The sequence below is a fragment of the Aotus nancymaae genome, unplaced genomic scaffold (genome assembly GCF_030222135.1).
Source record: "Aotus nancymaae isolate 86718 unplaced genomic scaffold, 86718_ANA_hifiasm-v0.15.2.pri h1tg000079l, whole genome shotgun sequence".
Classification (NCBI taxonomy): Eukaryota; Metazoa; Chordata; class Mammalia; order Primates; family Aotidae; genus Aotus; species Aotus nancymaae.
In genome coordinates, this window is record NW_026988494.1 from 15,396,568 (window position 1) to 15,525,465 (window position 128,898).

Below are 128,898 nucleotides of genomic sequence, written 5' to 3' on the forward strand. Positions count from 1 at the left end.
CTATGTTGATTTGATATTTGACTGATTTCATCAAAACAAATATGCAGATAAAATATTTTTATAGATATATGACCTTCCAATTTCTGAAGTTCTCTTAATTCTAACAGTTATTTCTGTAGATAAATCTCCAAGTTCCCACTCACTATTACATAAATGCCATGTAATTTATAATTTTTGACTCCAACATAATCCACTTGTTGCATGTATAAACTTTCAAAGCATTTTTTTCTTTTTACTAATCTCATGTTAGAAACTCAGCTAAATTTCAATACAGGGCTTCATGCAGTAATCAGTTACCACCTTTAAGACCTCTCTCCCAAGGCTATAGTTTCACTTCTCCAACTGCCCAGTTGCTCTTCTGGTTGAATGTCATCTCAGTCTTTCATAATTATTGAAGAAAGATTAGAAGAAAATTTAATTTTAATATATAGACTGGAAGTAAGAATAAAAGAGCATTCCCACCATATGCTGAAATTCATTTCTCATGTGTTTCTACTTTCGTAGGACTTAAAATAATGAAGTGTTCTATTAGTACATCTTTCAGCTTTCCTTCTTTATTTGGTTTTCAGTTTAAAAAAGCACCCGATTTAGAAAATAACCTCGAGTTTTATGAGTTGTTTTTATTATTGTTTGGTGTTCCTCTATATTTAAAATTCACTTTTAGAGACAAACTGTTCACAGGCAAATAGGTGTTTAATAAGTAAATCAGTGTAACGTTCATGTTTAGCCATAGCCATAATTCAATGATTAATTCAAGATATCATGGAATATAGGTCTTTATTACATAGATTTTGATCAAAGCATATGCCCTGAAACAAATACTAAACACAATGAAATCCTAATCAAACCTGGTACATTCTTGTATAACGCTGGAATGGTGGAGGAACAGGCCATCTTATTCTGGAATAATTTGTTAAAGGAGACCCGTGCACCTGTGTGATGATGTTAGGGTAGTTAATTTAGTGGTTTTCTACAAAGTCTTGTCATCAAGTGAAAGGTTCACTTCATTTCCCTTGATGTGGTGGTTCAAGGTTTTAGGTTCCTGAACATAAGATTTGAGATCATCCTGAAAAAAAATTGCAATTATTTTTGAAGTGCAAGAGTTTTGATATGCTTCAGTTGCCAAGGAATTTATGAAGACCCATATTTTCAGACTTGCTTTTAGATCAATCTCTAGTGTTTGGAGCAAACTAATTTATTTTAACAGAAAAATATATTGCAAAGTGACCTAAACATTCAGTGATTACTTTGGCTTAAGAATGAATACCTTCATGTGGACAAAATATGAATTTTAAGTATAATAAATTTAAGAATTGATTAGATGTAAATTTGAAATCATATATTTTGATCAAACCTAAAAATTGACCTTAGCCTAAAGCAAGGCTTAATTACCTGGCAATATCAAATGACAGCTGGTTCCTATTGGATATCAGCTGTTAAATGCACAGCTTTTTAACTGAATATCTAAAAACTCAGCTCAAAAATAATCTCTACCAAGTCTGATTAGTTAGTTGTACCTGTCAGTATCTACAGACCTGAGATGACCCTTAGTTTCAAGTCTTTGAAACAAGAAATAGAATTAATTTGAGAGAGTAAAAATAATTCCATAGTAGTATCTGTCCATTTAATTGAAGCCAATTAACAATCACAGGAAGGTGAGAAGGATTGTTTCCCTCCTCTTGATTAAAGGATAGGTAAATTCATTTTGCCCTTTGTGGCTAAAGTCAAATTATTATCGTTATTTTATTTATTTTTTATTTTTTGAGACAGGGTCTGGCTCTGTTGCCCACACTTGAATGCATTGGCACAATATAGGCTCACTGTAGGCTCTGCCTTCCAGGTTCAAGCAATCTTTTGGCCTTATCCTCTGGAGTAGCTTGGACTACAGAAATACACTACCATGCCCTGCTAATTTTTTTTTTTTTTTTTTTTGTAGAAACCAGGTTTCACCATGTTGCCCAGGCTGGTCTCTAACTCCCGGGCCCAACCGATCGGCCTTCCTCAGCCTCCTAAACTGCTGGGATTACAGGTGTGGGCCACAGCGCTCAGCCTGTTTTTATTTTTACTCTTTTTGGAGACGGGGTCTCACTGCCGCTCAGGCTGGAGTGCAGGGACGTGAACGTAGCTCACTATGATCTTTAACTCCTGGGTGCAAGTGATCCTTCCATAAATGCAAATTCTTAATCCTAATCTTTTTTGGCTTAGTCATATGTCTCACTCACCCTTTTCTTTTCTTATGTTGAAAGCAGTCTTCAAGAACCTCCAAACTCAAATGGAGATGGTGATCTTTAAATACTATATTGGTGGGCTGGAGCCAGCTTACACTAACTCACTAGGGCTGATTGTTAAATTTTCAGGAGTTTTTGAGCCCGTTGTTAGAGACAATATTAAAAATTAAATTATGTAAACTTAAAATTAGATAATCATATTAAAATTAATATAAATATATTAGTTCATATAAATATTAATTATTCAATATAATTAACTAATTAATATTAATAAAATAAATATAAAATGTAGTAAGTACTAAAAAATCACTTTTACTTTACCATTATCTATTATGTCTTTTATATGATGTAGATAGTGGAAATCTGCATGACAATATGCTACCATGCATCTCTTCCCAACTCTGCAATCAGTAATGTCCTATTGGTAGTCTGAAATCACCATGGAGGGAGTATTTATGCCATGGAAATCTGAAAATGCTTTAAGTCGGGACTCCCCACCTCTTCTACCCCAGAACCCTTTGTTAACACTTTACCAGCACACCACTGTACCTGCCCACAGGGCCCCTAAGGGAAGTTGTTCTCCCTTTCCAGAAACTGCATCTCTGTATGACTCCACATCTTTCCTCCCAGACACAGCTGGTTGGCCTAGGAGTGAAAAACTAACAGAGGAAGAAAACATTCATAGGCCAGACCAAGCTAATGCTTCCTCTTTAGAATTTGCACTAAGATTCATAGAGACTGACAGAATTAGTAGCCAAGTCATGCTCACAGCAGTGTGCTACAGTGAATGTCCTTGAGCACTGATGATGAAGGTCCCTAGAGCTGACCTGGTTACCACACCTCCTGACACCTCATAGTACCGCTTTTTTCTAGATTCTATACAATTTTATCCTTAAAATGTGTCTTTTACTTGAGCTAATGTAATTACTTTCTATTCCTTGCAAATTAATATTCCTTAAGAAAAACAGTCTTAAATTCTCTGTTTCTGATGATTCAAATACAGGAAGGGCAGAATATCTAGGCTCAATTCCTGGTAGTATAACCCAGAGAAAATTCTTTAACGTAGCAGCCTTGCAGTTTCCTCATCAGTAAAAATGGAAAGAGTATATATTTTAGTGGTATTTAAGCCCTAGTAGTCTACAGAGGTACCTCAGGCTCCACTATGGGAGTTTAAAAGGAGTCTTTAAGTGGACAAGGTCCAGATTTCCTTCCTTTTCAACTAGAGACACTCTGCTGTTACCTACTTTGTATTTGGGGGCTTAAGAAATAAGATTTCTTTCCACAGTTTTCACTAATCACTCCCTTCCCCACCCCACGCCCACCATCCCCCGACAAAAACTTAGAAAGGTTAAAAAATTTCCAGACTATCTCTAAATTCTTTTTGGTCTTCTATAACTTTCCAGGGTAAATATCAAATGTTCCCATGCATTTTACAAAAACATTTGAATATTTTTTCAGCTTTTCTGTTCCTGCTGTTGTCTCCATCATCTTCTCTTAGTAGAGAGTTTCAAAAGAACCATGGTGGTCTTACAATTCAACTCAGTCCCAATCTGATAGTCCACTTTTAGCGGAGATACTCACCTACTTTTTTCTGTGAATTCTGGGCCTAGCCTGATAATTTGGCTTATCACAGTGTTCTGGATAACTAATATCAACCAACTGAAGTTGGCAGAGGATGACATTGGTTTGCCATCCCACTAAGCTTCTGCAGGTATGTACACTGACTAACCTTATGCTATTCTTGATATCTCTAACAGTTCCCTCTTTATGTTGAGCTTTCCATCTATTCTGAAGACTGACCTTCTATTTGGTTATCTGTTCTTAAAGCAATTTCCCCATCCAACACCTGACAGTCTGGGATCAGAGCCATAAACAAGGGTATGTACTGGTTGCACTAGGCCTTAGGACCACATACCTACTGGGTCTGTCCATATGGACATTTCAGAGGAGAACATGCTGCAAGTTAAGGAAGATAAAACACTAGGTTGTTTGCTTAAGACACCAAGTTCCTTTTGGTCTTTTCCTTAGTAAATAAGAAAAATTACTAACAGTATCTTCTTAGTCTTCAAGTAGTAAACATCGTTTACGATGTTTATTAAGATATTCCTTGGTTAAATCTCCTTAGGCTATATGAAACTTATGTAACTTTTCCTTTAGTTTCCAACTCTTCAATCAATTTTATTCTTGTTCGTTGAACTCTTTTCAAGCACCACACATTCCTTCTAAGTTGTATAGTTCATAACTGAGCAATGTTCTCTAGTAAATAACATATTAGTAAAAGAGCATTAGGAAGAAAACCTATTTTTTTATATATAAACTTTTTATTGAAGTGTTACATATATAAAAAGGTTATACAAATTGTAAGTGGACAGTTCTATGAATTTTTACTGGGTAAATACACGTAACATTGACACCCATGTCAAGACACAGAACATACACGGAACTCCCAAAGCTCCTTTTTTCCCTTCTAACCACTACCCTGCACTGAGGGAAACCACTATCCTGATCTCTAACATTATTTATATCTATTTGTTATTGTTGTTGAGCATTTCAAATACAATAATACAGTTGGTTCTTTTGTGTCTGCCTTATTTGACTCACTTTTGCTTTAAAATTTATCCAAGTGATTGCATGTAATTGCAATTCAGTAATTTTCATTGCCTTATATCATTTGATATGTGAATATGCCACATTTTTTAATAATCCGGGCCACTGTTGATGAACATATGAATAGTTTCTATTTGTTGCCAATTAGAAATGGTACTACCATGAATGTTCCTCTATGCATCTTTTGATGGACATAAAGACTAATTTCTCTTCATGAGTATTTCATCTAAAAAGTGAAATTGATGGGTCATAGGACATGTATATGTCCAGCTCTAGCAGACACTGTTAATAGTTTTAGAAATATTATACATTTTTGATGGCAGCAGCAGGCCATCCAGAGCGGCCACTGCCATTGAGCTGGCTGCAGCAGGGAGATTCATGTGGTGACGGCTGGAGCGGCTGCGAGAGCAACAATGGTGGAGGTGGGTCCCCTGTGCCCTACATCCCCCAGGCAGACGACTGCCCTGCCCAGACACTCATGCACCCGGGCGGGACCTGCCCCCAGGCCCGGAGCCTCTGCCACTTTGGTCCCTGACCCTGTGTCGCTGCTGTCTCCCACTCTCTCGCATACCACCACTGTGGGGAGGGTGTGGGGAGGAGGTGGAGCTGGGCCTGGAGCAGTGCTGCCCTCCACAGAGCCAAAGGGAACCAGGGACAAGCAGGAGCACCCCTAGAGCCTGCCACCCTCAGGGCCACTGTGACAGGGCTGGGCCCAACCACCTGCCAGAGGGGGATCAGCTGGTCAGGCACGGAGGGGCAGGCAGAGAGGGGCTCAGCGAGGACCTGGAGCTCCTACCCTAGCCTATGAGGAGCTGGTAGGAGCCCCATCCTCCCAGGCACAGAACAGGGGCATCTCTGCACTCTGCACCCGTGGGGCCCAGGAATGCCCCCACTGCCCTGGCAGGCTCAGGGATGTCTGCTCCTACTGCCTGGCCTCTCTCTGCTCTCAGCATCCTATCCAATCTCAGAGCACAGTTGGGGACACACCTGGGCACCGTCACAGCCCAGCTGGCTGTGTGTATGCTTGGGGCAGCACTGACACGCCAGCTCCCTGGCGCCTCAGCCCCCTCTAGACTTTGGGCACCAACAAGCATGGGGAAAGGCGAGAGTGTGCTGAGGGTGGCTTGTTGCTGGCCTGCTGGTGTCCCTTGCTGCAAGCAGCCTGGGCACCATGGACAGCTAGGCAGGAGGCAGACAGGCTCCTGGGTGTAATGGGAGGGCCTGAAGGCTGGGGACCAGGCTGCCAGTCCTGTGGACCAGACTGGATAATTCTGGTGCCTTTTTCAGGCCACCCATGGCCGCCCATGGACCCATTGGTGTCAACTTCTTCCCCTCTGAGACCCATAAAAGCCTGAGGCTCAGCCAGAGCAGGGCAGACCATGGGACAATCAGCTGCAGAGAGGAGCTATCACCCTCCACTTGTCTGCATACCTCATTCCTCCTGGTTACAGGACAAAAACTCAGGACCCACTGAATAGTGGCTAACACCAAGGATAAAACATGCCCCTAGCCATGTTGTGGGTGAAGAGCTGCAGTGTCTTGGGGAGACCAGACCTGGGGTTCCCCGAGCCAGGGCTGTGACTCCCTTTTTCGGGACCTGAAATTCCTGGTGTCTTCAAGTTTCTGGGCACCACTGCATTCCCCGTTGCCAACTGGGGAAGCTGCTTGCGGTGTGCCTGTTCCAGCCACAGCTTCGCAGAGAACTGGTGCCCATGTGGACACTTGGAGCTGCCCACCCTTCGGCAGCAGCCAGTGTGTCTGTGTGCAGTGGCTGGACCCCACACTCATTCACACACCCCACGCCACTCCACCCCACACCTGACTCATAGTCTCCCTTGGAGGCATGGAATCCAGGTTGGTAGTGTGAGTGCAGTGCAGCCTGCCAGGCCAAGAAGGCAGAACAAGCCCAGTGGGCCCAAACAAAATTCAGGGGAAGGCACCACTGGCCACAAAGGTTTCTGGCTAGGAAAACAACACCCCAAAGATCCTGTAACATTTTGCTACCAAAGTGTCATGCTTGTGTAAAGGGTGATCATTATGTTACTATGAGGTTATTCTGTACCAGGAAACACCTTTTGATGGGCATAGAAGCTTTCATTGCTATCAGACATGAAAATAGGAAATGGCAATTGAGAAAGAGCTTCCTTGTTTTTGGGTGGAAGGCTTTGCTAGTAGTAAGTGCGACCAGCTATTCCCTGTCTTCCAAGTCACTACTACCAAATGGAAAACAAACACACAGGAGATTTGGGACTTAAACAACAGGAATCAAACAATGAGACACTGTCAGCAAAGTTCCTGGAAATTATGTGAAATGGACGGGACAGATGTAGTAATCAAAGTGAGGGTGTTACTGGTTTGGAAGTTAGGTAGTTAAATACATACAACTGCTGGCTTGGTCACTGCCACGAGTGAAGGATCTAAGAACAAAAGGGGAGGTGTGGTCAGTCAAGTCACTGACATTTGGCCACGGATGATGCTGCATTTTCCTCTGAGGACCAAAAGAATGGATGGAGCCTTGGGGGGAAGCCTATTGCTTTAAGGCTCTAGTCCAAGAGGATACTGCCAAATAAGAAGTAACAGGATAACTTTAGTGCTAGAATCTCTAAATCACAAAGTTTGTTCTTGAATCAAGCCATCTCTATGATCATACTTTGTTCCCTCCCCTTTTCTTCTTTTTAGAGGCAGGGTCTTGCTTTGTCACCCAGGGGCTGGAGTGCAATTGCATGATCATAGCTCACTGTAGCCTCAAACTCCTGGTGAAAGCAATCACCCCATCTCAGCCTCCTGAGTAGCTGGGACTACAGGCATGTACCACCACTCCGGGCTAATTTTATTTTTTATTTTTGTAGAGACAGGTTCTCACTATGTTGCTCTGGCTGGTCGTGAACTCCTGGCCTCAAATTATTCTCCTGCCTTGGCCTCCCAAAGTGCTGGGATTACAAGTGTGAGCCATTATGCCCAGCCCACACTCTGTCTCTGATCCTTCTTTACCAGTCCCTTGCTTTTTCTCTTTGGCCTCCCATCTGTGTTGATTGATTGCATTTCCTGATTGGTGTGCTGCTTGGTTCGTCAGCTTCTTTAGTGTCTGATGAGCCACTCTATTTCCTTGTCTCCTAACTTGCCTTCCAATGTTGGCCTTCCACTTTCCCTCTTCTCAAGACTAATAAATTCTTTTTCATTTAATAAACATAATTAAAGTCCTAATGTGTGCCAGGAACTGGGATAGAAGATGCATGCCCTAGCCTCATGTTGCTTAGACTCGGCTTTGCCTAATGGAAAAAGGGTGAGATGCAAATCACTGTCTTGTGATGAGTGGGAGCTCATCAAAACAGAGAACAGACCCTCCGTGTTTTAGGTAACCTGGTTTCCATAGCCGTGAATGCTGAGGAATTGAGTTCCAGATTGCTGGTGGCTAGCACTTTGAAAACAACAGAGCAAGAACATACCTTCCCCAGCACTGTCTCCTTTGTCAATTTCCCACAAGGAAGACAGCATTAAAGATAGGGGACAATTTGAGAAATTGATGACAACTTTCCCAAGAGGGAAGGAGATCATTGCAGCCTTGCTCTTTGCTGGTAGATTTGAGTGGACCTGGGGATGGGGTGTTTCGTGTGCCCTGATATAGATCTCAGATGTAACTGCTACTCTTTCAACTAGTCAAGAATCTGGAGCTGAGAATGAGCAAAATAAGGAAAGCAGTATATTTTAATAGAAGTTTTGTTAAACAAGACATTTCTGCCTATTACAGTTACATCTCACATATTCACAATTTTCAAAATCACTAATGTATTTGCAATTTTAAATGCAGTAGACGCTTAAAATAATTAGGTCAGGGAATGGGTTTTTGTTTTGTTTTGTTTTAACAGAGTCTTGCTCTGTCACCCAGGTTGGAATGCATTGGCTCGATCATGGCTCACTGCAAGCTCCTCCTCCTCAGTTCAAGCAATACTCCCATTTCAGCCTCCCTAGTAGCTGGGACCACAAGCACACACCACCAGGCCTGGCTAATTTTTGTTTTTTGTTTTTGTAAAGACAGAGTTTTGCCATGTTGTCCAGGTTGGTCTCGAACTCCTAAGTGATCAACTCACCTTGGGCTCCTAAACTGCTGGGATTACAGGCATTAGCCTGCCTGGTCAGGGGATGGAATTTTAAGTTGAAAGAAGAAAGCAATCATAGGCCAATTATAGATTTTCAGAAGAGAAATGACACATGAAAAATGCTATGAAGCATCTTTCTATGGTTTACTGATAAGGATAATTTTAGTTAATTAGAAAGATGGGTTTAGAGATGATCACTGATTTCAGCTTCACTATTTTAGAGACTGTGGCTTCCAAAGTGTTTTAATTAAGATGTAGCAAATCCAAGGCTAGAGTCCAGATTTCTTGACTTCTAATTTTTTGCTTATCCACTGAGGTATATGCTTTCCTGAAAAACCCTTTTTGGCTGAATCTCTACTGTTTTAAACATTTTTTAATGTTTCAGAACATTTCTTTTTACTTAGACCATAGCAAACGTTAACTGGATATTTCTTTCAAGGTGTGGGCTCTCACTGTGGAGTAGGGGCCTTTTGGAGGGTATTCTTAATGCTCAGTAGAATTGACATAAAAGATAAGGAATATTGGGCTGGCTATATTGATCCAATAATATTACCTGAAATTTCACAAAAGATTCCAAATTCCTAATATTATATTTTCTTAAAATTTTTCCCCTGGGAATTAAATTCAGAAAAATATCCACATAAGGGAATTGGGTTACTTGTGTGTAGCTATAGTTACAGAGCATCAAACATGGGAAGAAGACAGTAACTATTCTTAAGGAAATTTGGCCTTTATAGGGAAGGTACTGTTGAAAGTTATTAGTAAAGTTACTTTTGCACGTGTGAGACATTTTATACAAAGCTCTCTGACTGCTCTACAAACAAACTTAGCCCTTCTCACAGCAGTACTTAGTTTCTAACCAGAGAAATTATTTGCAGGAGCTCTATCAAATTTAGAAAACTATAGAGAAACTACATAGATATCTCTACGTATGTGTGTGTATGTGCATTTGTCATCTTAATGTGATGTTATTGTACTACCTCCCTAATCTCCTTTAGAGCTACTCAGATTTTAACATGAACAATAAAGATTGATCAGTCTGTCCAAGAATTCTGGCATTAGGCTACACTGGGAATTTATGAGAAAATCAGGAAATCATGTTGAGTTAAAAGTAAACAATGTCAGAACTATTATAATTTTTATATTATATTTTATATATAATTATTATCCAGAAAATAATTAATTTGGGGACACTAAAATTCTCCAGAATATACAGACAGCATAAATTGAGGAAAATTGGTGAATAAAGCAAGAAGCTATCACTGAGTCTTCCTTAAGCATTTATTACATAAAACCAACAGTCTGAAACTGAAGAAAACCCAGAGATGGCTTTTAAAACAGACACAATTTGTTCATCTGCTACAGAAGATTGTTCTTTTTACCACTTTTAGCGCTTTAAGAAACTAAAATGCCATTAACCTCTATTAAAACAAGAGGTAATGGGGTGTACCTGATGGGCTACTTGCATGCAAGGTGTTAGTGATTAATAGAAATTGCAGGGCCTGAGCCAGAAAAGAAACTCATTTTGGTCATCTCTGAAAGCCTTTAGTCTTTTTAAGAATCGCCAGAATCAACTGATCTTGTATTCTTTTGTCACTGCAGCCCAGTTGAGACCACTGAATTTAGCTGTCTATACCCTTAGATAGACGATATTTTAGGGGCTCCTGACACCATTCCATAGCATGAAGAAAAAAGCTAGCATTTTCTTCAGTTACCAAAACTGGGGTCAGGGTTGACAAACGGACAGGAACTTCATCTACACTTTCTCAAAAAACTGATACCATATAGCAAACAAAAAGTATAACAAAAACAAAAACAAAAAGATGACACAATACGCTTATCATTTCTTTATATTTATACCAACAGTACTTCCCTCAAAAATGATGGTATCATTCAAGATTTTATCTTTATTCACAGAATGTTTAAAATCCTTAATTTTATATGCAGAAGACACTTGTGATTTGTTGAATTAAGTGACTGCGGGTGTGCTAATGCTTCTAAAAAACAGCATTAGCCTTCCCCCATCAAAAGTCCAGAAGCTGCCCTTGAGTCGTCAAAATGTTTCCTTAATTTGCAATCGTTATGACTTGAGCCAAACGCTTATACCTCATTTTTGTCGTGTAGGTGAAGATACAATTGCAAATCGTTCACAACCTTGAGTCAGGAGGTCAGGAGATCATTAGAGTATGTGAGTGTCCCAGAGGGGCGCTGACCCCTGCTCGGAGACCCACCCCGCGTGGCAGCGCGCGGGCCCCAGAGAGCCGGGGGCGCCCGGCAGCCCAGCACAAGGCGGCGCCTCAGTTCCGCTGACCTGGCTGTGCCCGCGGTGTCGCCGGGGCTGGCGCAGTTATTTATGACTACTTGGTTCGGCTGGGGTTGCGGGGCCGGGGAGCAGCAGTGATCCGCCGCCTCTTCCAGGCTCTTCCCGGGCTGAGCCCCTGAGACCCCGTGCTCAAAGTAGCGTCGCGGATACCCCGGGCCGCGCGAGTGTAGGGGTCGCTCTCGGCCGGCGGCCTAGCTCTCGGCACCGACTTCTCGCGAGGCTTCGGCGCCCCCACTCCGCCCCTGCTCCTCTGTCCTTCGCCCCCTCCCAGCTCCGGAGAGGGCGGCTTCCGCTATGGCTGCGCTACGAAGGCTCCTGTGGCCGCCGCCCCGGCTGCCGCCTCCGCTCTGCTTTCACCAGCCCCTTCTTGGGCCGTGGGGGCGGCCTGCAGGGAACGCCCCAGGCCTTCCTGGCCGGCCCTTCTCCTGCCGGGAGGATGAGGAGAGGGCTGTGGCGGAGGCGGCTTGGCGGCGGCGGCGGCGCTGGGGAGAGCTGAGCGTGGCGGCTGCTGCCGGCGGGGGGCTGGTCGGTCTCGTGTGTTACCAGCTGTACGGGGACCCCAGGGCCGGGTCGCCGGCGACTGGGTGGCCCTCGGAGAGCGCGGCCGCGGAGCCCGAGGACCCACCCCGCGGCCGGGGGCTGCTCCCCATCCCGGTGGCCGCTGCCAAGGAGACGGTGAGTGCGCGGGCGCGCGTCCCACCTGCGCGGGGCTGTGACCTTTCTGCTGGTGCGCAGGACCCTGGAGGCTGCGGGGACGGTGCGAGCGCTGTGGCCGCGGGTGGGGAATCCCCTTGTGAGCGAGGCTGACACCTAGGCCGGATAGCCTGGGAGCCGATCACCCACGTGTTGGGAAGACAAGTGATGCTGTCACTGATGCATCAGGACCATCAAGGTGGCTGCAGCTACCAAGTATCAATGCAAACCCAAAACCAACACCCCTCCCCTGTTAAAAAAAAAAAAAAAAAAAAAAAAAAGATTTAGAAATAAAGGCCGTGACAGGCAGAAAGTGGACCGCTGTAGATTTGGGAAAAAGAAACCCCTAGACTGTGCAGAGTGACAGCAAATGACCCAGGAGGTCTGGTGCTTTAGGATGAGTTTCGAAGCATTGGTCTGAGATCTCAAAAACCACTATATTAGCATCTGGGAATTTATTAGTCCCAAGAGAGGAAATGCTAAACCTGCATACTAACCTCCTTACCATACACAAGGAATGATGATGTTACCAGATCGGAAAAGAAAAAAAAATTATTCAAAAAGAGCATATGCATTTATCTCTTTTTCCCTCTCCGACTAAATCTAGAATCTCGTTAGTAGATACAATAAAATACAGAATGGATAGGACAGCAAATGTAGGAGGTTTTGAATGATGCTAACTCCGACAGAAGAAAGTCACATGAAAACGGTCATCTGTCATTATGTAGTTAATAATATAAGGTAAAGATTGTGTGAAAGGCAAGAGCGAGTAAAGGGGCGTGATTTTTTTTGTAACCTCAGTATATTTAATAGTCATGTAAATGACTAGGAAAATTGTTTAGGGAAAATTTCCTTGCAAGACTCACAGAGTGTGAAAGACTTAGATGAAAATAATTTAGAAAACAGGCAGCTATGCTGTTTTTAACTTTAATAAAATTTACATAGCCTTTGTTCTTAATACACAGTGGTGATCTGATTTAGGTACATCAGTTCCTTTGGTGGAGGTTGTCAATGCAATTAGGTTACAGAATCTACTGTATGGACTACGTAGCAGCAGATCACAAGCACATAACATAATAAAGTGCTTTTATACATATATATTTAAAGTACTAGGAAATACCCTCAACCTCCACCTCCGCCCCCTACACACATACACATACACTTTTGTGGCTTGGCAAAGAGCATAGTGTTAGAATTATTCATGATGACAGAACTTTTAATTACCCATAGTTGATCTAGGAACAGATCAGCAAGGTAGGGAATTCAGGTAGTATTTTCCTTTCTTTCTTAAAATTAATTTTACTTTTATGGTTGAGAGATGGTATCACACAGTTTTTAAAAAGACCACGTTCAGAAAGCTAGAACTCTGGCTCCACCACTTGCTACTTGTGTCATTATGGAGAAATTACTTAACCTGTCCATGTCTGTTTCCTCACCTGTGAAATGAAGCTAATAGTCTCCTAGGGTGTTATGAGAGTTAAATGAGTTAACCCAGTATATTTTTAAAAAACGGTATCACTAGAGAACATTCAATAAATTTTTTATTCATTATTGTCCACTTTTGTGCACTTACATTATTATTGTTTAGTGTTTACGAAAATTTCTGTTCATTGGCTGGGCTTGGTGGCTCATGTCTGTAATCCCAGCACTTTGGGAGGCTGAGGAGGGCGGATCATGGGGTGGGAGTTCAGGAGCAGCCTGACCAACATGGTAAAACCCCGTCTCTACTAAAAATACAAAAATTAGCCTGGCAGTGGCGCTCACCTGTAATCCCAGCTACTGGGGAGGCTGAGGCAGGAAAATCACTTGAACCTGGTAGGTGGAGGTTGCGGTGTGGGGAGCCACGATCGTGCTACTGTGCTCCAGCCCTGGAGACAGAGCAAGATTCTGTCTCAAAAAAAAAAAGAAAGAAAAGAAAATTTCTGTTCATTGTTTTAGAAGTCAAATAATGCTAAAGTCCTGTGTCTTACCCTTCCCTAGCCTCTAGTCCTGCATTCTGACGGTCATACCTCTTGTATTTCCCTCTCTGAAAGCTTTTATGATCTTATCTATATCCCTGCTGCTTGAAATTTTTCCAGTAATGAGCTTTGGTGTGGGTATTTTTTCATTGATTGTGCTAGGTAGGTTCTTAAGGGGCCTTTCAATATGGAAATCCTTGTCTAAAAGTTCTGGGTAATTTTCTTGTATTATTTCTTTAATGATTTTTTTCTTCACCCTCTTTCTCTTCTTTTTTTCTGAAACTGCTGATTGTTTGAAGTTAAATTTCCTGACAGATCCTAATCTAATTCTTTTTGTTGTTGTTGTTGTTGTTTGTTTGTTTGTTTTGAGATGGAGTTTCACTCTTGTTACCCAGGCTGGAGTGCAATGGCGTGATCTTGGCTCACCGCAACCTCCACCTCCTGGGTTCAGGCAATTCTCCTGCCTCAGCGTCCCAAGTAGCTGGGACTACAGGCGCATGCCACCATGCCCAGCTAATTTTTGTATTTTTAGTAGAGATGGGGTTTCACCATGTTGACCAGGATGGTCTCGATCTCTTGACCTCATGATCCACCTGCCTCGGCCTCCCAAAGTGCTGGGATTATAGGCATGAGCCACCACACCCAGACTCTAATCTAATTCTAGTCAGTATCATATTTCAGTTTTCAAAACTGAAATATATTTGAAATATATTTTTGTCTATTTGTTTTTATAAGAGATATCCTGGACTTTATCTTCCAGCCTTCCTAGTGAATTTTTTATTTCTGCTATTCTACTTTTTAATTCAATGAGTGATTTTGTGTTCTCTGATATTTATGAGTTACAGCATTCTATTTTGCTTCGTGCCTGCTATATTTTCTCTTTTTGCTGTAAGGATATAAATTATAACTTTGTTTTGCCTTCTCTGTGCATTGCTTTACTTCTTCCAGGTTCTTTTTTATTTCTGTTTGATTTTATAAGCTCTCGCTTTCATTTTAGAGGTTTTCCTCACATATCTGTGGTTGTTACCTATTATTTGAGAACCTCTCAGAAGGTCTTTGTCCTTAACATGGCCTTTCATTTGGTGATCTGGGCTTTTTATTAGTGTAGCATCCAAATGTCAGTATTTTATAGCTCTTTGTCTCTGATGCTGTTGAACTTCTACAAAAAATAGGAGAGATAGGAGGCGCAGTAGTCTTCTGGAGGCAGGCACATGTGCACATATGTGTTAAGAGCATGTATGTTGCCATCTAATGATATACTTAGGTATTGTTATCTAATCCTCTGCTTTTAGCCCCACTACTTATTTGACTCTGTAGCTCATTGGTTCCCAAGGCCTTGTCCATTTTGGGATTCTGTACAGCAAATATTAATATCTTACTTCTATTTGGTCTTCTCTGCAGTACTCAGGTAGTGCCTCTGTTCTCTTAAGTCAATTATCACTCCTTCATTTCTTCAATTTTATAAAAATTTTTAGAAATTAATTATCTTGAATGTTTTAGTCTCCCCTTTTTCTTACCTCTTTTGTATTTTTGACCTTTTTATATTTCTTTACTGTGAATTTAATGTGGTTAAGGGAAGAAGATGTTGAAAAAGAATCATGGGGTCAATCTGCCATTTTTCAGAAATATGGTTTTAGTCGCATGTGCCTGTAGTCCCAGCTACTCAGGGGGCTGAGACAGGAAGACCACGTGAGCCCAGGAATTCAAGGCTACTATGGGCTGTTATCACGCCACTCCATTCCAGCCTGGGACACAGAGCATGACTTTTCTTGAAAAGGAAAAATAAATTTTATTTTAAACCTATGCTCCCACTTCATTTATTATTCTTATTATTATTTTGAGATGGAGTGTTGCTCTGTCGCCCAGGCTGGAGTACAGTGGCATTACCTTAGCTCACTGCAACCTCCCCCTACCAGGTTCAAGTGATTGTTCTGCCTCAGCCTCCCGAGTAGCTAGGATTACAGGTACCTGCCACCACACCTGGCTAATTTTCTAGTATTTTTAATAGAGACAAGGTCTCACTATGTTGGCCAAGCTGGTCTTGAACTTCTGACCTCAAGTGATCCACTTGCCTCAGCCTCCCATAGTGCTGGGATTACAGTCATGAGCCACTACGCTCAGCCCATTCATTTTGATGTTTAAAACTATAGCTAAGAACTTCTGATTTTTAAAGCCTCTTTTAAGTATAATATGCTGCTGAGCATTAACCTGTATCTGTTGTAAGAATAATTTAACTGATGGAAGTGAACAGCAGTAACTTACAGAAATACAGTTCTCTTACAATAGCCTTGAAGATTTTTATGTTAAAGATATTGGCTCTGAACTTCAGAAGGCCTTCCCTGACTCCATAGATTTGTTAAAATATCTCTCTATACTTTCAGATAATGACTTCTTTGTAATTATTTGTTCATTGTTTGTCTTCTTTACTTGTCTTAGCCCTTTAAGGAGAGGCACTGTGTTGGTCTTGGTCACCTTTATATCTTCATTGCCTGATAAGGGTCCTAGCCTGATAGGCACAATATGTATTTGTTGAATAGATAAGCTCATGCTAAATATGTGTATGGAACATACAAACTGTGAAAATTGAGTTTAATATTTTGTTCAGCTAAAGTAGTTATTTATAGCATTTGAATTGGGACGACTTCAGGAAAGGTCAAAATTCCAGGCTTTGGGAAATCATATCACGTGGCACTGTACTTACTTTAATTGTGCAAGTTTGAGTTGCCAAAATATTTTAGTATAACTATGGCTTTGACCTTTATATATATTACAAAGATGTTGACAAGATTCTGTTTAGAACCTCAAAGTTTTAGCCTTAATGCACTATTTTTATTTGTGGGAAAAATTTTTATACTAGAACTGCCTTTTTTTTCTGGACCACAATTAAAAAAACGATTAAATTGCTTAATATACTTAAGTGTTTTACTTATTGTACAGAAGACATCTGTTTTATGATTTGTTCATCTGAAGAAGCTTCAAGTAACATGTTTGCATATTACTCGAGTGGGAAACAAGTTAGACGAATTTTGTGTGTCTTTCAAATCTATAATTAATCATACATTGTTAAGTTTCTTTCACTCTCTTTTCCAGCTTCTTTCTCAAGTCAGCATGTCTTGAGATGTGAGGATATTCTTGCTTTTTTCCAGAATATTGAAGAATTTGCCAGGTGCATACAGGCATATCTCATTTTGCTGTGCTTCATTTTTTTGTCCTTCACAGATAACTGCATTTTTTACAAGTTCAAGGTTTGTGGCAACAATGAATTGAGCAAATCTGTTGGCACCATTTTTCCAACATTATATGCTCACTTAATGTTTCTTTGTCACATTTTAATAATTCTTATTTATTATTGTATCTGTTATGGTAATCTGTGATCAGTTATCTTTGATGTTACTATTGTAATTGGGGGCAACATGAACCACACCCATATAAGACAGCAAAGAATAAATGTTATGCATGCTTTACTTCCACGGACCAGCTGTTCCCTAGTCTCTCACCTTCTCAGGCCTCCCTGATCCCTGGGTCAATAGTGAAATTAGGTCAGTTACTAACCCTAGAAGGGCCTCTAAGTGTTCAGATGAAAGGAAGAGTTGCACATCTCTCACTTTAAATCAAAAGCTAGAAATTATTTAGCTTAATGAGGAAGGCATGTTGCACAAAGAGTTAGCCAAGTTGTGAATGCAACAGAAAAGTTTTTGAAGGAAATTAAAAGTGCTCTTTGTGAACACACAAATCATAAGAAGACAAAACAGCCTTACTGCTGAGATGGAGCAAGTTTTAGTGGTCTGGATAGAAGAGCAAACCACAATATTCCCTTAATACAGAGCTTAATCCAGAGCAAGGCCCTAACTATCACCAATTCTTTTAAAGCTGAGAAAATTAAGGATGCTGCAGAAGAAAAGTTGGAAGTTAGAGATTGGTTCATGAGTTTTAAGGAAAGTAGCCATCTCCATAACATAAAAGTGCAAGGTGAAGTGGCAAATTATGATGTACAAGATGTAGCAGGTGATCCAGAAGATTTAGCTAGGATAATTGATGAAGGTGGTTACACTGAACGACAGATTTTCAGTAGAGATGAAACAGCCTTCTCTTGGAAGAAGATGCCATCTAGGACTTTGATAGCTAGAGAGAAGTCAATGCCTGGCTTCAAAGCTTCAAAGGATAGGCTGATTCTTTTGTTAGGGGCTAATGCAGCTGGTGACTTAAAAGTTGAAGCCAGTGCTCATTTACCATTCTGAAAATGCTAGGGCCCTTAAGAATTACGCTAAATTGACCCTACCTTTGTTACATAAAGGGAACAACAAAGCCTAGATGACAACACATCTGTTTACAGCATGGTTTACTGAATATTTTAAGCCCACTGTTGAGACCTACTGCTTAGAAAAAAAGATTCATTTCCAAATATTACTTCTTATTGACATTGTACCTAGTCACCCAAGGGGTCTGATGGAGATTTACAAAGAGATGAATGTTTTTATGCCTGCTAACACAGAATTCATTCTGCAGTCCATGGATCAAGGGTAATTTTGACTTTCACATCTCATTATTAAAGAAATACATTTTGTAAGACTATAGTTGCTGTAGATAGTGATTCCTCTGATGGATCTGGGCAAAGTGAACTGAAAACTTTCTGGACAGGATTCACCATTTTAGATGCCATTAAGAACATTTGTGATTCATGGGAGAAGGTAAAAATATCAACATTAGCAGGAGTTTGGAAAAGTTAATTCCAGCCCTCATGGATGACCGCAAGGGATTCAAAATTTCAGTGAAGGAAGTATCTGCAGAGATAGTGAAATACCAAGAGAACTACAATTAGAAATGGAACCTAAAGATATGACTGAATTGCTGCAATTTCATGATAAAACTTTAACAGATGAGGACTGGCTTCCTATGAGTGGACAAAGAAAATGGTTTTTTGAGATGTGATCTAATCCTGGTGGAGCTGCTGTGAACATTGTTGAAATGACAACAAAGATTTCAATATTCCACGAACTTAGTTGATAAAGCAGTGGCAAGTTGATATGGTTTGGTTCTGTGTCCCACCCAAATCTTACCTTGAATTGTAATAATCCCCATGTGTCATGGGAGGGACCTGGTGGGAGGTAATTGAATCATGGGGTGGGTTTTTCCCATGCTATTGTTGTGATAGTGAATAAGTCTCACAGGATCTGGTGGTTTTATAAAGGGGAGTTCCCCTGCACATGCTGTCTTGCCTGCCACCATGTAAGATGTGGCTTTGCTCCTCCTTTGCCTTTTGCCATGATTGTGAGGCCTCCCCAGCCATGTGGAACTGTGAGTCAATTAAACATCTTGACTTTATAAATTACCCAATCTTGGGTATGTCTTTATTAGCAGTGTGAGAACAGACTAAGACAATAAATTGGTACTGGTAGAGTGGGTTGCTGGTCTAAAGATACCTGAAAACATGGAAGTGGCTTTGGAACTGGGTAACAGGCAGAGGTTGGAACAGTTTGGAGGGCTTAGAAGAAGACAAGAAGATACGGGAAAACTTGGAACTTCCTAGAGACTTGTTGAGTGGCTTTGACCAAAATGCTGATAGTGATGTGAACAATAAAGTCTGGGCTGAGCTGGTCTCTAATGGAGTTGAGGAACTTGTTGGAAACTGGAGGAAAGGTGACTCTTGGTATATTTTAGCAAAGAGATTAGTGGCATTTCATTCCTGCCTTAGAGATTTGTGGAATTTTGAACTTGAAAGAGATAATTTAGGGTATCTGGTGGAAGAAATTTCTAAGCAATAAAGTGTTCAAGATGTGCCTTGGGTGCTGTTAAAAGCACTCAGTTTTATGTATTCGCAAATATGTGGTTTGGAATTGGAACTTATGTTTAAAAGGAAAGCAGTGCATAAAAAGTTTGGAAAATTTGCATCCTGATAATGCAATAGAAAATAAAAACCCTTTTCTCAGGAGAAATTCAAGCCAGCTGCAGAAATTTTATAAGTAACAAGATGCCAAATGTTAATCACCAAGACAATAGGAAGAATGTCTCCAGGGAAGATCAGAAGTCTTCATTACAGCCCCTCCCATCACAGACCTAGAAGCTTAAGAGGAAAAAAATGGGCTGGGACTAGGATTTTGCTGCTTTGTGCATTCTTGGGACTTGGTACTCTGTGTCCCAGCCATAGCTAAAAGGGGCTAGTGTAGAGCTCAGGCCATTGCTTCAAAGGTGCAAGCCCAAGCCTTGGAGGCTTCCATGTAATGTTGGGCCTGTGGATTCACAGAAGTAAGAATTGAGGTTTGGGAATCCCTGCCTAGATTTCAGAGGATGTATGGAAATGCCTGGATGTCCAGGCAGAAGTCTGCTGCAGGGACAGAGCCCTCATGCAGAACCTCTGCTAGGACAGTGCAGAAGGGATATGTGGGGTCAGAGCTCACACACAAAGTCCTTACTGGGGCATTGCCTAGTGGAGCTTTGACAAGAGGGCTACCATCCTCCAGACTCCAGAATGGTAAATCCACTGACAGCTTGCATCGTGCACCTGGAAAAGCTGCAGACACTCAACACCAGCCCATGAAAGCAGCCAGGAGTGGGGCTGTACCCCGCAAAGCCACAGGGACAGAGCTGCCCAAGGCTGTGGGAGCCCACCTCTTGCATCAATGTGAATCTGGATGTGAAACATGGCATCAAAGGAAATCATTTTGGAGCTTTAAGATTTGACTGTCCTGTTGGATTTTGGACTTTCATGGGGTGTGTAGCCCCTTTGTTTTGGCCAGTTTCTCCCGTTTGGAATGGGTGTATTTACCCAATGTCTGTACCCTCATTGTATCTAGGAAGTAACTATCTTGCTTTTGATTTTACAGGATCACAGGCGGAAGGGACTTGCCTTGTCTCAGATGAGACTTTGGACTGTGGACTTTTGAGTTAATGCTGAAATGAGTTAAGACTTTGGGGGATTGTTGGAAGGCATGATTGGTTTTGGAATGTGAGGACATGAGATTTGAGAGAGGCCAGAGGTGGCATAATATGGTTTGGCTCTGTGTCCCACCCAAATCTCACCTTGAATTGTAATAATCACCATGTGTCATTGGAGGGACCCAGTGGGAGGTAATTGAATTGTGGGGGTGGGTTTTTCCCATGCTGTTTTCCTGGTAGTAAGTCTCACAAGATCTGATGGTTTTATAGAGGAGAGTTCCTCTGCACATGTTCTCTTGACTGTCACCATCTAAGACATGACTTTGCTTCTCATTTGCCTTCCAACATGATTGTGAGGCCTCCCCAGCCATGTGAAACTGTTAGTCAATTAAACCTCTTCCTTATAAATTACCCAGTCTTGGGTATGTCTTTATTAACAGCATGAGAACAGACTAATACATAAGGTTTGAGAGGATTGACATCAGTTTTGGAAGAAGTTCTACTGTGGGTAAAATGCTATCGGAGAAATCCTTCTTTCATGAAAGGAAGAGCCCATCAATGTGGCAGACTTCATTGTTGTCTTATGTAAGAAATTGACACAGCCACCTCAAACTTCAGCAGCCAGCACTCTGATCAGTTAGTGGCCATCAACATCAAGGCAAGACCCTTCAGCATGAAAAAATTTTGATTTGCTGAAGGCTCAGATGATTATTAGCACTTTTTTAGCAATAAAATATTTTTAAATCAAGGTATGTACTTTTGTAGACATAATGCTGTTGCACACTTAATAGGCTAATTATAGCATAAACATAACTTTTATGTGCACTGTGAAACCAGAACGTTATGTGGTTCCCTTTGTTGCAGTATTTGCTTTACGGTAGTGGTGTGGAACCAAACCTGCAGTATATCCGAAGTATGCCTGTAGATAGAGAAAAGTCCCAGTTTTTCATAGTGAGGGAAGTTGCATAGACATGAAATTGAAGATAAGCTAATTCTATATAGAATAGCATTGTTGTATGAGAAGCTAAGCTAGCTGATACTCCTTAGTTTGTTCAATAGCTTTGTGACAAGTCCACAAGAGCCTGGATGCCTTATAATGGCTTGACCATCTTATACATTCACATACAACGCTTTGAGTATAGATTACGTTTCCCTAGGTAAATCACAGAGTAAAATTTGGATCAATTTGGAAAAAACAATTTCATCTTTCTGATTACACAAACCTGGAGTTGTGTACAGTTCTAGTCTGGGTTTCTGGGAAAGCTAGTTACAGCGTTTTGTGGATGTCCTTTTATTCAAATTAACATTGGGAATCAGCACATGAAATAGTTATAATCTTGTACTTAAATTTTTTAAAAAAACTTATTTATTCTTTCCCAGCACTTGGAAAATTTCAAATAATGTACAGCAGTCAGTAGAGCAATCATCATCAGTAGAGCAGTTTACTGACTGTGTTTCCCTTTTGCATGATTGTAAAGTCAAAAAATCATTTGAGTTGTACCATTGTTAAGTCGGGACTATCTGTATAGGAAAAAACATAGCACAGTATGAAGAGAAAAAAACAAATACAGATGAATGAAGGTATATAACAATTTTTTTCTTGGTCTATGTAATCTCCACCTTAAAACATACAAATATTGAATTGTATTTGGAATTGGATTTCAGTTGTATTAAGTATTTGAATTAATGTGTCTTCTTAATTGATTCTCATATAATTCTACTTACTAATTTGGGGCTGAACTATTTTATAAGTACTAAGTAATATGTAGCTGCCCTCTCATAGATTGAATATGTAATTTATCTCTAGTAATTTTTAAGAAACAAATGCTATTTTCTACCCAATGATTAAAGAAAACATTTGGGATCATTAAACAATTATATTAATCCTACTTTTTAAAATTTTATATATTTATGGCACAGTATATTTATGGCATTTTGATATATGTATATCTTGTAGAGTGATTAAATCAAGCTAATTAACATATCTATCATCTTGTATTCTTACCATTTATTTGTGGCCTTTGCTTATCCATTATCTTATCATTTTTAACTTAAAAATTTTTAAGCTTCTTTGAGGAAGATTTATTCATTACCACACTATAACATGTAAGTCTTGTATCTCAAAAGATTTTAATAAAACCTTATTTAATGACTGAATTAATTAGAAATCCAGAAATAAATGACAGTTTTTCTGATTATTACAGTTCTTTCAAAATCTTACTTTTACAAAATCATTTCATTCATGCAAATTTGCATTTGACTTTATGGAGATCAGTAGATCATCTAAACATCCTAACAGAAGGTGAAATAATAGATGTCTGTTGCTTTATGTTACTTGTGAGGATTAATGACTGGACCCTGAGTCATACTAGCTTTAGCAGTAACTGTGAATTTAGTAACTAATTACAATTTCATGAAATAGCAGATGCAGAGATTATACATTTTTGTTTTCTTCCCCAAAAACATATGAGAAAAAAATACTTCCTTTAGAGGTATCCTTAGACTTCAGTATTAGTGGCTGGTCAAATGCTTTAATGTTTCTCTTTTAGATGGTGGCATATGTAAAATTATATATGGTAGTCCCACACTATCTGCAGATTAACTTTCCAAGATTTCAGTTACCACCGACCAACCGCTGTCTAAAAATAGTAAGTGGAAAATTCTAGGATTTTAGGGATCAGGGAAATGGAAGAATCTAGGGTGTTCAAGTTTTTGTCTTAGATTTGCTACAGTTCACTGAGACTAGCCCTCACGAGAAAAACCAGGTTGGGGATAATGGGCACGGATAAGTTTGTAACTTGTACAGTAGATCAGAGTGTCTTTTGGACAGCTAAAGGTAAATTTCCATTTGAATACATAGGTCAAAAGCTCAGGAGAGAAATCTTACTATGGAAATAGATTTGGGAATCATCACATATTAAAAATCATAAGAATGGATGACATCGTTTAGAATATGTAGAATGAGAAGAGAAAGCATCTAAGGAGAGAACTCTGGTGAGCATCCGTGACTTGAAGGGCTGGCAGAGAAAGGAAAGTCTGCAAAATCTGAAAAGTTGGGTCCAGACAGCTTAAAAAAAAAAAGCCAGGGGGGCCATGAAGTCAAAAAAAGATAGCACTGTACTTTCAGAAAGGAAGCAATCAGTTATACTGAATGCTACCCAAGGAGGTCAACTGAGATAGAAAGTGTGCATTGGATTTAGCAACAGGAAGTCATAGGTGATTTTCTGAAGACCTTGGAGGTGAAAATCAGATTACTTGGATAAGCTCAGTAAAGGTATAGAAAAGGTAAGGTGTACAAAGTGAGGTAAGTGTTGACAGCTATTTTAAGAGTTTGGCTCTGAAAAGGTAGCCTGAGGGACATGGAATTGATTTTTTTTTTTTTAAAGGTGGAAGACCCTTGATTGTGTTTAAATGCTGTTGGATAAAGGAAGATTAAATTTAAAGGAACGACATAATAATTGATTTGCTAAGGAGCCAGGTGGGAGTAGGAGATAAAAATTAAAGCACAAGGGAAGAGTTTAATCTTAGATAATAGGAGGGATGCTGTTTCCATTATCACAGAAGGTTGGGATGGAAGCACACTGTATATATCCTTAGTGGCAAGTAGTTGAAGGTGTTCTTCTTGCCTGTTGACTTCTGTTTTCTCTATGAAATAGGAGGTTATGTCATCTTCTGAGAACAACATACAGAAATATAGAGTAACTATGATAGAGGTTTGGGGGAGAGTGGAGGATTAACCTAGCCACTTTAAAACACTAGAAAACCATGAAATCTTTAAATTTGTTCATATTTTGTAATTGCAAGGTTCAATATGAGCTTTTAACAGTGTAAATAATTTTTAACTTGCTCATGAAATGCAGTTTTTACATGGTCACAACTTTTACTGTTCTAATTTATAAGTTGCTGATTTATCCCTTTTTTGATTTGTATAAACCTTAGTAATCTGATCTAATTAATACTTACTTTACCCGTGATGTAATATTTAACTTACACGGCAAATGCACCAAACTTATGATACAGATTTTGTTCTTTTTGTTTAAACTTGATAGACAAGTTGTAACTGGATAATATTAGATTTCTCTGCTCTCCTCTAATTGTTACGCCAAACACTGAGAATTTGAGTAACTTTATTTTGTGTGAACACTCTTGTGATAAAGAAAAAATATGTTTAAAAAAATCAAACAAGCTCTATTTATGGCATTATCTAGCATTAAAGAAAATGGCTAGTCATTTGTGTAGTAAACAGGATTTTCTAGATTTATTATTTTCCTCCCTTTCCTCTTTTAAGTAAGTCCTTACTCCTTTATTTTCTAATGTATCAATATATTATGTAAGCTAAGTAAAATATGGAACTTTAGTGCTGAATTGTTTAATTGGTTAGCATAGTAGTGCTACCATAGCATAGTAGTATTTTTGCTCATTAAAGGGTTATTTTTCCAAACTAGAATAGTAGAATCCATATTTTCTGCTTTTTTTTTTTCCTATTTACTAATTGCCTTTTAGCCATTTTAATACTCAAACTCCATCTCTAGAATTTAGAATACAGGAAGTATATGTAAAAGAATTTCAAAACATTCATTTTTTTCCTTTTTGATTAAGGATATCTATCCAATTGACACTGCAGGTATTGACTAGGTGAGATATTTGGATGGTCCCTTTTCCTGGAAGGGATATAATAGATTGTTTAAACTGCTTGTCACAATTCAAAGTGAATTTTTCTAATGGGCTTCACCTCGGATCAGAAAGGTCCTTACAAGTTAGGCACAGTTTAAGCTAGCTCCAACCTATTAAAATTAGTTATTTTAAAATATCATCTAAACCTCTTCCAACTTTTAAATTTGTTCTTACTAATCTGACAATGAGAGGTTACTTGTAATTGTCCATATGTGTATATTGTCCCTAGGCGATTAAGAAAGGTTTTGAGATATTACTACCATCAAGCTTAAAAATATAGTCATAAGGACAGTGATAGGCAGGTTTTGGACTACGGCATGTGGTGAATGGAGATCAGTGTGACCTAAACATTACTTCCTTTCTGGACTCAATCTTGTTGTCATGTGACCTCTTCCAGACTGCTTTCTATCCAAAATAAATGGGTCACATTAGGATTTTATGTTCTCATAGTAAAGAATACACTTAGTAACCTTTTGTTCCAGTACTGTGAAGGTAAGCTATTAACTATGCCTGTCTTGTTCTCTCTGTCTGCCAGCTTTGTAGATTAATTGATCATTACAAAAGTCAGGTAAAAGTTTTAGCTCAAGTCTTTTATAATATGGACTTAACAAATCAAAGTCAAGACATCCTATTTAGAGAGAAGGGTAAAATATATACTTCATACTTCGATTCAATATTCTAAATTTTGTGAGTTATAAGTACAAGTATTGGGTGCTATTGTGCAACAAGTAGTTAACTATGAAAAATAGCCAATGTATATGTCACCACATGATTACAATCCAGAGGTTATTCTGAATTATAGTAGTTGTTTGTAAATATTTACAAAACCTTAGGCAAGAAGGCATACTTAAGGTTTTTGCCTTTTGCTTGCAAATGGTAGGAGGGCAACAATTTGTGTCTTTTTTCTTATACGCAAACCTCTCACACAGCAGAATTAGGAACATGGTTAAAGCCATAAATTGGGTTGAACATTGATGTTCAGTAGAGTGGAGACGTGAACCTGAAAGTGATTATCTGAATGTCAGTTATATAAGAGCAGAAGTTACTCAGGTAGTAGGAGTATATTGTTTGATTTCAGGCTAATACAGAAGTCATAAAAACATGTCTCATATATTTTTGTGATAGGTTTCACTCAGGAAGCAGTCTCTTAGGATCTACAGAGAAAGTAGCATTCTTAGATGGTACTATGTAATTCAAGTATCTTCTTCAGCAGTGTTTTCTTAATTGTAGTAGAGCATAGTAGTTCCCTAGGAAGTTTAAATTTTTTTGGAAATCAAAGCACTGGGATACAGAAGGATCAGGGGAATGTAACCTAGAAAAACTGGTGACAACATTGTGGTATATTTACTGACTGATTCACGGTACTACATCCTAGTCCAAAGCAGTGTGGATCGTCATGTAGTTGTTTAGCTTGTGCTTGGGAAAATATAGATCTTCCTCCTTTTTCCTTCCCATGTGTCCTGACTTTACAGTGACCTCCTTGCCCATTTCTACTTAGGGTTGCCTTCTACAGCAGCTTCAGGCTCAGAGATTAAAGTGATTATGGAAATAACATAGGTTGAAATAAGTGAAAGCAGGTGTAATAAAGAGCAGTTGGCTTCAGGTGGATCAGGAGACCTGAATCAAAATCATGATGCTGCCATTCCTTACCTATGTTCCTGGAGCTGAAGGAGCACCTTTTAATTGGCCTTCCAGGAATTCTCAGAAAACAATTTTATCTGTACTTCACTGGCCAAAACTTGGTCAAATGGCCCTGCCTAACTGCAACAAAGCCTGAAAAAGGTAACGTTTATTTCATATGTTTGGCTAAAATCCTGGGCTCTTTATTTAAGGAAAATTGGAGAATGAATAACGGGACTTAGTCTCTCTTAGGTGAAGCCTGTTGTGCTGAGAAGCGGCTTTTAAATGAAATGAAAATGAAAATGTTCAAAAATAAATTATGGAATACTTAGATGTTATGAGATAGATAGATAACATACATTTTTATCTGCAGTTCCTGACTCACAACTACCATAGCCCTTGTTAGAGTAAACAGAATCTCTCTCCGACCTTCTCCTGCCTTCCTTTCACTTGCCCATAGCAGGACTCTAATCTGATCGTGGGTCATAAGACTCTCTGGTTCCAAGGAGTATCCTGTCCCATACTCTGGAGGAAAAAATGCTGCACAGAGAGGTCAAGATGAAGCTGAACAGACAGGCCTTGCTGGGTTTAGATCATACCATTTTTGTCCAGTTACATTTCAACATGGTTGTCCATGTTTCAGTCATGCCTGTAAAGTCCCCATAAAAAGGCCTCATAAAAAGTTACCAGTGAAGTCCCAATAAAAAGACCCAAGAGGGCAGAGTTTGAGAGTTTCCAGATAGCTGAACATGTTGAGGTTCCTGGAGGGTGGCATACCCACGGACGGCAGGGAAGCTCTGTGCCCCTTTCCCCATACTCCATCCTACACATCTGTATTAGTGTGTTCTCATGCTGCTGATAAAGACATACCTGAGACTGGGTAATTTATAAAGAAAAGAGGCTTAATGGACTCACAGTTCCACAATCATGGCAGAAGGCAAAGAAGAAGCAAAGTCACATCTTACATGGAGACAGGCAAGAAGACATGTACAGGGGAACTCCTGTTTATAAAACCATCAGATATCATGAGACTTAATCACTATCATGAAAACAGCATGGGAAAGACCCGCCCCCATCATTCAAGTACCTCCCATTGGATCCCTCCCATGACATGTGGGAATTACGGTAGCTACAATTAAAAATGAGATTTGGGTGGGGACACAGCCATACTATAGCATCTCTTCATCTGTATGCTTTGCAGTATCCTTTATAATAAACTGATAAATGTAAGTAAGTGTTTCCCTGAGTTCTGTGAGCTGCTGTAGCAAATTATTTGAATCCAAAAAGGGGTCATGTGAACCCCAACTTAGAGCCAGTCAGTCAGAAGTTCTGGAGGCCTGGACTTAGAAATTGCACTGAAGGGGGCAATCTTAGTGACTGAGCTCTTAACCTGTGGGATATGGCACTATCTCTAGGTACACTGTGTCAGAATTGATTGGAAGACACCCAGTTGGTGTCTGCTGCAGAACTGATTGATTACTTGATGATGGGGAGAACTTCCTCCCACCTCACATTTGGTCACAGAAGGCTTCTGTGATGATTGTTGTGTTAGTCTGAGAACAGAGGAAAAACATGGTTTAAGTTTTTACGAACAAATATCTATTTGATAAAATAAATGGTTTATACTTTTGGTTTTGGTAATATAGAATTAGTCATAAAAATATTTTAAATATAACTAAATACCACACTGTACTTAAAAGAAATTGAAGGAAATTGCCAGGGACAGAAATAAGGAACTAATAACTGCAATGGTGTGTGAACTGTGGCTTACTTGGGGAAGGAGAGGGGTCATGATTCATGGAATTCTAGGGACTTGGACTTCAGTGCTCATGTGGGGACAGGAAACTAGACCTTGGGAAGTTGGAAGTGAGATGCCACCTACCTGAAGCCAGAATTCTTATCAAAAGGATGGACTAGGAAAAAATCCTATGTCTGGTATAAGTTGATGGCATGAAACCTGCAGATTTCCTCCTGGGCTCAGAATAGGAAAGAAGACTCTCTTGAGAATGTATACACGTGACTCCATACCACTTCATGTGGGTTCAGGGTTAGAACTTACATTACCCAAGCAGAGAAGGAGGAGACATAGCTGGCCGAAAGAAATGCAAAACTAATTTGGAAGGAAAAGCCCTTAACACTGGCTATATGTAATTCCTACAGATAAAATCTAGATGAGAATGAGCTCGTAATCCAGAAGTCCAAAATATATGAAGTTCTGTGATCAAGAGTCAGTAAACTGAATGTTTGGATTCCTAACAATTTAATAGTAGGATAATTTGGTTGAGTCTATAAATTAAGTATATTCAAAATGATTGAAGATACAATGAAAAATTCGTATGTAAAAGAGTAGATTGCAGTAAAGAATCAAATATAACTTCTAGAAATGTAAAATACAGCCATTGTAGGCCAGGTAGGCTAGACAGCATGTAAGATATAACTGAAGCAATAGTTGATAATCTGGAAGATGATTTTGAAGAAACTGGGCACAGAATATAACACAGAAATGAAGATATCTCAAATAATATGAACTGTTTTTAAAATGTGGAAAATAGACTGACACAGTCTAAAATTCATCTATTAGGCATTACAGATGAGGAGGAGAGGGAATGAGAAAGCCAGTATCCCAAGAGATAATGATTGAAAAGTTCCCAGAAAGGAACAAAGACATTCATCTTCAGATTCAGGAAGTCCTGAGCAAGATAAATAAAATATTTAGTCACATTGAAGTGAAACTGTAAAATCAAAGGTAAAGAGAGATCAGACAGATTACAAAGGGACTGCAGTTTTCCTGATGATAGACTAATCCATCACAACAGATAGAAGCCAGAGGACAGTGGGCTCATGTCTTCAAAAGTGGGAGAAAATAACTGCCAACTTAGATTTCTATGCCTCAGTAAGTTATTTAGGAATGAGAACAAAATAAATTCATTTTCATAAGAGACTTAAGAGTTTGCTAGTAGCAGGTCCTCATTGAAAGAACCATTGAAGAGTACATATCAGGAAGAAATGAAATGAATTAAAATAAAAGAAGTGAAATTCAAGAAGCAATAAACAAATTAGTAAAAATGAGAGCAGTTCTTAGCCATTGATTTTACATAACAATAATTATTTTACAAGGAGTTAAAATAAGTGGATTTCAAACATTGAACAACTGATATACAAGACAGTGGGGCAAGATGAGTTAAAGTGTTTCATCGGGGAGACTAAAATCCCTCCTTCATGTCATCATTATCCAGGTAGCTTAGAATCATATGTGTGATAAGTAAAACTTTGAGGTATTTAGAGGAATATATATGTTTTGATGTTTGAAACAAGATTATAAAGCAAAATCTAGAATGGAAAACATTCCTACATTTCACTTCACTTAAAGTATTTAATAAAATAAAAAGAAGTCCTGGAATGGAAGAAGATATTTATAGTACATAGCCCTCACAAGGTCTACATATTGTAAATGCATAGATCTACAAATTAATAAGAAAAAGGAAACACAATAGAAAAATAAAATATAAATTCACTGACCTTAAAGAAGGCAAAGAAGCAAAGTCACATCTTACTTGGAGGCAGGAAAGAGCATGTGCAGGGGAACTTCCCTTTATGAAACCATCAGATCTTGTGTGATTTATTCACTATCACAAGAACAGCACTGGAAAAACCTGCCCCCATGATTTAGTTACCTCCTACTGGGACCCTCCAATGACACGTGGGAATTATAGGAGCTACAATTCAAGATGAGAGTTTGAATTGAATTTTCTCCACAACTACCACTTCTTTATTTCATTTTATTTTATTGAGGCAGAGTCCCACTCTCACCTACGCTGGAGTACAGTAGTGTGATCTCCAACCTCCTGGGGTCAAGATGCCTCAGCTTCCTGAGTAGTTGGGATTATGGCATACATCACCACACCCTGCTAATTTTTAAAAAAATAATTGTAGAGACAGGTTGTGACTGTGTTGCCCAGGCTGGTCCCAAACTCCGCGTCTCAAGTGATCCTCCCACCTCAGCCTCCCAAAGTGCTGAGATTATAGACGTGAGCAACCACGCCCGACCTACATCTTTGAACCTTGTCTAGACCCATTTTCTAGGTACATATACTCTGTAGTGTGCTGGAAATGTATGAGCTTATTATGGTTCCATGCAAATAAACAGTACACAGTTCTATATTTCGGAGATAGAGAACTTATTCCATTTATTTGAACGTCAGCCTTTTTCCTCTTCTTTCATAGGTAACTGAATATTTCAGACTGGGAATATTTCAGACTTTTCTCTTAGAGGATAAGACTAAATCTCTCAACAACGCTCTTTAAGTAAAAATTTTAACTGGTTTATGCCTAGTGTTCCATTATATCCTGGAACACTGAGCCGGGAAGACTGAGGGAAGGGTGGTAAAGCATGAGGCAGTGAAACTCAGAAGAAAAAGCCAGGCAATTGGATGGTTTTATCACCTTGGACGGATTTGGAGAACATCTAACTTACAGTGCCACAGAAGTTCTAGATACTTATAAACTTTGTGCCTGGAGTTGAGTAGCCAAAGACTATTTCTGGACCTAGCTAGTTAATAGTACATCAAGAGTAGATTCTCTTGATTCTGTGAGCTAAAGGAAAAGGCAGTATTTGCATCTAGTTTTCATTTAATCTTTACAGTTTGTGGGCTTAGTATTTATTTGTCCATTTTATAGTTGAAAATGCTAAAGTTCACAGAAAGTAAATTATTTTTCTCAAGGTAACCTAACTAGGAAGGGATGAAGCTGGGATTTGAATATAGCCCTGAAGGATTGCAAAATCCATACACTTTCATTCTAATATACCAAGTTATGTAATATGAAAAAACACTGGGTTGTGTGTGGTAATACCCAAGTTCTGGTTCCAGACCCATTTGCTGCCTGTGTGACCCTGTTGAAGGCCCCTATAGATTAACTCTTTTGTATGGTTGAGCTAATAATATATGTAATTGCCTACCTGCCTGCCTTTAAAAAAATAATACTCTATTTCAAGATTTATCTTTACATACATATATTCCTATAAAACATGAACTTTTTTTTAAATCCATTTTTCTACAACCTGATTTTTTCACCCAATGTGTATCTTGTGACTGTCACAAACTATTCCATGGGTGTGCCATAATTTATTTAACCATTGTCCTGCTGCTGGAAATTTTGATTGTTTCTATTTTTTCACTATTGGAAACATGGGGCAGTGACTATCCAGGGATCTTAAGTACATGCAAATGTTAAATTGCTGGGTCCATAGCTATTAAATTTTAATAGAAACTTTAAAAAATTATTTTTCAGCTAAGATTTACTAATACATGTAATAAGTAATGAGCAGTTTTCTTACAAGTGCTGTATCCCTGAACAATATACACATATTTTTGTAAATTTTAAAAATAATTGGTCAACATGGTGAAACCCCGTCTCTACTAAAAATACAAAAAATTAGCTGGGCATGGTGGCGCGTGCCTGTAATCCCAGCTACTCAGGAGGCTGAGGCAGGAGAATTGCCTGAACCCAGGAGGCGGAGGTTGCGGTGAGCCGAGATTGTGCCATTGCACTTCAGCCTAGGTAACAAGAGCAAAACTCCATCTCAAAAATAATAATAATAATAATAATAATATGCCCTTCTATAATGTATATGTATTATTTTCTATTTTATTTAGGAAATTTATACATATTGATATATATACTTCTAGTTGATTTACTACAGTAAGATATACTACTTTATTAATATTTCATTAAACTGATATAATTTCCATTTTTATTGATATTTTTGTAAAGACTGATAAATGGTCAGTTTATATAGTCCCTGTTTATTAAAGACAAAGTTAACAAGCACCTTAGTTTGTTACTCAGATCCTTTTTCTTACTTGGTTTCTCTATTTGATCTGTCCATTTCTAGCTGAGATCTATTCAGATCTCAGCCATGATTGTGAATTGATAAATTTTCACTGCCATTCTCTAATATTTTTTCCACTATGTGATTTTAAGCTATTTGGTTCATGTGTGTAATATCTTTTTTGGTGAGTTTTTCTTTGTCCCATTTAATGCTTTTGACTCTTAATTCCATGTATTTTTTAACATTCTGGGTAATGTTTAACTGTGACTCTTGTAGGGGACATTTTTATGGCTTCTTAAAAAACACAGTAGAAGAGTTGCTGTTTTTCAGTGGAAGAGTTTAAACCTATCCTATATATCATGATTGAGAACATGCTTGGATTTATTTTTGCTGTATTATTATGAGCATGTATTACTTCTTTATCACCTGACATTAGATTGGTCCTCTTTCTTATTATTTCTCTCCCTCTAGTAGTTTAAAAGTTATACATCCTGTTTCTGGTCCTCAATTCGTTACACATACATTTACCCAGTTTTTAATATATGTACAACTGAAATTTGAGGAAAACTCAGTATCAGAAAATTTTTTGTTCCAAAAAAGACAGTTCATTGAACATGTTTTATTACATGGGCCTCCCCACCTCATATTTTTCCAAAACCAACTACAGTATTAGTACCACATAGGTATTGGTTTTATAATATTACGTTTTAATTTTGTTATATTTTAATTTTTGAAGAAATCATCATTTAACAATTACAATAAGCTTAGTAAGCTCTATAACCACATTCACTCATTGATTTATTCAGCAAATATTTGAGAGCCTGATGCAAGCCAAAAACTATTCTAGGTACTCTATACCAAGTAAACAAAAAATTCCTACCTTTGTGGAATTTATATTGTGGAATGCAGAAGACAAATTTTGGATTTATCAGCATATTTACAGTATTTGAAGGCTAGATGAGATCATCAAGCAGGTAATTGTAGATTTAAAAAAGGAAAAGAGGTTCAAGGATTGGCCCGAGGGCAATATGTAGTTGGGAAGTACCAGCAAAAATACCAACAGGGATACCCAGAGGGGTAGGAGGAAAAGCAAGAGAGTGAAATCTTAGAAACAGAAAATAAATTATTTCAAGGGGAAATGAGCCACCAACTGTGTCAGATGCTATAAGATGAAAATTGAGAAGTGACCTTTGGATTTAGCAACAAGGAGGTCATTGATGACCTTGACAAACAGTTTTGATGGCATGGTAGAAGGGAGAGCCTTGCTGGAGTAAGATCAAAAGACAATGAGAGGAAATGTAGACAGCACTCTCCAGTAGCCTTGCTGTAAAGGGAAGGAGAGAAATGGCAGGGAGGAGAGCAAAGGTAGCTAAATAAAGACGTGGGAGAGGGCGCTTTCTAAGGTGGGAGGAATAGCAACGTGTGTATATTGAAGAGAAGTATACAGTGGAAGAGGAAAAAATAGCTTGACAGGGCTAGGGCAGTATTGCTGAAGCAAAGTCTTTAGGCAGGAAAAGATGAGGTCTACACACAGAATCACTACGCTATACTGCCTGTAGAGAAGAAGAGTTTCATTTATATTATCTTTCAGTCAAATAATAAGATAATATATGTGAAAGTATTTATTAAACTTGTAAAGAACCCTGTAGTGTAAGATACTATAATAATACGAGTAGAGACTTGAACATTTTTATGTTTTAAAATATGATACATAATATTTGTATGTATTTATGGGGTGTGATATTTTGATACATGCATACAGTGTGTAATGATCAAATAAAGGTATTTAGGTTATCCATCCCCTTGAACATATATCATTTCTTTGTGTCAAGAACATTTCAAATCTTCTCTTCTAGCTATTTTGAAATATATGATATTTTATTATCTATAGTCACCCTATAGATAATAATAATAATAGATAATAATAATAATCTAAGCACACCCTATAGTGCTATTGAACTCTAGAATTTATTTCTTCTATCTTATTATATTTATACTCATTAACCAATCTGTCCTCATTTCCCCAACCCCCACTCAACCCTTTCCATAGTCTGGTAACTATAATTGAACAGTTAGAGGCCTTAAAAATCATAAATGGTCAGTTGCTTTATCTAGCAACTTTTAAAAACTTTGATCTCAGCCAGGGAAACACTATTGGCTTGTCTTCAGCTGTGTGTATTTCCACACAGACACATTTACTAAGCATCAAAACATTTCACTTAGAGTACTTTGGGATTTTCCCACACTGGGACTTTGAGGTTTAACCTTTCGACCACCCAGCAAGCAAAGAAAATCCTACGTCTTTTATCTTCAAGATGCCTTTAAATAAGCCTGAAGCCGTTTGGGAAAACCAAATGTAATACTTCCATGAACATCGTTTTTAGCTACTTGAATAGAATCCCGTGCAAGTCCATAAGATTCTTGCCCAGATAATGTCAAGTAGAAACATAAATTTGCAAGATTATTTACTTTTATGTTTTATAAAAATGTTCGTACATTTGCCAACATGAGGTAAATCCTAATACCAGTGCTTAATTTTCTACATGAAATTAATACATTTTAAAATCACTCTTTATTTTTAAATTTTTAAATTTGATTTAGTGTAAAACAAATGTGTCTTAAAGAAACTAATAAGGATGGGTAATCTAAATAATTTCAGTTAATACAAATTATTTTAATTTTTTCTTCTTTCATTCTTCTCATTTCTGTTTCATGGTTGCTAAAAGGCAAGGTATTATGCAGTGTAAGGTATTATGCAGTTCAGATAATTGACATAATTGTTTTCAGTTGACTCTTTAGGGTATTATCAGCTAGTAGGCATAAGTTTCTCTAATTGTCAAGTAGTGAATCCTGTATCTGACATTTAATCTTACCTCCCTGGGAAAACTAGACCTTACCACAGAGTAAATTTTCGAATTGCTGACCTGAAGTAACGTGAGCCTGTGCCTTGGCAGTGAACCTTTGCTTACTGTTTTTTGTAGGAAAGATAATGATGTACTCTGTTGCCTGAAGGCCCTAGCTTCACTACATTAACAAGTAACATCTAAGTACTAGTTGCAAAGATCTGAGTTTGGAAATTCCAGAGAAGATAATTGTATGGACACAATATTTTTATTTCTCTTGGAAAGATGAGGTAATTTTAAAATGCAACTTTTTTCTCATTTTTTAAGCTTCTCATCTTAGTTTAGAGCATCCACATAGTTACCTAAAAAGAATCATTACTTAATTTTTATGAAGAAATCATGTATATTTTTATTATTTCCACACAAATTCTCATAAATAGCTCACAATTTCTTAGTAAAACAGAAAAAAATAGAGCTTTCTAGAGGCAGAAAGAAGAAGATTCCCTAAATGTTTTTAGCAAATGTGAAAAGGGTGTCAAGCAATTACCAAAAAAATAATTTCCTAGAAGGTGTAAAGCATAATTTCCTAGAAGGAATAACATGAAATGGCAAATTTCAGTTATCTTCTAGCTCTTGAGTTCTGTGATTTTATGTTTCTCCTGTGTGGTCCCACACTTACAAATAAGTCATGTGCCAAATCTGTGGTCTGTGCTTGAGCAGTTTTCTGCAGGAGCTTTGCAAGGTCTTTTTGATGAAAAAAAAAATCCATTTCAGCAAAATTTGCCACATCTAAAAATACTGCAGTGATACCTTATCTTGAACTTTACAATCTCTGTATTTTCCTATTCTGTGAAAAATAGGACTATGAAAAGTTTTATATATCTAGTTAGAATATTCCCATGTAAAGCCAAGAAATTATAATATTATTACATTTAATAGGTAATATTTGACAAAATCATACATGCCATGGTTTCATTATTTTGAAGTTTGATGATTATATTTTATTTTCAGAATGGATTTCACTATATAAATGAAAGAAATGAAGTTGTTAGGATTTAAAACTTAAGTTTATATACATATGTGTATTTGCAGGGAGTTTTATATTTTGTTTCTGTTACTTAGATTTTAGATTTAGAAGTTTTGGTTATTTTTGTTAGATACTTTGAGTATAGCAGTCTGCCACCAAATTTAGGAATAATTCAGTTTTATAATTATAGAGTGAAAATGTTAAGACCATGATCTTGTTAGCTATAGATAGTTGAGTCAGTTTTTGTAAATTAAACCATAGGACAGTAATAGTACTTACTATTCAGTCTCCCTTAGATAAGTGGGTAGGTTTGTGGAGGCAGAGCAAAAAGCATTTGTTTACACTCCACAAATGTTGAATCTCTCAACATTCAAGGACTGAGGACCAGACCCAAATATTTTCTTTTCTTTTCTTTTCTTTTTTTGAGACGGAGCCTCGCTCTGTCACCAGGCTGGAGTGTAGTGGTGCAATCTCAGCTCACTGCAACCGCTGCCTCCTGGGTTCAAGTGATTCTCTGCCTCAGCCTCTCAAATAGCTGGGATTACAGGCAGCTGCCAGCATACCCAGCTAATTTTTGTATTTTTAGTAGAGACAGGGTTTCACCGTGTTGGCCAGGATGGTCTCAGTCTCCTGACCTCCTGATCTGCTCACCTCAGCCTCCCAAAGGGCTGGGATTACAGGCTTGAGCCACCGCGCCCAGCCCCAAATATTTTCTTAATCTCACTGCAGTGTTTTGAGAAAAGATCAGAGTTACAGAAGCATTTTGCCAAATTTGGAGAAACAAAGCCAGGGAGAGAGTACAAATGCAAATAACATTAAATTTCAAGCCAGTTGTGGCTATGTCTAAGAATTTAGAAAGAGAGATACAGTCTGCAAAGGATAAAATAAAATAAAAAATTCACTTAGAACTGTCAACCTAAGTGAATCACAGCAGTTTAGTGTTTCCTGAAACATTGGTGAAGGTGATTTAGAAGTATTACCTCCCATGAGGCTTTTAAATCTATAGATGTGGTTCGTTTTGAAAGTGAATCTCTCCAAGTCTTTCCTAAACTTATTCTAATGTTTTTTGTTTTTAGTCCTTTATATTCCGTGAGTCCCCGATATTGTCACCCAAAGTTGGTATGACAGAGACTGCAAACTGTTGACCACGATTTCTACTCCTTTTCCATAATACTTAGGGTATAGAAGTCCAGCTCTTCTTCATTTTCCATCATTCCTTGCACTTAAGTGTGGCTGTGTGACTAAGTTGTTTTCAGCTAAAGGTGAGCAGAAGTGATTTATACCACTTCCAGGACTGGCCTATAAAAGCTTCTCACATGAACTTCTTTCATACTTTATTTCCCTCTTCCTTGGTTGATAATGACAGTCATCATCTCCCTGCGTCTCTGAATGGCTATGTGAAGCAGAGCTCCTTGATCCCACTCCCAACCCCAGTCTTAGTGTGTTCTCTCTGGACTCTTATGTGAGAAAGAAAGAAACACACTTGTGTTGTGTTGGAGCCATTACATTTGAGGAAGTTAGCCTACCTGTCTAATACAGTAGAGAAACGATTAATTGGTAAAGGTCTTTATCATTGAGAAGGGAGATGATTGTTTTTGGATAAAGGTGAATTAACTGTCAGCTAGACATGTCTCTTAAGTTCTCCTAGTGTGGAAGTTCACCTAACTGCCTGCCTGTAGGTTCAACCTCACCACACACCCTATAAGACCTGCAGAATATAAGGAGCTTTAGAATGATAGCTAATTGGCCACTTGGACATTATTAATGTAACTGATGGATCCCTGTGACTTAGCCCCAGTCTTATATCCCAATCCCCTGTTTTGGATTCTTACTTTAGAAGGCACTTAAAAGATCCCAATGACCTTATGCCAATTCCCCAGGGACTACATTGCTTCTTACTGAATCCAGGCTCCTCTTATCTACTTCTCTCTTCTTTGAATACTGGACTTCAGTCCATTTGCCTGCTGCTTGAACCTCCTCTGTTCTTGGCTGAGGTCCGCAGTCTGGGTCTTGAACTTGGTTTAGGATTGTGCCAAATGAATCATACGCTGCATCTCCCATACCTTTCCTGTCTGGCTTCTTGTTCCCTCCACTGCTGCCCGTTCCTGAAGTCTTCCAAGTAGGTTGCTTTCCTGCAGTCTTACTCATTTGAGCCTCTTTCAAGTTACATTTACGTTTTTCTTTTTCTCCAACATAACCAACTGCCTTCTCTTAACGTTAGAACTCCCAGTATTAATTCACATTTGAAAAGCTGTATTCTCCCTTTTTTGCCTTCCCTAATGTGTATACTGATAAAATTATCACCAGATATGCTGTCTGTTGGTTCCTGTTATTCCTCTAGTCAAACTTAGAAGAATTTGTGAATTTTATGAATCCTTTTAAGAAAGATATTATAAAACCAGAAATTACTCTTTGTTCTAGAAAATAATTGATCATGTGTAACTGAAAGAAACCAACTGAAGTGTTATGAAGCTCCTAGCAAAGTAGTAACTAGCAAGGTAGTTACTTTAAAATTTTAAGGGCCAGGCACAGCGGCTAAACATAATCTCAGCACTTTGGGAGATTGAGACAGGAGATTGCTTGCACTTGAGAGTTCGAGACCAGCCTGGGTATCATGGTGAAACCCTGCCTCTTCAAAAAATAGCAAAAATTAGCTTGGCATAGTGGTGCATGCTGGCCTGCATCTGTGGTCCCAGCTATTTGGGAGGCTGAGGTGGGAGGATCACTTGAGCCCAGGAGGTAAAGGTTGCAGTAAGCCATGATTGCGCCACTACACTTCAGCCTGAGTGACAGAGCAAGACCCTGTCTCAAAAAAAAAAAAAAAGTACATAGAAACTTCTTGTAAAATCTAAATATGAAAAAAAACCCCAGTTGTTATATGTTGCAGTTACTTTGGAGGGGTGCCTGAGAATTGAGTATTCCAAACTTCAAGATCTAAGCCACAGTTGCTTTTGCCTGCGTCTCTGCTTAAGAGGTACATTTTAACCAGACTTTTTACTCTATTAAAATAATAAGCAATAAAAGTGAAAACAAACCCCATATGCCTTCTTATTGCATTAGCTAAACTTAAAACAGTAACCAACATTAAAGATGACATATTTGAATAACTTTTAAAAGATGGATTTCTATGTTGTAATGTGATGTTTTTCTCACCAAAGCTTTAGATTCTCTTTTAATATATCAGACTAAGGGCCTACTTTGGAATCAGAAAACTTTCTTCTGGTTGTCCTTAACTGCTCTCTGGCCAAGACTCGATATCCCTTTAGTTGCTTATTACCCAGTTCCCACAAGCATTCATTTATTCACAAAGCAACCATGTACTGAGCCTCTTATATGTGTCAGGTACTGTGGTATCCACTGGGGCTATAAAAGCAAGAACTTACAGCTCAAGGAATTCATGATTGAATGGAAGAGACAAATACATAAACAGATAATTGCAACCTGGTGTGAATGGAGGAAAGGAGTATAAGTGATATAACAGGGATATGTAAAGGAAATTGCTAAGATTTATCCAGATACTGTGTTGGCTCTCAGGGAAGCTGTGTGGTCAGAGTATAAGGTGTGCTATCACAAGGGATGTGATTCATTATGATCGATTAGGAGCAGTAGCTTATACAGTAGAGAGGGTATGGTAGCAGTTTTCTGTCAGGTGGCCTTTCTGAGAGTGAGTAAAAGAATCACGTGTTCCATTTGATATGGAACACCATGGATTCATTTCCTTGGCAATAACTGGAAAGGTATTGGGCTCATCGCCAAAGAATCACGTGTTCCATTTGATATGGAACACCATGGATTCATTTCCTTGGCAATAACTGGAAAGGTATTGGGCTCATCGCCAAAGAAATTGCAAAGCTAAGCAGGGAACTGAAGTAGATCTAAAATATTACTGGAGCTGGCCATAGCGGAGACCATTACAGTTTCTGGAGTTTATCCTAAGCTCAGATGGAAATTAGACTCATTCTTGTTTCTGTCAACAGGTTAAGCCTAGACTTTGGCTAATATTAGCTTAGTTGATTTTATGAAGTTCTATCAGTAAATAACCATTGAATGTGTTGATAACTAGCTGAGCTCTAAACAGACAGAGTTTAGAGAGAAGCATTAAGTAGATCTGGTAAGAAGCAGCCTAACCCAAGCGCTGTTGTGGGTAGGTAAGCATGTACTGCAGTTCCAGAGGGAACCTGTGAAGTAGGAGGACATGTCAGGCACAGGTTAACAGGAACCCAGGTATGGATATTGGGAAGTCAGGAATGGATTGGTTCTAAGGATAAGGAGCAAATCAGGAGCTCAGTTCTTGTTTCCAGAATATAACAGGCAACACCCAGATCTGGCCTAAGAGTATGTGGTTACCTCCAACTTGGAACAGGTTTGGTTCCGAAACTCATATATAAACAGGAATTCAAGGTTTAAACAATATTAATTATATTCAATAAGAATTTTTAATTATAGCAAATTTTTAACGCTGATAATCAGCTATAACTTATGATTAATAAGCTAGAATAAGATAGCCTCCATGAATGGGTTTGCTGTTTATTGCCTAAGAAAAACTTATTGTTCTATTATTTCTGTATTTAAGAGCTTCTTCAATAAGGTCTGCTGCTGACACTAAAATAAACTCCAAAGAAAGACATGCAGAGAAAAGATTTCACCTGACAGAACATAGACTCCATCTCTAAAAAAGAAAGAAGAAAGAAAAAGAGGCATCTCCAGGAAAGATGGAACATGGAAATTTTGTTTTGTGTGTTTACTTTGGGGAGATTATTTCTTAGAATCTAAGCTAGTTCAGTCTTCAGCTCCATCATTGCTTCTCCTATCTTTCAGCTTCTCAGAAAGGCTATATTTCTCTTTGTAGCTATTATAAGCTTAAGGGTTTTCTCTTTAAATCTTAAGTTTAAAGATTGTCACTTCCCAAATATATGTTTTTTAGTTTGACTGTCATCTATTGAAATTAGATTGACTGTAATCTATAGAAATTAAGAATTTTTCTTATATAAATCCTTTCTTCTATGTTCCTTTCAGTCTTTTCCCTACCAATTCACAAATGGTCTCCTCATATGTTTCCAAGTATGTAATACAGAATTGATGGTAATGATTTTCAGTTTAGCAATTAATGTTTTAACAACTGAATTTATATAATTCAGATTTTCTTGGCTTTCATGTTAGCTTTCCCTACTGACTTTTTTTTCTTTCTTTTTTTTTTTTTCCTGAGAAAAAGTTTTGCTCTTGTTGCCTAGGCTGGAGTGCAATGGCACCATCTCAGCTCACTGCAACCTGCGCCTCCTGGGTTCAAGTGATTCTCCTGCCTCAGCTTCCTGAGTAGCTGAGATTACTGGCGCCCACCACCATGCCTGGCTAATTTTTTTGTATTTGTAGTAGAGGTGGGGTTTCACCATGTTGGCCAGGCTGGTCCTGAACTCCTGACCTCAGGTGATCACGCACCTCGGCCTCCCAAAGTGCCATATTGACCTTTGACATATTATACTTATTGATGAGTTTTCACTGCATTGGCAATTTGTGATACCAAACGTACCATTTACTGAAATAGTACATAGTAATGAAAGATGTTTTTGTTGATTTTAGGATTTTTAAATTAGTAATTAACCTTTAAAAGATATATTGGTCTAAGTAAGCAAAAAGGGTATTTAAAATGAAATAGATCAGCCAGTGAAACCTAGTCCTAGTAATCTAAGGATACACTCCTCATCACAGAATCACAGATTCATTGTGCTCCAGTGAAATGGCTATATTTGTTTTTTAAAAGGTCCAGAACATTAACATGTTACAAGATCATTGTCAGTTGTAAGCAACCAAGACTCACAAGAGGTTTAATAAACTGGTTTGATGTCATGTTCCACCTTTATTATTGTTGGGTTTTTTTTTTCTTGACTGTTCATAATAGTGATGTTAAAACTTTAAAGAGTTTGGGTTTTTTTGAACTTTGGAAAATTCAGAAGCAAAGCTAAATCTCTTAAAGGTCTGAGTTCCTTGTGACACTTTGATAGTCTGCTGGCCAGCTGCCACCTCTTTCTCAGAGGTTCCAGTAGATCAGGTATGTTCAGCAGAACTTCATGGACTGCTGCAAGTCAGCCTCCTGTGTACTCTGAAGTTTAGCTTGGTTAGAACTGTATCACAGTAACAAATGATAAATTATTCATCTTATGCCATTAGAGCATTCTCTAAGTAAACAGTCTATTGATAAACTCCAGAGAAAAAAGCAGATGGATTCTCTAAGTGTTTGAAAGTAGTTAGGTATATGTAGGCAGAACATGATTAAACCAAGCTTATTTATTTGTTTTTCTCCGAAAACAGTTTTAGTTAATGTTGGTAATCTTCCAGTTGACTAATTATTTTACAATAATTCATTTGTATATAGTAGACAAACAACAAATACCTGTTGAATGAGTGAATGAATTTCCATTAAGTCATTTGTTGATGTTAAATATTCATCTTAGAAACTATACAGGTTTAAAAGATAATGCAAATAATAGAGTTTTGTCCAATATAGTTTGAGTTTTTGTTTGGGGATTTCTATTTATGCTTCTGCTCACCCAACACATTTTAAATGTTTGTTTGAGGACTAATATTTATGTTTCTATTCTGGTAAAAAGGCGAAGAAGCAAGAGGACCAAATGATCTCTAAGGACCATTCTAACTCTAAACTCATTTTCAGAGAACAAACGAGACCAGATGAATACCCATTCCTGATATAAGGTAGACAATAATTATCAAAACTGACAGCAGACGTTGCTTTTATTGGCAATTCATTGGAAGCATTCTCTTCAAAACATAGAAAAAGTCAAGAGTGCTTCATATTACTGATAATATTTAACATTACTTTTATAGACCTACACCTCTAGCAATTAAGGCAATGAAAATGAGATATAAATGTTCAAAAGGAGAAGCTACAACTGTCGCCATTTTGAAAGAATTTGTGATTATCTGCTTAGAAAATCTGAGAAAAAAAGTTAAGATTAGTGAAGGAATTTAATAAGATAGTTGGATATGAAGCAAATATACTAAAGTTAATAGCCTTCCCACACATAAGAAATAACCAATTGAAAATGTAATAGAAATAAAAGGTCTCATTCCCTGTTCAAATTACACAGACTATGAAATGCTTAGGAGTAACTCTACCAAAAAAATTTTTTAATTTATGTGAAGAAAACTCAAAATTTTATTGAAAGACATACGTGAGGACTTGAATATGTAGACATCTGTGTTCCTAGGTTGGAAAATTCAATATTGTGAGACTATCAATTCTCCCAAAATTTAATATCATCTCAAACAAAATACCAGTAGGATTTTTAAAATAGAACTTGATACACTGATTTCTAAATTACATATCAGTCATCACAAATATTTTTTAAAAGATTGACAGTGGCCAGGCGTGGTGGCTGACACCTGTAATCCCAGCACTTTGGGAGGCTGAGGCAGGCGGATCATGAGGTCAAGAGATTGAGACCATCCTGGCCAACATGGTGAAACCCTGTCTCTACCAAAAATACAAAAATTAGCTGGGCGTGATGGTGTACCTGTAGTCCCAGCTACTTGGGAGGCTGAGGCAGGAGAGTCACTTAAAACTGGAGTAGGAGGGTGCGGAGGTTGCAGTGAACCAAGATTATGCCACTGCACTCCATCCTGGCGACAGAGCAACTCTCTGTCTCAACAAAAAAGACTGACAGGTACAGTCTTGTTTTACTTAATGTCAAAACATATTCCAAAGATATAGCCATTAAAACAATATGGTATTTGAGTAGGAAGAGACAAGTCAGTAGAAGAGAATAGAAAACTTAAAAACCAACCCAAGTATTGGTTTTCTGTCCTGCTCTCCATCCCATCTCATTCTCCAACCAGATGAGCTGAGTTCTCCTAGTTGAAGATAAGTAGACTATTCTGCGATCAGACCAGTTTACTGGGTTATCATGGGGAAATTGTTATTTACTTTTTTTTTTTTTGAGACAGAGTCTTGCTGTGTCACCCAGACTGGAGTGCAGTGGCGTGATCTTGACTCACTGCAGCCTCTGCCTTACAGGTTTCAAGTGATTTTCCTGCCTCAGCCTCCCAGGTAGCTGGGATTACAGGCATGTGCCACCACACCCAGCCAATTTTTGTATTTTTAATAGAGATGAGGTTTCACCATGTTGGCCAGGCTGGTCTCGAACTCCTGACCTCAAGTGATCCTCTTGCCTTGTTCTCCCAAAGTGCTGTGATTACAGGCGTGAGCCACTGCGCCTGGCCGTTATATACTTTTTACCAGTCCCTTTTTCATCTGAGCGGTGAATATATATATATATATATATATATTTGTGCCTGAGGCACAAACCCTTTCCAAACTCCTTCCTGATCTTCTTTTAAAGTGGTGCTATATAGAAATATGGGCACCCACCTAATACCATTATCAAAACCCCACCTAATACCATTGCTAAGACAACAGGAGTGGATTCATACAGTGGAGTTTTAATGACAACGTTCAACTCTGCTTGGTGAGATTTCTTCTCATACCCTTAGTCGGGGTTAAAGAATGCAATCTTTTCTATAGTTCTGCTTATTTTCTCTTACTTCGGCATAGGATGGATTAGAAGTAACAATCACAGGCCATTACTATAAAACTGTAGGGAAGTAATAATGAGTCCCTGAACAAAGGTGGTGGCAGTGGTTTTGATGTGTGAAATTAGAGACAGGACTACAGGCTTTGTTAATTGATTGTTAGGAGAGGTAAAGGAGGAGGAGGGGTTGCCAGCATTAGCTTATATAGAAGGTGGATCATATTCCCAGCAGCAGTGGTCAGGCAGGTTTGGTAAGCTGGGGCATTGATAGACTATGCTTAAGGACAGAAAATTTGATGAGAAAACAGGCATCTCAGGAGCAGTAGTGGCAACACCAGGTAGAGACAGAAGCCACAGATCAAGTCTGGATTAGGTCAGAGCAAATATAGATGTTATAGGCTGAAACTTGGGGTGCAGAATGTTAGACCAAGGCATGCTTCAGATCATGGTGCATAAACAGTGGGAGCTCCAGGCTGAGTGGTCCTCCATGAAATTCACTGGTGAGAAATCATGGTTGATTGATGTCACCTAGGCCCAGGGAAATGGCCTAGCAAGAAAAAGGCGGAAAAGTCAACTCTAGTTACAGATAAGATTGTTTTCCCACCTTGAGAGGAAAAAGAAACCCCTGGTATATGCGTGTACAAGGGGACTAATATGGTAGTCTGATCCCTGAGGATTATTCAGGGAAATTATTGCTCATTTTTCCCAGTGAGTTGTTCAGTATCTCATGTCTCACCCACGGCAGAGCCAAAACAATTTCCCAGTACCTGTGGATACCTGAACAATTGTTATCAATATATACTGCTGAGCCAACTTGTCTTTGGTACTAGGCTACTTTATCTTTCTAAAGCACCATTTTCTTTGAGTCATTGCTCCACTTCAGCAACTCCTAAGACCATTTGTTTACTGTCAAATTCAGCTCCAGGGCTTTAGTCTGGCATTCAGAAATCATTAGCTTGCCATACTTTTACCACACTTTTCCATTAATGTGAATCCTCTGCTCAGGAAGATTATGACCGTCTTTTAAATAATGCTGTAGAAACCCCAAATGTTCATATCTTTTCTGGCATTAAAATTTGTAATTTTTCCTGAAACGTTCTTTTTAAGCTCACCGTCTTCTCCCTTTCTTGTTTGCTTGCATTTAACCTATTCCCTTTCTCTGTGCCTTTTGTCTCTCCAACTAGCATTCTGTCTTTCCATATAGATTGGTATTCATTCCTTAAAGACAGACACCACAAATTCCATTTCTTACACTGTTAAAAGTGGGGAGCCAAACTTTTTTTCAGTTTTTATTTAACTGCTACTGTAATGTTTTGAGAAGTCTTAGTCTTCAGGATGATGAAAAAGATTAATCATTTGCCTGGCTTTTCATTTAATAAGGTGTAACTTAGAAATAAAGTAGTATTCTTGCTAAAAGTTTCTATGGATTGTTTTTGCTATGGCTTCTCAAGGTACTAAATATTTAAATAGTTTTTTCCTTATATGAAATAATTTTTATGAAATAAGTGAAAATATAATTTGTGTATTATTGATAATCATGTAAATTGCTATAAACTCCCTGAAGACAGTTTGACTAAAAGATCTTCTTTGACCAATCAGTTTCACTCCTTAGGATTAAGGGAGGCTAGGCAGGAGAACTGAACTCGGGAGGCAGAGGTTGCAGTGAGCTGAGATCTTGCCACTGCGCTCCAGCCTGGGTGAGAGTGAGACTGTCTCAAAAAAAAAAAATGTATCCTGTGTAACTGTTTATGGATATTTCTAGATATTTTCAGGGTTCAGCATTGTACCATTGTTTTACAATAGCAAAAGATTAGAAATTAACTGAATAACCACGTGGAATTGTTTATGTTTTACTATAAACATTTACTGTGAAATATTATACAGTTAACAAAAATGGTCTTCTACAAGAATAGTGACCTAGGAAAATAGTCCTGAAGTTTTAGTAAGTAAAAAAGCCAGATTACTGAACAATATATATGGTATAATCCCATTTTCTTTGCCAAAAGAAAGCAAAAACAATTATATCTATAAACTTTTAAAGTCTGTTTTCCAATTTCATACAGTAACTACTAGAATATTTAGTGACATAGAAAAATGGCCCTGATAATTGATAAGTGAAAAATATCAGGTTACTGAACAGCATGTGTGGTAAAATCGTACTTTTTTGCCAAAAATAAAATTATACTTACAAATTTTTAAAAATTCTGTCTTCTAAGTTGCATGTAATAGCCATGCATTACTCCTGTAATCAGGAAAATAAATTGTTTTATTAAAAAAAATAATTTGCTCTGGTTACTTCAGAGAGAAAATAACAGTGGAATATCTATAAAGAAAGCTCGAAATGAAGGAAAAGAGACCCCTCCCCCCATATACAACACACTTTCTAATTATATTAATTTTCAGCAAACTTTAATTCTAGGTAAAATTCAGACCAGTGATGGTCACTATCCTTTAGTGATCTAGAATTAGCAGTTTCACTTTGAATCTAAATATGACCACTAAATGGTTTCCTTAGTGGTAATTATAAGTGGCCTATTGGGGTTTTACTTTCTTCTTTTAGAAAAATAATGGCTGTTGTGAATAGACTTGTAATTAAATACATTAGCCTGTAAGAGTGCATAGTAGACATTCAGCAGGTGCTGGTGTTCCTTCTAAAGGTACCATTGGCTCCATAATTAAATGTTCTCTTAAGACTGAAGCTTAAGAAATAAACAAAAAAAATCACAAATCACTTCTTCAAAGTGCCAGTTTAAAATCCTTAAGCTCTTAATGATACTTATTATAGGATCTTTTGAAAATTAATTTTATGTATGTGAATAATTTATTAATAAAGTGATTAATATTTTTCAGAAGATGATATTCTCACCCTTCTTCATTTACTCTGTTAATTCACTTTTAACATAATTAAAAGTATTTATCTTCTAGAAGGAGGTATTAATTCACATGATCCAAATTTATTTACTTTCTCAACTTTAGGTTGCTATTGGCAGAACAGACACTGAAGACTTAGACCTTTATGCCACATCTCGGGAGAGGCGATTTCGTTTATTTGCTTCTGTAGAATGTGAAGGGCAGTTATTCATGACTCCATATGATTTTATTTTGGCTGTCACAACAGATGAGCCCAAGTGTGAGTATACTTTTGAAATTATCTTAATAATTTTATAATTTTTTTTATCTCTAACTTGTATAAGTTTTTTTAGAAGAACTGAATAATGTGGTATTTCACATAATATTGTGCTATTCAATGTTATCAAACTGATATTTCTTAACAAACTCTTACCTCTCTTTTCAGAAACTTTCAATTGCTCTATCTTTCTCAGCATAACATCATCTTACTTTTGATACTCTTTATAAAAGACTCATATTCTGCCTATTCATTCTTATATCAAACCTGAACAGAGTAATTCAGAGAACTGGCTTTGAGGTTAGCCCTGGGCAAGAATTATACCTGTATCTCTTCTAAATTTGTCATAGCTCCTGTAGTGTTAATATATTAATAATAGTTTAATTATTTCGCACCTTTTCACACATTAGACCAATGGTTCTCAAACTTTTTGGCAGTATGTACATTCTTACAAATCTCTTAATATCTAACTTAACAGAAGACATCTGTATTCTCACATGTGCTTTTTTATTTGATCTGTTACAATATGTTGTTTTCCATTAAGTATATGAAGAAAAGCTACCTCACAGATATAGGTAGTAAAAAAAATATTTTAATAGCCTTTTTAGATAATTATGGATACTCTCCTTTGATACTGTATCACAATTGGCTAGTGATAGTTTAGGCTTCAAAAGCCTCTACAGATGGTGGTAAAAGAGTAATGAGGACTAAGGGTTTCTGGCTGGCTTACCTGGATGGATAGCAGTAGGGATGAGGTTTGGGGAGAAAAATCACAGTTTCAATTTTGGTCATGATCTATTTGAGACACCTTGGATATGTAAAAGGATGCAGTAGGATTTTTTTTTAAAATAATTCATTTCAGTTCACTGAAAGATAACTCACTAAAAATCAGTATACCAAATAATCATTTGTTTGACCCATATGTGCTTAAAACTCACACAAATACTTTAACTTAGACTAAAACAGTTAGAGCCATTTTTTTCTCCAGAGTCAGCGATATGGCAAAAATGAACCTTAAAATAAATCCTTAATAACTTGGCATATTGGCTACTTGACAGATTAGCTTTTAATGAATTTTCGATTCTTGGAATTATTTCCACTGGCTATCAAGGGAGAGATACAGGTACGTATTTAGGATTCATCTTTGCATGACTGCTAACTAATACAATATACATGAATGACATTGCGTAGGAAAGCTGTATAGGATGAGAATATAGATAACCAAAGACTAGGCCTTGAGGAATTTCTGTTCTTTGAAAGATGAATGGACAAAGGGCTTTGAAAGGATGAGCTTCAAAAGGAGACATAGGAGTGGCCAGAGACATAGGAAGAAAATCATAAGGGTATGTAGTCACAGAAGCCAAGTAAAATAGCCAGAATTGCCAATTGAGTGGAATGCTACTGAGAATTCAAGTTAATTGAGGATGGGAAAATGCCCACTAGATATAGTAACATGAAGGCTATTGATGGTTTTTTAAAATGATGTTTCAGTGGAGTCATTAGGGCAATTGCAGGAGTGAGTAGCAGATGAAGAAATGAAGACGATGAGTGTAAAGGACTCTTAAATATTTAGTTGCAAAAGAGAAAGGAACTGAAAGGTAGCTGGAATGGAATTTAAAGTAGACACTTTTGCTCATGCAAGATTTTAAATTAAAAAAAAATTTTAACCAGAAACTATGAGGGTAGCATCTAAAGGAATGGAAACTACATAAGCAAAAACATGAAATCAAGACAGTATATGGTATAGTCATGTAGCCACTTAAGGAATGTGTAGGATTATATAGTGATAGAAAAGGTCGAAAATTAAGTGGTGTTCTTTTTTTTCTTTTAAAAATTTGAAGGCCTAGGATAAGGATTATATCCCTTATATTTAATCCATTTGATACAACATAGATTCTGTATTACTGAATTAGTATAGATTTAATACTAATTTATTAATAAATATAAATAATCTATGTTGTACCAAATCAATTAAATAAAAACGTATGGAATATCTATACATCTACTTCTGTATTAAGGGCCTTTTCTGTGTGCTACGGGGGATAAAAAGTCTGTGCACTCAGGAAACTTACAATATTATGAGAGGACATAAGATACAGAAACAACCAGCTCCAAGGTAGAATATGGTTACCTGGCACATGATAGGTATACAATAAATATGTCTTGAATGAAGGAATTTCTTAGATGCTAAATGGTATTTTATATCCAATTCCATAATTTTTTCAAACATATTTGAAAGCTATTCTTTAAATGATACTTGATAATCTATCATTTTTTTGAGTCAGGGCCTTGCCCTGTCCCCCAGTCTGGAGTGCTGTGATGTGTTCATAGCTCCCTGCAGCCTCAACCTCCCAGGCTCAAGTGATCCTCCCACCTCAGCCTCCCAAGTGGCTGGGACTACAGGCACACGCCACCATGCCACCAGCTAATTTTTAAATCGTTTTGTGGAGACAGGGTTTTGCTATGTTGCCCAGGCTCAAGCAGTCCACCTGCCTCAGCCTCTGAAAGTGCTCGGATTACAGACATGAGCCACTGTGCCTGGCCTCAATTTCATATTTTGAAAACTTGTACTTCATTATTTCCTAGAATTTTTTTCTTCACAAAACACTCACTGGAAGCACACTGTTGGACTTTGCTTTTTGGAAATAACTTTTATGGTGATTCTTCTGATAAGTATTTGAAAACCATAAATTAAGAGTAAAAAACTGGTTTAATATTACAAAAAATGTATTCAGGATATTTTACAACCACAACCTCAGTTAATTTCTAACCACCACTTTTCAAACATAATTAAGAACAATCACATAAGATCAAGATATTCATAAAACCTGTTTTGAAAGTTGGGGTTTTAGAAAAGAAAAAGAATAGAAAAATGTTTCATGGAGTGAGTATTAAATCAGATACATTAAAAATGTGGCATAATGAAATTTGATTTGTGTTTAATCCTGGGCACTTACTGGCTTTGAAAACTTGGTTATTTAATCTTCTGTTTCTTCATTTATAAAAATAATAGCCTCATGATTTTTTTGAAGATATAATTAATCAATTCTGCTTAGTCTAGTATGTGGTACACAGTAAACATTTAATATTGTTATGTCATTATCATCATCATCATCATTTGAATTCATAGCCATGAGTTTTTTTTTCCCCAAGATGGAGTCAAGCTCTGTCACCCAGGCTGGAGCACAATGGCCTGATCTCGGCTTTCTGCAGCCTCCTCCTCCTGGGTTCAAGCAATTCTCCCGCCTCAGTCTCCCAAGTAGCTGGGATTACAGGCACCTGTCATCATGGCTGGCTAATTTTTGTATTTTTGTAGAGACAGGATTTCACCATTTTGGCCAGGCTGGTCTCAAACTTCTGACCTCAGGTGATCTGCCAGCCTCAGCCTCCCAAAGTGTTGGGATTACAGGTGTGAGCCACCACACCCAGCCCATAGCCATGATAATTTTTAAGCAAATATTTATACAACATTCATTTTTTTCCCTGTCTAAAATCATAGTCATGATTTTTAAAAGTCTTTGATATCATTTTATGATGACATTCAACAGGGAAAAGATGGTATGCTGTGTAAATATTTGCTTTAAAGTTATAGATCAAATAAATGTTGAGATACCTGATTGTTGATTATAATTTTGCATTACAATCTTGTTTTGCTTACTTAAATAGAACCTAAATGGTGACTTTCTTTTCTAGAACTAAAATCAGTAATTATTTTCCAACATAGCATCAAGAATTATTTCAATTTAGATTTTTAAACATTTATTGTTAAAATTTTCAGACATACAGAAATATATTTAAAATATAATGAACATCAACCTACAGCTTAAGAAATAATATTTCCAATGGAATTGAAGTCCTTCTCTACCTAAGTTATATTTATATATGCAGTAACTTCATATGAAATAAGGAATTTAGAAAGTCAGAAAATCCTTTGAAGAACAATCTTGATGGCTCTTTAGTCTTTATTTAAAAAGCTAATAATACTGAACATGGTGACATTTCCGGCAGAATGAATATGGCTTTTGTGAATAATTTACCATGGAAATCTCATAAACCCTACAAAACTCAAGAGTACATCTAACTTCCTCTTTTGATTAATATCTTCTTAGCATTGCATAAGAGCATGTGCATGTACTTTTCTGCCATTTATTTTTCTTCTTACTGCTATATTTTGAGAGCAACAGAATAATAAGTATTATTTGTATTGTTCTATTCTTTGTTAAAAGGGAAGTGTCTTTGCAAAATGAACGTAGATAGTATCATAGTTAAGGTTACGTGCTAAATTCTAATGTCTAGACCTGTGACTTGAATCACTTGATTACACATTTGTATAAACGGTCTTGGATAGAGGAAGGATGTTGTTGTTACGTAAAGAAGAACTCTATCATTAGAAACATATTTCTTCTCTTTTGATTTTAAATTGAGTTGTTTTATTGCCTAATAAAGAAAAATTACATAGCAAAAATTGCTTTTTTTGTTATTTTGAATTTGATATATTATTAATTATATGAAATAGCACCATTACCAGGTAAAAAAAGATGTTGGTTGGCATTATTGTAATGTAGCTGAAATAATTAATATTTACCAGTTTCCTAACACAGCTGTATTATAGGGCTTCATCGCATGTAAAGCTGGCGTTAATTCTTAGGCAGGCATTAAATATTTACATTAAATATTTACAAATCTGAGCAAAGGAAATAGCAATACTGACTACACATTTGTCCCAATATTGTAAGTTTTCTAGTGTTCGAGATCTTTGGGGATATGAGGAGGAATCAGAAAAAGAAAGTGATCCCTGATATCTTATTCAGCTATAACACTCTTACTTCAGAGATGCTTCTTGAATAGTTGTAGGGAAGAATAATGAAACAGGACAAATTTCCCCATCACTTCACATAACCTCCATTTCCTTTCCTTTCTTTTTCTCTTTCTCCAATCCTTCTTCACCCTAGAGAGACCTGGCCTATGAATTATGTCATGGAACAATAGTATAGGAAAGATCACAAATAATACCTTAAAATTATAGTTTATCTGTGTTAATATTATTTTATATTCTAGTTTGAATATTTCATAAGAATCATTATTTTTACTTTTCAGCCCACAAGATGTTTAACATGGAGAAAGTTAGGGTTACTTTATTAGTCCAGAAAGCCCCAAATTAAGATGATATCACTGTGGAGAAATGTTTCCTATATCACTGATACTTATAAACAGTGCATAGTATATAAAACAAATAGATAATATATGTAAGATTATATTACAGATCCAAATTTTGAGGTTAAAAAAACTTGCCTTTTGGACATAAAAGTTTGGTTATCAGTTATGGTTATAGATGATTAGCAAATATGGGTATATATTACATGATGTATTTATTATCTAATTATCTTATATTTGTTTATTTTAGTTGCCAAAACTTGGAAGTCACTTTCCAAACAGGTGAGTTAAAGCTCTTGGTGGATATACACAAATTTTATATGTGCATGCATTTATGTGTATATAATTTAAATATGTATTTCATAAAATATATTACATACTTTTATACATTTTATAATTTTTTTGCAAATTGAATCACATCAGGTTGCCTTTTTTATCCTCCAGATTGTCAGGGGAAAAAAAAAAGAGGGACCTTTCTAAGAGTTGGTGAAAATGTAGATTACTGGTAAATCTCATGTGCAAACATAAGATTTACCATAAAACTGGTATACCCACTTTGAAAAACAATTTGGCATTATCTACTAAAATTGAAGATATGCCTACCCTATACCTAGTAAATGCATGCCTGCATTTAAATTCTGCAATAGTGCTTGCACATATACCTTGTAAAGTTGAGCTTGAATATACTCTGTAATCTAGTAATTTCTAGACTAAATACACTGGTATCTAGTATATACCAGTGTATATACCTAGGGAAACTCTTGCTTATATGCAGGAGAGGTTCATAAGAATGTTTCTAGATTATATGTAGTGGCCCCAAAACTTTAATATATCAATACTAGACCATAAATAAATTTTGATATATTCATATAGTATACTATACAATAGTGAAAACAAATGAATTATAACAGTGCTTTAACTGGATGAGTCTCAAAAACATAATGGTAAACAAAATAAGCAATTCAAAAATATAAAGTATCATTCTATTTGTATAAAGTTCAAAACTTGGAAAATGAAATCATTATTTAGGATACATTCACATGTGGGAAAACTAAGGAAGAATTAACTAAATTCAAGATAGTATTCATCTTAAGGATGACAGTGGGAAATATCAGTGATGGACTCAAAGAAGCTTCTAAAGTACTGATCATTTTCTATTTTTTAACTTAACTATTTCTAACTTTAAATTGCATATATATTCCTGTTATACTTTTATACATATGATTTTATTATTTAAAAAAATAGTATTAGAAATCTGGAGAACGTCCTTAACTACTTAAAGGGAGTCCTCCAAAAGCCTATAGTAAATGTCATGGTCATTTGTGAAACTTCAGAGGCATTCTCTTTAAAGTTAGGTATATTAGTCCCCCTTTATCAGTGGGTAACATGCACTAAAACCCCTGGTAGTGAATGCTGAAAATTTAAAGAGTACTGAACCTTATACATACTATGTTTTTTTAATCTGATAGATGAGACAACTACTGGGTGCCTAACAGGTGGGTAGTGTATACAGCGTGGATATACTGGGCAAAGGGATGATTCATGTCCTGAGTAGGACAGAGCTGGACAGTGTGAGATTTTATCATGCTGCATAGAACAGTACACAACTTAAAACTTATAAATTGTTTATTTTTGGAACATTCCATTTAATGTTTTTGGACTGCGGTTGACTGAGGGTCACAGAAACTGTGGAAAGCTAAGCCACAAATAAGGGGAACTACCTCACAATGCAAATATGCCTGCCGTCACAACTCTTGCATAGCATTTTACTGGAAGTCTAGGCTAGTATAGTATACTAGGGCTGCTATGACAAAGTATCACAGAGTGGGTTAAACAACAGACATTTATTTTCTCATGGTTCTGGGGACTGGAAGTCTGAGATCCAGGTGTCAGCAGGTTAGTTTCTTCTGAGGCCTCTCTCCTTGGCTTTTAGGTGGCTATCTTCGTCTTCTGTCTTCACATGTTCTTTCCTCTGGGCATGTCTGTGTCCTAATCTCTTCTTATAAGGACATCAGTCATATTGGATTAGGCTCATCCTGATGACCTTATATAATAACCTAATTACCTCTTTAAAGAAAGATTCTCTCTCCAAAACAGTCAGAATCTGAGGTACTGGGGCTTAGGACTTCAACATATGAACATTTGAGACCATAATATGCAGCATGAAAAAAACAGGCTCAAAGGATTAGAATAGAGGAAAACAATATGACTGGACAAAAAAATGGAAAAATATATAAATTTTAAATTTGCTTAAATTTGATAAAAATTTAGCAGGGTTGCTACTGGATATAAGAGCAATAAACCAAACTTAATAATAAGCTCCACACCAGTGAGAACAATTAGAAACTAGTATTTAATAAAATGCATTTCATAATAGAAACAAGAACTATTAGGTACTTAAAAGCATACCTAAAGAAGATATACAAAACATTATTAAATTTTCTTTTTAAAAAGACAAGTAAATGGAGAACTATATCATGTTCATATTGGTAATAAGCCATTTCCTTATAATAATGATTTTCCAAATCTATCTGTAAATGCAGAGTAACTCCAATAAAAATCCCAACCAAATTGATTCGAAATTAACTTTAAAAATTAATCTCAGTAAAGGCCCCAAATATTTATAACAATTCTAAAAAGGAAAGAGGGGGAAAGAGGGGGAAAAAAACATTGAGTTGAGAATAATGGGGTTTATCACATGTTAAGATTAGAAATAGAGCTATAATAAAGTAGTATTGCATCATTGCAAAGATAATTTTCAAAACTAGATCAAGGTAATAGAATATAGAATTCAGAAACAGATCCAGGCATATTGGATAGATCTACAAATCGCTGGCAAAAAGAGTGACCTCTCAATCAGATGTTTGAATAATTAATTTTCCATGGTGGGGACAAAATTAAGTCTCAAATTTACTACCATATACAAAAGCTAATTTCAGATGGATTAAGTTCTTATTTGTGACAAAAATTCTATAAGATTACAAGCAAAAATGGGAGGCATAAGAGTTATTTTTTTAGATAAGACACATAAAGCAAAACTCAAAATTATCGGCAGTTTTTACTAAATTAAATATTTTAAGCTTTAGCATCAAAAGACAGTGTAAGCAATGTTAAAAGATGTATAATGGACAGGAGAATATGCATGCAACATATTAACAGAGTAGAGTAAGTGTCTTGTAGAAAGTCATGTAGAACTCCTTTTTTTATCTTTATAAAAAAGATAATTGGCTCAATAAGAAAAAAATAGACAAATGTACCTACAATGGCCACTAAATATATGTAAAGGAGGTCAGCCTTACTAGTAAGTAGGGTATGCAAATTAAACCAATGATATGATACTATTTCACACCCATCAGATTGTTAGCTTCCAGAAATCTGACAATACCAATAATTAGCAAGGACAAGAAGAAGGAACCAGGTAAGAATGTAAATTGGTATTTTATTTTTTAAAAATTTTTTGAGATAGAGTCTCTCCCTGTTGCACAGGCTGGAATGCAGTGGTGCTATCCTGGCTCACTGCAACCTCTGCCTCCTGGGCTCAAGTGATCCTCCAACCTCAGCATCCGGAGTAGCTGGGACCACAGGCGCACACCACCATGCTCAGCTAATTTTTGTATTTTTAGAAGAGACAGGATTTCGCTATGTTACCCAGACTGGGGTATATTTACTTTTGAGAGAAACTTGTCAATACCTAATAATGTTGAAAATGCATATGAGGAATCCTTCTTCTAGAAATGCATACTAGAAAAATGTTTTTGTGTTTGTGACAGAAATCCTATATATCAGAGCCCCCTGACCTTCTCACGAAGCTTCATCTGTATTTACAGCCGCTTTCCCTCACTGATTGCTCACATTACTGGCTGAGCTCTGCCTCCTGTTAGATCAGCAGCAGCAGCATTAGCTTCTCATAGCAACCCAAACCCTATTGTGAACTGGCATATGAAGGATCTAGGTTGCATGCTCCTTATGAGAATCTAATGCCTGATGATCTGTCACTGTCTCCCATCACCTTCAGATGGGACCATCTAGTTGCAGGAAAACAAGCTCAGGGCTCCCATTGATTCTACATGATGATGAGTTATATAATTTTTTCATTATATGTTACATTGTAATAACAATAGAAATAAAGTGCACAATAAATGTAATGAACTTGATGATCCCCAGAACATTTCCCCTTCCCCCTTCCCAGTCTGTGGAAAAATTGTTTTCTGAGAAACCAGTCCCTGTTGCCAAAAAGAGTGGGGACTACTGCTATACATGTTTCTTGAACATCAATTGTAGTAGCAAAAATTTGGGAACAGTATGATGTCAGTCATCAGGGAAGTGAATGAAAGATTTGTAAAATAGAGAAACCCAGGCTAAATGTAGAAATACAGAGTTAAAATGAATAAATACATTTTAGCTATGTGTATTAACATGAGTAGACCAAGAAAACTTAAGGTTGAGTAAAAGAGCAAGTTGCAAAATAATATTAACTGGCAGTCATTTAAAGTGCAAAGACCTTTTCAAAGGTCCATGAAGTCAAAACTATTTTCATCATAATACTGAGAAGGTAACTTGTTTTATTTACTGAAATTCTCTCATGAGTATATGGTGGAGTTTTCTAGAGGCTGTTTGGTAATGATGCCATTGCTCTACCAACTAATAGAATGTGTGTTTGTGTATTCTTGTGTTCTAAAATTTGTTTTCATTTTCAAGTAAATTAAATATTGATAGATATAACCCATATAAACAATATATCTTTTGGGTTCATAATATTTTTAAGAATGCGAAGAGTTGCCTTTCAGAACTGCTACTATAGACAACTGCTATGTAGCCATTAAAATGAAAATGAAGAATATTTGACAGGAAAATATGCTTATGATAATATAATTAAATGCCAAGGGTGAGTTATAAAACAGTATGTAGAGAATGATTTAATATTTGCAACAATACCAAATTACTATATAAATATGCCTAGCTAGGAAATTGGACTAAAAGAATGTTAAATAAAGTGTGTGTGTGTGTGTGTGTGTTTAACTTGCCACCCCTAGAGACTCAATTAAGTTTGGTTTAAAACTTGTTTGTCATCCCTGTATTACAATTAGTTTTTGTTTTCTGTACTTACTAATTTTTCTATAATATATATGTATTAACTGTATAATTTTATTAAAATAGTACTTATTTAAGAAAATTGTGTGACTCCTTTAAAAGGCAACTGTGATTCTAGGAAACTGAATTTAATTCAGCAAATATTTATTTTCTGCCTACAATATAATTCTAACACTAACCACTCCGAGGTTAAGCATAGTGCCTAACAAGACTGCCCTCATTTCAGATGCTTGTTGCAAGTTTGGGGGCTCCAGGCTACCCACACTCTGACCTTACTGTCTACAAGTCTGAGAGGTTGCCACAGCTCCCCTCAGGTTTAATCATTTGCTGGAATGACTCATAGAACTCAGAAAATGCAGCACCTACGTTTATGGTTTTATTAGAAAGAATACAGAGTAAGACCAGCCAGATGAAGAGACAAGGCAAGGTCTGGGAAGGTCCTGAAACACAGAACTTCTATGCCCTCTTTAAGAACATGGAGTTGGGGTGTGTCACCTTCCTTGCCCAGCAGCATGTTCACCAACCAGAAAGCTCCACTGCGCTTGGTACCTAGAATTTTTACTAGGATAGGCATGATTGATTGAATTATTGGCTGTGTGACTGAACATTATCTGTAGCCTCTCTTCTCCCCAGAGGTCAAGCTACAGGCCCAACTCTCTAATCACAGTTATTCTTTCTAGTAAGCAACTCCCCTCCTGAGTCATCTTCTTAGCATAAACTCAGGTATGAACCAAGGATTTATAATCTCCTTCTAGGAACCAGGGACAAAGGCCAAATTCTTTATAATATAGCACTGCTGCATACGAAACCAAGCTGGGAATTGGGCTTAGGGAGATTCCCAACATGGGTGAAAATATAAAGATTTTAATAAATTTTAGAAGTTCTTAACGTTAACAGAGAAGACAAGATGAATGTGTTGATTGGATGATTTAGACCAGGAGAAACTAAAATATTACTAAAATAAGCTACTTGGAGTCAGTAAGGGTCTGGCTCTGTCATTTATTAGCTCTGTGACCTTGGGTGTTACTTACCCACTTTAAGTCTCGGTAAAATATGCATAATGAGGGTTGTTTTAAGAATGGGATATTGTATGAGCCTATTGCCAGATACATAGAGGGCACACAATAAAAGCTAGCTATGATTTTTCAATCTTACATTTTGATTTTTCAGTCTTACACTGTAGCTGAGTTTAAGCTAGAACAGATGAGGTTGGAAGACATGGAAACACTAAAATAGAGAAAGATTAGTTAATATTTATACAGTTACAATAGAAATGGTATAAATTAAGCTACATAAAATGTGTTTGGAATGTTGTTTGTTAAATTAAAAAAAATTTTTTTGAGACAGGGTTTGTTGCCTAGGCTGGAGTGCAGCGGTGTCATCGTGGCTCATTGTAGCCTCCACTTCCTGAGCTCAAGTGATTCTCCCACCTCAGCCTCCTGAGCAGCTGGGACTACAGATGAATGCTACTATGCCCAGCTGATGTTGGCTTGTTTGTTTGTGAGACGGGGTTTCACCATGTTGCCCAGGCTAGTCTCAAGCTCCTAGGCTCCAGGGATCTACACACCTCGGCCTCCTGAAGGGCTAAAATTATAGGTGTGAGCCACCGATCCCAACCCAGAATGTTTTATTAAATCTCTTACTCTGACAAAAATGTTTGAGTTTACTGTTGCCTAAACAATAAATATCCCAGATTCTTATTTCAATTTGGACCTGAATTATTCTGTGCCATTGCTATACTATAATTAGATGCACTGATTATCTGGTGGCATTTTTTACTTGCAGTGCAGATATAGAAACATAAAGAAAATGACACAAGAATCCGCATATGGGCTTCAAGGCGTCCATAAATCCCCTAAAAATGCTGTTCCGGCCAGGCATGGTGACGCACGCTTATAATCCCAGCACTTTGGGAGGCTGAGGTGGGCAGATCACAAGGTCAGGAGTTCAAGGCCAGCATGGCCAATATAGTGAAACCTTGTCTCTACTAAAAATACAAAAAAATTAGCCAGATGTGGTTGCGGGCACCTGTAATCCCAGCTACTTGGGAGGCTGAGGCAAGAAGAATTGCTGGAACCTGGGAGGCAGAGGTTGCAGTGAGCTGAGATTATGCCACTGCAATTCAGCCTGAATGACAGTGTGAGACTCCATCTCAAAACAAAAATGCTGTTCCTGCCTTTGACATACCAAAAATTTTCTTTTCCTGCTAGCTCAGCTTTGCAGTTAAAAAAAAAATGTATAAATGTCAGAAGGCATTTTTAGGTACAGCTTCATTGGGAAGGATTTGTCTGAAATGCTTCCCAAACTTGAATGTATGTAAAAATTAGAAGATCTTGTTAAAAATGCAGGTTGTGATTCTGTAGGTCTGTGATGGGCAGAGATTCTGCATTTTGCACAAACTCCCAGGTGATGCTCAAACTTTTGAGGCGCCACATGCACTGGGTAGTGGGGATCAGATCTGAAAATAGAAGTGGGTTCTATGTTTGTTTCATGTGTTTCTAAGCAGACTAATTTTATTATTTCAAATTATCTCACCAAATTTCAAGTTCTCTCACCAAATCCTTTAATCATTTTTCTTCACAATTAACCAAATTATAGTTTTCACTTAGTTGTTTTTAAGACTATCCACAATAAATTCAAAATTGATTTAGTATATGAGTAATGATTCAAATATTTAAATTCTCCGATATTTTTTCAGCAGCACTTGATAGATTGATTTTTTTAAAAAAGGACAAGCTAAGCAGCAGTTGAAGTCTGTGTTCTTTAATATTTAAGTTAAAATTAGGAACAAATTGAAACAGTGACCACAATAACTCAATACCCATTTTTCTGCTTCATCCAATGTCATCATTCTTTAAGTCACTAATCATTAAAATACTCTTCATTCTTTTCTAACATAATCCTTTGTTCATTTATTTCCTCTACACAAAGCCCTCTAAATCCAAATATGTTACAAAGAATAGACATTACAGGAAGCCAGGTGACATGACCATCTCTGACCTTGATATGGAAATCCACGTTTTTCCATGGCTTTCATAAAATGATCCCTTTATAACTGGCTCCAGAACTTAAAGTCACCATTTTATCTTGATTTGGCTGTCTCATATATAACCTGCCGTTATTAAACTTATCTGAAATTTTAGGTATCTCTAATTAAATTTAATGTAGCCTCTTCATCATTTCTTTTATGTTTGAACTGTGCGCAAATATTGGGTTGCGTGCTTGAATGAGCCACAGGCATAACATACGATAAATAATGCCATGTTTCAGGTCTTTAAAGTGGAGAATTTTGCATGGACATTTAAACATGTTTTTGATCTATTTTATAAGTAAGTGGTTTACCAATTCATCAGTAGGATAATAACTTCTGTCACAGGAATTAAATCAAATGCTCGCAGAAACACCACCAGTTTGGAAAGGTTCATCAAAGCTATTTCGAAATCTTAAAGAAAGAGGTGAGTTAACCTTAGTACTTGTCCTTTTTTAAAACTGTATTTTATATGCTGTTTATATATGCATATTTTCTCATACCTAAAATAATTTTAAAATTATATGTATGTGTATGCATAGAGAAAAAAACTAAAGAAGAAAACAGCAAAATATTAACATTTCTGGGTATTAATGTGGTTCTTGGATAATTCCACCCTCCATTAAAGGTGGTTTTCATGTTATTGTTTATGTATTATTTGTATCTTCCAAATTTCTTTTACAACTAAATGGACTTACATAGTTTAACAAATTGTTCTATAACCGTATTGAAAAGTATTTTTATATTTACCCAAAGAAAGCATTTTACAAAAATACTAGATCTTCGCCGGGTGCGGTGGCTCACACCTGTAATCCCAGCAATTTGGGAGGCCGAGGCGGGTGGATCACGAGGTCAAGAGATCGAGACCATCCTGGTCAATATGGTGAAACCCCGTCTCTACTAAAAATACAAAAAAATTAGTTGGGCATGGTGGCGCGTGCCTGTAATCCCAGCTACTCAGGAGGCTGAGGCAGGAGAATTGCCTGAACCCTGGAGGCGGAAGTTGCGGTGAGCCGAGATCGCGTCATTGCACTCCAGCCTGGGTAACAAGAGCGAAACTACGTCTAAAAAAAAAAAAAAAAAAAACTAGATCTTCAAAGGTCAATTTTTCTTTCTTGCATTTTGCTCTGAGGGAATTATAGATATTCCTAAAGTAATCAACAGGAAAAATTTAGTGGATGTATCCTTTGACAGCCTACTTTGGACATGTTTCCTTTAAAGGCAACACTTACTGCAAATATACCTGTTTCAACTTGCTTTATTATTAATATCAATATAAGGTTGATTTATTAATTTATGTATTTCCTGGCAATCAAGGTATTTGGCTTTTATTGTAATTTTCTTTTACAATGTACTTTTTTACACATTTGTAGAAAAAAATTATTAATGTTTTTAATCTTAAGTAATGTTTCTTGGAAATACATTTTTTTCTATTCTCAAATATAGGAATATGCAAAATAAAAATATTAAAGAAATTATATAAGCAATTATATTTTCCCTTTTCATCAGTTTTAACCAATATTGGTCTGACAGTAATGTGCTTCAGCCTGAAGATAAATACTTTGAAGGAGTAGTTATAATTCATATATTTTATTTAAGTAGAATTAGAAAGTTCAAATTGCTTCCCCATGGTTTACATAGAATCTGAAAAGAAGAGACACCATATCTTTTATTGTAGGCGTTTCATAAGTAAGATTTTTAAATCTTGAAGAAATCTAGGCCAAAATGTCTTAAAAAACTCTTAGAAATTTTTTTCATAGATGTTATCTTAAAAGATTGCCATTCAGATCTTAGGGTGAGATAATAGGATGAGGAAATTTCAAATCTCGGAAGGATCAAGTAAGGATGGGGAATTTCAAATATTTTTCTTAATATACCTCATGGGATAATATAAGTTGGATCAAATATAATCCGAGAAAAATAATGCATGGAAGAAGGAATCTGTTTTTAGTTAAGGGAAGGGTTTAATCTGGAAGTCCTAGGTTTAGACATGTCCTAATCCTTCTCATGTTATATGCAGGTTTGCGTTTTCTTCAGGGGATAGAACCTATTCTGTGCCATATGACGAAAATGTTCTATTTCTGTGCTGTCTCATATGGTAGCTACTAGCCAAATACGGCTATTGAGCACTTGAAATGTGACTAGCATAACTGAGGACCTTAAGTTTTAGTTTTATTTGATTTTAAATATTTTAAATTTAAATAGCTACACCCTGTAGTACAATGCATATCTATATCATACCGATACGATCATCAGGGTAATGCATGATCTCAGAAACTTTTAGAATCATTAGGTGAAATAGAGAAGTAAAAAGAGCCTTGCTTTTTCTTAATAGTGATTAAGTGGCAGAGAAATTTTAAGACTAAATCTTTAGAGTTATTGAAGACTAATTTTTATTTTTATTTTTATTTTATTTATTTATTGAGCCAGGGTCTCACTTGGTCACCCAGGCAAGAGTGCAGTGATGCAGTCATGGCTCATTGCAGCCTTGACCTCCTGGGCTCAAACAATTTTTCCACCTCATTTTTTGATTTTTTGTAGAGATAAAGTCTCACCGTGTTGCCCAGGCTGGTTTCAAACTCCTGGACTCAGTCCTCTTGCCTCGGCTTCCCAAGGTGCTGGGATTATAGTGAGCCACCTCACCTGGCTGAAGACTAATTTTAAAATTAAAAGTTTATCTACTTAAAATATTACCTAGTGAGAAAACATTATGCATTTAAACACTAAAAATTATATGCATTTATGAAAACATATAGAGAATTATAACTAGCCAACTCTAATGTGTCATGTATAGGAATTTAACAATGTAATGCTTTTAAGGAACTTCCCTTAAAATTTGTTTGGATTGAATTTTCAAAAGAAACCTAGTTGACATCTTTCTTATCCTCTGTTTCTAAAGATCACACCATTACTATATGCCTAACATTTTTTTTTTAATCCTGGATGCCATAAATAAATTGAAGACATAGATTTGTAGTATTCCAGTTTTGTAGTTGGAAAGCATTAAAAATATACAGTTCAGTATATTTTTATTACTTCAATAGTATTTTCTCTTTTCCTTGACCATTTTTATTAAATTATTATAATGTATCATGAGTTTCACTTCATTTTTCTTCCCTGTGGTTTAAGTTGCCTCATTATCTATGTAGTCTTACAGACAAGTGCCTACCATGATAGTCATGGTCAGGACACTTAATATTAAGTAGTCCTTTACTTGAGAGAAATCTTGAGTTAACGATCAAATAAAAGATGCATAGCAGCTATTAAAATTCTTTATACCAACCAACATCTCCTGTGTATTCTACCAGGTCAACTAGAACAACAGTTAGTGAGATGGGATTATGGAGACAGAATGCCCATTTCCCATCCCATTTCCTTTTCCTCCGCTTCTTTTATGCTTTTCTTTCCTTGTTTTAGGGATCCCTATGGACTCTTAAGTATTTTATCTTTATATACATTGACCATTCCAGAATCTTTCTACCATAACATTCATGGCAATCAACCAGAACTATCTGTCTATAGGTCACAATATTCTAGTATAAACAAAAGAAGGGAATGAATGCTTTCAGGGCCTCCTGGGTAGTGCCCTTCACGTCTCTGACAAACTGCCTGACAGTGACTCCTCTTCTCTTTGTTCTGTAACAAAGAAGGCAGCCTCAAAGAACACCAGATAAATGGAGTTTTAAAGTTCACAATCTGGTTAATTTAAGGATTTCTATACTCTTTTACCAAGCATCAGAACTATCTGGTATCTAAATAACTATTGTAGATACATACTCCTGCTGTTAATCTTCTCACTATCTACTTGGAAGGTCAGTTAAAGCACTAAATCTAGTTTTGGGTGTTGTATTCCAAAAGCAAGAATTCAAATAACGGAATGCACATTTTTATTTACTTCAAACACACTCCTTTTAAAGTTTGTAAGTTTGGAGTTACAGAGAACTCAGGATGTGATGTACAGAAAGTATAAGCCATTTAGTTACAATAAAAACTTCTTGGAGTAAATTTAATAGAAGCATTGAAGATAATTTGAAAGCCAGAAAAGTGACTATAGAGCTTTATTCTTAAAATGCAAAGCAAAAATCAAATTTCTAAGCAACAGTGTCTAAATGTTTTATCCAAATGTTACTAAAGAGTAATTAAGCACTTTCCAGTGTTAATTAACCATTTCTAGGCTTTTTATTTTTACTTCTTTTTTTTTCTTTTTTTTTTCCTTTAAGCTCTGTTGGACTTGACAACCTTTTCATTTTAAGTTAACAGTCATGCATTAGAAACTAGCAACAAGTTTAAAAGTTACTGCTATAAGTATACATTATGATTTTGCTTTTTTTGCCAATATATTTGAGAGCATAATGATTTTATATGGGTTTCTACAGAGGCATGTGGAACAATTAAGTAAAATTAAATTTGTTGCTTCATTTGCTATAATTTTATAATAATTATTTAAAATAATATCTAGTATCTGTTTTCAAAACTATAAGCTATTTATAGCATTTATTGCTATTAGAATAATATTTCATACATATAACTGATACTATTTTTCTTGTAGGTGTGATTTCTTACACAGAATATCTTTTTCTTTTATGTATTTTAACAAGTAAGTATACTTATTAAATTTATTTCTAGATGCAGCTTTATTTTTTAAACAGAATCTCACAAAGCAGATCTTTCTTAGATTCTCTTACTCTTGAAAATCAATATCGGTGGTGTTCTGCAAAATTCATGTTTAATGCCATAGAAAAATGCTAAGCATAGCACTGTGAAGAGTCAAAAACATAAATGTTACAACTTACAGTATAGTAAATAAGTGCTTATAAATTATAAATTTAATACTATATATCAATTCTTCTGGCTTTAACCTACCTGAGACTCCAAAGATCATGGCATATAATAATTTGTAAATTTCCTACTGTACTCATTTGAATCATATTTTCTGTAAGACTGATGTGAGAAAGTGAGTGAGTCTCTTGAGTCTATGAGAATACTCATTATTCACATCCAAAACTTTTTCTTCCTCTCATGTGCAGCATTTCTTAGGAAATGTATGAAGGGTTTGCTAGGTTTTCAGTTAAATTTATTTGCATTTAATGAGAAAATTTTGTTATAGTTTACTGTGTTCCAGCCACCTGGCCTTTCTGTTCCTTGAAATCCCACCTCAAGGATTTGTACCTTCTGCTTCCTGTGCCATCAGTACTTATCCTCAAGATCCCCATGATAATAAAGATCCTTCAGGTTTCCTTTCAAATGTGAAGACTGAGCAAATCCTTACTTGGCCAACCTCTCTAAAATAGCTCCCTCTCTCTTTATATCTCTTTAATCTGTTTCATTTTCTTCATATCAGACTATTTGGAAGTATTATTGGTTTACATGCCCTTGTTTGTCTCCTGACAGTTGAATGCAAGGTCCATTATGGCAAAGATTTTATCTTATGTGTTCATCTCTGTATTAACGACAGTATCTTGCACATGGTACACTAACCCAAAAAGTAGTTAGTAAATGAATGAAGAAAGGAATATATGAAAGAATATTGCTAGTGGAATTTCCAATTGTGAGGATTTGTGGCGATGCATGGAGACAAGAACATCAATAAAACTGTCATTAGAAACAAATCTAAAAATACCTTGTACTTCTTTGATTAAAAAATTCACACCACTGTGTTATTCTTAACTTTGCAACATTGAGGAATGATGTTAACATTTTCTGTTAAAGTAACTTTTGAGAAGAAGGAATGTGTACATGCACTCACATATGTGTTTCAAAAATTATCTTCCTTTATTTTTTTCTCTTGGACTTGTCACATTGCTCACTGCCTAGACTGAGCCAGTTTATCAAGACAGGGGATGCAAAAAGAAAGAGTAGTTCACACTGAGCTGGCTGTGCAGGAGACTGGAGTTTTATTATTACTCAAATGAGTTTCTTGAGCATTCAGGGATCAGAGTTCTTAAGGATAATTTGGTGGGTAGCGGGTGGGTGAGTCGGAAGTGCTGGTTGGTCAGGTCAAAGATAAAATCATAGGGAGTCGATGCTTTTTTCTTTCGCTGAGTTAGTTCCTGGGTGGGGGCCACAAGACCAGATGAGCCAGTTTATCATTCTGTGTAGTGCCAGCTGATCCATCAAGTGTGGGGTCTACAAAATATCTCAAGCACAGGTCTTAGGTTTTACAATAGTGATGTTATCCCCAGGAGCAATTTATGGAGGGTCAGAATCTTGTAGCTCAAGCTGCATGACTCCTAAACTATAATTTCTAATCTTGTGGGTAATTTGTTAGTCCTAGAAAGGCAGTCTAGTCCCCAGGCAAGAAGGAGGTTTGTTTTGGGAAAGGGCTCTTATCATCTTTGTTTTTAACTGTAAGTTCCTCCCAAAGTTAGTTTGGCCTAACTAACTAAACAAGGGCCAACTGAATGAACACAGCTTGGAGGTTAAAACAAGATGGAGTTAGTCAGTCAGATCTCTTTCACTGTCTCCATATAATTTTGCAATGGCAGTTTCAGACTTAAAATGAATGAAAATGTTAGTGCTAGTGCTGAAGAGCTAGTATTGTACATTTTGTAACAGGGCTACCTGTCGTTGATCCACTCTGCAAAGGCATAGTAATGAAGCGAGTCCAGTCAATGTTGCTACCCTGAGAATTAGAGCGGGTGCGAAGGAGCATCTCCAAGATGTGTTGAAAAGTTAACTTGTTTGCCAGAACAATGATGGATGCAATATTAATAGTTAAATTATGTACCTAAACCGGCAGTGTGATAGGCAAGAATAAAAATAATGTTGGCTAGGAAAGCCACTTGAGATGCAACAGGGTATAGTTTAGGAGTGTCAGAAAAAACATATATAGTGGATTTTGGCACAGAAAGGTTAGGATCTTTGGGTGCTGTGAAACTTTCTTTGGAGTTTAGGTCTCACCAACAGAAGCTTCTAAGAGTGTGAATTGAAAAATTATGGGATATTGTTTAGACTAGAACTAAGAAAAATGTGAGAAGAGGGCTGGCAGAAGGTGAGCTACATCAACTTGGTTACCTGTCTATAAGTGTCTCCTCTTTACTTTGTACTGTATTTTTCCCTCCAAACAATGCTTGTAAGGAGGACTTATTTTCTCTATGTATTTTCAAGATCTTTTTAAATTTTTAAACTTGGATATAGAGAGAAATGGCATAAATTTGTATTTTTTTGTCAAAGAAATAAATGAAAATGAAAGTAAGTTTAGATTCCTAAAATACATGCAAGAAGTGAGCTTGCATAAAGGACTGGCTTCTGTTTCTGTTATTTTCAGAGACAACTGTTACCAGTTAAGAAAGTAGGACACTATCTGTGCCTCTCTTTCAGGTTCAAGATTTCACAACAGGTGGTAGCAAATGTATCTGTGGGGGGTCCCTTTTTAAACGTTGTGCCCCTCCCCCACAGTCATCTCAAAAGAAAAGATCCAGTGTTTTGAGAAAGGCATGTCCACTGAGCTTCTCTTTGAAGGACACTTAAAAGTTTTACGTCCAAGTTTTCTCCTTTATGCTCTAGAAGTGAAAAGGAGAAAGAGATTGAACCTCATTATTACAAGGTTCATGAAATTGAAGCATTTCATAGTATGTCAAAGTCTGTCTTTTTCAGAAAAGCAATAGTTCCTTGTATTTTGGGGGAATTGGTAATTACATACTCAGTTTTCTTTTGTTTTATATTTCTGTTTTTGAAGCCTCTAGAAGTTTATAACATTTATTTTCATATGTCATTTCAGTTAGAATTTTCCCAAAAATTGGAACTAGTCCATTGTGTCACATTTTTTTTCTGCCACACAGAGTAGCTGAACATATTAAATATATTTAAAATATGATGAGTTGATATTTTCCTTTTAAACAAACCAACAGATTTTGGATAAGAAAGAGAAGTACTGATTTTTAGAAATAAGGAAAGTATTCAAATTTTTCTTTCAGTGCTATGCAACAAGTATCACAGCAGTACTTTTAAAGTGTATTATCAATTTGTATTAAGTGTACTAATATGTAAAGCAGAACTATATATACTTTCATATGCTTTTATTATATTTAACTATATTTAACCAGTAGTAACATGTTACTTTTAATTTCTTGGATAAAGAAACTTTTTCTGTACAGAATGTAAGTAACTTTACAACAAATTATGGATTTTGTACTTTAAGATACATTTTTCCATTTTATGAATACCTTCTTTGTTTTTTCTGGCAGAGCCACATGCAGGGTTCAGAATAGCTTTCAACATGTTTGACACTGATGGCAATGAGATGGTGGATAAAAAAGAGTTTTTGGTGGTATGTATGTTATATGCTCCATTTTATCAATAGTTAAATATTGCTTACTTAAAGTTTTACATTTTTGCCTTCTTGGCAATACTACTGTAAGGAAAAGCTTATGCTTTTGCCTTTATTTAATAAAGTATATACTCAGGTATTTGAACAGCATTTATATTATACAAATATAAATTACATTCAGTATATGATGATTATTGTTGTTTTTACATTACCTAAAAGTGTGAAATGTATCAGGAGTTTTCTGTTGGGTGGATAACAGGCAGTCCTCAGGTTATATATGCCCTGTTAATATTCAGTCCCCATCATTTCAGCCACCTAGGCACAACTCCTTCCATAGGAGCTTCTCTTCCTTCTCAATATAGGATTCATGATTTTTTTTTCTTTTCTTTTCCACTTACTCCTGCCTTATATTTCAGTCTTGTTCCCACTTCCCTGTTCCTTTCTCTTATCTTTGACCAAAGGCTGATAGTTCTTAGGTATTTACCTTTTGACGTTTCTTTGACTGGTCCAGCTCTGGTGCTGGTCTGATAGTGACTTCAGTTGCTCACTCAACTTCCCATACCCTCCTTCCAGAATTTTTCTCTTTCTTTTTACCCATGTATTTTGCATCTTTTTTTGTGACAAAATGGTTAGTCTGTTTTTTTTCTTTGAAATAGAAAAAATATTAATTTCTTTCTTAGAGTAACATACATATTACACTCTGTCTTTACCTACACTCTCCTAGTAAAAGAAAGGGAAATCAACAGTCATTTTTCTTTTCTTCTTCTTTTTTTTTTAATTATGGCCCTACCTGCTGAACAGCCATTTTATTTTCTACTTTTCCTTTGTAACATAGCTGTTTAAAATTCCTTAGAAAACCTCTGAAAGAGCTTCATATTTACTTCAGAAGCTGAAACTAAGAAGTCTATGACATCATTCTTTTTCTTAGTAGGAAAGAGAAAAGAAAAATCCTCATCAGAAGCTAATTAGTAGCCATTCAAAGGGAAACAATCAGACTAATTACTGGGATTTATCAGAAGGCTTAAACTGTCACCCACGCAGCCCTTGCCCAGGTGTAGTCCCTGAGCCAAGCCACTGGAGCTGGAGCCTTCATTTCAGCATTTGGCAGAATGATGGGGAGATGGCAGTTTTCAATTTGATGACAATAGTTATACATGTGTTTCTACCATCTGAAAATGGCCAAGTTTAGTGTCATTTTCTTATGAGAGTGCACAACTGTATTTTAGGAACTTTCAGAATGGGTCTGGGCCTGTTTTTTCTACGTAACATTGTATGTCTACACTGCCAAGTTCCATCCCCCAGACTTCAAGTAAAAGATTAACTTTTGGAACTCAGTTCATTAGAAGTTGCCTGTGTGGATGTCTGCATTTTAGAGATGAAGTAAAACTGTAACATTAAGTACATTTAACCTAATTATGGGTTACCAATACCAAAGGATATATTTTCTTAGTAGAAAAAACTGAAATCAGAAAATGTATCTATAGCTGTTTAAATGTTCTTGGTGGATGAAGCTGTTTTTTTGTTTTTGGAATATACCTGGTCCAGAATAGTATATTCTGGTGCCCAGAAACTCTTGTTGGATATTTGATTCTTGATTGCTTTCTTTGTCAGCTACAAGAGATATTCAGGAAAAAAAATGAAAAGAGAGAAACTAAAGGAGATGAAGAAAAGCGTGCAATGCTGGTAAGAATACTTTATAGTAGCTTTAGGTGGATTTTCTAGGCAACAATTATTTTATTCATGTTAAGAAACAATAATTAAAGTTTGTAACTTTGAAGCTGTCCCTTTCTTGAAAACTTTATCTAAAGTTTTTATGTAGAAAAATTGCTTCAGTATTTATATGCATTGATATCAATATTTACTTCAAATATTGATATTAAACATCTGTATCCATAATCATTCATTAAATCATTTTCATCCATATTGTTATCTGTGAGATTTGAAGGGTATATCATACAATAGATTAATACAGATCATTATGCATGTAAAAATTTAAAGGTGAATTGCAAAGATTTAATTATAATGTGAGAGAATTTAGTGGTAATATAAAAATATGACTGTTGAAACAAATACAAGGAAATACTTTTTTTTGCATTCTTAGAGGGATATATATATTAGAGATTGTTCTCCTGGGGTATATAATATTTTCATCTTTTTCTGAAGTTAGAGTTAAACAACCATTGCCCTCCATCTTCCTAACTAGTTTTCTTTTTGTCTGAAGTATTTCAGCCTGACCATAGGCCAGGTTCACGTAATAAAAATAACAAACAGCTACTAAGACCTTACCATCAGGCACTATTCTAGGTGCTTTCCATACATGTCTCATTTAATCCACCCAGCAGTTCTCTTATTATCCATAATTATAGATGAGAAAACTGATCATTGGGAAGGTTACATGTCCAAAGTTACATAGTTATTAAATGGCAAAGCCAAAGATTTGAACCTGTGTTTGGCCAGCTCCAAAACCTCACTTTTATCTACTCTGATATATTTCTTTGGTACTTAGGTAACTAGAAATACAATGAATTTTGTTGGCATGTAAATGATAATTATTTTATTTGCAAATTAATGGCCCTGTGCAGTAGTTTAATTGTCCTACATGAAATTCAAATGATTAACTTCAGAGAGCTAAAATTTTATTATTCTTATTGTTATAAGAATATGCATTAGGTTTTTCTTAACATAGATTATCTATAGCAGATGTGTGCCATATTCAATCCCAATAGATTTATGAAGTATACATTTATATTTAGTTGAATAAAAGCAGATTATCAGGATTGTGTAGCACTTACTGCTTTGTAGGATATTTGACTATGCTGTAATTCTCAGTAGTCATTGAACATCCCTCAGTGTACTATTGACAAAGGTTATGGAAGACAGTCTTAAAAAAATAAAAGAATTGATTGTAATGTTTGTCAAGTATTAAAAGGGGCAATAGTAGTTCTCTACTTAATTCAGGTCTCATGGTTTTCAAATTGTGATTAATAAATCCTACATGAATAGCCCCATAAATGCAACCGTTAGAGTATTAGCAAAGGAGACTAGAGAATTTAATACCTTCCTGAATTTTATTTCCTGTAGATAATATACTAAATGAGTAAATGGTTAAAAATTAACTGTGATAGGTTAACTTTGATAGATTACCTCTAACTATAATTGACTGAATAGGCAAGTTGTTAATAAAATACTATTTAAGGAGGTTGAATAATGTTAATATATCTATTGATATACTTTAATGATAAAGTAGATAGTATTTCAATGGATATAAATATAATTGTTTTATTTACTTGTTTACTTATACTACTTCCAGAGAGGACTTAAGCATCTTACAGTAAAAATACAGTAGTATTCTAATCATTAACATTTACTAATCTAGCCATCAAGTAATAAAAGGAGATTTTAAAAAAGGGAAAAATAATAGCAGACAATGCACACTGGGAAAATGTACAATGTTAGCACAAAAGTTAGCTCTGAGCATCACTGCAGCCAAGGTATAAGAAATTTAATATTGATTTAATGCAAATATTTTATAACAGTGATATAGTAAAACCTCATTAACTTAGATTAATTAGGGAAAGTTCATCTGAATTATAAAGTCTAAATTATACCAGCATACCCTAAATTGTATTATTTTACTTTTATATGGGTTAATGAACCATTCTCTAGCAAATATATGGGGAAGGAGACTTGTTTTAAAGAACAGATTAAAATAACTTTTAAGTAGTATATAATTTGTTTATATATAAATGAATGCTTATTAAAGTCTTTGATATCCACAGATACCTCAGAAGTATTCATTTTATATAACTTAAATAGTGCTTCTAAAATCTTCCTTTTATAATTTAGCTATCAGAACTCTTCCTTAAAACAATTCAGAAATAATATTTAGTACAGAAATACAGCTCTCTACAAATTACTGTGTTTAGCAATAATGACAGTTAGTGTTAACATTGTTAATTAATCACATTTTAAATAATGCAAATCTGAATCAGGGAGGTGTTATTTTATACTACTTTAGTTACCAAAGATTTTATTTATACTACTTTACTTAGAAAAGATTATGTAAAATGTAAGGCGATGTTATCAAGGTGATGGAAATGACAATAAGATTCCGCATATTCTTATAACATTTTGCTGAGTGTTGAAGCAATTAAAATTTAGCTTATTGTGAAAATATATTAATTACATAAGAGAGATAGCATAGAACAGGCTCAGGAGTCAGATTTTTGGGGTTTAAGTATTAGCTTTGCCACTCATTACCTGGGTGACCTTGGACAATGTCCTTAACCTCTCTGTTCCTCGGTTTTCTTCATTTATACAATGGGGGCATTAGGAGTAATGACCACATGTGATTAGTATGGAGGTTAAAGCACATAGCCACTTAACCATATGAAATATAATAAACACTCAAAAAGGTTAGCTAATAGGAAAACTTAAAGTTATTCTTTAATTAGTAGAACCATGCAGCTACTTTAAACTGAATTTAACATACCCAAATAAAAATTACATCAAAACTAAAGTTAAAAATATATGCCAAAATAAAACTGCGCTTCAGAAGGGAAAAGATAAATGAACATCACATTTCTTGGGACACTTACTATGTGCTAAGCTCCATGCTATGCTCATTGTAAATGTTACTCGCATTTAGTCCTCATGACAGTTCTACCAGGTAAGTATGATACCTGCTTTGCAGATAAGAAAACAGTCTCAGAGAGATTAATGTGCCTAATATCACAGCACTGATAATAGTATAGCAGGATTCTAGCACAGGTCTCTCATACCATTTCCACTGCCATGCTGCTGCATCTGGATTTCCCCCATGCCATGTAGCATTGCGGAAGCATGTCCAAATCAAACTGCATACTTAAGGACAACATGTTTTACTAAAGCAGTAGTTCTATTAGAAGGTTAAAATGAAATGGTTGAAATGAGCACAAATTCATTTAATGTTTAATTATCTGAGATTTTTAAAACTTTGCTACTCATCTTTAACATTTATCCCACTTGTTTGTGTGCTCTATATAGAATGTAGCATAATGATTTGCCCTTCCTAATTGATTATTTTGTCGTCTTTTTCCTTTTTTCTTTCGCTGTACTTGGGTTCATTCTGAAATATGACACTTCATTTGGCCCTTTGTGCTGTATGTCAGCGTCTTCAACTTTATGGATACCATTCTCCTACTAATAGTGTATGTACAATACTTTAAATGTTCTTTATGTATATTGCCCTCACCTGTTATACTTGATAATGTTATTTCTTTATATAAAGCTAGATCTGCTGTTTTTAAATACAATGTTTTGGAATTTATTGACTACAATAGGTGCAATGAAGCCATAATTTTACATTTAATTCCTAGATTTATGGGAACACTAAAATATGCAGAACAATTGTGTATCTTTAACTTTAGATTAAAATAAGGAAAAGGTAAGTGTACAACAACTAAAACATAATAATTGAAATTGTATATTTTTTGGCAGTCTTTGAAGAGTTATGTAGGGAGAGCAGATTCTCAGGCTATCTTCCTGCAGAACACAGGTATTTTGTGAACCAGATCTATTCAACTTATAGTACAGTCTTTGTTTAATTCTAATAAAGAAGTGTCTCTATGGATAGGCTTTTTTCAGTTTTCACTTTTGCTCAAAAATTTTTTTTAAAGCCTTTGTTCCCTGCCTGTTTCCTCTGGTCTACACAAAAATCTGGTGTCAGCTGCTACTTGATATGTTTGTATCAGTTTATCATATTATTTCTAAAGAGAATAATGATTTTCAGACTCCTTGTCTTGAAAAAATTGAGAATTTCTGTAGATGAATTTCCAGTTGTACTCTTCTCCTTATGCTGAGCTTTCTTCATTCTTTTCTCCAAAGAAAGTCAGCACTTTAGGTTAGCCTAGCTACTAAAGAACAACAGGCCATGGCCTTTTTTGAATGTAAACATGTGCAGGTCACTTAATTTCCCCAAGGATCCCTAAGCCTCCTAAAAGGATCCCTCAATTTATAGAAATTCTACCCTAGGAGCTTTTGAATTCAGGGTCACTGATTTAACGTTACCTGCTAAAAGTGTTCTAGTTGTAGTGTACAATTCTAAAAGTAGATATGTTGTCTCCCAATCAAAATTCCAAACTATAAAAACTAATTCTTGCTACAGATTTAAATACCTACTGGAGGCTGATTAGCATAAAGTAAACCTAAGATGTTTATCCTCGTCATACAAAATGGACCTAGAATGGGTTGGGAAACAAGCCAAGTCCATGGGATCCATATAACTAATTGTTTTGATTACTTACAAGATACTTTAAATATTTTCTATAAACATCACTACCCTTTTCCATTAAATAAAGCCTGTCATTTCCTTTAAAATTTTAAAGGATTATTCTGTTAATGATTTTAAAAATTTCTAGAATGTATAAGATGAAGATCACAGATTATAATGCCATATTCCCTGTAAATCTTAATAAATGTTAATAATACTTAGGACTTTATGATTTATATTTCTAATGTAATATGCCATCATTATATGAACCATTTTTCTAACTTTGACAACTTCTATTTTTCCCTTAATCTCATAAGTAATTTTTATATGAGTGATTATGCATTTTTTTAAAAAATTGCATTTCAGAATAATATTACTAAAAGAAAATAGATGCAAATATTGCTCTAGTTTAAACTATATATGCAAATTACAGTCACTCAGACATTAAGAGAATAATATTGAGAAGCAGACTTAAATTGCAAATTTCATTTACATTATACCTGTTTAATAAAAAATATTTATGATTTTACATTTCATTGTGGTAATATATTTTGTCTTTATATCATTGTATAGAAGATGGCTTTTTCTCACATGTAAAATGCACATTAAGGTGATGTAACTTGATGTCACTTTTATACACAGTCTTAAATGTTACATGATTTTTCAACTCTCTTAGGAGTTTACTTAGTTAGATAAACTAACTTTACTTCCTATGATAGAGACATTTTTGTTCAATAAGGGGTTACTATTTTCATAAACTACAAGCAAACAGGGAAATTCATTTAAAATTAGAAAAAAATTCCAACAGCCTGAAAATGTATATGAAATATCATTGATGTAAGTATTACATAAATCTATTAGTATGGTGTTATGAATTAACTAGGAGTTACCTGCTAGTTTCCAGAGTTGTGAATTAACTCAAGAATCTAATCTGAGTGTAGATCACGGAGCTGGATATAACCTAAGAGATTTATAATAGCCAGTTTCTACCTTTAGCAAGAAGTTTCCTCAAGGAAAGCAGTGACCTGCTTGGCTTTTTACTATGGAGATAGAAATTCTGTGGTCTCTGGAGTAGACTGTTCCAAAATTTAATCACTCTTACAGTAGAGTCTGCCTATTTTCCATCACATTGTTTCCTGCTACACTGTAAGAGTGAGCATACACCTTCGTATTGATGAAGATAGCTGTTGCCTTATAACCTTTTCTGTTCCAAATAACCCTGATTCTTTTCATATTTCTCATATGGCCAACTCTTAATTTCATCATTGCACAGTGATGAAAAGAAGTACAAACATTGAAATGGATAAATAATGCCAAAAGTCAAGTAGATTTGAGTTTGGCATGCATTACAGGATTTTTAAAAAGATTGTTCTGAATTCTCCTAGTTTCATTGCCGACAGAAAATATACCAGTTTTTATACCAAGTATTTGATGTATATTGAGACTTTTTAATGGACTAAAACAGTATTGATATTCCTAAATGATCTGTATTTGAAAAGAATGTGTATTCTCCAATTTGGGGTATGGGGTTGTAATATATACTAATATCTATTACCAAGCATGTTAGTGATGTGTTTTAAATCTTCTCTGTCATTACTAATGTTTTTGTCTGCTTGATTTTTCAACTAGTATGTTAAATTACACATCATAATGGATTTGCTAACTTCTACTTAGAATTTTCTTAATTTTATATATTTTGAATTGTTGTTACCTGTATAAGATTATAGATTATTTATATTGTCTTAGTGAATTGAATCTTCTATTATATGCTATCCCTAGATCTCTAGAAATGTGTTTTGCCCTAAAATCTCTTTTAGTTATCAAAATAAATACACTACCTACCTCTATTTTAATGTTTTGTACTACTTTGTTTTTTCCTGTAGTGATGACGAAGTTTTCTCTGAGTTTTAAAATATATTTTAGTTCAGGAATTTTCTATAATTAAAATGTAAATATACAATAAAAATAAAATTATAACCATCATATAGATCAAGAAATAAAATACTGCCATATACCATGAATCCCCTTCATATGTGTCCCCATTCGTAATCCCTCAGTGTCCTTCAAAAGATAAACACAATCATGACTTTTATGTAAATCACTTATTTGCTTTGTTCTGTGGTTTTATCAACTACTTAGGGATCCTAAAAATGTAGTTTAGTTTTACCCCTTTTTGTACTTTATATAACTGGAATCATTTTATATGACTGTTTCTGTCTCTTGTTTCTTTGGCTCAAAACCATGATTTTGTATTTCATTTGTGTTGTATGTAGTCCATTTTTTTTGCTGTAAACAGTGGCGTTCAAGCATTGCGGTCTTGTGATCCCATTACATTGTTGAAAGTTGTTGAGGATCCAAAAGAGATTTTGTTTACATAGGTTATATATTATATATTCACCATTATGAGAAGTTAAAACTGAGAATTTAAAAATATTAGTCTATTTTAAAACAATAATTTAAAAAGTCAGTATATGTTAACATAAACAATTTAGGAAAAGTGACTTCAAAAATGCAGGGAGGAGAGTGGTATTGTTTTACATTTTTTGCAAATCTCTTTAATGTCTGGCTTAGTAGAAGACAGCTGGTTTCTCATAGCTGTTTTTGCATTCAATCTGTTGCAACATGTTATTTTGGCAATAAATACTGGCAGTTGTTTATTTTGAGGTAACAGGCTCAATCGGTTCATTTTCTAAAAACATGTCTACCAGATACTGAAGTCTGAATAACATGGTTTATCTATTAGTTGTTCAAAGTGGTATCTCATGAAAAAAGTGGCTAGTTCAGCTTGCAACACAAACCATCATACACGTGTTCTTTCTCAAAACAACATGGTACTTCAATATGCAGCAGTAGTGCTGTATGCATACTTCCTGCTCATTACACCAAATATTAAAAAGATACTCATTCTTCTATGCCTCTTAATTTCTCTTTTATAGTTTTTGCCATATTTTTAACTTTTCATGCTGCATTCTGTATAATTCTTCATATTTATCTTCTAGTCCATTAATTCTACCAGAGATATATAATCTGATATTAAATTTCAGTGGCTAAATTTCGAAGACTTTTTTTTTTTTTTTTTGAGACGGAGTTTTGCTCATTACCCAGGCTGGAGTGCAATGGCGCGATCTCGGCTCACCACAACCTCCGCCTCCTGGGTTCAGGCAATTCTCCTGCCTCAGCCTCCTGAGTAGCTGGGACTACAGGCACGTGCCACCATGCCCAGCTAATTTTTTGTATTTTTAGTAGAGACGGGGTTTCACCATGTTGATCAGGATGGTCCCGATCTCTTGACCTCGTGATCCACCCGCCTCGGCCTCCCAAAGTGCTGGGATTACAGGCGTGAGCCACCGCGCCTGGCTCGAAGACTTTTATTTGGCTATTTTTCTAAGAGTATAATAATTTCTGATAGTCTTTTTTTTTCCTGAATAATCGTTTCAAATCTAGCTTCATACTTTTTAAAGTTATCAGACTTATTTTGTATTCCATGTCTAATCATTTCAATATTAAAAGTCTGAACATCTGGTTCTGTTTGTTTCTGCTGGGTCTCACTTAGGGTAGCTTATGTTCTTATGTCTTTAGCAATTTTGCGTTGTGAGCATACATTTGTTAGAATGTCTCTGTTCGGATTCTTTAAGGACTAGATTATGGGTATGTTCTTCCTGAGAGGATTGTGTTTAGTTTTCTTTTTCTTTTTTTCCTATGACATACCTAGGGTGAAGTCCCATGTAACTTTAAATAGGTCTCAGATTACAGTTTTTAGGGCCTTGGTTGTCATAGTGACACGAATTATATAGTTTTAATTTGCATGTGTGTGTGTGCACGCATGTGTGTGTGTCTGTGTTCAAATATCACTAATAGCAAAGACAGTTTACTGTCTGTTCCTATGAGCTGTTATTTTATTTTTCCCCTAGTTTGTTTAATCTCTGAATATACCTTCTCAGACCATTTATTCAGACAGGGTATTTGCATGTCTGAACATGGGCAACTTTAGGGAGCCATTATTCTGCTTACCACAGTGATATATTAACCATCTCTAAATCAGTCTTCTTTCCTCCTAACTTCCTTTTTCCTTCCTTTCTTCCTTCTCTATTTCCTTCTTTGCTTCCTCCCTCCCTTTTTTATTTCCTTCCTTCCTTTCTTCCTTCCTTCCTCCCTTCCTTTCAGTCATATGTATCCTGGAATGCCTTGAACGGGGTCTTGCTTTGGCTCAGACAAAAAGGCATCGGGAAATTTAGACCAAAACTACAAAGTTTAAGGAAGTTCTGTCAATGATAGACTCTGAACTTAAGCAGAAAATGTGTCAGACTTTCAGGGCACACTACATCCAGGACATCGTTTTGCCTGTGCCATTCATTTGTGAAGTTCTGGGCTACCTATCTGTTTATTCTTTTACCTCTTTCAGTGAATGTCGACACACTTAACATGACATCTGGTAAAGGGGCCAGTAGCTCAGATAGCAAACAAAGATAACCAAGAAAACTTCAGGAAGTCTTTGCAAATTCGCCTACTAGTTACATATCAAAGCATCATAGTTATCTGTTTCACAGCCTTCACAGTGCCCAGTTACACCTGGGCATTTTTCTGTATCAGCCTTTCCTTACTTAGCCTGTATGAATAGATATGTTCTGGTTTTATTTGCTTTGCATTTCTTGCTGTTAAAATCTAGTCTGATTTTCATTGCTACTTTAAGTTTATGTAAAATATCCTCATTATATTATATTTTCTTGGTGATAAAACTACCTACTAGTTTGCATTTCTGAGAATTTACTCTTAATTTCATCATTCAAATTTTTGATTAAAAAATTTAAAACTATCTCCAGAACAGATACATCTATAGGAATCAGCGAGTGTGCTAGGTATATCACCGATTTATTAGCTATTTTTTCCTGCAGCAGTAGTTGCTGTAAGGATATTGTTTCTGCCCTCAGAAACTTTATAATTATTTTTAAAATGATGTAAGATAAAACAAAAACAAATATATCCAGTTACAGCAATTCAGTAGTATATTCTAGCATAAATCCCTGAGGCTAAATGATGAACTGGAAAGCTTTCTGCAGCGGCTAAATAAGAGTTTTTAAATTTAAAAAGTTGTATATTATCCTGATAGATAAATACACATTTTGAAAATATTTTCAAATATGGGAAATCAAAAAGAAGAAAATTTAAAATATCCTAACCCCATCATTTGGAGATAATTAATATATTTTAATATAGTTACTTCTTTTTCTTGCCCACAAAATATATGGTTGGTTAAACTAATTTTCTCTCTTAATATGTTGTAAATATATTTGTGTGTGTGTGTGTATGTGTGAGAGAGAGAGAGAGAGAGAGAGAGAGTGGACAGTGTTTGGAAGTAAGGACGAGGCATGGCTTCACAAAGTGAATCATTCCTATTACTCTCCTAATAGTGCCCAGTTAGCCTTATTTTCTACTTTGGTGGGTTTAACGATCCCTTTCTTTATCACATACTAACCTTCTGAGATGCAGTTTTAAAAGTCATCCATCAGACTAAGCATTTAATCTAGCTATTATTTATTGAGATTATTCCATACCTATTTAAAAGAAAATGAACTGTATTAGTTGTATATTTAGCTAGTTTTACCTGTTTAGTTTATAATTATATGCTTAGTTAAAGCTTATATAATTATTAAAGGGAGTGATGCAGATTCTCTGTCAGTTTGCTACATTTATAGTTATGGTAATATTTATGTCTATGTTATGTAAAGGGTTCCTGCTAAATAATGCTTTATTAACATTAAGATTTTATTAAAACATAAGCAGAGGGCAGTGTTTCTAGTTAATAATAGTGAATTAAAACTTAGGATATCTTTGATGTAATTCCTAGATGCATGTAATTTTATTAGTAGCACTGGACTTTTAAAGATTAACGCAAAATGAAAGAAAGAGAAGTTCTCTTATCATCCAGTCATTTTTGAGTACCCAATGCAGCATTTTCATCTCACATTAACCAAAAGACCACCCGAGAACCTGTGAAATCTTCCCTGATTAGTCCTGACAGAAACCGTGTTTAATTATTTTTGTTTATGGGGATCCAAGTTAGGCTTGCAGTTTGACATCTTCTAGGGTGATTAGACTACACTTCTTAATCTACACTTCTTGGTATCTCCTTCTATTATCAGATAGAATTTAGTATCCTGTCCTTGTAATAAGAGTAAGAAGTATCTTAACCATTCACAATAGACATACCTACCAAATCTCAAGTGGCTTTGAGTGCTTTGACTTAAAACAGCTCTGATTCTTTTTGACAAGTTTTCGATCAATTTAAACTTTGTTTGTCAAAAGTATGGAGAGTTGAATCTTTGATACACTCGCAAGATGTATGATAGCCAACAATAATTTATCTTTTAATAGGTTGCTATAAAGTTACCAAAATTTTCCCAAACAAATTTACTTCACACAGGTGCGAATAGAATTTTTTTCACTCTTTCTTAGAAGTTATACACCTTTCAGTAGAAGGGCAGAGGGAGGGATCGCAGAATTTGATTCTTTTCGACAAAGCTACATTGTACTTAGAAATAGTGGTTATATACCATTACACCTTTGCAAGTACGTGAGTTACCAGCAGCGTAATACAATACTGTTGTGCACAGTAGAAAACAAAACAAAACAAAAAAAGGTAAGCTAATGTGTTTTCTTTTCAAGGTTGGTTAGATATAAAGTGTATAAATTATTCTTTGTGACTATTCTTCAGATTTCAGTTTTGCTTCTTAAAACTTCTACAGGTAATTAAAACAGATGCTGAAGAACTTGTCTCCAGAAGCTATTGGGATACACTGAGACGTAACACAAGCCAAGCACTCTTTTCAGACCTCGCAGAGGTATAATTAAACCTCAACAAGGTCCTTGTACTATTTGCCATTTTGTTAATCTAGTCCTTATTTCATTTTAGAGTCATAGTGATGAAACCCAAAATGTATGTTACATTTTCCATTTTTTAGTACAGCAATAATTACTATATATAAACTGTATTTGAATACCTCAGCTTTGACAGTTCAACTTAATTAAAAGGAAATGCTATTTCTTTTTACTTAAGGATTACTTTCTAGAAATTATATATACACACATATATATATATTTTAAAGTTTCACTGAATCTTTTAAGTTTACAATTTACCATGTTACATGAAATGCTGAAATGTTTCTCCCAGAAAAAGATACCTGACTCTTCAAAGTTATGTTAGATTTAAACAAATTTCCTAATATTAATAGTGAGTGGCTTACCAAGGGCTAGAGGTATGGAAAGGTGAGAAGGTATGGTAGGAACAGTCAGTCGAGGAAGGGAGGAATATTTTACCTTGACATTAAGATTGCCAGTGCATAGTGAAAATAAAAAGCAGACCAACCTTATTTAGTTTTATTGCTGTTTTTGAATTTGATACAAAGCTGCATCTTAACTGCTGCATTGGAGTGGACTGCTTCCATTATCCCATTCTTATGCCATTGTCAATAGGGATTTCTAGTTTTTAAAGATGGGCTGTATCTTAGAAACACTGTTTTGTATTTCTTATTAAGAATTTTTCCTAAGAACTTTATTAGAGGCAGCTTAGCAGTCTTACCAGAAAAAAACTTTTCAATAAATACTGAGATTTATTTTTCATTCTCTCTCTCTTTTCAAAGTGGCCTTCTCATTTCTTTTTCTAAACTTTAAATTTAACTTTTAAAAGTTACACCTAAAAGTATCTAGAGAACTAAACTAGTTACAGTTGTGACTTCTATTATCCATATATATAGTGTTACTCTATTGATGTGTCTAGACTAGGGCAAATACTTGAAAATGTTAATTTTGTTTCCCTTGTTAAATTTTAAAGTCCCAAAGCAAATAAATAAAGTATTTTGTCTTATGTTTAATATGTCTCTGATATCCCTTTTGAATATCAGCCATGTTTAGGTATGAAGTGGCAGATGTTCCATTTACAGATATTTTAGAAGCACTTTATTGTGTAATCATTTATGTAAGTACATTATAATAGTCAGTGCTTAAAAATAAGAGCAACTAGGAACATTACCTCTTAAGAGTCCCTGCAAGTCAACTGTGACCTAGCTTCCAGGCATCAAATCAAGTCCTATCATTGTTGTCTCTCCCCCATACTAGAGTATCCACCTGCCAGCCTCCAACCGTCTTAATTCCATTTAACTCTAGTAGACATTTTCAGTTAGACAAAATCTGCTAATTCGATGTTGAATTTAATTTAAATCTTGGGAAGTTTAATAGAAGACCAGTCAGGTCCTGTGTACTCAGAAAATTATATGATTTGTGTAAGATCTTTGGAAAATGTATATGGTTCTATTGTAGATAGGCTGGAGCTGGTGGGCCTTTACAGCTTCCCAAAGCTAATTAATTCTGGAAACCTCTTCCCAACTCAACATTCTGTGACACCCCTTTGGTACTTGAAAGTGGCAGTGATAGGAGTATAAATACCACAGAAACTGGCCAACATTACAAATCAGTCTTTTCTTTTTTCTGGATAACTCCGTTTGCCAGCACACTTTTGGCTGTAATTAATCCACACTATGATCCTAAGCTGCTAAATTAATGAATGAATTGAGTCAAATTTCATGAAAGTAAATCTCTGATGGAGAGAAGAAAGAGGGGTAAAAGAAGAAAAGAAAACTTATATCATGTTCCAAAATAAAATAATTACTTGGGGATTATCTGTTACTACCCTCCCACATTAGAATAATTGAGAATTAACTACAGTTCAGTTACAAGTAATTATAAATCCTTATAGGTTATTGTGAATACCAGTGGAATATAGAATTGTTTATAGTATTAGCATTTCAGGATTCAATTTGGTTCAGAAACAAGGCTTGGAAATCTATTTGGTAATTATATTTCTTTGTTATTTATTTAATATGTAATTATTGAGATAAAATCTGTAAATATTATAGGGAAACTGGATATTAGCCTTTCACATTCTAGTCTGGAGCTGTTTCTAGCCATAGATTTTTGAAATTACAGTAAAACTCTGTGTCTCCAATTGTGAAACCATATAATGAAAATTTGAATATCACCGTTAAGACCACTTTCTAACCAAAATCATATATAATAAATTCTTAGTGCAGTATATTATGCAGCTGTTGAATACATTCTGTCAGTGTCAACATTATAAATGCTATTTTGAGTTCTACAGATTAAATTAAAATTTTGCTTTAAATTTGCTTTAAATTACATATTCTTAGTAAATTTCAGTCGATTATTCAAAAACTTTATTAACAAACTCAAAAGCTTGAAGATTTCCTCCAGCCCTTGGATACCTCATAGAGTTATTATCACATTATAATCAATAAAAATATGTTAAAAGAATATTTTAAACCCTTTAATAGTTTGATATGTTTCATGCAAGTTTATTTTATTATTGATGAAATCATTTTAAATAATTGTTAATCAAAGTAAGATAATGGCTTTTGTATAAATGGCCCATGGGGTTCTATTGTGGCTTTTTCTCCCTTTGTTATGAAAACACCTGAATTCATTTTAACAATGAGCACAAGAATCACAGGGATAAAGTCTCTATTTTTGTCTCAATCCTTGAGTGATTTGTTATATAACACTGTTAGAACACCAAGGACACTGGTATGGTTTTCAGTGACTGAGCAGTACTCTGTTTCACTAAATGGGGGAAAAGTTTTCCCTGTTTTCATTTTCCAATTTTTTTTCTCTGATGTCATGTTACTTATGCCTCATTGGATCTGGATTATCTGGATAAATGCAACATACATCTCATAAGATTTTGACGCTGAAAGACTGTTAAGTGAAGATCTGCTCTGCTCAGTGGGCATGAGAAAAACTGGCTGAATGAGGTCATTATTTAAAACCCGAATAAGATAAAGCCATCTCATATTAGTATACTGTGTCTTGAAAAGGACATCCCACAGTGTAAGAAAACATTCCTTAATTATGTTATCTGAATTCACTAACTTTTGGTGTTCCTGTAGCCACTCATTTTAAGACTTTTTTTTCTTCAGATGTATATAATATGTACTTTCAACAGCAAAAAATAAGAGTGAACAATGTAAAAATCTTTTTTTATTAAGATTGAATATTATTATCTTTTCTGTCTTGTCTAGTCCCTTTTCAGTGTCCTGAAATATATTTGACAAAAATACATAATAACAGCTAATACTTTACTGAGCATTTGCAGTACCCTAGTCACAGGGCTAAATGACTTAAATGTGTTATCTAATCCTTACCACAACCTTTAGGATAGATACTATTATTATTCCTTAAGATAGATGAACTTCTTTGAGGTCACTTAAATAATGAGAAGTGTCTGAAAGCCAGCTATCTGACTCTTGAATTCATCCTATTTGCTCACCACAATACTGCCTATTTGTGAAGTAAGTAACTTTTTCAAAAACAACATTTCCCCCTTCGGATCCCACTCTGTCTCCTTTCCTCCCATCCCATTCCTCTAGCTTCCAGATAGAGGCGAGAGCCTCTATTCTCATGCCGCACTCAGGCATGGAATCACCTCTGACATACTTCCTCCTACTAGTAATTTAAGCTGATAATAAGATAATAAACATATTAAGCTAGACTCTGTTAAATCACAAAAAGAGTGTCTATATTAATGTCAGATTTCTTTTTTCCCAAAAGTTATTTGCATCTTACGACTACTAATAAGAACATTTGTTTGCTTATATTTTAACTTTATCCTCAAAACGGTTGTTGTGGTTAGGATTATTCCCATTTTATAGATAAGAAAGCTCAAGGTAAAAAAAGAAAGAAAGAAAGAAAAGTTAATGACCCAGGTCTCTAATTTTAAATCTTGTTCTCTCTTCAACTTAAAGCTCCTGGGGAAAGTAATGCCTTTGAGAGCTACTCCAGTTATACTAGTCTCCCCTCACTTACGGAGCCCACATGGCTGGCACCACTAATATTCCTCAACTTTCATAAGAAGCTTGTTCAAGTAAATGCATTTAAAACATAGTATGTGACACTTGGCTACCTGGCTGTATTTTTTTTCTCCCAGCAAACAGACCAAACCACTATCAGATCCTCAAATAAGTTGGTTATATTATAGAGAACTTCTCAGGTATCCCAGCTACAGAGAATACTTGGGATTTCTCAGCAAAATAAACTGAGAAGTAGTTGTAGAGATCTACCAAACCAATGATAAGGTTATATGCTGGAAATGATTAGGAAAATCTAAACTAAATTACTTAAATATAAATAGAATATTTAGATGATTACTAAAGAATGTCAACAATTTTAGATAATTTATATATACCCTACATGCTGGAGTTTTTAAGAGAGATGTGAATACTTAGTCACTTTAGAAAAAGATTTTAATGCATTAAAAGGGGGCATGTGGAGGGGAAATCAGATGTGATCCCTGTTACTCCATGTTATTCATTAAAAGAGAAGTTTGGTCCATGGAGAAAGGAAATAAAGATTCAACAAATGTTATGAAAGATAAAATCATTATCTTTATGAAACATTTGGAAGAGAGCTGTGAGGAATCAAGGGAATATGAAAATTTAGTGTATGGAAGATGGGTGAATGAGATTTTTGATCAACAACCACAGAAGACTGATCCTTTGTAGAGAAGTATTTGTTTTCTGTCTTATGTTTCCTATGGAGTACTATCAGGATTCTAGACAAGAAGTAATAAAACTGTGTACCTATCTACAGCTATTTTTCTTGAATAAAAAATAGTATTATTTAAATTCTTTTTTTTTCCGCATTTCCTAGGATGATTTATAGGAGAGTTAACAATCCTTTGAATTTTATGCTTTTTGAACCTGAGTTTATGAGATGATTTAATGGCCAACTGAAGAAGGAAGGAAGGGAAGGAAAGAAAAGGAAGATCTATAACGCTACATTAAAGGAAGGTGGATGATTTTCATAGGCCATTATACTTTATAAGGACTATAAACAAGCAGTTTTAAGAAAATACTTGGAACTTAGTTTATTAACTTGAGTGGGAAAGGAAAAATCATCTGGAATTAATTTTTTATCCATTTGACAAGTTATGTAAGACTTTGAAAAATTATAGATAATATAAATTTCGACATCATATTATTACTTTAGTTTTTCTCTTTCCAAATACAGTATCCATTTAAAGTATCATAATTATGGAATATAATGGTTAAAGGAAGCTGTTTTGTGAATCTTGGACCATTCTTAAGTCAGCCCCATATTGTCAATATATCTGAAGAGTTTATCTCTTTTGAACATCATTTAAAAATATATATTTTTCAGGTTAGGAAAATCCAAACTAAATTACTTAAATAAAAATAGAATAGATGCTCACTAAACGATTTCAGTTATTTTAGATAATTTAAAAGATAGAATCTTATATGCATAATTTGAGATTAAACAATTCTTAAATCATATCTAAAAAGTTTTCAGTACAAAGATCAGTTTCATTCAAAATTCTATTATTAAAGTGTGAGCTTTAACTACAATTGCATGTATTAATATGCCTGGGTTTTTCATTCCAATATTAATATATTTACATTCTTGATGCTTATATGTTGATAACAAAATCCTTTGAGAGATATTGGATATCCTTATTCTGTTTCTTTTATTGAAGCTAACTTTTAAATTGTGATTTTTTTTTAAGCGTGCTGATGACATCACAAGTTTAGTAACAGATACTACACTTCTTGTACACTTTTTTGGAAAGAAAGGAAAAGCTGAGCTCAACTTTGAAGATTTTTATAGGTGAGCTTATTTTTATATTTTTCTTAAAAATTATTAGCATACTGAAGTCAGAAGGCTCTTTAGAAATTGTCAGTACAGCAATATCTCTTTGTTACTTTAATCTTAAATAAGATACTCTTTATAATAAATACTCACATTTATCAGTACCTACATACCAGTGGTTATATTGATAATTATAACAGGAAGTTACTGAATGATTTTTTTAAATTCCAGATCTCTAGATTGATTGTTATCTCCTATATATTGAAAAGAAAGTATGTTGCCTATTTCTTAGTTTCAATAAGCCACGGTGATAATAACAAGTAGTTTAAGTATCATTGCTACTCCGGAAGTTACTTTTGTTATCCTCATGTTATAGATGAGGAAACTAAACCCCTGAAAAGCTAGGTTATTTGCCCCAGGTGCTGCAGTCATTAAGTGGTAAAGCCTCACAAATCGTGTGCTCTTTTCATTCTCATTTACAGGGAGAAACATTTATTAATCTTTGTGTCATCATACAATCATTTTCATGTAACCTTTTCTGGGACAGTGAGTATTTGATCATCTCCTGTTACCATTACTCTCCATTTATCTTTTTCATTCTTTATTACATTTTTGTCATAGATTCATGGATAATCTCCAAACAGAAGTTCTAGAAATAGAATTCCTTTCCTACTCTAATGGAATGAATACCATCAGTGAAGAAGATTTTGCTCATATTCTTTTACGATATACAAATGTGGAAAATACATCAGTATTTTTAGAAAATGTGCGTTACAGTATACCTGAAGAAAAGGTATCTAATCTTTATATTTAATTGGTTATGTTACTGTTTTGTAATATGTGCCTATAAAACACACTGCCTTTTGTTAGTTCTTTTGCTTCTCTGTGGATTAAAAAATCTCTTAGATGTATTTCATTCTGTGTCCTAAGTGCCCTGGCTACATTTTAATAAATGAATTAATTGTAAATTCTGGGTAGATATCTACATTTTTCTTAGGTATTTCGAAAATCCTTTAGGCTGTTAGCAATTGTTTTATTCAAATTAGCAATATTATTTTTCAGGAGAATTCCACTTAGCTATATGCTTTGACTACTACCAAAACATCACCACATAAAAAAGTTTATGTTGACATCATTTCTGTCACACTCTATTCCTTTCCATAACACCCTTAATAAAAGGTCATTTGAAGACCACCTTTGATGAGTGAGTGATCTTATCATCGGCTAAAGTGAAGTTTTTCAAAGAGTTTGGATGGCATGAATGGTTAAGAACCTGGGACAACTGATTGTCTATTTGTTTAGTAACAAATGTGTTGTCAGCACTTCTGAACAGTTGCATTATCTAGTGGTAGTTGAATGCTTCATTGCAACCAAATAGAACTATTGTTACAAGCATGGGATGTTTTAGATATATTGCCTTCTATTTGTGTTTATACAAGGATCAGGTTAATCATCCAAGAAAAACTTGCAAGTAGTTTGACTTTGTTTAGAATGGATACACTGTGACAATGTTAACAATTCTCCATGTCCCCTAAGGAATGAAAAAAATAAAAGGACTTGATGCATTTGGCAATTAGTTTACATTATCTCCAAATTAGAGTACTTTTTATCTGTTTCCATGTTAAACTGAATCTTTCCAATTCATAGGTACTTCCCTAAAAATAAATATTGAAAATTGTACTGTCCTAGTAGTGCAATTTTTCAGCTACTGGGGTATTACTTAGGGCCTTGAATCTGCATTTTTTTTTTTTTTTTTTTTTTGCTTTTACTAAATGGAAGTATTAAAATCTGTAACTTAAAAAGTTAAGTTTCTTTAAGTTATATACAGTTTCTGAAAACTTCTAATTTCTAGAAGTATCTGAAGCACCACAAATGATTACTGTAGAAAAGGACAAATTTGCGCATGAACCAGAATGAATTGACTCTCGTTGATTGATTTTTTCTACATTACCTCATCGATCCTCAGAGTAACCTTCCAGGCTTGACAGCTTTTTTTGACATCTTTCTTTTAGAACAGGAGAAGCTGAGGCTTTCAGGTACTTAGGCACTTGTTAAGAATTCATATCCAAGGCTTTCTAAGCCTGTGATATTCTTTCCACGCTCTACTTATGTCTTTCCCTTCCTTCCACCTACTCAACTCTTTCCCTTCCTTCCATCTCATCTCCTTCTCTCCAGAAGAATAATAGCTACTAATATTTGAATAGCACTTTAGATTTTTAAATTACTTTCATTTTCATTTGTTTACATAGCAGATATTTATTGAGCATCTACTATTTACTTGGCTTTATTCTAACCACTGGGGTTAAAGTGGCAACATAAGCAAAATCCTTCTCTCGTGGAAGTATATCTTAGTGGAGAGACACAATAAACAAGTGAAAAAATGACATACTTCCAGATACTGATAAATGTTATGAAAGAGAGCAAGAGTCATGGGGACTGGAAAAGAAGGTAGACTGTCAGGAAGAGCTTTGCTGAAGAGTTAAGAGGTAGCTTTTGTGAGGAATAAGCTATGGAAAGTTCTGGGTAAAGAGTCTTCCAGGCAGAGGTAACAGCAAATACCAAGGACCTGAGGACAGAGAAGCTTAGTTTATTTGAGAAAATGCCAAAAGATAAAGTAAGTGGACAGGAAAATTGGAGGAGATGAGTAAGGAGAGGTAGATACGGGTCAAATCTTATGACTCTGTAGGCTAAGGTAAGAAGTTTAGATTTTATTCGAATAGTGACTCTAAGAGTAATGAGAAGCCACTATAGTACTTAAACTTTAAAGCAGGAAGTCAGCAAACTGCCTCACTTCCTATTTTTGTAAGTAAAATTGTATTGTAACACAGCCATGCTCATTCATTTAATATATTGTCTGCAACTATTTTTGTACCATGATGGTAAAGTTGAGGCAACAGAGACCATGTAGTCAGCAAAAATGAAAATATTTACTCTCTGGCCCTTTAGAGAAAAAGCTTGTGCACCTTGCTTTAGAGCATAGGCATGATGCTCATTCAAAAAATATTTATTCAGCAAGTATTGACAACCAACTATGGCACTCAGATGTGGTCTAATTCATGCGCCAGATAAAATCTGATTCATGTTTCAAAAGATATCTTGGCTGCTACGTAACAGAATAGATTTTAGGTGGCCTGCCTTTGAAAGGAATAGACAGCTTAAGGTACTGCTATCGGTGCCCAGGCAATAGATAAGCATGGCTTGGACCAGGGTAAGAGCAGGGAAAAGGGGTCAGATATTGATCGGATCATTTAAAAAGTAGAGTTGATAGTACCTGTTCATGGATTATAATTCAGTATAAGGGAAAAAGATGAACTGTGAACTCCTAGGGCTTTGGCTTGAACCATAAGCTGAACCAGTGCCATTTGCTGAGCTAAGCACAACCATGAATTTAGGGTTAGGAGAGAATCAAGAGTTTTATTAGGGACCAGTTATATTTGAGATTTTAAATAGATATCTAAATGAAGAATTAAGCAGGCAAGTTGGATATGTGAATATAGCAGTCAAGGGTGCAGGCAGGACTACTGGTTAGTAGTCCTTAGTGTATAAACTTTCGCATTGTCTCCAGCTTAAACTTCTCCCCCGAATTTCAGGCTTTTACACTGTACTGCCTAGTCAGCATCTCCACTTGAAGATCCAGTAGATATCTTAGACTTAATGGTTGCAAACCTGAACTTCTGATCATTCCCATAAAACGTGTTCCACAAACCATCTACTCTGTTTCAGTTCATAGAAACTCCATTCTTCTTAATTCTTGTGGCCAAAATTTTGGACTCCCTCTTTTCACATTCTACATAAAATCAGTCCCATCAACAAATCCTACTGATAATACCCATATCAGAATTTAACCACTCTTAGCCACCTGCGCTGCTACCACCCAAGTCACCATTCTGCCTGGATTATTGCAGTTGCCTCCCAGATCATCCTTCTGCCTCCGACTTTGCCTCCCTGCAGTCCATTCTTCATTTAGCATTTACAGAAATGCTTTTCACTGTAATTTAGATCATACCACAGTAAGATCTCCATTCTTCTCAAAGTAAAAGCCAAAATCCTTACAGTGGATCCTACACACACTGCTCCCTCATTACCTTTGACCTCACTTCCTATATTCTGATCCTCCTCACTCACTCTGCACCAGCCACAGAAACTACAGTTTCTCACATCTTCTCTCTTGGGGGTTTTGTATATGTTGTCCTCTCTAATGAGAATGTTCTTCCCTTAATATCCACATGCTCGTTATGCTATTTCTCAATGATGCCTACCGTTTCTAACCTAAAATATAAATAATAACCTATTATATGAATAATATATAACCTATTATGTAAATGATACTCCCTCTCCTGGCATTCTCTATTCCTTCCTACCTTAATCTGTTTTTATTTCCATTGCATTATCATATTCTAACATACTGTATAATTTGCTTATTTCCTTATACAAATATATTTTATGTATATGTATGCATATATATATTACATTGAACTCCTGTTAATTGATGGATAGTTGGTATTTTAAAATGTAGAACTTAAAGCTTATTTGTTTTTGTGAATTTTACCTACAGATATATTCACTTATGATGAAATGGCGCATGTACAAGGTTATTCATTATAATGTTGTTTCTAATAGCAACAGGTTGGCAATACCTAAATGTCTTTCAGAAAGTTGCTGATCAAATATGTCATGATATATCTATAGAATGGATTAAGGTGCAGCTGAAAAGAGATCAAGAAAATTCTTTACTAGTATAGAACAATCTCCAAGATACACTAAGTGTGAAAAGAGCATGATTTAGAGCCATTTGTAGCATATACAAAGCTTATGCTAACTCCGGAAGGATTCACAGAACTAGAAATTGTTTCCTCTAAGGAAAGAAACTACATGGCTAAGGGTGGAAGGAAGATTTTGTACTATACAATCTCTTGTGCCTTTTGAATTTTGAACAAGTGAATATATTGTCATATTAAATAAATAAAAAAATTTAAATGCCATAGGACTAGGTAAACTTATCTAGGAGATAATGTAGATAGTGACCAGAAGGGATGGAAAGATGACTTCTCATCATAACCATGTAATGCAAATATTAACAAGAAAGTAGTATAATTATTGTAGTTAAGCTTTAAGGAAATGGATATTCAGAAAGATTTAACTGGCTTACCTTAGGTCATTCAGCCAGTAAATTTTAGAGTTTGGATTTATTTCTCCTAACCTTTTAAACTCATTTTTTTTCTAAAAGTTATTATATAGTTGCTATTTATATCAGTTACCAATAAACTTTGAATAGTGTATATATACATAGTGGCATAAGTTATGGGATCAGCATGAATTTTGTGCTGAAAACAAACGTGGCTTATATATACTTGAAAGTCCCATAAGACCATGTTTTCTGAACGTCTATTTGTATTTAGTCAGTAGTATATTGTAATGATTTATTTGGAGTTTTTGAGTTGGTCTTTTCTTCTTTCTAGTGTTGTGTTTTTTATTTTGTTGAGGTAAAATTTGCGTAACATCAAATTAACCATTTTAAACTGAATAATTAATTCAGTGGGATTTAGTGAATTCACAATATTGTATAACCACCACTTCTGTCTACTTCTAAAACATTTTTATCATACCGAAACTAAGCCCCATACCTATTAAGCAGTCCCTTCCCATTTCCTTCTCTCCTCAGTCCCTGGCAATCATCACTCTGCTTTTTGTCTCCATAGATGTACTTATTCTAGATATTTCATGTAAATGGAATTATACAGCATATAACCTTTCTGTTTGACTTCTTTCATAGTATTTTTAAATTATTCACTTTTATTTAGTTGTTTTAAGAAACGAGGTCTTTCTCTGTCACCCAGGCTGGGGTACAGTGGTGCAACCATAGCTCACTGCAGCCTCCAACTCCTTGGCTCAAGTGATCCTCCCACCTTAGACTCCCAAGTAGCTGCCTGGCTTTTTTTTTTTTTTTTTTGTAGAGACAGGGTTTTGGGTTTTTTTGCCTAGGCTTGTCTCAAACTCCTGACTTCAAGTGATCTTCCCACCTCGGCTTCCCAAAGTAGTGGAATTACAGGGGTGAGCCACCATCCCTGGTCTGATAGTATTTTTGAGGTTCATCCACATTGTAGCACATACCAGTATTTTATTCTTTGCTATGGCTGAATAATAATTTTTATTTTATGTACATACTAAAATTTGTTTATCCATTCATCCTTTCATAGACATTTGGGCTATTTCTACCTTTGGCTATTGTGAGTAGTGCTGCTATGAATATATGTGCACATGTAGTTTTGATTTGTATTTCCCTAGGGAATAATTATATTCATTATCTTTTTATATGCTTATTGGCCATTTCTTTGGAGAAATGACTTTTCAAGTCCTTTGCCCATTTTTAAATTAAGTTGTTTATCTTTTTGTTATGGCTTTGTACATCTTCTTTATATAAACTGGATTCTAGTGCCTTATCAGATACATGATTTGCAGATATTTTCTCCCATTTTGTGGATTGTCTTTTCGCTTTCTTTTTATTTATTATTTATTTTTAATTTTTTTCTACAGAGAGGGCCTTTACTGTGTTGCCCAGGCAGGATTGCAGTGGCACAATCATGCTCACTGCAACCTCAAACTCCTGGGCTCCAGTGATCCTCCTGCCTCAGCCTCCCAGGTAGCTAGGAGTACAGGCCCATGCTACCACACCCAGCTAATTTTGGTAATGTTCATTAATGCACATGCTTTTAGTTTGATGAAGTCTAGTTTATCTATTTTTATTTTGTTCCTTATGTGTTTGGTGTCGTTAGCAGCTGTTGCCAATTCAAGGTCATGAAGTTTTATGTGGTTATTTTGTAAGTCTTACAGCTTTACCTATTAAATTTAGATCTTTGATCTGTTTTGAGTTAGTTTTTATAAGTGGTATGAAATTAGAGTCTAGCTTCTTTCTTTTGTGTGTGGATATCCAGTTGTCATAGCGCCATTTATTAAAGAAACAGTTCCTTCCCCAATAAATGGTATTTTTGACATCTGTATTAGTCCATTTTCACACTGCTATAAAGAGATGTCTGAGACTGGGTAATTTATAAAGGAAAGAGGTTTAATTGACTCAGTTCCACAAGGCTGGGGAGGCCTCAGATAACTTACAATCATGGCAGAAGGCAAAGGAGAAGAGAGAGAAAACAAGGCAGCAGGAGAGAGAGAGAGAACACACAGGAAAAACTGCCATTTATAAAACCATCAGATCTTATGAGAATTCACCCACTATCAGCATGGGGGGAACTGCCCCCATAATCCATTCACTTCCCTCCCTCAACGTGTGGGGATTATAGGTCCTTCCCTCCCTCAGCTCGTGGGGATTATAATTTGAGATGAGCTTTGGGTGAGGACACAGAGCCAGACCACATCAACATCCTTATTGAAAGTGAGTTGACCATAGATATTTGGGTTTATTTCTGTATTCTCAGTGCATGTATTTTTTGATGCTTTCAACTTTTGAGTTATCATTGTTTTATTTTTGTTAGCATATAAGCTACTTCTTTTCACCTTATTTCTAACTGGGAAAATTCCATTCAAGTCCTGATGGTTTATTCCATTAGTGATTCTGGGGGCAAGGATGGTAAAGAGAAGAAATGGCCACACCTTTTTTCTCTGTCCCTCTCCCAGACTGTCTGTCCCTCTCAGCCATTAAGAAACATTGCTTCAAATTATCTCCCTCAAAATAAATGTTCCATTTGTTATTTTATAACTTTGTATTTCTAAACACAAAGTATTTAATCTATACCAAAAGAATGATTGTATGGTTCTGAATTTGACCTGTCTTTCCAAACATGAGAACCATGTGTTGAAAAATCTAAAAGTTCAGAAGTTGAACATTGTAGTCTGTCATTTTTAAATTTATTTCTTAATTTCAAGCCTGCCCCCCAATATATTGATATTTTGTTTTCCCTTTATTTAAAAATATCCCATCCTCGTGTGTTTTACTCCTACCAACAGTAGCCTGTCACCCAGAGACTGCTGTAATGTTAGCAGGTCACAGCATAAACTGGTGCAGAACCACAGCAGTGACCAGTTTTTTTTTCTTCTTTTGGCAACAAGCTCTCCACATCAAGACAAACTTTCTGGTACAGTCCTCCTAACTGATTCAAACATGATGCGTGGGATAGGGTCACAAAGGCAGGATCCAGGATTGGAATGGTCATAAATGAATATAAGGAAAGAGGAAGTAAAAAAATGTGAGGAGAAAAGACAGTAAGGATCTCATGTTGCAAGTAAAAGATGAGTTGTTAATTGAAGTAACATATACCAAAAGTTGGGTGTTTGGGTAAAAATCATTTGATCTAATCAGTAGCTGGCTTATATGAAACTAGACCCCTGTGGTTCTTTCCCTGGCCTTCCAACATGGCCTTGTTAGTGTCCCTTCCTCGTTCACCCTCCTATTAAACTAAGAATTTGTTAGGTCTAAACTCAGCCTTCTGCTCTTCTGTCTTTCTCAATTATGTTAATTTGCTGAGAACAAACACATTAACTAAATGCACCTTCTCTTGTCCAAATATGTATTCTCTGAGATACATTGTACTTATTTAAAAGACTTTCCCTATTCAACTGCAATGGCAATAATTGCAGTTTATACACATGACATTCCCGAAGAGGCCAACCTGACTACCAGTCCTTTACATGAGTCCACACAAGCCTAGTGTGGAGGTGCCCAGAACTGTGTCTCTGAGGTCACTGCACTTCCTGCTGCTGCCCTGGCAGTGCTATAGTGACAGGAGCAAGTGTGAATAGGCTGCGTTGACTCGGAGTCAGCACTTTGATTTTGCATTGTCGTTATAAAGATATTTGTGATCTAATGCTGAATCACATTTGAGTAGTACATGTGTAGGGAAAACGTTTTTTTTTTTGGCTTTTTTTGTTTTTTTTCTTTATTATTGTATTTACTTTAAAGGTTAAAAAAATCAAGTCTCAAATAGAGGATTTGCAAAATTGAAACTTTTTAATTCTTTTTTATTGGCACTTTTTTTTGGAATTTTGTGCTTATATGACAGTGTTTTAAAAATATTTTCCCTATTATTGTAGTGGTAGCAGCACTACCCAGTGAAAGTAAGTCTGAGTGAATTTTACCTTCCAGTTGGAGAACAACTTCAAAATGTGGCCTGGAAATGTTTAGCTACAAGATACATTGCAAATGCTTAATCTGTTTATTTCTCTTCTGTGTTGATACTTATTTTAATAAATTTGGCAATGCTAAATGTATTTTCATTTATTTTCCCAATATAGGGCATCACATTTGATGAATTCAGGTCATTTTTCCAGTTTTTAAACAACCTAGAAGACTTTGCAATAGCTCTGAATATGTATAACTTTGCAAGTCGTTCCATAGGGCAAGGTAAGTAATGATCTACAAAAATTAAAAGCAAAAAAAAAAAAAATCCTACATTGTTTCTAGAGATTTTGGAACTAATTAATTAAATGTGACATATCACATATCAGCTTGTGTGTGAAAGTCTGGTGTATACTTTCAATGACAAATAAATCAGTTCTAGTACTTAAAACAGTCATAAGGAAGAAAACTCATGGCCACTGGGTGACACTGAGGGACTTGTGTCTACCTATGGAAGAGCCAGCTGGTCATGCCCTATTCTCACAGGATGGATTTATTTTACTAATTTAGTTCCTGCTGACTCAGAAACTGGAATTTTTCTCAGCAGAGCCACCTCTTAGCCATGGACTTATATTAACCAACTAACCTGTAAAATTGAGCATCAGTTTTGCGTAATTTTCAAAGAAATACAATGGTCACTGAATTCAGAATGCTGGTGTCCTCAGAGCCAGGTGTCTTAGCCTGTAGAAAAAGCCAAGTCTCTGTCCTAGGATCCTGTGGCTGTGATCGTCTTTCCTCCCCTCATGGCCATGTCCTTTTTAAAAATTCTTGCCATGTGGGGACTTTGTTTATCTTTAAGGTGATATACCTGTCTGCCATAATTTAATATATGTTCATGCACAAGCTTAAATCCCAGAGGACAGTCTTTGTTTCTTTATTATTATGTTCTAGAGAGAAGCCAAACTGCAGTCCCTAAGTACTGATGAGAATTATCTCTTTCCCAAGAACATAGATACTGATTTCATTATATGGCCTTATTCATTTATTCGTTGAATAAGAGAAACCTGAAAAATTTTATGTTTTACCCTTCCTGTAGTCTAGATGTTCAAATAAGGCATCTTCTCAACCCATTTTAGTGTTTTAAAACCAAAACCTTTGGGAACTCCACCTCTACAGACTAGCCTTTACTGCCATGATAAACCTAATCAGTGTGTAAAGAAACAAATCAATATCTGGTTACTGGGTTCAGAATGGAAAAGCTGTTATTTTTTTAGAACTGTGAAATGAAAAAAAGTTGATGGTGTCACCTGTCTTGCAGGTGCTAAAAATACGTCCATCCCTTTTTGCTACCACAAGTATCTTTATTCAAATTATTACCTCTTAAAAGGAATATTCCTGTAGCCACCAAAGTGGCAATCCTGCCACTAGCTACTTTCCACTTTAATGTTTCCTACTCACCTGACAGAATAATTTTTCTTAAAAAAGTAACTTTTCTATGACACATCTGCAGTGGAAAACTCTTACATTTTCCAGTTGCCTGTTGAAGAATGTTCTGGCTCCCTGCCTCAGAGTCTTTGTGCAGAGCTTCTCCAGATACTAGATGTTCCCAACTCCACCCAGACCAGATTCACTGTTTTCTGAACATGTTTTGTGCCCTCCTACCTCCCCGCATGCCTTAGTTCATTCATGTCATCTCATCTGCCATTTCTGTCATCTCTATGAGCTGAAATTGTCCTTTTGCGTTCAGCTCAAAGACAAAAATCACAGCCTTTTCCTAACCACTACCTTTCTCTCCCTGCTCTATGCTACACACAGCAGTGATTACTCATCTCCAGATTTTCATAGCACTTTATTGGTACTTTTTGTGTGGCCCTGTGCAATGATTATTTGGGCAGGGGTCTCATCTCTCATCTGAACTCTAAGTTTCTTGAAAACCTATTCATCTTAGTAACTTCTGAAGTATCTGTCACCAATAGTAGGTGCTCATTAAATGGTTATTGAATATGCATGCATTATTAACCTAAGCTGCTTGGCTCTTTTCATTTAAACCCCCAAATATGTATTACCTAAAAGACAGCATGATTACTGAAAAGCCATGTGTTACATCAGATCATGATTCACATTTAGAAAACAACTTTTTTACAACCTTTCTAGTAATTAACATGTTATAAAAATAATAACAGTCTGTTCTTTTCCTATGTAACATTTATCTAGATGAATTTAAGCGTGCTGTCTATGTAGCTACTGGACTCAGACTTTCACCACATTTGGTGAATACTGTCTTCAAGATTTTTGATGTTGACAAAGATGATCAATTAAGTTATAAAGAATTTATTGGAATTATGAAAGACAGACTCCATAGAGGATTCCGGGTAAACCTACACATTTTAGACCTATTGATATCCTTTTAAAGTCTGAGGGAAATAAATCCATCTAAGTTGAAAAATAACTTATCTTGATTTCCTAAGGATATAAACATGAATGCTTTATTTGAAAAGAAAAAAACATAGGCCTTAGTGCCCTTAAAAAAAACGTTTTTTGAGGTGATAAAAGAGAATGCTTTTTAGAAAGTGTAAAATCAGTTTGACTTTATAATAATTTATTTTCGTATTCAATTAATCTAATGTCTTCATCCTAGTTTGTGGAGGAAAAATGTTGCCAAATATTTTCAGAAAATTTAGTCTGCATGTTAGCTTTTCAGACTTGTTACTATACAAATAAATATCACTATTTGTCATTTTATTTTATTTTATTTATTCCTTTAGAGACAGAGTCTTACTCTGCCACCCAGGCTGGAGTGCAGAGGCATGATCACAGCTCACCGCAGCCTAGAACTGCTGGGCTCAAGTGAGCCTCCTGCTTCAGCCTCCCAAGTAGCTGGGACTATAGGTGCATGCCACCATGCCTGGCTAATTTATAATTTTTTTTTTAAGTAGCAACTAAAACTGCTTTTTAAAAGTGCATTTAGAATGTCCTCCCAGCAAAATAAGTGTGTGAGCTGATGGATTTGTTAATAAGTTTGATATAATCATTCCGCTATATATATATATATCTCAAAACATCACATTTACCCCATAAATACATATTTATATACTATTATTTATAGATTAAAAATTAAAAATTAAAAAATGACTCTGGACTGTTGCCCTGGCTGGTGTTGAACTCCTGGGCTCAAGCAATTCTCCTGCCTTGACCTCCCAAAGTACAAAGATTACAGGCATGAGACACCGACCTGGCCACTATTTCTCATTTTAGATGAGACAGATTTCCTCTAGGCAACTTGAGGCCCTTAAGTCACTGCATAGTCAGTACTTTTTAATATGAAAAAAAGTTAACATTTTTTTGTCTATTGAAATCTTATAGTAAAAATATAGTTATCTGAAATTCAGTGATTTTTCCCCAAAAAACATATTTTAAAGCTAGAAATACAGTATGAATAAATGTGTACATATCTAATGTATTGTGAATATCCACAAATAGAAGAAGAGAAAAAAATCTATTAAAATTAAGAGCTAGAATATTCAATCTTCCTTCTGTCAAGAAAGAATATCCTTAAGTTTTATACTTTTTTTTTTTTTTTGAGACGGAGTCTTGCTCTGTCGCCCAGGCTGGAGTGCAGTGGTGCAATCTTGGCTCACTGCAACCTTCGCCTCCCGGGTTCAAGCTTGCCTCAGCCTACAGAATGGCTGGAATTACGGGCACGCACCACCACGCTGGACTACTTTTTTGTATTTTTAGTAGAGACGAGGTTTCATTATGTTAGCCAGGCTGGTCTCAAACTTCTCGCCTCAAGTAATCTGCCTGCCTCGATCTCCCAAAATGTTGGGATTACAGGCATGAGCTACCACACCAGCCAGTATTATACATTTTAAAAGAGAAAAGGTTATATATACGAAAACTCAAGATTCATCTTAGACAATGATTTTAAAGATTTTTAATGACTTTTAAGTCCAAGCTGCTTGAGTAAAGATGCTGTGTACTTAACTGCCACCTAGTGGTTAGCTGTTAACATTTTAGATGATGCCAGAAGTACCTGAAACAACTACACTGAAAATGATTTATTTTGCCTCGAAAATTTTAGAGTAGGAAGATCAAATTAAATATAAACTATGCTACAGATGTTTGACACTATTGCTCTCTTGATTGTTGTGTTTTTATTTTTATTTATTTATTGCATACCTGTGGCCTTTAGCATTTTATTTGCATTTGCACATTTTTTATTTTTAATCGACAAATAATAGTATATAAATATGTATTTATGGGGTAAATGTGATGTTTTGAGATATATATGTGTGTATATATATATACATATATATATGTAGTGAAAAGATTATATCAAACTTATTAACAAATCCATCAGCTCACATACTTGTTGTTGTGAGAACATTTTAAGTGTGCTTTTTAAAAGCAGTTTTAAAATATGAAATACGTGATTACTAACTATGGTCACCTTGCTGTGCAATAGATCTGAAAAACATATTCCTCCTGTCTAACTGGAACTTTGTATCCTTTGGTCAACTTCTCCCCTCTCCTCCCCAGTTCCCAGCCCTCGAGCCTTTGGTAACTAACATTCTACTCTCCACTTGTATGAGTTTGACTATTTAGATTTCACATATAAGTGAAATCACACTGTATTTGTCTTTCTGTACATTTGCACACTTTGCTTTTCTATTCTACAGGGTTATAAAACAGTCCAGAAGTATCCCACTTTCAAATCCTGCCTGAAGAAGGAACTTCACAGCAGATAGTATGTTCGCTTCTATTTGTCTAAATATATTCAATAACAATAGGAATCATAATTTATTTTTCTGTTATAATGTTTAGAAAATAGCTGAAAGAAATTCGAATTATCTAATTTATTTTTAATTTTTAGGTCATTAGAGTATCTTGATTGACAGATTTTACATTAAACATGAAGTTTTGTATGTGAGCAGACCCAGTGTAAGAAATCCAAATTGGACTTTTTAAATATAGGATAATTAACACCCAAAGAATATTTGTTACTGTTTTTTAGGATCGTGATTCTGAGCATCCACAGAAAATAACAGCTTATTTTTTTAGTTATTTTAGTTGCCTGGCACTATGTTAAGTGTTCTTCCACAGGTAGTATCTCATTTAATTCTCACAGATATCCCATTTAACAGCAGAGAAAAATCGGTGTTTAACAAGTACCTTGTCTAGGATAACTTGCTAGTCAGTGGAAACCCAGGATTTAAGCTTCATTCTATCTTACTCATTTATTACTTCCTATTTATTGTATCTTATTATTCTTTATCACATACTATCTATTATTTAAGACCCAAAGAAATGTGCCAGACATATTTCTAATCTCCAAATAAGGTATTTTTTTTCTTTCAAAAAGTCAAGTGTAGCTATAAAATTTTGGTCAGTTTGGGGTTTTGATTAGTTAGATTTTTGCAATGGAGATTTTATTGTTTATCTAAAAATGCGTGCAAGTATATTCATGTTATGTTTCCTGCTGTTTTTCTCAAGCTTGAAGCACATGTGTGTTGTGTGTGTGTGTGTATGTATGTATGTATCTATCTATATCTATCTATCTATCTATCTATCTATCTATCTATCTATCTATATATAGAGAGAGAGAGAGAGAGAGAGAGAGCAGTGTTTCCCAAAGTGGTTTCTCAGCACATGAATGCATACTTTAAAAAAAAAAAAAGAGTTGCTTAATCAAGTTTAAGAAATATAATAAAAGAGGTTAAGGCCGGGCGCGGTGGCTCACGCCTGTAATCCCAGCACTTTGGGAGGCCGAGGCGGGTGGATCTCGAGGTCAAGAGATCGAGACCATCCTGGTCAACATGGTGAAACCCCGTCTCTACTAAAAATACAAAAAATTAGCTGGGCATGGTGGTGCGTTCCTGTAATCCCAGGTACTCAGGAGGCTGAGGCAGGACAATTGCCTGAACCTAGGAGGCGGAGGTTGTGGTGAGCCGAGATCGCGCCATTGCACTCCAGCCCGGGTAACAAGAGCGAAACTCCGTCTCAGAAAAAAAAAAAAAAAAAGAGGTTAAGTAAGTTTCTTCCCCATAGAGTTTATTGATTGTAATCTGCTACTATTCATTTTGTGTTGCTAAACGGAAATGGCAGTATTCAGCATTTTGCAGATTAGGTTTGAGATCTAGTGTTTTATGGAACCCATTTTGGGAAATACTCGTCTAAAATGTTTAGAGGCAAGCAGGCTTATTTATTTGTTTAAGGTGGTAACTGTTGTAGCTGAGTTAACAAAAGAAGTCAGGTCTTCTTAATCTCCATTTTAAGGACTTTTAAACTACCTTATGAATTCTTAAACTAAACAAAAAAAAAAGTAGGACTATTCCACACAGGTAGGGTTCCTGACCAGCTTGTAGTAGTATCACACTGGCACTATTGATTCTAAGTAATAGTGCACAGAGCCATACCTGGAAGTGGCTACCTTTTTCTAAGCCTAAGACTGAGGATTAGCCCAATTACTAAACAACGCTTAGCTTTTAAGTATTTGTGTCTTATATTTTATGTGGGGTATTTTTGTTGAATTCCTAACTTTCATATTATTACCATAAGAATATTTGATGAATGCCATCACCTGAGAATTATATCCTAAATAAATATGGCTTTTGTGTTACTATTTTTTTAATTAGATACTCCTAAAACAAAGTTTAAAGGATTACTATCTGACAAATAACAAGAAGCAAAATTTTCAGAGTGGAAAGCAGGTCTGAGATAAGAACAAGTAGAGAATGAAGGAAAAGGTGAATGCTATGAAATTGATATTTTTTCCTGGAACTGAATTCTTAAACATAAAACAGATAAAATGCATCTTGATACTACAAATGTTATATATATAAAATCAAATTGAGTTTTTGCCTTGATTTGCTGAACTCTGCACTTTTTCATTCCCTTCAGAAGTATGTAGATACTTCTAGTGACTACATATGAATGTATATTATTTATTTATTTATTTATTAGAAATTTGCCTCATTTCAAAATAATTTTTGATTCATGGAATGTTGATCGCCTAAAAACAAACATCGTATTTTCTTTGGTTTTGGACTGTGAACTTATTTTTGTGGATGAATATTGCTTGAGATTTATAAGACCTTTAGAATTGTTATTAAATTCCTGTTATTTGCCGAGTTTTTAATTACACTGAGATGATTTTCAAAACAAATAGAAATTAAGCTACTATATAAAACAATTGTTTACATGTACTTTTAACTTTTAAAAGTACTTAACATATGTTGTTTGACTTGTATAAAGTTTTTAAAAATTTTTGTTGATTTGCCAAAGTCAACAGAATGTCTGTTATTCTTTTATGTATACAGTAAGGAAATTTAAAGTGTAGAATTTTTCTCCCCAAAAGTCACGTGTTCATAGTAGAAGCAGTGGTAGTTGTATCGATAATCATTGTCATTGTCGTTATCTTCTTAAACGTGAAGCTGCTCCTAATTGTAGGTGGTACATGTTAATAAAACTAGTAAAAATAATGTCTTACACTCTGTAACTTATTGCATATTGTTAATGTATGTCTAGCATTAAATGAGTATTGTAAAAGACTAATATAAAATGGTTCAGAAGACTGATATATATATTAAGTAGAAGCTAATATTTTGTTTCTTGCAAAAGGACCACATGCAAAAGTGATGCTAAACAGCCAGTAATAATAATTCAAATATAATTTATTATTTCAAAAAAATATGTCTTAAAAGGGAAAATAAAACCTTTCTGTTGAATCACAACAAAATTAGATTTTTACATAGAAAAACAATTTGATAATATTTAATAGAAATTTGTTCAATTAAAAATGCTTAGGTTATACAAGGATACTATACAAAAATAGAACAATTAATCTAAATTAATATATTTACATATTGCATGTGGAAGTTCATTTATCTTCCTTTATAAGACATATTTAATGTAAGTTAAATACACTCCAACTATTACTTTGCTTTTACATATGAAAATAGCACTGACTTTGTTTTTATAAGTTATTAAATGTGAAATTGATCTGCATCAGCTTATTTATAAAAGAAATGTTATTTCCAAGAAGATGTTACTATTAGTATTAATTTTGTATGTTAGACTTTTTACATTCTTTATCTGATATTATTTATTACAATAATTTAAGAATATATTATCCATAAGTACAAGGATCCCATATAGTATAATAATTTAATTTCACCTGCTTTGAAAGTTGATTTAATTGATTTATGAAATGAAAATGCCTACCCACTCATATAACATACCCCAGGTCTATTTTATCTTATTAATTGATTTATGAAATGAAAATGCCTACCCACTCATATAACATATGCCAGGTCTATTTTACCTTACACTGAATGTTCTCAATATGATTTGGTACCTAAAGTAATTGAAAAAGATGCAGTTTCCTTTAATTCTTGACTATAAGTTATACTATCTACCATACATGGAAAATCCTGCAAATATAGTGTAAAAATTAAATTGCCCCATTAAAATCCTTTATAATTCTATCGTTCTCCCAAGGAATAATACCATAGTACATATGCAATCTTTATTTTATTCCTTATTGCTTATCAGAGTGAGTGGATGAAAACATTTGTAAGACTGTAACATAATATTAAAATGTAAATAAATAAATATCCTGATCAATTAAAATAGAAAAGAAAGTGGTAAATTACAGTGATTCCTTTCATATTATCACTCTTGAATTGTATCATCTATAAAATAAGTGATAAAAATATCTCACTGAATTGTGGCTTATATCAATTTAAAATTTATTAATGATTTGAAAATAATAATGCACTAACTACATGTATGCTCTTATTGTCAGTGTTTCCTTCTACAGACTGTTCTTTGGAAAAATTAAGTTATACTTAAAATTAACATTAAACTTTTACAGAAGGCATACATGATAAACAGTTTATGGTACTTTTCAGAATCATTTCATAGTAAGAAATTTATTTAGCTTAAGTTCCAATTTACTGTTCTTATTGTAAATTGTAAAGCAACCTGTCTTGCATTCTTATATTATCTTAAAATAAATATTCCTGCCCTTGAATCAAGAAACATTGTACTTGGCTTTCATATGTATCTATGGACAATAATGACTTTCTGAAAATGTTACCTTCAAACTTTGGACATCTTATGGGTTACTAAACCTCTTTTGATCTTACTCCCTCCTCTGAGGCAACACATACCAGTGACATTTATCTCATCAACACCTTTGTGGGTAAGTAAATCACAAAGCTATAAAGCCACTCAAAGTATATCATAGGAATTCCTAAATTACAGAACTGTGGTTGTTGGTACTGGAAACCTTTTCAGAAAGTTTACATGTGACTTAATGGAGTATTAATTTTGTAGGTATCATCTTACTAAGACCACACCTAAAAATGTTTCAAAATATAATAGTTATTATCCTACTTACTATAGTAATTAACTTACAATAGTAAGTTAACACTTCTTGTGTTTACTTTTTAAGAAAAGCATATTTTTAAAACTTAGGATCTCAGTCTGCTAAAAGTGGGAATAAATCATGAAGATCATGTATTGGGTGAATATATTCACCAAATCTAGAATTAGATTACTTCTTGAAGTAGGAAGAGATGGTTTGAAGAAAAAATAAAAGTAGAATGTTGATTGTAAATTTGTGGAGCTACCACACAGTTTAAGCTTGTATGGTAGGACTGGAGAAGGAATTAATTGATCAAGGAACATCAGTGGGAATCAGTTACTGGGTTAAAAAAGGTTAAGATGGCAGCCATACTCTCTGACACAGTATATTCTGGTCACATTTACCATCAGAGACAACTGAACTTAATTATTAATCTAATTCAGTATGGCATTTCCTATATGCATACGTTTTAGGAATGAAGCAAGTAGCTTAAAGGTAAGCAGATTAGGCCAGGCGCAGTGGCTCACGCCTGTAATCCCAACACTGTGGGTGGCCAAGGTGGGCAGATCACAAGGTCAGGAGTTCAAGACTAGCCTGGCTAATATGGTAAAACCCCTAAAAATACAAAAAAATTATCCGGGCATGGTGGCACATACCTATGTATAATCCCAGCTACTCGGGAGGCTGAGGCAGAAGAATTGCTTGAACCTGGGAGGCAGAGGTTGCAGTGAGCCGAGATCATGCCACTGCACTCCAGCCTGGGTGACAGAGCGAGACTCTGTCTCAAAAAAAAAAAAATGGTAAGCAGATCAGTCTGCTAGCAGATTTTAAACTGAGGTAAAATGAGAGTTTAGTACAGATTAAAAGACAGTAAAGATATTTTGAGTCTATGCTATATCATGTTTTTGCAAGCTCTAGGTGCTATAAGAGTTAAACATTCAAGCTGAAAAATCTATAAAAAGCACTCTGAAAATCTATACTTTTTTGTGTCATTGCTCTTTGGTGCTGAGAAGTTCTCAAGAAAGTGAGTATCTTACATATCATTTGTGCTGTAATATTTAATTACAGTGAGTGTACAGAAGATTAGCTGTCACAAAGATTCTTTTGAAATCAGATTGCAGATGAAAACTGCATTGTACCCTGCTAAGTAAGCAAATTTAAGAAAGAGGAGAAGGTGATGTCAAGACTTACTGCAAAATGAACAAATAAAGGAATAGGATTTGCTTGATTTTCAGCCTATTAAAGAATAGCCAAATGTCAGCCTTCATTTGTCAACTTAAATATGTTTTTCTAAAATTTACAAAGATTCAGCCTATGGAAGTATCCTTTAGTATTTGGACTGAGAAGTAAATTAATTAAGCAAATGGAAAATGCTAAATAAATTATGCTAATAATTCAGCTTCTCATGGCGATAAATTGCCACATAAAGATGTATGTTAGTAACTCAGATAGGGGTATTTATTGCCTTTTATTTTTGTTATATGACTGATTATCAAATTAACACATGTGTTTTGCTCCAGGTATGTAATGTTTTAAAAGCTTAGGTTAATTTCTGCTCCACAGTAGCTAAACCCCAAATACAACATACACTGAACCATTTCTAGTCTCCAGTGATTTTTATCCCTTCAAAAATGAAAAAACAAAACCAGAAAGGGATAAAAATAATCTTTTAAAAATCTAAGAGCTGAGCCCCAAGTAGCCAGGAGTGGAAACTATCAGTTTAGAGCCTGAATTGGACTTGCCAGAAATCACCAAGAACCAGACCATGTAAGGTGAGGATCCCCAGCTAGAGCAACAGAGTTCACAGATGGTTGGAACTAGAATTGTTGGGAGCCTGTGGGCTTTATGTAGAGGAGATATTGCCCTGAAGCCAGAGTTCTATACTGACAGTATGTGAGCACATTGAGCTTTGAAGCAGCAGTGAGGGAGAGGACCTGAATGGGACCCCCTCTTCTGAGTTAAAACTTTTAAGGGAATCCCAAAAGTTCCTGAGACTAGTGTACACATACACACACCAGACTGAAGGAGAAGAAACTATCCCAAAAGAGTCTTAGATGATAATCAAGCATAAACTTTTAAAGAATTCTACCAAATCCAGATAAACCTAGCCACTATTAAGTGAAAATCAACAGCAACAATAAATTTAGACTGCAAAGAATGCAGATGTTGGAACTGAATGCAAAATACAGAAGAGCTATGTGTGAAATTAACTTTGAAATTTCAAAAATGGGTATACAAAATGAGAAAACTAGGGTTTAAATAGATATACTTATGAGATAGAATTTCTAGAAATAAACAGTTGCTGAAATCAAAACCTCCGTTGGAGAGTCATGTCTCTTAGACTTATCCTTCTACCATAAACAATTATGACATTGTACAACAAATAATTCAGGGCTTTGATCCTTGAAAGAAGGGAAAACCATGTGGTGACCTCTGCATTCACTGGCTTTCTTCCTGGGAGAGCTTTCCAAACTGCAGCAAAAGTAAATGGAGCTCAGACAAAAAACAGTTGTATGGGATGGTAGAAATGGGACCAGAGTTAAGAATAGCTCAGGTAGCTGAAATTGGTGGGACATAGTACCACGGATGGGGAGCTGTGCAGAAAAGAAGCACCAAAAATCTGCATAGGGGTACTCTTAAGTCTGACTGAATACTAAGCTGTACATAAGCAAGGCAAGATGTCATGGGGCACGGCAGAAAACAGTCGCTGGAGGTCACATAGTGCTAGGAGCCATCAGAGTTCAAATCAGCCAGTGTGTGAAGGGCTCACTGAACAACCCAAGAATTAAGTAAAGGTCACAGCTTTACTGTAGCTGTAAAGTAAAGACAACTCTTGAACTATCCTAAATTAAGCCTTGACAGGATCAAGCTATCCTATCAGTACTGCCAGCTACCTGCCAGAACAAAACTCAATACTCGTATAGGAAGATGGCAAACTCCTATTGTCAACAGTGTAGTATCCACAACATCCACTATAAAGTAAGCCAATATTATATAGGCTAAGCAGGAAAACGTGACCCTTAGCCAGGGGAGAAAGTCATTCAAAGAAACAGGCCCAGAGATGACCCACATATTGAATTAGCGAATAAAAACTTTAAGAACTATTATAAACATGTTCAAGGGTTTAAGTAAAATTAATAGCATAATAGGAAAGGAGACCATAGTTACAGACAGAAAAATGAAAACTATGAAAACCAAATGAAAATTTTAGAAGTGAAAAATACAATATTTGAAATAAAAATTCATTGTATGAGCCTAATAGAAGATTGGAGACAGAAGAAATGATCAGTAAACTTAAAGGCAGGGAAATGCAAGCTATCCAAACTGATGCACAAAAAGAAAAACTACTGAGAAAAAGAAAAGAATAGTGTCTTAGTGGTCTATGGAACCATATAAAGCAGACTACTGTAAGTGTAATTGGAGATCAAGCAGAGGGGAAAAGGGAGGGAGAGTAAAAGAAAAATTGAAAAAGTACTCGCCAAAATTCTTCCCAAATTTGAAGAAATGGATAAGCCAGAGCTTCAAGAAGTTTAACAAACCCCAAACAAACCTACATCTGGTCATATCCTAGTTAAATTGCTAGAAAGCAAAAAAAAAGAAGAAAAAATTCAGAGGCAAAAGATATATACCAGGGTAATGATAAGAATAAGTGCTGACTTCTCATCAGTAACAATGGAGAACAGAAAATAATTGATAATGTCTTTAAAGGGTGGAAATAAATGTCAAACTAGAATAGTATATACAGTAAAATAACCTTTTAAAATAATGGTTATATATGGACACCTTCAGATAAATATTATCAGGGAGAATGTAATCAGCAGACCTGTACACAAGAAAAGCTTAAAGAACTTCTTTAGGCAGTTGGGAAATGAAACTAGCCAGAAATTTTGATGTATTCAAAATAATAAAGTTCATCACATAAATTATAAATGTTTAGTAAATATACAGTGTTTTCCCTTAAGCATATAAAAAGGCAATTGAGGCCAGGTGTAATCCCAGTACTTGGGGACTGAGGTGGATGGATCACCTGAGGTCAGGAATTCAAGACCAGCCTGATCAACATGGTGAAACCCCTTCTCTACTAAAAAATGCAAAAATTAGCTGGGCGTGGTGGTGCGCACCTGTAACCCACCTACTTGGGAGGCCGAGGCACAAGAATCGTTTGACTGAGGTCAAGGTTGCAGTAAGCCAAGATCATGCCATTGCACTCCAGCCTAGGCAACAGAGCAGACTCCATCTCCAAAAAAAAGGCAATTGACTCTTTAAAATGAAAATAATGCATTGCTGAGATTATCACTAAAATATTTGATAATATCGCAAAGAACAGAAAGGGGTAAATAGAAGTATACTGTTATAAGATTACATTGTAGGCACAATGGACTAGTATTAATTCAGTTAATATATACTGTGACCCATAGAACCATAAGTGAGTTAAAAATATAGTAATTTTTTTAAATGGCTAACCCATAAGGCAGGAAAGTAGGAAATTAAAAAATGGGTACAACAAATAGAATAAAATAGCAAAGTGATTACATAAATTCAACCAAATTAATAATTACATTAAATGTAAGGTCACTAAACATTCCAAAACTCAGATGTTACCAATTTTTAATGAAGATTATCTTCTGTGTAGAAAATATGTCTTTTATATATAAAGACATGGATAGCATTTATGTAAAATGATAGAGAAAAAATATACCACTTAAACACTAGTAAGAAACTGGAGCGGTTATATTAACATCAGACAAAATGAAGTCAAGGCAAGGAATATTACCAGATGTATTAGTTGGGGTCCAGTTAGGAGGCAAAAACCACACAATGATTTAAACAGGGAAAGTTTAATGGGAGAAATGATTGGAATAATGGCAAATTGACTAGTGAAAGTTAAAGATAATTTTAACAAAAGAGTAGCAGATATGAGGAGCAACTATTATGGCTAAGACTGAGATAGAGCTCCCAATATAGAGCTTTACTCTCCCTAGAGCTGAAATCCAAATGTCTTTGGAAAGGGCACAACTTTGATTCACTGGATGGTGGAAAAGTCACTGATGTGCCTCATAAGTGGGAGCGTAAGTGGGAGTTGCTAGAAGTTTCTGGGATACCAGGGAAGCCATCCACATGAAAGTGGAGTCTTAATCATCAGAGTGAACTCACTGAATGTCAGAGGGAGCTGATGGTGCCTGGGCACCACTGGACCTGGAATCTGGAGAAGCAGCTCTCTGTAGGAGCCCAGCATACTTGCAGGATGGCCCTGGGATTCTAGGGCTGAAAAGATGTGGGGAGCAGCGACCTGGTTTGGTGTGCAGGGTCATACTGTGTGGGAAATCCCAGATACACCATCCCTATCTCCAGCTAAACACTGGAGAAAAGTTGCAACCTGCGGCATGGGAGAAACCACACAGGGAATAAGCATGCATGGTGGTGGAGGGTGGAGTGTGCCCTACAAGAGCCTAGAGAGTGAGCATACCAGAACCAGCAAAGGAAAATCCCTTCCTCCTCCAGTGTCCCTCCAGAACCCTCTACTGACAAGCTTTAACACTAGGCTGGCTAGCAAAGGAGACATTTTTACAAAATCCTTCTTCATTTATTACAAAGTAGGCCAAAAAATGGTGAATTTGGAGCTAAAAGGAAATCAATAAACAGCATAGTCTGCCCCTTTGAGTACTCACTGTCCATATATACCTTCTACACACACTTGAATGCCGTACAATAATAACTCTACATTTCACCTAACAGGATACTCATCATCTTCAAAATGAAGAGATGCAACAATCATTGCATACGGTGCTGTGGTTATATTAATGGCCCTTCAGAATCCATCACAGTTCCACTGGATAGTCTGTTGCCTAAAGACTAATTGTAAACTTAACCTCTAGCAACTTGCATATCAAATTTTTGTTAATAGGAAGGAACCAACAAGAGGAAAATGTGAGCATATACACATAAGTACATATATATGAAAAGCAAAAAGGAAATATGCAAAGTGACTACAGCCATTTTTTCTGCAATTGGTCACCTGGTCCTAACTTACCTATGGCTTCCTTTTTCTACTATTCATTGATTTCACCCACCTTCAGCCAGAACCTAGTAGAGTAATTGAAACTCTCACTTCTGAAAGGTCCAAGTCCTCAATTATCCTGCCTTTTTTGTTTTGTTTTGTTTATGCACTTTTCCACTAAACTTTTCTATTGCATACGGAGTACTAATATACACCCCAAACTGTCTCCTGAGTTACAGACATAGTCCTCCTTGCCCCTAATGTATAAAGGCAACCCGGTTTCCTCTTGGCGATAGGGATCAATCACTCCACCTAGAAGAGCGATCCACCTTTCTGCCTGTTGATTCAGTAGCATAAGGAATCCAAAACTGCCAAGTGGAAATCTTTCTCCAATTCAATAGAACCATTGTCTCATGGTGGAACCACACTCCGTATAAGGACTCAGATCTCTGAAATGGCAGAGTTCAAAGATACCAGAAGAAGCAAATATTCTGCAAATGTGTTAGTGTTGCTCTGGTCTGAAGGTTGGTGACCTCCCAAAATTTATATGTTGAAATGTAATCACAAATGTGATAGTATTAAGAAGTGGGGCCTTTAGGAAGTGATTAAGTCATAAGAGTGGAGCCCTCATGAATGAGATTAGTGCCTTGGTAAAAGAGGTGCAAGGGAACTGTTCACCCCTTCCTCCAGGTGAAGAGCAACAAGAAGAGGCCATATTGGAAGCAGAGAGCAAGCCCTCACAAAACACTGAATCTGTTTGATCTGGGATTTCCCAACCTCGAAAACCGTGAGAAATAAGTTTCTGTTGTTCATGAATTACCCGGTATAAGGCATTTTCTTACAGCAGCAGAAACAGACTAAGACAAATATAATAGTTAGAGGAGCCATTCTTACATCCTACTTTTGATTCCCAAACCCATGTATTCTGGTTATGATAGGGAAAGTGTACTATCTAGTTATTTGTTTGTTTTTATTGGAGGATTAGCCCAATCAAACTATTCCACTATTAACAGAAGCTAGAAACAAATCCCTTTGTTACTGACATTTTTTTGCTTACCATTGAGATTTTTGTTATTTACGGATTATCTATTTCTTTTTTCGCATATATTTTAAGAAATCTACTCATTCACTCTCTTTGTATATCAAATATACAGATCATTTGGCTGTTCTATAAGTTGCAAGTATTCTTCCAGTGTATTATTTCAGTTTTATTTCCGTGTGTGTGTGTGTGTGTGTGTGTGTGTGTGTGTGTGTATGGCTTTTATTTTTATGTATTCAGATGTGATCTTTTTATTTTCCATTTCCTTACTGCTTTTAAGCTTAGAAATATCTCATCCAATTTAATAAATATTCTGTCATATATTTTATTGTTTCTATTTTCTTTGCATTTAACTTAAAAATCCACCTGGGACTAATTTTGTTACACAGTAAAAAATGAGGACCTAGTTTGTCTGACCCACAAATATCTAATCAACTTATCCAGCACTATTTACAGAATAATTCTTCCTTTTTGCCACCAAATATAATGCAATATATATTTTAAATATTTAAAAAGATTTTTACATACCTAAATCTACTTCAACATACTCCTTGGTTGGGGGATGTAAATGATGAACTATTCTATTAATTTGGACTATCTGGCTATTCTTGTAACCACATTGTTTTAATTACTTTGTAATCTGTTACACTATTCTGTAAGACTAGTATGCCTCCCTCTTCAACAGCCACACTTAAATTCCTCTTCTTTTTAATTTTTAAAAACTATTTGTACTGGTTTATCCTTTCAGATGAATGTTAGAATTGTTTTATCTTCTCCAAATGGGATTTCATTTAATCATATTAAAATTATAAATTAATTTGGAATGATTGACACTTGTATTATGGTTCTCCAGAGAAACAGAACCAATGGGATGTACATAAAAAGAGGTTTATTGTAAGAAATTGTCACATGTGATTATGGAGGCTGACAAATCCCAATATGTGCAGGGAGAGGTGGCAGGCTGGAGACTCAGGTGAGATGTTGTCTTTCCTCTCTCAATCCTAAAACCTGAGAACCAGGAAAGCCAATGGTGTAGTTCTAGTCCAAAGGCTGGCAGGCTTAAAATCTAGCAAGAGCTAATATTTCAGCTTGAAAGCAGTTGGGCAAAGGAATTCTCTTACTCAGAAGACAGTCAGCCTTTTTGTTCTCTTCAGACTTTCAAATGATTGGATGTGGCCAACCCACATTAGGGAGAGCAATCTACTTTAGTCTACTGATTTAAATGTTAAACTCCTCCAGAAACACCCTCACAGACACACCCAGAATAATGTTTGATCAAATATCTGGGCACCAAATGACCCAGTCAAGTGGACACATAACATTAACCATCACAACACCTTTATACTATTCCCTTTCATTCAGCAATAATTAGTTTAGTTATATATTCTACTTACAAGTCAAGATTTATGGGTTTCATTATCCAGGTCATACCTGCTTCTTACAATTATGGTCTTTCCTAGAATATGCACACCTATTGTTGCTTTTAAGAATGGACATTTGGCCAGGTGCGGTAGCTCACACCTATAATCCCGGCACTTTGGGAAGCCGAGGTGGGCAAATCACACGGTCAGGAATTCAAGACCAGCCTGGACAATATGGCGAAACCGCCTCTCCACTGAAAATACAAAAATTAGCCAGGCATGTTGGTGGCTGCCTATAGTCCCAGCTACTCAGGAGGCCGAGGCATGAGAATTGCTTGAACCTGGGAGGCGGAGGGTGCAGTGAGCCGAGATCGTGCCACTGCACTCCAGCCTGGGTGACAAAGTGAGACTTCATTTCAAAAAAAAAAAAGGACATTTTTCCCATTAGATTTTCTACCTGATTATTGCTGGTATACAGAGAAGCAGCTGATTTTATTTGTTCAGCACTTAACTGAACTCTTGGTAGTTCTGAAAGTTTTTCAACTGATTCTGTTAGGTTTTCTGCTGGACAGTCATATTACATGCAAACTAAGGCAAATGTATCTTTGCCCTGTCTACATTATTGCTTCTATTTCTATTTCCTGTATTATTGCATTTATCATAGCTTCCAGAAGAGCATAAAATACTAATAGAAGCAGCAGAAATCCTTTGAATTCCCATTTTAATAGGATGGTCTCTATAATGCTTCAAATTAACATTTTGCTGTTGATAGGAAACAAATACTTTATCATGTTTAAGAAGGTATCCTTTGTTTCCTGGATTTGGAAGAACCCAGAAAAAGGAGTAAGTGTTGAATCATCTCAAATACTTTTAAGCATCCACTGATATGATTATGTCATTTTTCCAGTTTGACCTCCAGAGGTAATATATTTTTATAGGCTTCCTATATTAAATTATTCTACGTTATTGTAATAAACTCAAATAGATCATTCTTTTCATTTTCTGGTCTTGGACAAGTTGGCTTCTCTATATTAGCTTCTTCATCTATAAAGTAGGGGTAAAAATTGTACTTACTCCATGTTATTGGACATAGTTGAGATAAATCACATAAAGTAAATTCACATAAAATGACTAGCATGATGTCCAACACAAAGGGTATGTTCAGCTAATATTACCATTATTGTTACTGACCAATAGGGTAGAATACGGTTAGAGTAGGGAAAATTGTATTTCCCTAAGAGTTTTTTTATATTCATGAGAGGGACATTTCTCATATATTTAAACTAGCTCAACCATTGTGGAAGACAGTGTGGCGCTTCCTCAAGGACTTAGAAATAGAAATTCCATTTGACCCAGCAATCCCATTACTGGGTATATACCCAAAGGATTATAAATCATTTTATTATAAAGCCACATGCACACATATGTTCATAGCAGCACTGTTTACAATAGCAAAGACCTGGAACCAACCCAAATGCCCATCGACGATAGACTGGACAAGGAAAATGTGGCACATATACACCATGGAATACTATGCAGCCATAAAAAACGATGAGTTTGTGCCCTTTGTATGGACATGGATGAATCTGGAAACCATCATTCCCAGCAAACTGAGAAAAGAACAGAAAATCAAACATTGCATGTTCTCACTCATAGGTGGGTGTTGAACAATGAGAACACATGGACACAGGGAGGGGAGCATCACACACTGGGGTCTGTTGGGGGGGGCCAAGGGAGGGACAGCAGGTGGGTGGAGAGGTCAGGGAGGGATTACATGGGGAGAAATGCCAGATATAGGTGACAGGGGGATGGAGGCAGCAAACCACATTGCCATGTGTGTACCTATGCAACAATCCTGCATGATCTGCACATGTACCCCATAACCTAAAGTACAATAAAAAAAAATAAAGTAGGTATTTTTAAATTTTATATATTAATCATTGACAGAAACAATAAAAAAGTTATTTTTCAATGTTTTATTGTAAAGCAATGTTTGCTTATACGCACCTCCTTGGGTTAAATACTAACTCCTGCATACAGTTGGGTTGGGTTCATGGCCATGTGACCAGTGCAGCTGCACAAAGCCCCATGTCACAAGGACCCCACACATGGGTTTTAATCCTCTGCAGGTACCCTTTTGAAATTCTTAACAATTTTTAAGTTTTTTTGAATTTGTTTTTGTATATGAAGTCAGTGGGACAATAGAGCTTGTACAGGCGATTAGAGCCTCTGCTCACTCATGGCTCTCCTTCCCATCCCTCCCCACCTTTCTGGGATTCTTGGCGACCCTCTGCCTTGACTGGCCTCACCCTCCCCATCCTGTCCAGCTACTGTCACCAGTCCCTATTCCCCAACAGGGGCCTGGGTGCAGGTGTGGATACAAGTTGGGTAGGGCACCCATGACCCAGAAAGTCTTCAGGCAGAGTATGGGAAGCCATTCCGCCCTAGGCCGGCAGTGCCATGGTGCAAATCTTTTTTTTTTTTTTTTTTTTGAGACAGAGTCTCGCTCTGACGCCAGGCTGGAGTCCAGTGGCACGATCTCAGCTCACTGCAACCTCTGCATCCCGGGTTCAAGCAGTTTTCCTGTCTCAGCCTCCCAAGTAGCTGGGATACAGGCATGCACAACCACACCCAGGTAATTTTTGTATTTTCAGTAGAGACAGGGTTTCACTTTGTTGGCCAGGATGGTCTCTATCTCTTGACTTCATGATCTGTCCACCTCGGCCTCCCAAAGTGCTGAGATTACACCGTGCCCAGCCAAACCTTTCTTTCACTCATCTTTAATCCAAGTACTTAAAGGCTTCTAGCCCAAAGGTTGCAATACCCTTGGGGTTGCCTATCCACTGTAGATTGGGTTATCAGGGCTATGAATTATGTAATTTCAGTGATTCCGCATAGGAGCTAAATGTTCTGATATTTGCATTTAAAACTGGCATTGCCCAACATAAACAGTAAACATTATACTATTGTTTTCCTCCCCAGTGCCTGTGAGAACATCATACTAATAAATTTTTTAAAATTTTTATTGACTTAGAATGACATTAAATAGCACATAAAAAACACTATGACAAGTTGAGAGACTCAGACCATAGAAGGAAGGAAAAAGTTTTATATTTAATACCTTAAACCACACTATTTCCTGCTTTTTTTAAAAAAAAATGGCCCTGTATTTTCATTTTACACTGGGCTCCAAAAACTACGTAGCCTATTCTTTCCTGGGATATGGAAATTTGGGCCAGTGTGCAAGTATGTCTGAGTTTGAATAAATATAGGATGGTAAGAAACAGATAAGGGAAAGAGTAATATTTTCTATTATATGGAAGTAGATATTGATTTTTTCAAACTTACAATGGAGGAAGGAATATTAAGATGGTAAATATGCTCATGATACCAAACATGTCACCCACAAAGTGATAAACTCTAAGAGAATTTGATGTTTAAGGAGTTATGATGAACTGTCTGATCTGATTTCTTGAATTCATCGATAAGAATTAGGGACTCAACAACGAAATTCCCAATAGGTTTGCGTTAAAAGGGGTGTAACTCCAGCAGAATATAAATATATGTAAAACAGATAATAGCAAGATGTTATAATGTTTTTATTTTGCATGAGGCAGAAGCTGTTTAGGAAAAAAAAAATAGGGATTTAAAGAACAGGGAACGTACCTTCAACTGTTATGTCAGAGCGGTGGACCACGACGAAATGACTGTGATAGATCAGCTAGTCTTGGAACAAATTATGGAAGGAAATGATGAACAACAGCTGCAAAGAAAAACATGCAAGAATTCTCAAATGATGTCCACTTTGTTTTTCATTTACCTAATTCTGGAAGAATACTGGTAACCTCACTTTTCAGTAATAAATATATACATCATCGTCTTCATACCCAGAAGAATGAGAAACAAATGTTTATAAGTCACTGAAATGGGTTTCACCTCTTGTACTTCCTTGTTACACAATGTCTTGCTAGAGAGGCATTTTCATTCCAGATGAATATGTAGTTGATTAGCACTTTTCCAAAAGCCAATTGTCTGAGGTTCTCTGTACTTGATTTCCTGGTACCAATTCCTCATTAAGGTGATTCATGAATTTTTTTTCAATTAGTTTCCTATGTCCTTTTAAAAATCAATTTGGTGTCTACCTTTCAACTAAATGAATGAGTCAGCGTATCATTCAGACAGGTGTGGCCTTGCATAACTATAAAGTTAAATGAGACTTGCATATAATTGAGAAAATGGGCAAGGACTAAAAGTGGAATCTGAACAGGCATAACTATTTCAGAAAGAACAAATTAGAAAGTTTGAATAAACAGGTGAATTAGTTAAGCCCTTCCATTCAGAATAGTGTGGTGGGTAAGCATGGGCTCTGGAGTCAGGGTTCTTCCAGTTCAAATCTTGGCTTTTTTGCTAATTTTGTTTGTAATTAAGCAAGGTTGTAATACTTACCCCTCTGCTTTTTCATGTGTAAGTGAGATCATGATAGCAGCTGTGTCCTTGAGTGGTGGTGAGAACTACATAGGAAATTGCCTTTAAAGCACTGAACTTAGCACATAGTAAACATTTAGTAAATGTTAATTACTTTTATTCCTAAAATAATAATACTATTCATTTAGAATCCGTTTATTAGTAATCAATGCTAGCTTGACCTTAAAGATTAAAATAAAGATAAAAATTCATGGGCTATCAAAACATATACTGTGATACTCATTATTCAAGATGAATGACAACAGTGAAAAGAAACTTTTTCAAAATTTCATCTGACAAATATTGCCAAATAGTTTAAAGCAATCCTATGCATTTTCTCTACACTTCATTGTTCTGTTCCATGAGGGGGAAGAAAGGATGGATTTTAATTGTTGTGAGCACCTTCATCTATTGAAGTCTCGATTTTCAGGCATCTCTTTAGTTTTATTAAGTATTTTATGCTGTGCTTGTAAAATATGTAGTCCATGTACCCAGGGATATTTCTGTCTACTAGTTTTCCATTTCCTAAAAACAGAAATGAGGAGTGCCTATGGCTAAAAAAGAAAATAACTGTCTTCCTGTCAGCAGTTCCTTCTGCTGATATCTCACCGATGCCAAATTATATATTCACATAATTTGCATTTTCCCACTCTTAGTTTGTTTTTTTAATCATTAGGTGAAAAGCTAAAATACATTCCTTTTTATAGCAGAAAATTACTCCTATTGCTCAAAGCCAATTTGAAAGATTTGATCATCAGAAAAACATATATGTGTATATATATAATTTCCAAATTTGGCTTCAAACCCCTACTTACTTAGTACTGCCACACAACAGCTTTTTTTTAAATGTGAGATTTTCCTTTAAGAAATGGAAATAAAGCTTTAGGTTTTTTTTTTTTTGAAAGGCATTGTTCAAGCCTGTGCTTAACATAGTGCCTGGTATTTGATAGATAACCAATATATATTTGTTGAAAAATAAGTGAATGAATGTATAAGTGAATGAATGTATAAGTGAGTGAATGAATTAATGAATGAGCAAAGTAAGGCATATGAAGCCTGAAGGGTAAATATAGTCTTTGCTTGACTTTTCCTTTACTGCTTGACACGTTTCCTAACTTTTCTGCCTCCTAACATTAAAACAAATAAATACAATGACATACTTGAGAGTTTTCTAGTAAAATGCATGTCCCAACAACTAAAAAGCATCTCCATGAGATGGATTTTTTTTCTGGAATACTAAATGCTGATAGTAACTAACATATAGTCATCATGTATATTATGCATATAAAATGCATAGCATATATACACATACGTATATGCCAGACACTATGTTGAGCATTTATTCACATAGTCTTATTAATATCCTCAACGTTCCTGAGATAGTAGATAATATATGCCCCAGCTTACAGCTGAGGCATAAATAACTTAAGTAATTTCCCTAGGGTTGTATAGCAAGACTCAGACCCAGGTTTGCCTAATTCCTGAGCCAAGCTCTTAACCACTATGGTGAATTCCTTACGGTGATGCAAGAATACTGGGAAGGAAACGGAGGTGACTTCTAAGCCTTGGAAGAGGTGCCAGTGAGACTATGGTTTGGTGGGAAATTTAGGACTCTGAGCAAGTGCTATGGAGCTGGAGCAGACTCAGCACGAGGCATCGGGGAAAGATAGAATTTTTTTTTTTTTTCGGAGACGGCGTCTCACTCACTCTATCGCCCAGGCTGGGGTGCAATGTCGTGATCTCGGCTCACTGCAACCTCCGCCTCCCAGATTCAAGCGATTTTACTGCCTCAGCATCATGAATAGCTGGGACTACAGGTGCGTGCCACCATGCCTGGCTAATTTTTGTATTTTTAGTAGAGACGGCGTTTCACCATGTTGGTCAGGCTGGTCTCAAACTCCTGACCTAGTGATCCGCTCTCCTCAGCTTCCCAAAGTGCTAGGATTACAGGCGAAAGCCACTACGCCCGGCCATGAAAGACGGAATATTAAAGCAAAGAACTGGGTTGGGGGAAGGCCGAGATATTGGCCTATATCTAGGGTCATATAATTTATCATCCAAACCAGGACAGTTCTGAAAGTGAAAAGGGGACCCTATGCACAATTACATCAAGACAGTGCTACAAACTGGGACTCTCCAAGCTAAACTAGGTCACGTAGTCATCTTTCCCATGCCCCTCTCTTGCTAACTTACTTTTTTCCTCTCTTACTCTCTTCTCTCTTCTTTTCTCTCCGTGTTCATCCTCCCTATGTCCCTCACTGGCTCTCTGGATATACCTTAAGTGGCAGTAATTTGCTGTGATTAACTGAGTTGGGTTGTCCGTTAAGTGCCTCATGCTTGAACCGAGTTAAAACAAATGCTCCAAAACAATAGTTCCGTTGTTGCTGTATTGTTTATCTATGGCTGCATTGCAAATTACCCCAAATTGCAGCCCCCTAAGAAAACAGACATTTATTATTTCACACAGTTTCTGAGTCAGTCAGGAGCAGCTTTGCTGGGTGATTCTGGCTCAGGGTCTCTTGTGAGGGTGCAGTCAAGCTGTTGACTCGCACTACAGGCATCGGAAGGAATGCAGTTTGAGGACGGACTTCCGGAACATTCACTCACATGGCGACCCCCGTCCTCTGCTACATGGCGCTCTCCATGGAGCTGCTCATGACAGGAAAGCTAACTTCTCACAGGGCAAGTGATGTGAGGGTGAGGAGGAAGCCACGGGGTCTTTTTTTGAACTAGTCTTTCAAATCGCCCGCTATTAATTCTGCTTTATTTTATTCATTAGAAGTGAGTCACTAAGTGCTACGGTCTGAATGTTTGTGTCCTGCCAAAATTCGTATGTTAAAATCCTAACCCCCAGGTGATGGCAGCTTTTAGGGGTGCAGCCTGTGTTAGTCCATTTTCACACTGCTGATAAGGACATACATAAGACTGGGTAATTTATAGACCAAAAGAGGTTTAATGGACTCCACTGTGGCTGGGAGGCCTCACAATCATGGTAGAAGGCGAAAGGCACATCTTAACATGGTGGCAGGCAAAGAGAGAATGAGAGCCAAGTGAAGGGGATTTTCCCGTAAAAAATCCTCAGATCTTGTGAGATGTATTCACTACCACAAGAACAGTATGGGGAAACGGCCCCCATGATTCAATTATCTCTAACTGGGCCCCTCCCACAATACATGGAAATTATGGGAGCTACGATTTGGTTGAGATTTGGGTGGACACAGGTGAACAATATCAGAGCCTTTGGGAGGTAACTAGGTCCTGAGGATGGAGCCCTCATGAATGAAGTTAATGCCCTTATAAAAGAGGCCCTACCAAGTGTGTTGTTCCCTTCTACTATGTGAGAGTGCAGAGAAAAGGCACTTTTGAGGAACCAGAAAGCTGGCCTTCACCAGACATCAAATCTGCCAGTAGATTGATCCTAGACTTCCCAGCCTCCAGAATTGTGAGAAAGAAATTTCTGTTGTTTAGAAGCTACCTAGTTTATGATATTTTATTATAGCAGCCAGAATGGACTAAGATACTAAGTCCACTCAACACTCAAGGGTAGGGGATTAGCCTTAACTTCTTGAAAGAAGAAGTATCAAAGAACTTGTGCACATATTTAAAATAATCACAGCCACATAGTTTTTCAAACTGTTTGACTCTTTGATGTAATTTTACTTCTGGGGCCCTATCCAGAGAAAACAACAAAATATAAGGGAAATGCTAGATGAGCTGAGTTATTTATGATATGTTATACCAGTGAAAAACTAGAAAACACCTACATAATTAGCAATAGGGGAATGGTTCAATGAATTATAGAATGTCTACAAAATAGAATACTGTGCAGATATTTTAAATTATTCTAGACTGGGTATGTGGTAAGCCCAGCACTTTGGGAGGCTGAGGCAGGAGGTTCACTTGAGCCCAGGAGTTTGAGGCTACAGTGAGCTAATGATCATGCCACTGCACTGCAGCCTGGACAACAGAGCAAGATCCTGCCTCAAAAAACTTCTTTTTAATTTAATAAAATAAATCTGAAGCCTGTGTAGTAGCATAAAAAAAGTTTGTAATGAATATTTATGAGAACACAAATTGTATGTAGGCTATCATTTCAACTCTAAAAAGAAAATACACAAAAAGAGACAAGATGGAAACTAAAATAACAATGGTTGTGCTAATTGGTATAATCATGGGAAGTTTTTGTCTCTCTGTTTTCAAAGTTTCTGCTCTATAACTGTTATGTATTGTTCTGCTATATATAATTTTGTTATTTTTTATTTTAAAAGAGATAAAGATAATATTGACTTTCTAAATAAGGAATTTAGTAGGCTTTTTTTTTTTGAGACAGTCTTGCTCTGTTGTTAGGCTGGAGTGCAGTGATGCGATGTCCACTCACTGCAGCCTCTGCCTCCTGGGTTCAAGTGATTCTCCTGCCTTAGCCTCCTGAGTAGCTGGGACTACAGGTGCCTGCCACCACACCCAGCTATTTTTTGTACTTTTAGTAGATGCTAGGTTTCACCATGTTGGCCAGGCTTATCTGGAACTCCTGACCTCAAGTGATCTGCCTGCCTCAGCCTCCCAAAGTGCTAGGATTACACCGTGAGCCATCGCGCCTGGACAACTTTTATGTATTTTTTTTCTGTGCAGCAAAAAATAGACTGTACTGAGATTGACAGGCTGTACGGGTGTTAGTAAGGGAATAAAATGATGCACTCAAACGTGGTAACTGAGAAGAATTTAAATAATGGAAACTGACAGAGTGTGATTGAGCACCCTCTGGAGTTAGGTGCTAACCCCCACCCCAGGTCTGAGGGACAAGGAGGGACAGGTACTGTATCTCAAAAGAAGCTGTGATCTTCGGTGTCAGACTGGGGGAGGTGGAAAGAATATCCCCATATATTTGTCTTGCCTCTGATCCACTGCCTACCTCCCATTGGTTGAAACAACCGAAATCCAGAACACGAAGGAGCCCTAGCTCTTAAGGGGTGAGCCTTCCATAACACAAAGAAGGGTGGAGAATGCATCTAGAAAAGCAAATGGAAATATCAATAAAGGAACAGTTTTACGGAGGTGGAGCATGTGCTGCTTTGATGATAAGTTTCCAAAGCTCTTGCATACAGTCTACATCTTTTTTTGTCGTTGTTGAAAAAGTCTCCTTCTGTCACCCGGGATGGAGGGCAGTGGCGCAATCTCAACTCACTGCAACCTCTGCCTCCCAGGTTCAAGTGATTCTCCTGCCTTAGCCTCCCAAGTAGCTGTGATCATAGGCACTTGGCATTATGCCCGGCTAATTTTTGTATTTTTAGTAGAGATGGGGTTTTACCATGTTGACCAGGCTGGTCTTGAACTACTGACCTCAGGTGATCTGCCCACTTCGGCCTCCCAAAGTGCTGTGATTACAAGCATGAGCCACCATGCCTGGCCACAATCTATATCTTTATACTAAAAATTTACACCAGCAATATTTGAGGAATATGTATTTTGGCATCAAAGGATTCACAGAAGCATGTCCAGGTAGCCCACTAATTATGGATGATTGCTCTTTTAGACACAAACAGACTGTCTGTGGTTTAGGTCATGACAATTCAAACTGATTCTTGAATCTGGATATATTAGGTTGGTGCAAAAGTAATTGTGTTTTTGCCACTAAAAGTACTGGAATTACAGGCGGCTGCCACCAGATTAATGGCAAAAACTGGTCGGGTGTGGTGGCTCATGCCTGTAATCCCAGCACTTTGGGAGGCTGAGGTGGGTGGATCACCTGAGGTCGAGAGTTTGAGACCAGCCTGGGCAACATGGAGATACCCCATCTCTACTAAATATACAAAAAATTAGCCGGGTGCAGTGGTGCATGCCTATACTCCCAGCTACTTGGGAGGCTGAGGCAAGAGAATCACTTGAACCTAGGAGGCGGAGGTTGTGGTGAGCCGAGATAGCGCTAATGCCCTCCAGCCTGGGCAATAAGAAAAAAACTCCGTCTTAAAAAAAAAAAAAAGTAGTGGCAAAAACGCAATTACTTTTGCACGAAGCTAATACACATCTTATAGCAAGTGTTATTTAAGCAGAGACAGTGTACAAACCAACAGGACATTTTCAGTAATACTCATACCAGTAGACCTCCTGATAAAATTATCTCCATTCAAATAAGAGATATAGAAGCAGACATTTTCTTTATTTGTATTATGAACTTCTCAAAGGCAAGCTCCTTGTTTTTGGTTTGGTTGGGCTTATTTTTTTGCACACCATATAACCATCAGCTAGCACAATACCTGAAACACAGGAAGTCATCAAAATGTGTTGAATGGATGAATAGATGGGCCTATTAAAGGTCCATTTTACATGTTAGTTTCCCTATTTTCTTGTTGAGGAAATAAGAAATGGCTCAAGAAATGTTGGAAAGTTTAAGTAACTTGCTTAAGATCAAACAGCTAGCAGGTGACAGAACTATAATTCAAGCGCAGATGTTTCCATTGCAACCCTCCGAGGAAAACCACACTCTTACACTGGTATTTCAGTTGTATTTCTAAATATCTAGCCTGAAATATGACCATTCCTTTGCAGTGGAAACATGATAAAACTTTATCTTCTCTTCACTGTCTCTGGAAACAAATGTAATGTTCTTCCAACTGAGAATATTTCATTATATAGTTGACATGAAAGTATTCTTTTTCTGTATGAGAGAACATGCTGGTAAAAATAATCCCACCCACCACCGCCTATTTAAGATGGAACTTCTGTACCATTTTTTTTAGTCTAACAGCGGTTGTCTCGAAGACGGTACTCTTTCCAAACCCCCTCCCACTCCCAATCCCCACCCAGTAGGAGGATGGTTTTGTTTGTCCAACTGCCTAGGAAAGGGGGTGGCTCTGTATTTAGTTGTGCAAAAGAACCAGACATCCTGAATGGCCGGCAGCGCTCAGGACAGTCCCATACAATGAATAATTGTCATGCTCCCAATGCCACAGCATCTTAGCCCCTGAGTGGTTCTTCTGCTTTTTCTAGGTTAGATCTTTTACCCAAAAATATCAACTATCCTGGGTATATTTAATATTTTTAATAAAACCTAACCATGACATTTTACTTGGCTGCCCCTGTGAATTTTAAATTCCTGGGCTTAGCTTCTTCAATTAAGCTTGCCTCACTTGGAGTCTAAGTGAAAACAAGCTGATCGTCTTGGGCTTGTGGTGGAGTGGGAGGAACAGCAGACTGGGCGTCAGGAGACCTAGGTTCTTGGCTTGTCGACATAGCAGTGTGACCTTGGGCAACTCATTTAATTTCTTTGTGCTCCTGTTTTCTCATCTGTAACATGAGAAAGGGTGGACACAATGAAATAATTTCTCGAAGCTGCAGCCCTAACACTCTCTGAGTAGTGGCAGAGCTAAACAAACCAGAGCCAAATGGAAGAGTTATTGTTAAACATTTGAAGGAATGATGGAAGGATAAAATCCCAAAAGAAAACTTCAGCTATGACCTCAGTTAACACCTAAATGGGATGGGCATGCGTAGACTCTTCTGAAGCAGAAATAACCATTCCCACTTCCCAACTCTGTGTCTCTTTTCTGCATCTCGCTTGGAGGTCATAGTCTCATGAAGGTTGTAGTTAATAGTAGATATGGTGGCCAAAGACATTTTTCTTCCTTAGTTCACGGTGAGCCCCGTAGAGTGTGATGAGCCCATTTACCTTGAAAGCCTTTCCCTTGGATTTCCTTTCTGCAGATTTTTCTTTCCCAAAATGTAGGACACTTGCTCCTTTGTGTCTTTCACGTCTATTAGCTAACTGGTCCCTGGGCCTTTCCTGGAATCTGTTTCTTCCTCTCCATTCCTCTTGCCATTGTCCCAGTTCAAGATTTCATTTTTTTTCATTTTTTTTTTTTTTTGAGACGGAGTCTCCTTCTGTGGCGCAGGCTGGAGTGCAGTGGCACAATCTGGGATCACTGCAACCTCTGCCTTCCAGGTTCAAGCGATTCTCCTTCTTCAGCCTCTTGAGTAGCTGGGACTACAGGCGCCTACCACCATGTCTGGCTAACTTTTCTATTTTTAGTGGAGACGGGGTTTCACGATGTTGGCCAGGCTGGTCTCAAACTCCTGACCTCAAGTGATCCACCTGCCTCAACCTACCCAAAGCCAAAGTGCTGGTGTTACAGGCAGGGGTATTCCAAGCTCACTTGTTCTAGTCGGTTGCCTATTTGGTCTTAAAATTTTTTTTTTGAGACGGAGTTTTGCTCTTGTTGCCTGGGCTGGAGTGCAATGGCACGATCTCTGCTCACTGCAACCTCTGCCTCTTGGGTTCAAGCAATTCTTCTGCCTCAGCCTCCCGAGGACCTGGGACTACAGGCGCGTGCCACCACACCCAGCTAATTTTTGTATTTTTAGTAGAGATGGGGTTTCACCATGTTGGTCAGGCTGGTCTTGAACTCCTGACCTCAGGTGATCCACCTACCTTGGCCTCCCAAAGTGCTGGGATTACAGGTGTGAGCCACCATGCCCAGCCAGTTTCAGACTATTTCTTATTTTTCTTTTGCTTCACTTTATACACAGGGCACTGACCCCTGCAAACTACATTGCCCATGCTCTCATGCCATCTCACTTTCAGGTAAATTTGCAGGCTCACTGTCTTTTTCTCTCCCTCCTCTCTCTCTCTGTCTCAGGCCATGTCTCTAGTAGTGGGTAAATCACCACCAGGGTCCCCAACAACTACCAGGCAACACAT

At 36.2% G+C, this 128,898-nt stretch overlaps 1 protein-coding gene across 8 annotated transcripts; it reads left to right on the forward strand.

Moving 5' to 3' along the window:
- The first annotated feature begins 11,549 nt into the window (after nucleotides 1–11,549).
- Nucleotides 11,550–107,023, forward strand: MICU3 (mitochondrial calcium uptake family member 3). 8 transcript variants are annotated; one of them, XM_021665098.2, is made up of 15 exons: nucleotides 11,550–11,930; nucleotides 48,293–48,446; nucleotides 53,848–53,879; nucleotides 62,065–62,143; nucleotides 66,266–66,313; nucleotides 69,903–69,985; nucleotides 71,597–71,668; nucleotides 75,136–75,174; nucleotides 82,979–83,074; nucleotides 88,825–88,925; nucleotides 89,529–89,700; nucleotides 98,151–98,259; nucleotides 100,189–100,346; nucleotides 102,654–102,721; nucleotides 104,610–107,023. In XM_021665098.2, coding segments are annotated over exons 1-15 (1,593 nt in total). In that variant the 3' UTR covers nucleotides 104,611–107,023. The 8 variants fall into 8 exon arrangements, with proteins under 8 accessions (XP_021520773.1, XP_021520776.1, XP_021520774.1 ...); XM_021665101.2 differs by lacking the exon at nucleotides 82,979–83,074; XM_021665099.2 differs by lacking the exon at nucleotides 75,136–75,174.
- The last annotated feature ends 21,875 nt before the right edge of the window (nucleotides 107,024–128,898 follow it).

Bases quoted from the DNA above. Each gene is read 5' to 3' on its own strand.
- MICU3 (XM_021665098.2), top strand. From the start codon at position 11,550: ATGGCTGCGCTACGAAGGCTCCTGTGGCCGCCGCCCCGGCTGCCGCCT. The intron at 62,144-66,265 runs GTGAGTTAACCT...TTTTTCTTGTAG, and splicing joins TCGAAATCTTAAAGAAAGAG to GTGTGATTTCTTACACAGAA. The intron at 100,347-102,653 runs GTAAACCTACAC...TCTATTCTACAG, and splicing joins GACTCCATAGAGGATTCCGG to GGTTATAAAACAGTCCAGAA.